Genomic DNA, 144,179 nt, shown 5'->3' with positions numbered 1-144,179 from the left:
ATGCCAGGTACAGGTGCTGAAAGACTGAAAACATCCTTAGAATGATATCAGAATTCAGGTAGAGCATTTATAGGAGGATGAGATTGGGTGGAGCTTGTACTAATTGGAGGATGAGAGTAGGGAGGAGCCTTGTATTAAATGGAGGAGGAGAATGGGGCGGAGCCTTGTATTAAATGGAGGAGGAGAATGGGGCGGAGCCTTGTATTAAATGGAGGAGGAGAATGGGGTGGAGCCTTGTATTAAATAGAGGAGGAGAATGGATAGCATTTCTGGGTGGTCCATTCACATGGATTAAGGCAAAGGGGTCAGGTTGTTCGAACACCCCTGCTTCTGAAAGAACTTGCCTTAAATCACTTGGTGGAAAGACAGAAACCAGGGATTTGACAGCTGCTCAGTTCTCCAATTCAAGCCCTGTTAGCTGGGCATGTGATTGTAAATGTTTGTACAGTGAATAGCAACAAAATTATTGATAAACTAGTGACATTTAACCAGCACTTGGACATTGTGCTTTAGAGTTCCTGTTCAACAAGATTGTTTGACCTTTTAATTTGCTTCATTTGACATATTAGGTTAATGGGAATAATATTACATATATTTGAATCTTATTGTGAAACTTCTGTGTCTGACATTGTGTTTGATAATGCTCGAGAAAAAGAAAGTACTTCCCAAGAAAGGCACCAAGAAAGTACTGAATAAAGTATTAGCTCTGGCTCAGTCAAGAGCACTCTTGCCTCTGAACCAGAAGGTTGTGCGTTCAAGTTCCAATCTAGCACTTGCCCACCGAAATCAAGGCAGACACTCCAGTGTTGAGGGAATGCTGTAGGGTCGGAGGTGCCATCTTCTGATGAGACAATAAACCAAGGTAATGTGTGTTTTCTCAGGTGGATGTAAAAGATCCTATGGTACTATTTGTGAAAGAACAGGGGTGTTATCCACAGTGATCTGGTCAATATTTATCCCTCAGGCAACTTTAAAACAGATTTTCCGATCATTATCATATTGTGGGAGTTTGATGTGTGCAAACTGGTTGCTGCATTTCTTACATTACAACAGTCGCTGCACTTCATTGGCTGTAAAGAACTTTGGGACATCCTGAGGTCATAAAAAATTTACATAGATGCAAGTCTTTCTGTTTCCTTTTTAACAAAGGCTGGCAAAAAATGATGAAGGTCGACAGAGAGTTATTCCTTCTACATCTACAAAGTGATGAAGCAGGTTCATCCAATACCAACATCTCATCCAAGGCCATCATGAGCATTATGAAATTCTACTGAATAATATTATCGAGCACATTGCTGGTTCCTGCCTGGCCCATTACATCAAGCGTCCGCCCATCAGCTCCCAGGGGAGCCAGAGCACTGTGGGACTACACTGTCACCCAGAGAGCTGGTCAAACGTGAGGTTTTGGAAGGGACAAAGGTTGTAACCAAGTACACCAGCTTCAAGTAAAACTCCACCATGTACTGAAATAAAATCACAAATAGATTTTTGTTTGTTTGGCAAACTCATAGCCGGACACCTGCCTTTTCAAAAAAAATGTTCCGCTCATGTTATTGAATGTAGAAAATGCAGAACATGTCAATGGGAATCCCAGTTCATGACTGCTGCCTCCTATCTCCTAACAATAACAAATTTAATTTAAGTAGTAACATGCCCTAAGGATCATTTGGATAATATTTGACACTGAGCCAAATAAGGAGATATTGGGAGAGGAAACCAAAAACTTCTTAAAAGGTCATTTTTGAGGAGCGACTTAAAGGAGGAGAGAGAGGTAGAAGTTCAGAACAATTTAGGGAGTCAATTCAAGCTGTTTTACACAGCAGTCTTACTGAGTTGGAAGGAGGTCATACCTTTGCAGTGTCTTCCTCAGGGCTTATTGCACACTGCCTCATCCAGGGTTACTATACTTGAACATTCCCCCCATTCAGTATCTCTGCAGTATGATTCTCAGTTTACAGGGTAACAGGCTGGCAGTGATATTAATAGTCTAAATTTCTCTGATGCAATGCCAAGGGTTTTTTTCTCCTTCAAATTTCAAAAGGGAATTTAAAATAAAGATGACAGGGCTGTCAGTACACACAGGATAAACTGGACACGTGTCGGTTCCTGATTAAAACTGGCTCAGAGAAATTACAGAGAGCTGGAGCTTGGGTCTGTTTCACCGGTCAGTTACCAAGGGGAAAGTGTTCATTAAATCAAGTCAATATCAGCTGTTTGTAAGCCATGAAAGGAGTAGAGATGGCCGGCAGGCCGTGAGGGAAAGAGACAGAGAGCTCACGCTACAGGAAGCCGATTATCAGAGGGCAGCTCATGACTCCCCTGCCTCGCACTCCAAGGTGAGCTGGTGAGATAACAGGCGAAAAGGATGCAGCTGTCAGCAAGATGATGAAGCAAGTTTGGGAGCGACTGACTGCTTTGATTCTCCTCTTATGCAGTTTTGTAAGAGGTCCCTTAGTTCTCCTTGCCTGGCTCACACTGCAGCTTGCCTGCTTTTTAAAGCAACTCTCATATTTTCACCAGTTACTTGATAGGATCCCCCACCTGCCTCGTTGCCTGGCCCGTGGTGGAGGTTGTGGCGCTGTGGCTCTGACAGAGAACTCAAGAAGAAAAAGAAAAATCCCCCACACACCCCACGCCTCACTTTATTTTCCTGGAGGTGTCTGCTGTGGCTCAATGGGTAACACTCTTGCCTCTGAAGCAGTAGCGGGTTCAAGTTCCACACCAGAGGCTTGAGTAACTAAGATAAAAGCAAAAAACTGCGGATGCTGGAAATCCAAAACAAAAACAAAAATACCTGGAAAATCTCGGCAGGTCTGACAGCATCAACGGAGAGGAACACAGTTAACGTTCTGAGTCCCTATGACTCTTCAACAGATCTCTGTTTCTGTTGAAGAGTCATACGGACTCGAAACGTTAACTGTCTTCCTCTCCGCAGATGCTGTCAGGCCTGCTGAGTTTTTCCAGGTATTTTTTGTTTTTGGCTTGAGTAACTAATCTAGGCTGACACTCCCTGTGCCGGCACTGAGGCTACACTGTCAGAGGCCCAGTCTTTCAGATGAGATATTAGACAGACACCCTGCCTTCTTTCTCAGGTGGATGTAAAAGAACCCTTGACACAGTTTAAAAAAGTGCAGGGGAGCTCTCCTCTGTATCCTAGGCCAAAATTTGTCCCTTAATCAACACCATTAAAATGGATTATTTGGAAATGATCTCATTGCTGTTTGTGGGACTATGCTGTGTGAAAATTATGTCTCCTACATTACAATATTGGCTGTGGAAATTCATTGAGAAGTCCAAGTGCTGCGAAAAGTACTATATAAGTGCAAGTTTTTTTTCTTTCTCTCCACTTTCACCTGTTGATCTGGGATGGGGGTCCATTGGGTGTTGATGGAACTGTGGTTTAATGTATCTCTTTTCTCTTCTGCTCACCAATATTAGAAAAACTAGGGGGCGTTCAATTCATCACCCATAGTGTATAATGCAAGAGACAGCTCCCTAGAGTAGCACGATTGAAAGCTGGAGACTGGATTGAGAGGAAATGCATGTGCCAAGCTGCATTGCAACACTTCAAGACACAGCTTGCTGGTGAACAATGGATTCTTAAGCAAGGCACTGTGTCCTGGGACGTGATGCCCCTCAGCAAAGCTTCAGTAATAGTGAGTCCTGGAAAGAGGAAACGACACTGAAAAAAAGGGGGGAGGGGGCGTTTTCATAAACACCAGACAGGAAGTTTCTTTGGAGGAACAGAAAATAGGTTGGGATCCACTTTTTTTTTGAACAACGCAATTCTGAGGTACTTTTTAAAGATAGAGTGTCTTCAGTAAAAAGCAGGCAGCACCTTACTGAATCAGACAAAGCAAACCTGTTAATTGTATATTAATTGCATTTATTTGTATGCAAATGGTGGTTATTAACTGGGGATTCACTTGTCCCACTATTCCACTGGGCGGAATATTCCTCCCCTGCCAGCAGAGGGAATTGAGATGAGCGGGGGCACTTAATTTGGCAGGGTGCAGGATAAATTGCTGGAATTTTGCTCTCCCGACTTTCAAGGCAGGTTAAAGGTTTTTTTTAATTCATTTTTGGGATGTGGGCGTCACTGGCTAGGCCAGCATTTATTACCCATCCCTAATTGCCCTTGAGAAGCTGTCTTCTTGAACCCTGCAGTCCATGTGGTGTGGTTACACCCACAGTGCTGTTAGAGAGGAAGTTCCAGGATTTTGACCCAATGACAAGGAAGGAACGTCCGATATATTTCCAAGTCAGGATGGTGAGTGGCTTGGCGTGAACTTCCAGGTGGTGATGTTCCCATCTATCTGCTGCCCTTGTCCTTCTAGATAGTAATGGTCGCGGGTTTGGAAGGTGCTGTCAACGGAACCTTGGTGAATTCCTGCAGTGCATGTTGTATATGGTACACACTGCTGCTACTGTGCGTCAGTGGCGGAGGGAGTGAATGTTTGTGGATGGGGTGCCAATCAAGTGGGCTGTTTTGTCCTGGATGGTCTCAAGCTTCTTGAGTGTTGTGGGAGCTGCACTCATCCAGGTAAGTGGGGAGTATTCCATCACACTCCTGACTTGTGCCTTGTAGATGGTGGACAGGCTTTGGGAGTCAGGAGGTGGGTTACTCGCTGCAGGATTCCTAGCCTCTGAATTGCTGTTGTAGCCACAGCATTTACATGGCTAGTCCAGTTCAGTTTTTGGTCAACAATGACATTGATGACAATGTTGGGAACCCTATTTGCATGTATTAGAATTTCATGCATGTTCATTAAAAGGCCACCTCACCAGAATTAAGCTTCCCCTCCAAATTAAGTTCCCAGCCAGTGAGAATTTAGAATGTTCAGTTTTACGACAGTATATAAGTGGTGCACACCTGGCGAGCTTCACTGCTTCCAAAACTTTGAGGTCTGTAGATGTTGATTTCTCCTTCTTGGGGGACCTTGCATAACTTCACTCATATGGAGTGTTATTAGTAAATGCTGTGCCAACGCTGGACAATAGAGGCAGGCAAAAGCTGGAAGGTGGGGGCGTAGGTTGGAAGGATGGAGCAAAGGCTGGACAGGGGAGGCAGGCTTATGGGGAAAGTGGGGGGGGAGAATGTCAGGGGATGGACGGTGTGTGTCTTGGAAGGTGTGGCCAGTGGTGTTGACAGTGCGATCCTTGGGGGCAACTCTGGCTACTGGTGATAGGGGGGAACAGTCACAGTCAGAGGGGGTCGTGGAATGTAGTAAGATGGCAGGACCAGGGTGACAGTCTGTGGTGAAGGGCTCATCGGGTCGGTCAGGGAAGGGGACAAGACAAGGACTCGGACAAGGGGAGGTGGCAGGGTTAGGATGGGGATGGGGATGGTAACAGGTGTCAGCTCCGAGGGGGGGAAAGGCATGTGGAGGTGGATTGTGATCGGGTCCAGAGTAAAGGGGAGTGAGGTTCAAGGGTGACAGAGGAGAGAGAAATGGTGATGTTGGGTGGATCTATCGTAATGGGGTTAAGTTGGTGGGTGACAGCGGGAGGGTAAAATGTGGTGGTTCGAGTCTGGAAGGTGACATGTACCATTTTTCCAAACTGACATTGACCACGCGGTTAGTCAGTTAGTGAGATCCCTTGAGGTGGGAGGAAGGTCTTTTCGGGTGAGTGGAATTCAAGGTCAGCATAAGTGGCCAACTAAAGGGACACCCTAATAATTATGAAGCAACTTGATGTCAAAGATGCTCACTTGTGTTCTCCTTTCTATGGTTATAAGCCCACATTGCAGCAGGTTTGTTCCCAACTCACGGGTCTCATAACATTAAGATCTCTGCAAGATGTGGAGCTGCCATTCATTCTATGCCATTTGCCATTGCTGCAGTGAGAAGGAGGGATGAAGGGAGGGACGGAGGCAGGTGGAATGCCTCCAAGGGGCACAGTGGTGGAAGGCAGCCAATCCGTGACTCTAAACCTCCATCCTCCTGGGTGAATGGCCATGGCTGACAACGGATCATGTGGTTAGTCTTTCTATGCAGCCAAGGTAATGGTCTGGCTGTAGGGTTTTGAGGGTAGTGGAGGCAAGTGGAAAAGTGTCAGCTTGAGGTTTCTTGCACATGGCAATCATCATCCTGATCAAAGAACAACACCTCCATTTGCGTTAATGTATGAACAGGAGGAGCACCCATCACTGGTCCTGCAGGATGTCCTTTACCTGGAAGGGGTGGGATGGGGGTGCCATGTCTAGATAGAGGCCAGGTGAATGGTTTAGTGCTGTCCTGCTGGCTTTGAGATGGAGGGAAACCTGTAAAGAACATCCTTACTAAATATATCACTTCAATTCGTTCACACATCCACTGAGACATCAATGGTGCAGGCTGCAGGCAACCCTGCCTTGGTAATGGTTCACATTCAGATGAGAAGCAGGACCCATTGCATATTGGCACAGGGCCAGGAGGAGCAAGGGCCTGAGCAGCAAGAGGGAGTGGGGCCTCTGTAAGGTCAAGAGGCTGGTGACCATGGAACACTGCAATGACGAGCCTTGCCTGACTATGGCGGTATTGTCGGCGGTGCCCTTATCTATAGATGAGTGAAAGGCAATGATGGAGGTGCCCTCATATGTTCCAGGATGTGGTTGCTCACATTTGCTAGCTTCTCCAGTATGGCCACAAGAACCCTGTAGAAGTAGTGCAGAGCTCCTGGCCTGCATTGAGTGAATGTCTGACGGGTGCCCTTTAAGTATGGTTCCAGGAATTTTGACCCCATGAGGTAACGGCAGGGCAAGTGACTTCCTGCCCACCCCGCCACAAAATTCGCCAAGCTCTTCGTGGACGCATAATTAATGAGCTGAAAAGCTGAAGACCACACATGTTCACCCACCCAGCTACCCAGTGGAATCATGCCTACTCTCCCGCCCACCACTGCACTTACTCTCCAGAATGGAAAATTCCACCCATTGGCTTCACCTGTGATTGTTGGGTTAGGAGGTTCTTGCTTGTAATTTGTAACTGTAAATGCTTATTTAAGTGTGTAAAGATCGGCTCAGTTATATTCTTCAGCAATTGGTTTTCTGCAAAATAACAAAACTGATCACTGCAAAGACTCCCTAATTGGCTTAAGCACAGATTGACCCAAAACTTGTGGCTTATATCACGTCTGAACCCCTTAATCAATAAAAAACGATGTCAAGGCACAAACACAGGTAATAGCATTAACAGAAGTCCTTTCGGTTCACATTATCTATTGCTACATTTTTACAACATCTAAACCCTCTCCCTCCCCCTCAAACTGAAGGAAGAGCACATTGTGTTGATGGTGATGGTGAATGCAGAATGTTGCCACTAATCCTGAGTTGTTAGCCTGCCTATGTCACTGACTATATCAATCATCCATAGCTGCCCCTATTCATCCCACCCCCAATATCATTGCATTCCTATTCTGCAACCAGAAAAGAAAGGTGTATGTAAAATATCCTATGGCGTTACATTTCAAAAAATGGCAATGGAGTTATTCTTGGTGTTCTAGACCAATAAAAACAGATCATCAGGTCATTATCACATTGTCATTGTGGGAGCTTGTTTTGTGCAAATTGGCTACGGCATTTACTATATTACAACAGTGAAATTTAAAAGAACTTCATTGGCTATAAAGCACTTAGGGGCATCCTGAAATTGTGAAAGGTGCTATAGAAATGCCAGACTCTTTTTAATACAAAGACAGTAGTGCCCTGCAATGCAAAAGGACACTACACCCCGAGCATAGCACTGCATAAAACCTTGAAGTTGGACGTGTTTAATTTAACATGACACCAATTCTCCTCATGTGAAACTCCAGGCAGCTGCTGCTGAGTTGTAGGAAGTGAGACAGGCTGCTCTTTATAACTTGCAGTCACTGACTAGTGACTCTGCCCTCTTCCCAGAGGAGAAGCGGGACCCTGGTGATGTACTGACTGACCACAGCTGCTGCAGTGGGAAACAGCTGTTCAGGACATGGTCACACTACAGGCAACACTTAGCTCACTCAAGATACTTGAGCAATAGTGGTAGTTCATATGCAGTAATACGTTTCTCTGTCTTCTAGTACCTGTAAATATAGTGCCTCTAGGAAGAGTCATACAGACTCGAAACGTCTCTCTCCACAGATGCTGCCAGACCTGCAGAGTTTTTCCGGCATTTTCTGTTTTTATTGCCTCCAAATACACTCCACGATTCCCTTAATTAGAAGGTCGGCGGAGAGCATTTCACATGTGCTGCCACCTTCCATTGTGTCTTTTTATTTGGACACCATACATTTCATGTGTATAACTTTCGTAAACATATTTCACCAGCCTGTTTCTCCCCTTAATGTGGTGACCCCCTGACTGGGGTACAGTTCCACAAGCACCAGGCGCGTTCTGATTCTCGGAGGGGAATCTGGGCAATAGGTTTCGGTGGCTGTTCATTCATATAGGTCACTTCCAAAGTAGATCCTGATTTTACCTGAGATCTGCACACATACCTACATATACTTTCAAGTGAGATCATTGGAAAGTGATAAGGAGCTGCACCCTAGTAGGTTTGATCTCCCTGGTCCAGCTACATCATTTAAAGCATCAGCTGCAGCCAAACTGGAGGGGAACCGAGCACTGTTGTGCTTGGTTATACCCAGGAGATGGTACCATTACCCACTGAGCCCATCATGAGAGCTCCAGACATGCCATAGTTATTCTTTGTTCCTATTTTGAGTAAGAATCAAAATAAAATTTAGATCGAAAACAGGTGGCAGTTAATTTCCAGCATAGTTGTGGCAGCCATGAGTGCTGTGGTAGAACTGTAAAGTAAATGAGATGCAACAAACTCACTCAAAATCTTCATAAATATATGATCTGTCCTTAGTATGAAACAACAGAGACCAAGGGAGCTTCAGGTTCCATAAAGAGAAACTATTTCTTCCGGTGGGCGAGTCCAGAAAAAGGGGAGATAACCTTAAAGTTAGAGCGAGGCCATTCAGGGGTGATGCCAGGAAACACAACTTCACACAATGGGTAGTGGAAATCCTGCGATAATCTCCTCCCCCAAAAAAGCTGTTGAGGCTGGGGGCCACTAACAATTTGAAAACTGAGATTGGTAGGTTTTTGTTAGCCAAGGGTGTTGAGGGGGGCACAGAAACAAGGTGGAGAGATGGAGTTAAGATACAGAAAAGGCATGATTCAATTGAATGGTGGAAAAGGCTTGAGGCTGTAGGTCCTCCTCCTGTTCCTATATTCCTATGATGTCCAATATCTATGCTGAATTCGGGTTAGGGTTAGCTGTTGTTCTAATAGGGATGCTAAAATGGACCTTGTTGTCACACAACTAGAGAGGGACACATCAACCAGGGTTCTGATTCTGATTGCTGTCCATTGGCCTCTGCTAGAAAGTGCGTGTTTGTGTAGATATTAAGTAAGCACAAGGTCAGGCTTGGTTATGGAGTCTCTCTGCAAAACAGTCAACTATCCTTTACCGGGTTCACATGTGAAGATTGACACCTTGGGTGAGACAGGCAATGAGGGAACAAAGTATCAGCTGCCCAATACAGACAATAGCATCCCACTTGGCAGGACTCAGTCTCCAACTTCCCAAGCCCAAAACGATCAAAGAGGAAGGGATGGGAGTGTTTAATCTCCAAACTTGATTTGAGTGCCATAACTCTCCATCTGTAGATTCTTATTTGACCTTGAGTTGAGCTTCCAATGTCATAGCTTCCCCATCACAAAGACTCCCTGCTTCCACAGCCATAATATCACCCATTCCCTCCCCTGCCTCAGCAACTCTGTTGGAATTACTGCTCGTTGTTACCTCTGGCTTAGTCTATTCCAGTATCCTCATGTCTGGCCTCCCACTGTAAACCTGAGCTCATCCAAAATTCTGCTGATGCCTGTATCCTAACTCACAACAAGTCCCATTTGCTCATTCCCCTGTGTTCATTGAACTATTGGTCTCTGGTTCGGCAACGCCTTGATTTTTAAATTCTCTTCCTTATTTTCAAATCCCTCGATAACTATAAGCTCCTCCAGCCCTACAACTCTGTGCACCTCCAATTCTGGCCACTTGTGTATCCCCAGCTTTAAGCACTCCATAAATGGTGGCTTTGCCTTCAGCTGCTTTTTAGGCCCTAAACTCTAGATTTCCTCCCTGAACATCTCTGCACCTCTACCTCAATTTCCTCTACAAGGTGCTCCTTAAAATCTACCTCACCTGTCCTAATAACTCCTTTTGTGGCCAACAGTCAAATGTATTATCTCCTTATGCAGCGAGGTGTCAAATCTGATCTGATAACACACTTGTGGAGCTCTTTGGGATGTTACACTAGGTTAAAAGTGGAATATAAATGTAAGTTGTTTCTGTTGGTGAGGCAGCTGGAATCACTTTACTGAAAGTCTACTATAAACGGGAATGTGCAGGAGAAGTATCTATGTGATGCAAAGCCTCATGAGTCATGAAGAAACACAAAATAGGAAATGAGGACCACAGGGCCTTAACCAGTGTCTCAGTTGTGGTCCCTTGAAAACTCTCTTTTAAAGTTGTTTCTTTGGATATTATTTTCAAATGAGACATATGTTTCAGAAGTATCAATCAGCTACTTCTGTAAATGTTGGTACTGAAGCCGAGAGGAACTTAGTCCTCCATCGCTGGTTGGAGTGTAGCTAGCATTTGGTGCTTTTTCACCCTGACCATTAGTAAAATCCCACCTATAGGTCTCTATAAGAGCTGTCTCTCATTGACCTGTCTCAGTCCAGTCCCTTGGGAGTGTTAGCCATTGCGCAAAACTGCCCCCCCCACATTGGCAGTCTCTCTTAGTAGAGGTAAAATTAAGCTATGACAGGAGCATAAACCAAGAGGTAGTGGATTGTCTGCTTGGCCATTCCTCCTTTCCATTCACGACAATGCAGTTGGAGCTACCCTTCTCAGGTAGAGGCTGAAGCGTATTGAATCTTAATGGTGGTGCACCTCACTTGGAGGAGCCTGGTGCTGACCCTCAGTGTTTTGAAAGTTTCATCCTCCAACATTAAAATTCTTCACCTTGAAAGTTACACCAATTATTTTTAAGTAGAAATTAAGACTGCTCCTCACTGGCTTCATATTGTGCTCACTGGTATCAGTTTTCACATAGCCTGTAGCAACTTGTCTCAGTTGGGGAGGGTCAGGAAGTCAGAAGAATCATTGCGTTCAGAAGACTGAAGGGTGATCTGCTCGAAGTGTTTAAAATGAAAAAGGGATTTGATAGGTTAGATAGAAACTATTTCCTCTGGAGGAGGAGATCAGAACAAGGGGGAATAACCCTTAAAATTAGAGCTATGCCAATCGGGAATTAAATCAGGAAGCACTTTTTCACACAAAGAATAATGGAAACTCCCCCAAAAGGCTGCAGATTTATGGATCAATGGAATTTTCAAGACAGAGATTGATAGATTTCTGTTTAATGAGGGTATCAAGAAATAAGAAGTTAAGGCGAATAAATGGAGTGAGATGCAGACTGGCGGTGATCTACAACAGCAACTTGTACTCATTTGGCACCTTTAACTGGTCCCAAGGAGCTTCACAGCTCAAACAGACACCAAGGCACATAAGGAGCTATCAAGACAGATGGCTAAAAGCTTGGGGGTCAAGGAGGTAGACTTTTAAGTTGTGTCTTAAAGTAGGAGCGAGAGGTTTAGGGAAGGAATTCCCAGGGCTTAGCTGAAGCAAAGCAAATTGGGATGTGCAACAGGCCAGAGTTTGAGGAACGCAAGGATAGAATGGTGGAACAGGCTCGAGGTACTGAATGGCCTTCTCTTCTATCAAAGGTCCTGTGGAAAACCTCTCTGAACCAAAACTTTCTGGCCACCAGCAGAGTTAATTTTCAAGGTGCAACTGACTGTGCAATATTGCAAATGAGATGCTGAACCAGCTAAAACAGGTCCCAGTAGAATATTACAGCAGCTGCAGATGCTAGTTTTACGCTAGCCTTGGAGACACAGTCTGAATCCTATTAACTAACATTAAAGAACAGGGCTACATAGGGCTGATCAGAGGTTGGGGCATCATAGACTCCCCCAGGAGAAGTACACTGCAAGCAGGCAGACTTCCTTTCCTGTGCGACTTAATAGCTGAAAAATGGGTTGTTGTTTCTCACCAAGCTTCCTGCCAGTGCTGGGAAGATTGCTGCATCCATCATCAACATACGCTCCGCAGTGGGAAAGGATATTCCCCTGTCATCATCCAGGTGTTTGACCAGGAATTAATCCCGTACGGTATCTTAAACAGGCAGGATCCTTTTCCCTTCCTAACAGCATTGTTTACTCAATTTGCAACTCACTACTTTGCTGAAAGTGGGTTCCACTCTTGTCTCTGAGTCAGAAGATTGTGGATTTAAGTCCTGCTCTAGACACTTGAGCATATAATCCAGGCTGACACTCCCAATGCAGAGCTGTGAGGGTGCTGCACTGTTAGAGGTGCTATTTTTCTGATGAGATATTAAACTGGGGCCCTCTGTGCCCTCTTGGGTGAACAGGACAGATTCTATGGCACTATTTTGAAAAAGAGCAGGGGAGTTCTCCCCCGTGTCCTGGCCAATATCTATCCCTCCAACAATTCAACAATTATCTGGCCATTATCACAATTTAGTTTGTAGGAGCTTGCTGTGTGCCAAGTTTCCTACATTGCAAGAATGTCCACACTTCAAAAAGGAGAAAAAAGGAAGAGACTTGCATTTATACAACACCTTTCCAAAGTCCACCTTTCATGAATTCCTGAAGCACTAAAATTTTGAAGTGTAATTACTGTTATGACAACCCATTTACTGGTTACTAAGCACTTTTGGGATGCTTTGGTTGGTTGGGGAGTCTGGTTGGAGAGATTGGACTAGGGGCTATAGTCTAAAAATTAGATCCAGACATTTCAGGAGTGAAATTAGGAAACACTTTTAAGTACAAAAGGTAGTAGAAGCTTGGAGTTCTTTTGCATTCATTGCTAGGACAATTGTTAATTTTAAAATTGAGATTGATGGATTTTTGTTAAATGAAGGTATTAACAGATATGGGAGCAAAGGCAGGTATATAGAGTTTAGGTTGCAGGTCAGCCATGATCTCGTTGAATGGTGAAACATGCCTGAGGAGTTGAATGGACTACTCCTGTTCCTATGTTCTGAGATCATGAAAGATAGAAATATATGTTTTCTTTCTTTTGATCCTCACTGGGGTTTCATGGAAGCTGTTAGATCTCTGTTATCTCACTAAAGAGGTCACCCTTACCATAAGTGCTGGCAGACTGAATGAGCATGGGATTGAGGAATGGTGGGGCACCAGATCAGAGTCACTACTGCCACCCTATCTGATAATGGCCAAATCAACTGAGAGCTGAGGTTAAGCCTAGACAACAAATACCATGTCCATTTTTCTGTAACTGGTTTTCAGTTCCTTACACACCCCCACATTCCTGTCATTGGTGTGATACGAGCATGCGAATTATCAGCTCCTCGAGCCTGCTCCGCCATTCAATAAGATCACGGCTGATCTGAATGTAACCTCAACCCTACATTCCCGTCTACCCCCAATAACCTCTCACCCCCTTGTTAATCAAGAATCTATCCAGCTCTCCCTTAAAAATATTCAAAGACTCTGCTTCCACCGCCTCTTGAGGAGGAGAGTTCCAAAGACTCACAAACCTCTGAGAGAAAATATTTCTGCTCACCTCTGTCTTAAATGAGCAACCCCTTATTTTTAAACAATGGCCCCTAGTTCTAGATTCTCCCACAAGAAGGAACATCCACTCCACATCCACCCTGTCAAGACCCCTCAGGATCTTAAAGGTTTCAATCAAGTTGTCTTTTGCTCTTCTAAATTCCAGTAGGTACAAGCCTAACCTGTCCAGCCTTTCCTCATAAGACAACCTGCCCATTCCTGGTATTAATCTAGTAAACCATCTCTGAACTGCTTCTAACGCTTTCACATCTTTCCTTAAATAAGGAGACCAATACTGTACACCCCATATGTGGTCTCAACAGAGCCCTGTAGAACTGAAGCATAACCTCCCTACTTTTGTATTCACTTCCTCTCACAATAAATTATAACATTCTATTAGCTTTCCTAATTATTTGCTGTGCTTGCATACTAGCCTTTTGTGATTCATACACTAGAATGCCCTGGTCCCTCTGAATCTCAGAGCTCTTCAACCTTTCACCATTTAGATAATAAGCTTTTTTTAATCTTCCTGCCAAAATGTAAGTTTGCGGATGACACAAACATTTAAGTTATGAAGAGAGGTTGGATACATGTGGGTTGTTTTCATTGGAGCAGGGAAGACTGAGGGTGACCTGATTGAGGTGTACAAGATTATGAGGGGCATGGACAGGGTGGATAGGGAGCAGCTGTTCCCCTTAGTTGAAGAGTCAGTCACGAAGGGACATAAGTTCAAGGTGAGGGGCAGGAGGTTTAGGGGGGATGTGAGGAAAAACATTTTTACCCAGGGGGTGGTGACGGTCTGGAATGCACTGCCTGGGAGGGTGGGGGGAGGCAGGTTGCCTCACATCCTTTAAAAAGTACCTAGATGAGCACTTGGCACGTCATAACATTCAAGGCACTTGGATTAGGTAGGTAGGTCAGATGTTTCTCACGTGTTGGTGCAGACTCGATGGGCTGTAGGGTCTCTTCTGCACTGTGATTCTGTAACAACTTGCATTAATACAGCATCTTTAATGCAATAACATCTCTCAGGATCCTTCACAGGGCTGCAATCAACAAAATTTCACACTGAGCCATAAGGAGATAATAGGATAGGTGACCAAACGCTTGGTCCAAGTGGTAGGTTTTAAGAAGCAACTTAAAGGAGGAGGATGAGGTAGGGGGAAAGGTTTAAGGGAAAGCTCCAGATCTTACAGCTGAAGGCACCTGGGTGCATAGCCGCCATTGGTAGAGAGATGGAAATTGGGGAAATGCAAGAGGCCAAAATTGGAGCAGCATAGAGACTTTGGCGGATATAATGAAGCAAATACATCCCCTGCTCTGACACTTCAACTGCTTGATGGCTCAGCTAGTCATGATGACACTGCCTAGTGTGATACTGAGTTACACACACCCGAGGAAGGACCACATCCCTTTAACCTCCTCCAGCCATAAGAATTTGTATTCAATGGGATCCCACTGTTTTGTTAGGTAAGCATGTTATAGGATGGATTGACCCACAGTCATACCAAGAAGGAGCATAAATACTGGACTATCTTCCTCTCCCGTGTCTCAAAGAACTGAGACTAATTTTAGCTAGCCAACTGCTGTCTTGGATGGAATCATAAAGAAAAATGAAAAAGCTTGTATCTTCATAACATCTTTCACGACTTAAGTGCTTAGAGCAAATTAAGTACTTTTGAAGTGTAGTCACTGTTGAAATGCAGGAAATGTAGCAATCAATTTTTACACATCAAGCTCCCAAAGGGAGACCTTGACCAGATAATCTGTTTCAGTGATGTTAGTTGAGGGATAAATACTGGTTCAGGACACAGAGGAAAACACCCCTGTTGTTTCTTGCAATGGTGGCCATGGGATCTTTTCCATCCACCTGCAAGGACACACATGGCCTTGGTTTGCCATCTCATCTGAAAGATGGCATGACCGACAGAGCAGCACTCCTTCACTGCAGCATTGGGAGTGTCAGCTTGGGTGTTCATAGCCAGTCCCTTTGATCTTACCCACAATGGCCCAAGAGGAAGCCCCTCCCACATGTGACACTGACACCCGCCACCTTATTGTTGGGACAGAGAGGCATGCGACAAGCACGTGTGTGGAGCAGAGAAGAGAGCTATATGCCACATGCCCCAGTTATCCTACTTCAGCCTGACAACTTGCAAGCAACTGGGAATGTTAGTCCAGGAATTGCTGGAAGAAATCCAGCATCTGCAAAATATGCAAGCCTATGCACACTGGAATGTAATTTATGCAGTTCAAACTGTGTAAGAGGCTTGTTTTATTTCTTCCAGGAAAGTATTGTGCTTGAATTCTGAGACAGGATGATCACGTTGAAGTGTTTTGGGGTGGGTGTGAATCATCACTTCTTAAGGACAAATTTGAAGACTTTCTCTTTTGTGACTTGTAGGATTCTCGGCACTGCAGCTATTATGCACATTCCAAGATCGTTCCCACACGCTGTACTCAAAAGATCCTCTCGTGACGGTGGGGTATATATTTTTTTTGAGTCTGGGCGCCACTCTTTTCTTCATTGTGCAACTTTCATCTGGCGAGGGAGAAAAGGGACCCATTGTGCAACAGGGCATTTGAATGAAGGCGCTGTAGAAAGAAGAAGGGGAGAGCCGATTGCAAATTATAAACGGTGCTTGTTGATAGCTGATTGTCTTGAGTGCAGCTGCACAAAGCCTGAACAACAGGGGAAAGAAAAGAACTGCAGACTAACTGACGCCGGGCCTTCAACTCTCCCACCCAGGCTACAGCAACTCCAGCATTGTTTCCCTGCCCTTGTCCCCACCACCTGATCTGTAACTGTGTGGGAAGTAATGGAATCTGAAAGCTATTGAAAGTTATAGGAGCTGCACTGTCTACAGATTAAAATCACTGCAACTGCGAGTTGAAAGGGTTCATTTTCGTTTGCAACACAAGGCCCACAGTTAGAAGCTGCCTCTGTAGCTCAGTGAATAAGTGCGTTGCCCGATGTGGGAATAGGAAGATCCCAGCCCTGTACTTGATCCGTGACAGATTAGTTGTTCTCAACTAGATATCAACCGGGGTGGGCAGGGCGCCTGGGGGTGGGCAGGGAAGGGGATCCAGGTGTCCTTAAGCACCCTTAGTATAGGGAGGATGACAAAACCAGCCAGTGGTTCTGGCTCTTGATCGTTATCAACATTGTAAACCCTCCTACCCATATTCAAGGCCTCCCCTTGACCTAATCATCTCATGTAGCCTCCCTATTCTCATTGTATCAATCACAGACATGGCCATCTCTGATCATGTCCTTGTAATCCTCTCACTCACATTTCTCTTCCAACTCCACTTCTTCTGGATTTTCCCCTTGAAAAGAACTCTCTCCTAAGTCAGTACAATGACAAATTCCCAACCTTCTAACCTTTATCCAGCTGTTCCCCATGATACTTCTGCAATTATTGGTCTCCTTAATCATACCTTCAGCTATACCCTTGAAACCCTTTCCCTCAGAAAAACTCTTATTCTCTCCGAATGTAGTTGTTTACCCTGGTAAGACCCAATCATTTTTTAATTTATTCACTGGATATAGGTATTGCTGGCAAATTGCCACTTATTGGCCTCCTAGTTAATTTGTGAAGATAGTGGTGAGTCTTCACCTTAAGCCACTGCGATCTGTGTGATGTAGGTACACCTGCAGTGCTGTTAGGGAGGGAGTTCCAGGCTCTTGATCCAGTGGCAATGAAAGAAATGGTGATACGGTTCCCAAGTTATTGGTGTGTGATTTGGAGGGGAACTTTGAGGTGATGGTGGTCCCATGCACCTGGTACACTTGACTGTACAGATAGTTCAGGGTGCAGGTTTGGAAGGTGGTGTCAAAGATGATGTGGGAGTTACTGCAATGCATCTTGCATGTGGCACACAGCAGCCACTGTGCAACAGTGGTAGAAAGAGTGATTAGCTATCTATCAAGCAGACTGCTTTGTCCTAGGTGTTGTTGACCTTCTTAAGTGTTGTGGCAGGTGCACCCATCAAGGCAAGTTGAACTCCTGATTTGTGCTTTGCAAATGGTGGACAGGCTTTGGGGAATCGAGAGGTGAGTCACAAACCACATGGTATCCAGCCTTTGATGTGTTCTAGTAGCTACATCATTCACTAGCCGATTCAGTTGAGTTTCTGGTCAATGGCAATCCCACAGGATACTTATGGTGCAGGATTGGGTGGTGGGGATGCCACTGAATGTCAAAGGGAGGTGGTTCAGTTCGCACTTGTTGAAAATAGTCATTACATAGGACTGGTGTGACATGAAACTTACTCGCCAATTATTAGCCAAAGCCTGGATGTTGGTCAATTGAATCCAAGGACATAGACTTAAATATATGTGGAGAAATAACTGTTTATCACCAGATCTGGTTGGATCACATCAAGTGCTATTGGGTCCTTCTCTCTTCTTCTAAAAATGATCATTGCTCCAGGATCATCCTGAGGTGCAAAGATAACGCTCAGCTTCTCTTCTCTAATACCAACCATACCTGCCCCTACCAAACGAGAAGATCTTCTGCAATGGCATTTCTTCTCACCCTGCACCATTAACTCTAGAACCTCCCAAGGATCTATCCTTGGTCCCCTCCTATATGCTGCCCCTTAGGACCATTATCGGAAAAAAAAGTCAGACTCCGCATGTATGCTGACACATGCAGCTCTACCTCACCACTGCCTCTAATGACTCCTCCACTGTCTACGTTCTGACTGCTCGCCTGACATCCAGTCTTGGGTGAGCCAAAATGTTGTCCTTTTAAATACTGGGAAGTCTGAAACCATTGCATCCATTCTCAAGCCATCAATCTCCTCTCTCCTCAGCCACTGTCTCAGGCTGAGATAGGATGTTCACATTCTCAGCATTCGATTTGACACTGAATTGACCTCCCAACCTCACACCCTCTCCCATCACACAGACTTTCCTGCATCCATCACTATAACATCACTCATTTCCCCCTCTGCTTCAGTTTACCTACAGCTCAAACATCCATCTAAGTCTTTGTTACCTTCAGACTCAACTACGTCAATGCTCTCCTGGCCAGCTTCCCATCCTCCACTCTCCATAAAGCTGAGTTTATCCAAGACTCTCTGGTTGTATCCTAAATTGCACCAACTCCCATTCACCCATCACCAATGTTCCCTCTAAGTCATGCAGTCATGTAGCAGGCTGCACCCTAGAAGTTCCAGCATAGGCTGAGCACAAGACTGATCCTTTAGTTTACTGCATGTGTGCAGCCATGTATAAAAACAGAAAAGGTCCATTAAATGAATAGGCTGTGCACCACATAAAAAAGTGTGAGTGAATGTATTGCCCATCAAAAAAATCATAGAGTTGTTACAGCACAGGAGGAGGCCAATTGGCCCATCATATCTACATCGGCTCTCTGAATGAGCAACTCACCTGGTACCATTCCTCCACTTTCTCCCCATAACCCTGCACATTCATCCATTTCAGATAACAGGCTAATTCCCTTTTGAATGCTTCAATTGAACCTGCCTTTACCACACTCTCAGGCAGTGAATTCCAAACCCTCACCATTCGCTACGCGAGAAAAATTTTCCTCATCACCACTTCACTCGTAGATCTACACTGGCTTTTGGGTCTGACAACATCTTGATTTTAAAATTCTCATCCTTGTTTTCAAATCACTCCTTGGCCTTGCCTTTCTCTTCTCTATAGCCTCTACCAGCCCCTCATAAATCTTCGTTTGTTCCCTTGCAATCAATGTGGAGGTTCAACTCAAGCGACACCTGGTGATTCCTTTTCAAACTGGCTGCTGTGTTTCCTACATGACAACAGTAACTAAACTTCAAAAGTATTTAACTGGCTCTGAGGCACTTTAGGATGTTCTGAAGTCATGGAATACACTTTATGGCATGTTCTTTCTAACCTACGCTGTGCCAGCACTCAATGCTAACACTGAGTACTGAGGGTGGAAATATTCCCCATTCCTCAGCATCAATATCTCACACCTTGTCATTTCAAGAATAAAAGATTGAAAAGAAAACCCGGTCCTATAAAAATATGACAGCATGCTAATTAATTACAAATAATTCAGAAACACTGCACCCACACCATTTGGAGGCTTTCACTTTCGATTTCATGCTTCATTGTTGAACGGGTGTTGGATTGTTAGGTGAGTCATTCTTCATATGTTCCGCTGGCTGTATCTGGAAAAATGCAGGGAACTTTCCTAGTATCCTGGCCAACATTCCTCCTGAAGCCAAGAACAAAATCAGTTAACTAGTCATTAAAAATAACAACAACTTGGATTTATATAGTATCCTAACATAATAAAACGTCCCAAGGCGCTACACATGAGTATATTTAAGACCGAGATAGATAGGTTCTTGATTGGTAAGGGGATCAAAGGTTACGGGGAGAAGGCGGGAGAATGGGGTTGAGAAACTTATCAGCCATGATTGAATGGCGGAGCAGACTCGATGGGTCGAATGGCCTAACTTCTGCTCCTATGTCTTATGGTCTTATGAGGGTAATCTGGTCAAGTTAGTCACTGAACCACATAAGGAGACATTAGGGCAGGTGATCAAAAGCTTAGTCAAAGAGGTAGGTTTTAAGCAGCATTTTTAAACCTTGGTTCTAAAACTTTTTCAGTTGAAAAGCCCCTTATCAAATGGATTAGTAATCACGGAGAACACCCGCCCCCACTGAAATACCATGTAATGCTGATAATATGCAAATTTTGCATGTAAAGTGTTCTTTAATAATGCTTTTAGTGTCTTGATTTTAAAATTCCCGTCTATGTTTTAAAACCCCTAAATGGCCTTCCCCGTCTCTACCTCTGTCTTCTCTTCCAGTCCCACAATCATCTGTGATATCTGCAGTCCTCTAATTCTAGCCTCTTGGGCATCTCCAATTTTAATCGCTCCACCATTGGCGGCTGTGCCTTCAGTTGCCGAGGCCCCAAACTTTGGAGTACCTCCCTACACCTCTCCGCTCTCTACCTCGCTTTCCTTCTTTAAGACATTCCTTAGAAGACTTTTAGTCATCTGCCTAATATCTCCTTATATGGCTTGGTGTCATACTTTGTTTTATAATGCTCCTTGAAGCACTTTGGGACATTTTATTATGTTAACAGCGCTATATAAATATAAGTTTTTGTTGTTGTCAAGAAAATGGTCATTTACTTACAGATACCAGTGAATTGTGTGCCTGCTTCTCATTGCAGGGTCGGTCCATCCTTGGTTTGATGTTTGACAATGATACTCATGAACCATTTTCTATTTTAGCTTCCCAACTTTAGGGAACATGGTGCCCTGGGCGAGCTTGTATTTTGGTGCCTTATTTTTTAGCTTAAGTATCAAGTCCTTAAATATTTTTTAAAAACTCGGGTCTCTTGAATAAGTATGAACTCACCTGGTATCCACCACCAGCCTTAGTAACTGTGGGTCTACGTGGCAACCTTCGTGCCACTCTCAGTGGTCCTCCATGAGTACTCCTCTTCTGGTTGAGACAACTAGCCCACTTTGCACTGTACCTGCTGTGGCTGCCTTTGGCTCCCGCTGCCCAGCTCATACCAAGCATGCTTTCACTTGCTGCTGATTTGCTTTATCTTGACCACCAACTACCTTAAGGCCAGGTGAGTACACTTGTTGGGCAAGTGGTGGCATTGTGGTATTATCACTGGACTAGTATTCCAGAGACCCAGGGCAATGCTCTGGGGACCTGGGTTTGAATCCCACCATGAATCAATAAAAATCTGGAATTACTAGTCTGATGATGACCATGAAACAATTGCCAATTGTCATCAAAATCCATCTGGTTCACTAATGCCCTTTAGGGAAGGAAATCTGCCATCCTTACCTGGTGCAACCTGTCTGCGCCTGCTCGGTAAACATTTTCACATTATTTTGTGGACTTCCTGGAAAGACTCTGCAGACTCAAGGCCCAGTTTGAGAACCAATGTCTTCAATGAGGAGTAATTGGAGTGGCAAAGAGGTTTGGGGAGGAATTTTCAGAGCTTGGGGGGGGCGAGACAGCTGAAGTTACTGCTGCCATTGATGGGGCAAAGGAAGTGGGTGGTGCATAAGAGGTCAGAATTAGGAGTGCAGGGATCTCAGAGGGCTTTGGGCTGGATGAATTTATAGAGATAAGGAGGGATGAGAACATGGATGTATTTGAACATGGCAATGAAAATTTTAAGATCAAGGCATTGGCAGCCAAGGAGCAAATATGGGTCAGTAATGAATGAATGGGACTTGGTGCAACTAGAATATGAGCAGCCACTAGGATGGTCAGATGTCCAGTTTTGTACTGGGCAGTCTGGTCTTTGGCAAATCTGGCCATTGTCTGGTACTGGATGGCTTCAGATCCAGTATTTTGACCCTTAGTCCAGTTACCTTGGTAAAGCACCAGCAGTGGCCTGTGCTCATTCCTTTTCCTGACTACAGCAGCCTCATTACGACAGGGACACAAAAGTCTGGCTTATTTTGATACTTTTCTCACAACTTCCCTCCCTGCCTAACAACACAGGATCTCTGTGTACGTGATGACATCAACCTTGCACGTGCTGATGTCAGCCTGTGTGGGAAGAAGTCACCTTTTTTTTATTCATTCATAGGACATGGATGTTATTGCCCATCTCTAATTGCCCTTGTTCAGAGGGCATTTAATAGTCAACCACATTGCTGTGGGTCTGGAGTCACATGTAGGCCAGACCAGGTAAGGGCAGCAGATTTCCTTCCCTAAAGGGCATTAGTGAACCAGAAGAATTTTGATGACAATCGGCAATGGTTTTGTGGTCATCATCTTTTAATTCCAGATTTTTATTGATTCAAATTTCACCATCTGCCGTGTTGGGATTCAAACCTGGGTCCCCAGAGCATTATCCTGGGTCTCCGGAATACTAGTCCAGTGACAATACCACTATGCCACAGCCTGCCTGGTAGTTGTGCCCATCTGGTGTGCATCATGATGTTGTCAGTTTTTGGTGACCTCCAATGCTGGCTACCTAGCAGCAGAGTCTTAAATGAGCTCAAACTAATAGAGTGGAAGGTGGGAGGTTGGCCAGGAAAACATTGGACTAAGATAGTGCTGGAATTACACAGCAGATCCACCAGTAACTGAAAAGAAACACCACACAGCTATGGACTAGAATATGCTTTGATGAAAGGTCCAGTCCATAACAGCAGTGGTTCAGTGGGAAGTTCTCCTATCTCTGAATTAGAAGACTGTAGGTTCATAGTCCCACTTAAGATACTTGAGCACAAAATCTAGGTGGACACTTGCAGTGCAGTGCTGAGGGACTGCTGCACTGTTGGAAAAGTCATCTTTTAGATGAGATGTGAAACTGAGGTCCTGTCTGTCCTCTCAGGTGGACTTGGCATTATTTTGAACACCAGGCTGACCAACTCTTAGGGAAATAAATTAAAGGACACTTTTGCATGGGGGTATGTACAAGCAGGCAGGGGTAGCTAGTAAACCTGTGAGAATGGGATGGTGGGGTAGGGTGCTGGCGAACTTCTGGGTAAGGGGGCTGGTGAATCTGTCAGCTTGGGAACCATGCAGCCACACAGAGGCATACCGCGCATGCGTGTGATTCAAAGGGCTGATTTCCAGGAAAATCAACTTCCTGGCAACCAACAATCCGGGTGGGACAATCGTCTCAATTACAGGACGATCACTTGAAAATTCAAGATGGTTGGTCACCCTGTTGAAGACAGCAGGGAAGCAGGGAGGGTTCCCCAGGTGTCCTGGCCAATACTTTTCCAACAAACAACAATTCCTAAAAAGAAATCTGGTTATTACCACATTACTGTTTGTGGGAGTGTGCTGCAGTGTTTCCTACAGCCAGTGATGATGGTTCAAAAAGTTCTTCATTGGCTGTAAAGTTTTTTGGGGCGTTCTGAGGTAGTGACAGGCTGTTGAGTTGGAAACTCTTTCTTTACAAGTTGGCCACCATGCCAATCACGATTTACTTGGTATAATTGCTGGCAGTCCAGTCATACACTCCGTGACCTACACCCAGAATCCAAAATTGGCAAGCACCAGTCTAAAAGCTGGAACTCTGGATTTCCAGCCTCTGCAGTAGTTTGTTTTTCCTTTAAATCAGTGTTCATTCTAAAAGTTGTTTGATGAACATGGGCCTAAATAGTACATGAATTAATCAAATGATCATTAGATTTGCCTGTGATTACAACTTTGCAAAGCACCAAAGCAATCTTTGGTATGGGTTGACCCAGAATCATGACTTTTACATTTGCTTCATATCGCAAGATTTACCGCTTCTTTAAAAGAAAACAAATGCAAATATGCAGGTGGGCCTTGTAGTAAAATCATCTCCACTTGAGAATGGGGGGTGGGTGGGGGAACAAACACATTTCCTCACTGATTTGACACCTCTGACAAACAGCTTGAGAGTAATCCCAGAGCTCAGACTGATTGCTGCAAACCAACACCCAGCCCAGGGCTTGACTGACAGCTGCGTCACCAAGGTTACAGCCCCGTGGCTCGGCCCCCGGCCGCTGCTGATTGGGCAGCCTGTGAAAATAAAGGCGTTTGATTGACAGCTTTTGTCAGGACTCCTGGTTACGGTCGCCTTGGAAACCGCCGCAGCGGCGCCAGCGCTGGCTCTCATGAATGGGTGACGTCACGGGGCTGGCGCCAGGGAGTCTGGAGCTGAGTCTGCTGATTGCTTCTTGTTCCTGCCAATTCATCACCTGTCAAAACTAGCCCTGTTTGCCTTGAGAAAACGAATCTACCTAGATCAACACAGCTGGCAGGGACAGCCAGATGTGCAAAGATCAGTTTTTTAAAAAAAAGTTATGACAAAGTGTGCAAAAGTTGAAACTTTGGAATAGTTCAAAACTTTACACAAAGTTTCAAAAACTTTGCCAAGAACTTTTTAACAAAAGAATTGAAAAGCAACCTCTTATTTTTTTCCAACCTTTCAATAGCAAATACATTAGAGCAAGAAAAACTTTTAAATATCGGGCAAACTATTAGATATGCCAGTCAGAGAACTAGAAATGTATTCAGAAAGTTGCACTATACAAAGTCACGAGCTGGCAATATGCATGTTAAATAGCACAGTAACTGATGCAAATTGTATTCGAGTTTTAGGTGCCAACACTTTGCAGCTAAGGACCTTTTGGAATGATGCAAAAAAGGCATTTTAAAACTGCCGATTTGCACAGCTGTGTGAAACCACCACTTGCATTAGTCACAACGAAAACCTTTGCAGAAAGCAGCCTGTTAACGTTTTTGCATTTCTTAAGAAGGGAGCGCGGTAATGGCAAACTACAGGGGTAATCGGTAGGGAACTGGTGGAGAATGCCGGGGCTTCAAATTGAAAATAAAGATTAACTACTCTGCAGAAGCCTGAGGAGAACAAGAAAACGTTTACAGACCAAAAACCGCCCCAGAAAGTCAGGGCAACTAAATTCAGCTTAGTGCAGTTATGAATCAGAAGGGATTTTTTTTCACGTTTAACTGCTGACAACTGTCAGCTCTTAAATATATCTCTTTCGGTTCGTGAAAAACTAGTGGGAACTTTCCCAAACCCCCAAATTTTGTAAAACTGAAAGGTACAGGCTGACAACCGGCTGCTTCAATGCTTTACTTAATAGTTTACTTAACCATTTGCACTGAAAACACAATTGTAAAGGAATTCACACTGTTAAACCCGGCTTGTTCCAGTATTTTTTTCTCTCTTTTCCCAGCTGGCCAGCTCTTGTTCCTTATTCCTTCCGTGGCGCAGTTAATTCGTTAGACAGTATCCAATCAGATAGGGCGTTTCTAAATCACCCTCACGCTTCTTTCCAAAGATGGTTTTTCACTGGGCCACAGGAGGAGATGAAGTGGCGTTGGGTTTCTGCGTAAAATGTGGGGGCGTGGCTGGGAACTGGAGCGAGATAAATAGAGGAAAGTCCAAAACACAGCATTTCTGTGTTTGTTGCCGAAGCTGTTTAATGTACTGAATCTGTACAGAGAGAAACAGGCAGACAGTGCCATTTCCAAGATTCTCCTGACAAGTGTTTGTTAAACACGAGGTTTTTTTTTCCCCCAAAAGGAAATTTGAGACAGGAGACATGAAAGCCATCAGCCCCATCCGATCTGTCAGAAGCTGTTATGAAGCGGTCTGCTGTTTGTCTGATCAGAGTTTAGCTATCTCACGGAGCAAGAACCCCTTGGAAGAGTCCATCAGCTTGATGTACGACATGAACGATTGTTACTGTAAACTGAAGGAGCTGGTCCCCAGCATCCCCCAGAACAAGAAAGTTAGTAAAATGGAAATCCTCCAGCACGTTATCGATTATATTTTTGACTTACAGATCGCATTAGAAAGCCAGCAACAGGAGCCTGGCAACAACCCTGCATCAAGCAGCTCTATCCTGACACTGCAGGTAAACCAAACTCTCCTGATTCATTGACGGATTGTAACAGTGATTATTTTTCTTTCTGAAACTTACGTTTTTCCGCCTCAATTTTATAACTTTTTTTTCTCCACTTCTAGCGATCGGAACTGTCTAGTGAAGGAGATCGTTTGGGCTTCTGTCACTGAATGACACACGGTGAGTTACTGTACCTGGGATTGAACAGATTATTGTACATATTGCAAATCAATACAGCATTCAGTATCCAATGGGAAAGTTTTTTCAAAAATCATTAAAAGTAATGAGTACGATTCAACAGTTTGAAGTGGGCAGATAAATTAAGTATACATGGGGACAGTTACTTCCATTAAAAACTAGAACGATTATAATTTTTTTAAAAATGCCTAATCAGCTGCCGTAACAATTTAGCAAAAGAAACAAGATTTAAAGGCGAATATTCTAAAGGAGGAAGGAACATTTTAGTTGTTACAAAAATGATACTAAGATAAAGCAAGCCAGAATGAATTAAATGGGAGGGCAATTGAAACTTGGCAGAAAGATTTGTATATACAAATTCAATGGGTTTTTTTTTGTAATTAAATAATGGTTAGGATGTATTTAACAGCAGGAAGGGAGTAGTATAATTTGTATCCTTAACTGTACGTTGCACCAAAATCAGATGCCGGAGTTCTGCAGATCTTCAAATAGATATTCCCCTCCGCTCCCTCTCCACCACCCCCCCCCCCCCCACCCGCAGGAAGGGCGCCACTAAACATTTAATATTTTTGTTGTTCTTTGCCTTGCTGTAATCTTGCCCGGATAATTTTAGCTCCCATCTGTAAAGACTTAGGAACACAACAACTGTGCCAATTAACAAACTGTGTGTGTGGAGGGAATGGGTTGTGTGTTGTAAAGCGTGTTTCTCTCTCTCTCCCTCTGCTGATGTATTTATCAGTCGGGGGCAGGACAAGTTTCCTGCGTGGCGCCAGTCTGTCTGGCCCTGCTCTCACACTCACTGACTGACACGCCTCTCTCCCATTCAATCCTGCAGGTGTGCACTTAACAGCTCGCCGCTCCAGCATTGCTCCGATTGCCCTGCCAGCGATTCAAGCGTCAAAGAAGTCAACAATGAGATAATCTCTCCTCTCCCACTTTAAACACCGTCTTGAACAGTTTTACATTCATTTAAGGACAAATCGTGTGAATTCTGAAAGGAGCAAGTCAGTACATATCTGGGAAATCCATTCCAATTAGCATCCAGATGATTGAATTTAACCCTTAATAGTTTTTAAGCCACTAAAAGGACCAAAGACATTTAATGGAGTCGTCTGATTTCTCAGTTTTTAATGGTAATTCAGTGAGACATTTTGTGATTAACTTTGGAAAGTTGCTGGTTGATTTTAAACCTGGTGAAAAGCAACAAATGGCAGGACTCGGTCAGAGTGTTTCGTTTTATTCAAATTGTGAAGTAAATTTATCTTTCTTTGAGGGGGGACCTGGACAGTGGGGACTCAGCTGGTCTCCAGAGTTAAATACTAGAATGGCTTTTGTAATCCCAGTTCAAAAAGTGATCAAAGAGATTTTTAAGTTTTTTTGCAATATTCAAAGCTGCCCTTATCTTGGTTTCTTGATTCACCATCTCCTGCAGCACAGGTGACTGAGTATTGTGATGTGATTCTCATGCCTCTGTCTCCTATAGCATGGGTCACTGTCCCCCAGGGGTCAGTGCCTCCTGTAATGTGGCCACTGTCTCTTGGTGTCAGTGTCCTGTAGCTTGGGTCAGTGTCTTTCTCCTATAGTCTGGGTCAGCGTCTCCCAGGATCATGGTCTCTTGCGGTCAGTGTGTCTTGCTCTGTGTTCCCCCTCATTTTGTTGTGTGTTATCTGTTGTACTTCGGTGCTACATTCAAGGTTATGTGGAAATGTGCACCCGTGCATCTTGGAGGGAACCTTGGTGTGGACCACTGTCTGGGATAGTGTCTCCCATAGTGTGGGTCAAACCTAGCACAGGCTGTCAGTGTGCGAAGTCACTAGGCAATAATAGCAGCCGATTTGCATGAAAACCGTTGCTAGATCCACCAGCATACATTGGGAGAACAGCTCAGCTTGTTCAATCACCCTAGGAGCAGTATAACTGCAGCTCAGTGCTGGACCAGCAAATCTCAGGCAGGGCATGCTGTAACTTCAGAGTTGCTATAAAATCTTACATTAATCTCAAATTACTGAATGGGATCCTTAGACACTGACTGACCAACAGTACCTCATACAATCAGAAGGCTGTTGGAATATCAAGGGCACTTTGCACAGACATTAACAGATGGAGAACTGCAGGCTTGTGGCCCATTGATTTTCCTATAAACCTGTACCACCGAGGCCTTATGATATTCGCATCAGGAGATGGTAGAGTAAAGCAAATCTTTGGGTTAATCAAGACGTCCAGTGTCTATCACTTTATAAGTAGGAGATTTCTGGGCTACCCTGTTTAAAAAGATTGGTGGGTGCAGCTCTGTAACTGTGAACTAGATTTTCCCAGTGTTCCTTGTATGATTTTTAAATCAAGTCAGGAATATTATCCTAATGCAATTGAAACCTTAGGAGACCTTGGATGAGGCAAAAGAGATTTCCTGAGGATATCATTTCTAGTGAAAATGCACAAATCTTGGAGGAGAAGGACTTCCAAGTAGACATTGCTTCACCGATCTGTAGAGGAGGGAGTGAAGCTCCCCAATCTTTGCGAACTCTATACTAGAGTATCTTTTGTATATTTGCAGGGGGAAATGTCCCTGCAAACAGTTTTATTTCTTCTGACTGTTTTAAAAAAAACTTTTTATAAAAGTTTATGGAAATGTACATTTTATACATAATTAAAAAGTTACATTTACAAAAAGAAATTTGTCGTCTATTAAAGGCATGCAGTGTATGAGTAATTTGAGGCATGACATAATGAGTGTAGAGCGCTTGGGCTGAGACAGGTTCCCAACTCAACAGCACTGGGGGCTTTTCCTCACCTCATTACTAGATCTGTTCTAGATTGTTGTCACTAATAACTGATTAATCAACGGCCATTATCATATGCAACAACCAAGATTGTAGAAAGTGAATTAGGCCTTAGTCTTTAACATAGTTTACACAGGAATTACTAAATGTAAAATAGCTGCTTTCAAAAAGTTCTTTAATAGAGAATTCTAACTCTACAAGGGAGGGTAGAGTGTTTTTGCTCAGTTCTTGTTACTTACAGTTCTATCAGCCTCTTTCTTGTACCTTGCCCAAAACTTTAGAAGCATCAAAAGGGTCTCCCTGCGAATATTATCACGCACCCAGAGCTTTTTAAAAACATTAACATGCTCCACAGATACTTCTAGACGGATTCAACCAGTGCCCCTGCGGCAGGTTCCCCAACGGTGGAGCTGGCGAGTCATTGAAATCTCTGTCCACATCAGCGGGACCGGAAGATCCTGCAGCGAGAGGGGCTGGAAATTTCTGGCCTCTGTAAATATTAACAAACTCCAGAACTCTCAAATAATTAATACGCTCCCAGAGATTGTGTAAAATATTAACATACTGCCAGAGATTGTGCAATATATTAACACCCTGAGATTGTAAAATATAAACTTCCCACGCTTTTCTTGCTGGGAGGGGGTGGTGTGGAATCACGCCCTATTTCATATTTGGAAGCTCATTTCCTATGCATCAGTGAGTAGCTCTCCGAGTCACATGATGAGGCGGCTGCTGATTCATCCGCACTGCTGTATCCTAGTGGGGAAGCCATATTTAAATGCCACCCAAACGCACATTAGTCTCAGCAGTTCAGATGTGTGCAGGAAACTTGATGAGGTTCCACCAAAGAAAAAGCTGCTTCCAGGTTCAGCAATGACTCCCTTGAGACCCTCGTCCATGGAGTCTGCCAGCGCCGAGGGATGGCTCCAGGAGGTCCACCATCCTCACTGCGCCGGCCGGGTTGCAAGGGTGGTCAGCTTTTTGGGCACTTGCCCAAGAGATCCATTCAGTGCAGGAAGAGCGCTCCAGCAGGATAAGGCAACCTTCAGCTCTCTCCAGCCTCACACTCTCACGGTGGCATCATGCACTCAAATAGTAACACTGCTCAGGGATCTCACAATATTAGCACTGATTGTTTCACGGACACTTTAATATCATCAGCTATCATGCTGCACAAACTTGCATCTTCAGCCCTTTCTGGGGAAGGCTCAGCATACACAGCAGGCGTACATGCTTCCCAACCTCTCCTCCATCTCTTATCACATTCCATTCCATTTATCTTCCTGCCGGCCAAGTTCACCCACAACCGGGGGCTGGTATCCCAGACGGGAGGAGGGAGTGCGGATGTCCAGGAGCTGTCCCACTTTGAGGAGGATGTCGCCGAGCTGGTAGGCAAAGGCAAAGATCACTCCTGTGGGGAAGGTGAGATCGGCCTCTCCCAGCAAGCCAGTACTGATGAGGCCTCCGTGAGTTGATCACATCCTGACAATCACAGTGAGTGACAAGCAATGTTGTAGTCTGTCTGTTTATGAACTAAATCTACCTTCTCTCACTTACAGGCGCCAGCAGGTCCAGACAGAGCTCCAGACCAACCATATGTCCCAGGCCTCCAGGCCACCTCTGAGAAGGATGCTGAAGATGAAGAGCTGTCTCTGCATTTACCTGCACCCTCCACCAGCACAGACACACACTGATGGGTCATAGATCTAGATTAGGGTTGGGGTCACATTCTGGGGAACGCCTCACTGACATGTCTCCACAGCAATCAGAGGCAGTGACAGCCCAGGTCTTTGGCACTCGGAGGACTGCTGGAGATCAGGCACCCGCTGAGTCTGAATCAGATGATCCTCTGCAAGCGGCCGTCTCTAACATGTTGGAGATGCGGAAAATCAGGTAGAGTTGTGAGAGGCAATCACCAGACTACAGCAAAGGATGGAGGAGTCCGTCCACGTTCTGTCAGATGCCATGGCTCCGACATGCCGAGTGCCTTGAAGCCTCCATGGGAAAGGTGGCAGCTGCCTTGGAGACCTTGGTCCAGCAAATCCTGCCAGATTTGTGTTTGGACCTGTGCTCCATTGCTATAGGCATTGGTGGGATCCATCAGTGGCTAGACGAGGGGGCTACGGGGCACCATGACCTCCTTCCAGGTGCCCCTTCTCCTTGGGGAGTCAGGCAGGGACACATGGGCACTCGTGGAGGAGGACCAAATGCTGGAAACCCCTGGGCCATTCACCCAGGTGACTCCAAGACAGTCCAGCCCATCCCAATCCCCTCTGCTTGTGACCCCATCACCTCCAGCTTTACAGGCCAAGTAGGATGCACCTGCCCCACAGCAGGGGAGCCAAAGCAGCTGGGGCCCTCCAGCTCTCAGCCCTCTAGAGGATGCCTGCCAAAGTCATCAATGACAACAGAGTGCAGCAGTCAACATGCTGCCCCCACCTCAGCTGCGGCTATTGGGGATACACGAAGACGTAACAGTAGGGCTAGAAAAATTACAAAACTTTGACATCACTTCTGGGTCACTGGTGGGGATATATCATGCACCTTTGTAAATATATTTGCTGTTCATAGAAACTAGGAGCAGGAGTAGGCCATTCGGCCCTTCAAGCCTGCTCCACCATTCATTATGATCATGGCTGATCATCCAATTCAATAGCCTGCTCCTGCTTTCTCCCCATATCCTTTGATCCCTTTCGCCCCAAGAGCTATATCTAACTCCTTCTTGGAAACATACAATGTTTCGGTCTCAGCTACTTTCTGCGGTAGCAAATTCCACAGGCTCACCGCTGTCTGGGTGAAGAACTTTCTCCTCGTCTCAGTCCTAAATGGTCTACCCCGTATCCTCAGACTGTGACCCCTGGTTCTGGACTCCCCCACCATCGGGAACATCTTTCTTGCATCTACCATGTTTAGTCTTGTTAGAATTTTACAGGTTTCTATGAGATCCCCCCTCATTCTTCTGAACTCCAGCGCATATAATCCTAATCGACTCAATCTCTCCTCATATGTTGGTCCCACCATTCCAGGAATCAGTCGGGTAAACCTTCACTGCACTCCCTCTGTAGCAAGTACATCCTTCTTCAGATAAGGAGACCGAAGCTGCACACAATATTCCAGGTGTGGTCTCACCAAGGCCCTGTATAATTGCAGCAAGACATCCCTGTTCCTGTACTCGAATCCTCTGGCTATGAAGGCCAACATACCATTTGTCTTCTTTACCGCCTGCTGCACCTGCATGCTTATCTTCAGTGACTGGTGTACAAGGACACCCAGGTCTCATTGCACATTCCCCTCTCTCAATTTATAGCCATTCAGATAATAATTCATGAGAATGGTCTCGTCATTGGAAAGAGTCATGCACATGCATTCATGTGTCCTCTTATTGCGAGGTGAGCCATGGTCTCACTCAATGATTGCCTCCCTTTGTGAGCCTCACATTCACAGGACGTGTAGCTGAGTCATGATAGTTACTTGACCCTTGTGTTGTGTCAGGAAGATGTCAAACTCTTTACTGTGAAGAAGCTCTGAAGAAGAGTCATACTGACTCAAAACATCAATTCTGTTTTTCTCTCCACAGATACTGTTAGACCTGCTGAGTTTTTCTAGCATTTTCCGTTTTTGTTCTAAGATTTCCAGCATCCGCAGTATTTTGTTTTTATCTTTGCTGGAAGTAGTTGCAAAATGCATTAGTAACCCCTACTCCTTACAAGACAATGTGGGGTTCAGGGAGTGGAACCCTTTCCTCTTAATGAGCATCAGGGGCTGCTGACATGGAGCAGTCAAAGCCACATGTACGCAATCGATTGCACCCTGTACTCTGGGGAAGCCTGAGGTAGCTGCAAACACCAGAAATCTAGCAGCCTGGTTAGCTTCATCGAGTGTGAACTTCCATAATGATGAGCCTTACTGTAGAGGGCACTTGTCACCTCTTTGATACATTTATGTGTTGAGGTCTGTGAGAAGCTGCATAGGTCTCCTGTGGATCTCTGGAACAATCCACAGACAGAAAAATTGAGCGCAGTGATGACCTCCAGGGCCCACTGACGAGGGATGTCCTCTCAGTCCATGGGGCATTAGATCCTCCCACAGAATGTGAAGGATATGATCCACCACAATATGACAAGCGCAGATTTGCGTGGCATTGTCTTTCGCTCATCTCCAGATAGGAAAGTCTTCTTCGATAGACTTGGTCGTGCGAGTCACCCCCGTGGGATAGGTCTAAGCTTCTCATCCTCTGGGTGTTGCTGGGGATCTCCTGTACCATGGACCTCAGGCCGGGCCTCTTCTTGAGGGCCTCCTCTGTGCTAGGCGGCGCTGGGTCCTTCTCCTCAATCCGATCACTATCACATAGAAGGCAGCATTGATCATAGGCTCCATTATTTAACCCTCCTTCTCCCTGTGGACTGATAGATGTAGCATATTAATGAATACTGGGCAAATATAGTGGACCTTCCACTTGCAAACTGAAAGCCACTGTCATGCCCTAGAGCTGCATCTGCAGTACTAGCTTTTTTGCTGATACAGCCTTGTAGATGAGGCACACACTCACAGATTTAGGTGACCAAGATGCCAACCCTGATACCTAACATTTCAATCCCACAGAGGTTGGAAGAGGTTTGGACACATTCATGAAATGTGCCAACCTACCAAAGGCACTCCTGCAATTTCTAGTACACTGAAAGTACACTTGAAAGTTCAACTTGCACTTCAGCAATGAGTGGATGACCTTTGGCCCATTAACCACTCCCAATTGGCGGAAGCACATGAGAGGCTTTCATTGATGATCTGGCAAGAGGTGCAGCAGCTGTGCCTCCTCAACGGTTGCCTGCATTTCCCATTCTCACATAACTCTCTGTTAATGCTCAAATGGAACTACTGTATTGTGAAGACAATGACTCCTGCAGTCTCTCATTAAAATGCACCAAAAGGCAATGGCTCCAATGGCACCTTCTCGAGGAAGTCTCCTTTTCTCTCAGTCTTGACTCTATTTCAATGTTGTGACTCTAAGCAGTTGGAGGGTGCTCCCTGAAAGGCCCCCTTAGTCCAGCCGTGGGCTCCTCTCACACTGTGTCAGACCCCTCTCATGCACATTATTTTCCAGTTTCGATTTTAAACTGCACAATAACTGCAGGGTTTCAAGATGATGGTGCTACATTTCTACCTCAAGACCAGTTTCGACCCTCATCCTGTCAGTGTTCGGGTCTCTTCAATCTTCCTGGAACCTCATGATGGTAGACCCCCATCGGGTTATTCTCCAGCCTCCCCCCGTAACCCTGGATCTCATTGTCATTGTGACGGAGATTCCAGCCCTCCCCACTGAACCCGTCACTGTTGATGTCCCCATGCCCCATGTTTTTTTTATTCAGTCATGGGATGTGGGCATTGTTGGCTAGGCCAGCATTTATTGCCCATCTCTAATTGCCCTTGAGAAGTTAGTGGTGAGCTGCCTTCTTGAACTGCTGCAGTCCATGTGGTGTAGGTACACCCACAGTGCTGTTTGGGAGAGAGTTTCAGGATTTTGACCCAGCGACAGTGAAGAAACGGCAGCATATTTCTAAGTCACTACAGAGCCACTCTTGGTGATGGACATTAAAGTCTGCCATTTGAAGTAAATTCTGCATCCCTGCCACCCTCAGTGCTTCATCCAAGCGATGTTCAATATGGAGGAACAAGATTCATCAGCTGAGGGGGGATGATATGTAGTAATTAACAAGAGGTTTTCTTGCCCATGTTTGACCTGCTGCCATGAGACTTCATGTGGACCTCTCCCCTTCCCATCTCGGTGCTTAGTGCATGGTGACATACAAAGAGACCTCACCCCACCCACAGGAGACCACTGAGCAGCCCCCCACCCCCCATCCTTATTACCTTTTCCTCATTTATAAAGTGCAAATGCCTCCCCTAATCATGACTGTTGCGTGTGCCTGCATGCCATTGTAATGTGAAGGTGTTCGGAAGAGCAAGGATTCACATGGGACTGGAGAATAGCACTGCTCACAGTATAATGCATAGAGTCCCATGGCAATAGACTGAGAGAATAGCCTATAGAGGGAACAGTCTACATGCAGCCAGGATAGAGACAGCAGCACCATCCATGACATTAACTGGGACCTGTAAGCAGTTAGAAATTAACAATAAATGGTTCATGTTTAAACATACAAGTCTCAAGATTTCAACACTGAGACACCACAGTGATGGCACCATAACTCAACATGGTGATCAGTGGTGATAATACAATAGGGTGAGTAGCGGCGGTGATATGAAAGGTGGCATTTTAAACGATGAACCCAGAACAGAATCCGAGGATATGAAAGACTAAATACAGCTGAAGAAGAAGAAAACTTGAAGAAACAGTTGAAGAAGTTTCGCTACACACTCAGAAGTTAAGTAATCCACCAGAGTAAGTGGAAGTCCATTGCAAGACCCCCGAGTGACACAAAATGAAGGCACATGGTCAGATCACAAAGGCTCGTGAGCACAACTACAAAACTTGCAAGACACCTGAGTGATGCTGAGCAAAAGAAAACTGCTCAGATCACAAGTAGGGTGAGCAACACTGCAGCAACGTCTACAGTCAAAGGACCTGGAGCAGTGAGCAAAAATGCAAAATAGAAGCTGCACTTATTTTATAGAAGAGGTGGCAGTCCCAAGGGCTCAGCATCCAGAGGGCAGCTGGAGGAAAGCTGCAACGCCAGCTGGCACCATCTAACACCATGTGGCTAAGTAAAAGAAAAAGAGAATTGCTACTGTTCTAAATTTTAAAGAAATATATCCTTCACAGCCAGCACAGCAGACAGAAGGAAGTGCTGTCGTTTTACTGTTTCACAGTGTCTTTACAGTGCAGAAGAAGGCCATTCGGCCCTTCGAGTCTGCACAGGCTCTCTGAAAGAGCATTCCACCTAGTCCCATTCCCCTGCCTTATCTCTGTAACCTTGCACATACTTTCCTTTCAGGTAGCAATCCAAATCCCGTTTGAATATCTCGATCAAACCTGCCTCCACCTCTTTCAGGAAATTTGGTCCAGACACCAACCCTCTTGGTGAAAAAAATTTCCTCCCATCACGTTTACTCTTTTGCCAATTATTTTGAATCTGTGCCCTCTAGTTCTTGATTTTCTCCTGAGTGGGAACAGTTTCTCACCATTTACCCTGTCCATACCCTTCAGGATCTTGAATACTTCTATCAAGTCTCTTCTCAGCCTTCTTTTCTCCAAGGAAAAGAGTCCCAACCTCTCCAATCTATCCTCATAGCTACAGTTCTTTATCCCTGGACTCATTCTTGTGAATCTCCTCTGTACTCTCTCCAATGCCTTTACATCCTTCCACAAGTATGGTTCCCAGAACTGGACGCAGTACTCCAGAGGAAGCCTAACTAGTGTCTTATACAAGTTCAATATGACCTCCTTACTCTTGTACTCAATGCCCTATTGATAAAACCTAAGATACTATATGCTTTATTAAATGCTCTCTCGACATGCCCTGCCATCTTCAATGACCTATGTACATATTCAACGAGGTCCCTCCATCACTGCACCTCCTTTAGCGGCTCCCCCTTTATTTTATACTGTCTCACTATATTTTCCCTGCCAAAATGAATCATCTCACACTTCTGTGTATTGAACTTCACCTGCCACCTGCCTGCCCAATCCACCAACATATCCTTTTGAAGTTCAAGACTATTCCCATCATTGTTGACATTTCCAATCTTTGTATCATCGGAAAATTTTGAAATCATGCCCTGCACACCACAGTCTAGGTCATTAATCTATACCAGGAAGAAGCAAGGGTCCCAGCTACAACTCCTGTTTGTATGTTTTTCTCCTCTGCACTCTGATTTTCCCCTCAGGTTCCCATCCCCCTGCCAATCTCATTTAAACCCTCCCCAACAGCACTAGCAAACCTACCCGCAAGGACATTAATCCCGGTCCTGTTAGGGTGTAACCTGTCCTTCTAGTACAGGTCCCACCTGCCCCAGAACTGATCCCAATGCCTCAGAAATTTTAAGCCCTCCCTCCTATTCCATTTCTCCAGCCATGGTTTTAACTGCCCAATCTTCCTGTTCTTATACTCATTGGCACGTGGCACTGGGAGTAATCCTGAGATGACTGCTCTTGAGGTCCTGCTTTTTTAGTTCCCTTCCTAACTCCCTAAAATCTGCTTTCAAGACCTCATGCCTATTCATACCTAAGTCATTGGTCTCAACGTGGACCACAACTTCTGGCTGTTCACCCTCCCCCCAAAAGAACAGTCAATCACCGAAAGGCTGAGAAGTCTCTCAGAATGCGGGGCACTCAAACAAAAAGAGAAAAGTTCCTGCCGGGTAAAAGAAACAAATGAAAGAATTGCCAAGGAAATAAATTCTCCCACCTTGAACGGTTAAAGAAAAAGACCCACAATCACTAGGATCCTCTCCAGCTTGAAAAAATACGGAAAATTACTGAGAGAAAACATCATCTAGAAAAGAAACCACTGCAGGGCAGTGGCTTTCTTTAAAAAAAGAGGAAAAGTTTTAAACATTTAGAAGCTGAAAAAATCACATCACCGGAGAGCCTGCCAAAGTTGTAAAAGCATAGGAAATGCTCAGTGATGAAAACCAACAGCCTGAGTGAAAAGTACAGTTACTGCACAGATTGTCTTAAAGCGGCAATGACAGTTAAAGCATTAACTTCAAGAAAAAAAACAACTATGGACAGCAAATTAGAAGAGCCAGGTGTATTCTTGCTGTGGAGAGGGTTAAACCAGATCTAAGAGTGGGAGTCTTGGAGAAGAGAATTTTTAGTTTACAGGCAAAGTACAAGATTAAGTAAGGAATCAGAAGAAGTACAAGTTGAGAAGCTTTTATTCATCGTTGGTTCATTTGCTGGTGAAGTACTCCACAGCTAAGTTATAGATCAATACTCAACATCATTTGGTGAGATATTAAAAGGCTTTGATAGATATTTTAAACTCCAAGTTGTAGGGAGCGCAGACCCTGGAAGAAAGTCCTCCACACCCCCAATAAAACACCAAGGGCAACAAGAGGCCCCAGAGAGAGGGCAACTCCCAGTAAAGCACCCAGGGCAGCAAGGGACTTCAGACCTCAGACCGAGGGCAACAAAAGACGTAAGAGCAAGGGTAACGGAAGGCCCCAGAGAGAGGGCAACAAAATGCTACAGAGAGAGGGTAACAAGAGACCCCAGACTGAGGGAGACAGGAAACCCTAGTGCGAGGGAGACAATATTCAAGTAAACCACAAGATGTTTGTTGACCATGTCGGTGCAATAAAATATACGAGCCAAAGAGTTCAGGGCAGAAGAAAGAAATGGCTGAGAATTAGCCAAAAGGCTCTGCCAAGCGACCGACACCCTCAGCCAGCCAGTCCCTCAGCTCCATCCAGGTCCTCAGTGCAGTCAAGAGGACACCTCCTCCATTGAAGAGCTGGAAATAAGCAGTCTGGAAGACCCGTCACAGCACTTACGCATACCCTCCACCAGCGCAGAGACACACACCTCGGTGAGACCTAGAAATAGAGCAGGCTTGTGTTCACAATCTGGTGATCACCACACAGACATGTGTCCGCAGCTAGAGGAGGCAGGTGTGGCCGAGCTCCCCAGCATTTGGACCGCTGGTGGGAAGGGGCATCTGTGAGGCTCGAGTCAGATGACGAACTTCTGGATTTGACCTTCCAACTCATCCTGGAGAGTTAGCAGAAGGCAGGGGAATATCATGCAGAGCTGTTGGAAGCCCTCAATAGAGTGGCTGGCAAGTCAGAGGAGTATGTCCGCCTGCTGTCTGATGAGGTGGTGCCCACATGTGCGCATATGGATGTCTCGATGGGAGGGATGGCGGATGCCATGGAGACCCTGGTCCAGCAGAACATGGTGATGTGTGCAGACATGCACTCCATTGCGGGAGCCATTGGTGAGTTCCTGCAGTGGCAAAGCGAGAGGGGAACAAGGCACCTCGACATCCATCCAGGTGCTTCTTCCCCTCAAGGACAAAGACTCGGGCCCCAAGACACCTGAAGGGAGGGGAAGTGGCAGCTGGACACCCCTGGGTCATTCAGTCTGGAATCTCAGAGGCTGTCCTCTCCCTCCGAGTCCCCTTTGCCTGTAAGCCCCTCAACCTCATCCTCTGTCACAGCAGAGGGAGCAGCCAACCAACGAGTGATTCTGGAGGGAGAAGTGTGTGTGTGTAGCAGGGCCTTTTGGAGTCTCGTGCAAGCTCTCTCCCACACACGCAGGTCCTTCCCCTATCACTTTCACCTCAATATATTGAGCATTTTCAATGCTGCCTGCTGAGATTCACTTTCAGTTGTCCATCTGAGCTGACCTGCACCTCCACCCACCCACTGATCACACTCCCATGCAGTACTTGGCCTCACCCACCATGACTCTTGTTTCACTTTCAATTTAGAGAGCATGGTGGTGATATAGTATTTCATTCGCCCCCACCCCCAAACCCCCGACCTTTCCCCCCACCCAGTCACCCATTTCCTTTCTCCCATCACAGTTGACCCCCCCCACCCAGCATTAGCTTCCATCTCCCCTTTGTGACCTACCAGCCCCAACCCATTTCTTTCTGGGAACATGCACATTCCCTTCCTTCCCGAAAATCCCACCCCCATCCACATTAACCTCCCCGACCTCCTTGTTCCCGCCCCCAGGGTCCGTGTCTGCCTCCAAGTCCCCATCCTCACCATCCCTTCTACCGATATTACCAACCCCTCACCCTCCCACCCTACCGCCTCACTCTGCCCTCGGTAATTCTCACCAATCCCTCATACCCACCCTCAATTCGGTCCCCAGGAGGGAGTCATGGACTCAGCAGAGCCCTCCCCTGCACTATCGCTTGGACATGCCCCCACCGTCCCCTTGAAACAACTCCCCCCCCCCCCACAACCGGAAGCCCTTCCCTCCTGAAACATTTTCCCACAGGAACTCCTTCCACTCCTGGACACACCCCCATACCCCCCTCCCCCCCGCCCCCCCCACCTTCCCAGCCTTCCCCCCCGCAACTTAGATCTTCCTCATTCCTGCCTCCTTCAGACAACCTTATTTCTTCCATCAACCTTAGTCCTTCCCCATTCCCAACTCCTTCCTCCAGCCTCACTCCTTCCCCCTTCCTGACTCCTTCGGACACCCATACTTCTTTCTCCAGCCTTACTTCTTCCTCCACTCTCACCCCCTCCCCTCTCCGGACTCCTTCCTTCCCCTGGACTTCCTCCGCTCTCCTCACTCCTTCCTCCAACTGGACTCCCTCCCCTCTCCACAGAACTTCCCCCCTCTGAACTCCTTCCATTAAACCTTCCACTCCCCTTACACCGATCTCCCCAGTTGCCATTTTCTCCCCCGTTACTCACTCCTTCCCCCATTATCCCTCCTCATCCCAACCCTCCCCCCACCCCCCACAACCTTTGATTACACTCCCCCAACTACACCCTCTCCCCCACCCCAGACACCTCTTCCTCTCCCAGTCGATCCTAGACCTTCCCCTCCCACTCCCCGGTACATCTTCCTCTCCAAAAATCTACTGGACCTTCCTCTCCACCTCCTCGACCATCATCTGTTGTGAGAAGACCCTCAAAGGTGAATTTCCAGCTTCTGTGAGCTGCTTCACAGCAGAGCCATGTACATGAGAATCCACCCAGCATGCCATTGGTGTTTCTCCATTCGGGCTCCAATATCTTCTGCCCCTCGAATGTCCAGGATGTGAGCAAGGCCCTGGATGTAAGTCCCGATTTCTGCTTGTTACACTTTTCAAAACATGTTCTCCACTGGTGTGTTTTCCCCCTAATGTGGGAGGATGATCCAGCGTGGGGGGTGTTTCTGGCAGCCTGGACTTATAATGATGTGCAGTTGTATTACAGCGAGGTTCCCAATGTCCGATGGTTGGAAACGCAGCCTGCCATCAAGGGGCTGAGCGGAGGATCGCAAACTGGTTTCACGACGTTGCAAAACCAATTCCTGGCCTTCTCGCCATATTGTCCGCTCACGCCACTGAACATGCCCGACGCCTGCGGGCATGGAAAACTCTGCCCTTGGGGTGGAGAAGCAGGGATAGCAAGTAAAGATTGTGTTATAAATAGCTATACTCTGTTAGAAGGGAGGGACATTTTCTTTTGAAGAGAAAGGGGGATGTTGTGTGTGCCTGCATGCCATTGTAATGTAAAGGTGCTTCCAGAGCAAGGGCTAATGTGGGACTGGAGAATAGGCCCACCTATGGTATGATGCATAGAGTCACATGGTAATAGACTGAGAGAACAGCCCAGAGAGAACACTCTAGAAGCAGACAGTAGCACCATGACATTAACATCGATCTGTAAATAGTTAAAGATCAACAATAAATGGTTCACGTTTAAACATACAAGTCTTAAGATCTCATCACTGAGACACCACAGCGATGGCACCACAACACAACATGGTGATCAGCGGTGATAATACAACATGACATCCCACCTGCAGCCCAGTACAGAGGCCAGACAACCCCATCACCACTGATAGTAAAACAATGAGCATAGCCTCCACATCAATCTGTGCTTTATCCCAGTTGAGCACACAGTCCTTGCCACACCGCCACCCCCCACCCCCGCCCCCAGAGCAGGACTACAGTGTAGAACTGCCTTTAATCTCTCACTCTGACATCTTGGCCTCAGACCAGGGACTATGATTATCTTTCAATCAGCTCTCCCGTTCCTTGGTGACTGATCACAACACAGGATCCCTTCCACTACCCCTCTTCCATGAGTCTCTGTGCAACCCATCCCTCTTGTGCCACACTAGCATAAAACCCCTCCTCCTATCCCAGGGGCTGCGTGTTTCCCATCGTATTCATACAGTTTGATTCCTATCCCTCCCCTTCTTTATCTGCCTTCCAGTCTTCCATGTTGGGCTCGTTTCCCCACCTTTGGTCTCCCTTCTGCCTGCCATTGCCCAGCCCCCTCCCAACCCCACCTCACCCATTGTCCCTCGTGTCTCTGTCATCCTTCCCTCCACCCCTGTGAGAGTCCAGTGTCACACAGACTGTGAGAGTCCAGTGTCACACAGACTGTGAGAGTCCTGTATCAAACAGACTGTGAGAGTCCAGTGGCACACAGACTGTGAGAGTTCAGTGTTGCATAGACTGTGAGAGTCCAGTGTCACACAGACTGTGAGAGTCCAGTATCGCACAGACTGTGAGAGTTCAGTGTCACACAGACCATGAGAGTCCAGTGTCTCACAGACTGTGAGAGTTCAGTGTCACACAGACTGTCGGAGTCCAGTATCACACAGACTGTGAGAGTACAGTATCACATAGACTGGGAGAGTTCAGTATCACACAGACGGTGAGAGTCCAATATCACACAGACTCTGAGAGTCCAGTATCACACAGACTGTGAGAATTAAGTATCACACAGACTGTGAGAGTTCAGTATTGCACAGACTGTCGGAGTCCAGTATTATACAGACTGTCGGAATCCAGTATTGCACAGACTGTCGGAGTCGAGTATTATACAGACTGTCGGAATCCAGTATCACACAGACTGTGAGTCCAGTATCACACAGATTATGAGAGTTCAGTGTCTCACAGAATGTGAGAGGTCAGTGTCACACAGATTATGAGAGTTCAGTGTCACATAGACTAAGAGTTCAGTATCACACATATATGAGAGTTCAGTGTCACACAGACTGTGAGAGTCCAGTATCACACAGATTATGAGTTCAATATCACACAGACTGTGAGAGTCCAGTGTCCCACAGACTGTCAGAGTCCAGTATCATACAGTCTGTGAGAGTCCAGTATCGCATAGACTGTCAGAGTCCAGTGTCATACAGACTGTCAGAGTCCAGTATCATACAGACTGTGAGAGTCCAGTATCACAGAATTACACAGTGCAGAAGAGGCCCTTCAGCCCATCAACTCTGCACCGACATGTGAGAAACATCTGACCTGCCTACCTAATCCCATTTACCAGCACTTGGCCCATAGCCTTGAATGTTATGATGTGCCAAGTGCTCATCCAGGTACTTTTTAAAGGATGTGAGGCAACCCACCTCCACCACCCTCCCAGGCAGTGCATTCTTGACCGTCACCACCCTTTGGGTAAAAAAGTTTTTCCTCACATCCTCCCTAAACCTCCTGCCCCTCACCTTGAACTTATGCCCCCTCGTGACTGACCCTTCAACTAAGGGGAACAGCTGCTCCCTATCCACCCTGTCCATGCCCCTCATAATCTTGTACACCTCGATCAGGTCGCCCCTCAGCCTTCTCTGTTCCAACGAAAACAACCCAAGTCTATCCAACCTCTCTTTATAACTTAAATGTTTCATCCCAGGCAACATCCTGGTGAATCTCCTCTGCACCCCCTCCAGTGGAATCACATCCTTCCTATAATGTGGCAACCAGAACTGCACACAGTACTCCAGCTGTGGCCTCACCAAGGTTCTATACAACTCCAACATGATCTCCCTACTTTTGTAGTCTATGCCTCGACTGATAAAGGCAAGTGTCCCAAATGCCTTTTTCACCACCCACTAACATGCCCCTCCGCCTTCGGAGATCTATGGACACAGATGCCAAGGTTCCTTTGTTCCTCAGAACTTTCTAGTGTCATGCCGTTCATTGAATACTTCCTTGTCAAATTACTCCTTCCAAAGTGTATCACTTCACACTTTTCAGGGTTAAATTCCATCTGTCACTTATCTGCCCTTTGACCATCCTGTCTATAACTTCCTGTAGTCCAAGACACTCAACCTCACTGTTAACCACCCGGCCAATCTTTGTGTCATCCGCAAACTTACTAATCCTACCACCCCACATAGTCACCTATGTCATTTATATAAATGACAAATAATAGGGGACCCAGCACAGATCCCTGTGGTACGCCACTGGACATTGGCTTCCAGTCACTAAAGCATCCTTCTGTCAGCACCCTCTGTCTCCTACAACTAAGCCAATTTTGAATCCACCTTATCAAATTACCCTGTATCCCATTTGCATTTGCTTTCTTTATAAGTCTCCCATGTGGGACCTTATCAAAGGCTTTGCTGAAATCCATATAAACTACATCAACTGCACTATCCTCATCTACACAGCTGGTCACCTCCTCAAAAAATTCAATCAAATTTGTTAGGCATGGCCTCCCTCTGACAAAATTTTCCCATCCTGCTCGTGTTGGGTGGGAGCGGAGAATCCAGCAGCCGGCAAAAAGTCACAAATCCACTGTCGTAAAAACAAGTCATGATTCCCCCAAAGGTTGGTTCCTGGCAGGCAGGTTATCCCGCTGACTGGCACTGTGGACGCCATGTGCATTCATTAACATGTCTTGAATGGTCATCAAAGCAGCTGCTTCCCAGGATCTTGCCACACCTTCCAATCTTCTGTCACACCAGTGGGAAACTATATCAGCCTCAAATCAGTCTGTAAAGGGTCGGCGTGCATAACTCAGACTCAGTTCGCTGCTAACTTCGAGGTGAGTGGAACATACCTGCCATAGCGCTGTGCTGGTCTTGTTGCAATGAACGCTGCACTGCTGGGAGTGTAGGTTTGGACTGCTCCAGCTCTTTGCTTTCATTGTCCTGAGGAACACCACTGTGCTGTGGTACTCATGCAGGCCTCCACTTGCAGAGACTAGCACTTCAACCGGGGATGGGCTGTGAGGAGAGGGTCGGGTTGACGAACAAGATGGGGGCAACAGAGAGGGAAGGGTGTGAAACGGCAAATACTATGGCGGCCTTTCTGATGTTGCCCTCTAACCTCTTGTCGCTGCAGGAGTAAGCAGGAATCTGCTTAGAAAGAAAGGAGGAGGACCTCCATGTGATGAAAGCCACTGAAAGCCAATGGCTTCATTAGCGGGGTTAAAGGGCTACTCAGAACTCAGTGGCATCACATCACAGTCGCTGCATCTCAAGAGTAACACATGGGATTGTAGAATTTGGGAATGCAGCCAATGGTGAAGGAGATGCAGCTGTATCATATATGGCATTCCATCAATGAAGGCCTGTCACGTGTTCACCAGATGTGACATGCCCAATGGGCCAAAGGGCATCCACTCATTGACCATGAACAACTGATTGGTCATTAATATGCCACATCAGAGATTGGTGAACAGAGCTAGGTTCAGTGAATCATCTCACTGAAACTTTAGCATCCCACACAGGGCTCAAAATGTTACATCTGCGATGCATCCTTGGTCACCTTGATGTGTGTGCTCAGGGAGAAGGTGGCATCAGCCACAATGCCAGTAGGTCAAGAGGAGCTATGGACCCTTACAGTCTCCTAACATGTCACCTTTTGAGCTTCATTTTCTTGCTCCTTGAATCATTAATGTCTTCAATGTTTTCTTTCAGAGGGAAGGCAAAAGCAGATAAGGATCCAGGGCTCAGTGCTGCCTTTGTCAGGGTCCTAACGCAATAGAGGAGGCGAAGGAGGGAGAAGCAACTCAGCGCACAGCTCCAGCAGGAGGGTCATGGTCAAACGGAGCCAGAGCATGAACAGGAGGGTCAGGAGGAGAGACCCAGACAATGGGGGTGACTCACTAAACCTAGGGTTTATCGTAGAAGGGCCTCTTATTTATAAATGAGTGAGAGGCAATGACATACACATCAGCGCTTGTCCCGAGCTCTGGTACATCACATATGCCACGTTCTTCGTGAAGACCTGACTCCACGTGGAGTTGGAGGGTGTCCCCTGCCAGCGGCTCTGAAGGTGACCGCAGTGCTCAATTTCTTTGCCCCTGGTTCTTTCCAGGGAACCTGAGCAGCATCTCTCAGCCTGCAACACATGGATGCATAAAGGTGTTAACAGATGCATAGAAACATAGAAACTAGGAGCAGGAGTAGGCCATTCAGCCCTTCGAGCCTGCTCCGCCATTCATTATGATCGTGGCTGATCATCCAACTCAATAGCCTGCTCCTGCTTTCTCCCCATATCCTTTGATCCCTTTCGCCCCAAGAGCTATATCTAACTCCTTCTTGAAAACATACAAAGTTTTGGCCTCAATTACTTTCTGTAGTAGCAAATTCCACAGGCTCACCACTCTCTGGGTGAAGAAATTTCTCCTCGCCTCAGTCCTAAATGGTCTACCCCGTATCCTCAGACTGTGACCCCTGGTTCTGGACTCCCCCACCATCGGGAACATCTTTCCTGCATCTAACCTGTCTAGTCCTGTTAGAATTTTATAGGTTTCTATGAGAACCCCCCTCATTCTTCTGAACTCCAGCGAATATAATCCTAATCGACTCAATCTCTCCTCATATGTCAGTCCCGCCATCCCAGGAATCAGTCGGGTAAACCTTCACTGCACTCCCTCTATAGCAAGTACATCCTTCCTCAGATAAGGAGGCCAAAACTGCACACAATATTCCAGGTGTGGTCTCACCAAGGCCCTGTATAATTGCAGCAAGACATCCCTGTTCCTGTACTCGAATCCTCTGGCTATGAAGGCCAACATACCATTTGTCTTCTTTACCGCCTGCTGCACCTGCATGCTTATCTTCAGCGACTGGTATACAAGGACACCCAGGTCTCATTGTACATTCCCCTTTCTCAATTTATAGCCATTCAGATAATAAACTGCCTTCCTGTTTTTGCTACCAAAGTAGATAACCTCACATTTATGCCCTTTACAGGGAGGCCCATCACTATGTCAGGTTTGCTGTGGATGAAGATAGCCAGGCTGTGAGATTCACCAGCTTCGCCACCATCTCAGGCTTCCCAAGAGTGCAGGGTGGAATAGACTGCACCCATGTGGCTATCTGAGCAGCAGCACCTAATGTTTATAAACTGCAAGGGCTATCATTCCATCAATGGACAACTAGTGTGTGATCACCAGAAGCACATACTGCACATTTGTGCAAGGTAACCTAGGAATTACCATGACTCCTAAATCCTGAGTCACTCCCAGGTGCCTGAGATTTTCGAGGCACCATTACATCTGCAGGGATGGCTGCTTGGGGATGAGGGGTACCCACTGAAACGTTGGCTGATGACACCAGTGTGTCATTCTCAGAGTCATTCCGAGGAGAGGTACAACACTGCTCACAGCTCCACGTGTTCCCTAGATCAGACCATAGGGCTTCTGAAGATGTGCTTCAGATGCTTGGACCACTCAGGTGGCTCACTCCAATACACTCCCGACAGGGTTTCCCGCATCATCACAGTGGGTTGCTCCCTTGATAATCTGGCAATGCAAGGAGGTGACCCCCTGTCAGAGAATGAACTGGAAGAGTGTGAGAGCTCATTGATGGATGAAGATCCAGAGGCCCAGGAACCTCACAAAGCTGCTGAGGGTCAGTACGAGTGCGATGATGCCATGGAGGAAGGAAGATGTGGGAGACATGCCCGTGATACGTTAAATGCTGACAGGTCCAAGGAAGAGTAAAGTCAAGTGGGGGAACATGGCCACAACTCTCTTCGCCCTCAATGCCATTTTCTTTCAACTCAGAGGGTGTCCAACCACTTGAAGCGAGAACGAGTCCCGCATTCACACTTGCCTCATTAATCGCCAGGCCATGATCTTTGCTTTGGTCTGTGGAGCCCTGTAAGTGAGCTCACTCTGGGAACTGAGAAAATAATTTTCACCCAGAGGGTGGTGGGCATCTGGAATTCACTGCCAAAGTCGGTGGCTGAGGCTGGAACACTCAACTCATTGAAAATGTACCTGGTTCTGCATCTGAAGCTCTGTAACCTGCAAGGAAAGTGGGATTAAAATGAGCAGCTAGTTTCTTTTTTCTCCTTTTGGCCAGCGCAGGCATGATGGGCTGAATGGCCTCTTTCTGCACCGTAACTTTTCTATGGTTCTATGGCTCTAACTGAGAGCCCTCTGAGGAACAAGAGCCATGTGGACATGCCTAGAGATCCCCTCCTCCCGTGCATGTCTTTTCTTCTGCCACTACCACTGAGGAGAGAGAAATGCCACTAGAATATCAATGCTGATGAGCTGCCCTCGCTCAATGGTGTTCTTTGAGGAATCAACGTTAGAAACGCTTACACCACACACTTCAAATTTAAACACATCTCCCTGACATCACACAAGGGGCACGGAGACTAGTTCAACTGAGGTTGACATCACAGGAATGTGAATCTCACAGTGGGACGCTATCACTGAGTGGAAGCAAGACTAAACCTCAGAACAAGTGGATTCCAAAAAACAAAATTACAACGCCTTCAGTTGACAGGAACATTCACATAACCATCAAATGTATCAATTTATTTACATGCCTAGCACACCCGTGACCCAAAAGTGACATCAGTTTTTCTTATCTTTCCTAACTCTAGCACAATACCTGGCTGCAGCCCCAACACCCACAGCAGAGGTGGAGGCAGCCCGCTGACTGCTACATCCTGATGTCTGTGATGACCTTGGCGGATGTTCTGTGGTGGCCCGAGGCCTGGAGGGTCCCCAGCCCTCGGTTGCCTGAGAAGCTGGAGTGGATGATTTCAAAAGGCAGAGGGGGCTGTGAGCGGCTGCACTCCCTTGGAGCCACCCAGCCTGTCCAGCTGACCCACATCCTCCCTGTGGGTGCCCAAGGGCCCTGCCCTGACTGCTTCAGGGGATGGTGCACCTCATTGCCATGTCGCCTGCATCCTGATGGTGCCCACCGGGGTGTGTGGCCATGGAGTGCATGGCCAAGTGCAAATCTGGCAAGACCTGCTGGACCAGAGTCTCCAGCCTCCCCATGGTGACCTCGAGATGCTTGCATGTGGGAGCCACGACATCAGACAGAACGCAGACGGTCTCCTCCATCGTTCGCTCTAGTCCGCTGAGTGACAGTCAAATCTCTGCCTGATGTTCTGCTGCCTGTTGTTGCATCTCCAGCATTCAGTTGGCAGCTGCTTCCAGAGGCTCATCATCTGACTCGGACTGAGCGTGTGGCTGGTCCTCTGAGTGCCGGAGACCTGGGCTGTCCCTGCCTCCGACTGCTGCGGGGACGTGTCAGTGAGGTGCTCCCCAGAAAGTGAGGCCGAATCTAATTTACATCTGTGTCCCATGGACGCGCGTCACTCTGAGCTGGTGGAGGGTGCGTGTGAGCACCGTAATGGTTCTTCTGGAACTTCCTCTTCAGATGAAGTCTGGAGGCTCGCACTGGTGCTGGACTGGCTTGTGGGCCTCGATCTGCTGGTGCCTAGAAAACAGAGTTCAGTTAATGAGCACGAGCTGGATAAGACTGTACGTGAGTCACTGTGAATGTCAGGATTTGATGAAGTGATTGAGCTGTGATTCGTATAGGTTGGTGGGAGAGGCCGATCTCCTCTTCTCCCACAGGAGCAATCCCTATCCTCCCCAGCCAGCTCGGCTGCAGCTTCCTCAAACTCACTGAGGGCGGGGCTACCCCGGTCTGTGATTTCTTACGCCTGTTGTGCACCAACTTGGCCTGTATGAAGAAGAAAGAAAGGCAGGTAATGGGAAGGGATGGAGCAGAGTTTGGGTGAGATGCATGTCCCCTGTGTTTGGTGAGTCCTCTCCAGAAGGACCAGTGGATGGAGTGTGAGCAACATGATAGATGTGATGGCGGTGATGTGAAAGTCTCGGTGAGAGAATGTGTTGATGTGCGTCCCCCGCTAATGGTTGTGTGAGTTCCCTGAAGAGAGGAGCTGTTTGAGTGCATGATGCCACGATGAGAGTTTGATCTTGGAGGGAGTTGAAGGGTGACTTACCCTGGTGGAGAGGATGAGATCATTCACCATCTTCCTGCACTGGCTGGCATTTTGGGTGCGGTTGCCAGTTGTGCTGATCTGCTCCGCGACAGTCTCCCAGGCTGCAGAGCTTCTGCAAGACATCCCTGGGATAGAGTACTTGCCTATGTTCGTCTCCCCCCTCTGATCAAGGCCTGGAGGGCCAGGTGCATAAGCAGGGTGCTGCCTTCCTGTTCAGGCTCTCGGCCTTCCTGATCTGACTGCCGGATGTCCCTGGTCGGCAGCAGAGAGTGAGATTGTGTGTTGGGCTGGCCTTTAAATATGGCGCTCGTCCTTCGAACCCACCAGCTGGTGGTGGACAGACGAATCAGCTCCCAACCCACGGGTCATTCAGACTGATACTCGCTGCTGCATAATTAATCAGGCTCCAAGCGCAGAATCAGGAGTGAGTTGCCGCCATTACGGACAGTGGGCTGGACGCTGCTGAAAATGCCCATCACTGCACTGAGTTTAATTGTGGGAAAATTCCACCCACACAGACTGTCAGAGTCCAGTATCACACAGACTGAGAGAGTACAGTATCACACAGACTGTCAGAGTACAGTATCACACAGACTGAGAGAGTACAGTATCACACAGACTGGGAGAGTACAGTATCACACAGACTGTCAGAGTCCAGTATCACACAGACTGAGAGAGTACAGTATCACACAGACTGTCAGAGTACAGTATCACACAGACTGAGAGAGTACAGTATCACACAGACTGGGAGAGTACAGTATCACACAGACTGTCAGAGTCCAGTATCACACAGACTGAGAGAGTCCAGTATCACACAGACTGAGAGAGTACAGTATCACACAGACTGGGAGAGTACAGTATCACACAGACTGTCAGAGTCCAGTATCACACAGACTGTCAGAGTCCAGTATCACACAGACTGAGAGAGTACAGTATCACACAGACTGTCAGAGTCCAGTATCACACAGACTGTCAGAGTCCAGTATCACACAGACTGAGAGAGTACAGTATCACACAGACTGAGAGAGTCCAGTATCACACAGACTGAGAGAGTTCAGTATCACACAGACTGAGAGAGTCCAGTATCACACAGACTGTGAGAGTCCAGCATCACACAAACTGTCAGAGTACAGTATCACACAGACTGTGAGAGTTCAGTATCACACAGACTGTCAGAGTCCAGTATCACACAAACTGTCAGAGTACAGTATCACACAGACTGTGAGAGTCCAGTATCACACAGACTGTCAGAGTACAGTATCACACAGACTGTGAGAGTCCAGTATCACACACTGTCAGAGTACAATATCACACAGACTGTGAGAGTCCAGTATCACACAGACTGTCAGAGTACAGTATCACACAGAATGTCAGAGTCCAGTATCACACAGACTGTGACAGTCCTGTATCACACAGATTGAAAGTTCAGTATCACATAGACTGTCTGAGTCCAGTATTATCAAACCGTTGCTTCACTGAGTTTAAACAGAAATATTTGTTCAGTGTTGATTCATCCTTTCATGAAGATTGGTGTCGGAGAAATAGCCTTCACCTGAACCATGCAGGGACCAGCGTTCTGGCGCATCGGATAAATAGGGCAGTAGAGAGGCTTTAAACTAAACAGTGGGGGGAAGGGATCATGTCAGAGGAGATGTGGTAAATCAAAGAGAAACAATGAGGTATTAGAGCAGGATAACGATTTGAGTAAATATTCACAGAGTTTGACAGGAGGAACAGAAAGTACAAACTTAGTGCAACAGCGGGTAAGGCCAGAGATTGCAATAATAGTAAAAAGGCAGAATTTAAGGCCCTGTATCTGAGTGCGTACAGCATTCGTTAGCATAGAGAGAAATAAATATGTATGACCTGATAGCTATCATGGAAACATGGTTGCAGGGTGACCAAGGCTAGGACCTGAATATTGAAGGGTATTTGACATTTGGGAAAAACAGAAAACTAGGAAAAGGTGGTGGGGTAGCTCTGTTAATTAAGGATGCCATTAGTACAGTAATGAGGGAAGGCCTTAACTGATAAGAGCAAGATGTGGAATCAATTTGGGTGGAGCTAAGAAATAGGAAAGATAAGAGGTCACTTGTGGGAGTAGTTTATAGGCTCCCTAACTGTAGATACACTGTAGGACAGAGCATACAGGAAGAAACAGATGGTATGTGTAAGAAAGGTACTGCAATATTCATGGGTGACTTCAATCTACATGTAGATTGGATGAATCAGGTTGGCAGAGATCGCCTGGAAAATGACTTCATAGAGTGTATGCAGAACAATTTCTTAGAGCACAATGGTCTACAGCCAACCAGGCTATTCTAGATTTGGTAATCTGAACATTCTGCAATCATCAGTGAACATCCCCACCTCTGAACTTATGATGGAAGGAAGGTCATTGATGAAGCAACTGAAGATAGTTGGGCCTAGGACACTACCCTGAGATAGCCCTGCAGTGATGTCCTGGAACTGAGATGACTGACCTCCAACAACCACAACCATCTTCCTTTGTGCTAGGTATGATTCCGACCAGTGGAGAGTTTCCCCCCTGGTTCCCATTGACTCCAGTTTTGCTCCAGTGGGTTCCTTGATGCCACTCTCGGTCAAATGCGGCCTTAATGTCAAGGGCAGTCACTCTCACCTCACCTCGGGAGTTCAGTTCTTTTGTCCATGTTTGAACCAAGGCTGTAATGAGGTCAGGCGCTGAGTGGCCCTGGCGGAACCCAAACTGGGCATCAGTGAGCAGGTTATTATTAAGCAAATGCCGCTTGATAGAACTGTTGATGACCCCTTCCATTACTTTTTGATGATGGAGAATAGACTGATGGGGCAGTAATTGGCCGATTTGGATTTGTCCTGCTTTTTGTGTACAGGACATATCTGGGTAATTTTCCACATAGCCAGGTAGATGCTTGTGTTTTAGCTGTACTGGAACAGCTTGGCTAGGGGCACAGCAAGTTCTGGAGCCTAAATCTTCAGTACTATTGCTGGATTATTGTCAAGGCCCAGTGCCTTTGCAGTATCCAGTGCCTTCAGCCATTTCTTGATATACTGTGGAATGAATCGAATTGGCTGAAGACTGGTTGGGGACCTCAGGAGGAGGCCAAGATGGATCAACACTTCTGTTGAAGATTGTTGTAAATGCTTCAGCCTTATCTTTTGCACTGCTGTGCTGGGCTCCTCCATCACTGTGGACGGGGATATTTGCGGTGCCTCCTTCTCCAGTGAGTTGTCTAAATGTCCACCACCATTCATGACTGGATGTGCAGGACTGCAGAGCTTAGATCTGATCAATTAGTTGTGGAATGGCTTGGTCCTGTCTATCACTTGCTGCTCATGCAGTTTGTTAAACAATTAGTCCTGTGTTATAGCTTCACCAGGATGACACCTCATTTTTAGGTGTGCCTGGTGCTGCTCCTGGCATGCCCTTCTGCACTCTTCATTGAACCAGGGTTGATCCCCTGGCTTGATGGTAATGGTAAAGTGGGGGAAATGCCGGGCCATGAGGTTACAGATGCGTTCGAGTACAATTCTGCTGCTGCTGATGGCCCGCAGCACCTCATGGATCGAGTCTTGAGTTGCTAGATCTGTTTGAAATCTATCCCATTTAGCACCGTGATAATGCCACACAAAACGATGGAGGGTTTCCTCAGTGTGAATATAGACTTTGCCTCCACAATGACTGTGTGGTGGTCACTCCCACAAATACTGTCATGGACAGATGCATCTGCGGCAGGCAGGTTGGTGAGGATGAGGTCAAGTATATTTTTCCCTCTTGTTGGTTCCCTCACCACCTGCCGCAGACCCAGTCTAGCAGCTATGTCCTTTAGGACTCAGCCAGCCCTGTCTGCAATGGTGCTATTGGTGGGATAGCACATACTCAGGGATGGTGATGGTGGTGTCTGGGACGTGATCTGTGTGGCATGATTCTGTGAGTATGACTGTGTCAGGCTGTTGCTTGACTAGTCTGGGAGACAGCTCTCCCAATTTTGGCACTTGCCCCGGATGTTAGTAAGTTGGACTTTGCAGGGTTGACAGGGCTGAGTTTGCCATTGTCATTTCTGGTGCCTAGGCCGATGCCGGGTGGTCCATCTGGTTTAATTCCATTTTCTTGACTTTTTAGTGGTTTCATACAACTGAGTGGCTCGCTAGGCTATTTCAGAGGGTATTTAAGAGTCAACCACATTGCTGTGGGGCTGGAGTCACAGGTCGATCAGATTAGGTAAGGGTGGCAGATTTCCTTTCCTAAAGGACATTAATAAACCAAGTGGTTTTTACAACAATGAGACAGGATTAATTAATAACCTCACGGTAAAAGGGCCTTTAGGTGACAGCGATCGTAACGTGATAGAATTTCATGTTCAGTTTGAAGGGGTGAAACGTGGGTCTAAGACTAGAGTTTAAACCTGAGTATTGGTAATCATAAGGGTATGAAAGCAGAGCTGGCTAAAGGGAACTGGGACACCAGGTTAAAAGGTGGGATAGTAGAGATGCTGTGACAGGTGTTTAAGGAGATAGTTAAAAACTCTCAGCAAAGTTTATCTCAGTAAGAAAGACCCTTTGAGAAGGACGCATGGCCTGTGGCTGAATAAAGAAGTTAAGGCTTGTATTATACTGAAAGAAACACTGTACGAATCTGCAAAGATTAGTCATAGGTCACAAGATTGGCCAGATTTTAAGAATCAGCAAAGAATGACTAAAATAAAGGGAGAAAGTTAAGTATGAGAGAAAGCTAGCTAGCAATCTAAAAACAGATGGTAAGAGTTCATACAAATGTTTATCTAGGAGAAGTGTGACTAAAGCTAGTTTTGGCCCTCCAGAGAGTGAGTCAGTGGAACTGATAATGGGAAACAAGGAAAACAAAGATACTTGAACATCAAATGGTGAATGGGAGGAAAGAACTTCAAACCATTACCATCACTAGGGGAATGTTGCTGGGGAAACTATTAGACCTATAGGCTGACAAGGCCCCAGATGGCCTGCATCCTTGGGTCTTAACAGAATTGGCTGCAGAGATAGGAGATACATTGGTTATAATCTTCAGAAATTCCTTAGATTCTGGAAGGGTCACAGTGGATTGGAAAATAGCTAATGTGACATCTTTATTCAAGAAAGGAGGGGGAGACAGAAAACAGGAAACTACAGGCCAGTTAGCCTAACCTCTGTCATAAGGAAATTACTAGAATCCAATATTAAGGAGGTTATATCAGGATACTTAGGAAATCACAACATGATCAGGCAGAGTCAACATGGCTTTGTGCAAGGGACATAGTGTTCGGCTAATTTGTTTGAGTTTTTTGAGGAAGTAATAAGATGGATAAAGGGGAACCTGTACACGTTGTGTGCTTGGATTTCCAAAAGGCATCTGATAAGGTGTCAAACCAAAGGGTACAAAGAGAACATGGTGTAGGGGGTAACATATTAGCATGCATGAAGGATTGGTTAGCTAACAGGAAGCAGAGATTAGGGTTAAATGGGTCTTTTTTTGGGTGGCAAGCTGTAATGAGTGCCATAGGGATCAGTGCTGGGGCCTCAGTTATTTACAATCTACATCAATGATTTGGATGAAGGGACTAAATATATAATACTTAAATTTGCTAATGACAATAAGGTAGGAAAGTAAGTTTGTCAAGAGGAGGTAGAGTCTGCAATGGGATATAGACAGGTTAAATGAGTGGGCAAAAATTTTGCAGACTGAGTGTAATGTGGGAAAATATAAACTAGTCCACTTTGCGGTGAAGAACAGAAAAGCAGTATACTATTTAAATGGAGAGAGATTGCAGAACTCGATGGTACAGAGGGAACTGGGTGTCCTGGTACATGAACTATAAAAAGTTAGTAAGCATGTACAGCAAATGATTAGGAAGGCAAATGGGATGTTGGTGTTTATTGCAAGGGGAATGGAATATTAAGGTAGGGATGTTTTACTGCAGCTGTACAGGGCTTTGGTGAGACCATGTCTGGAATTCTGTGAACAGTTTTGGTCTCCTTATTTAAAAATAGATATAATTGCATTAGGAGCAGTTCAGAGAAGGGTCACTCGACTCATTCTGGGATGAAGGGCTTATCTTATGAAGAAAAGTTGAACAGTTTGGGCTTATACCCATTGGAGTTTAGAGGATTGAGAGGTGATCTTATTGAAACATACAAGATTCTGAGGGGATTTGATAGGGTGGGTAGCAGGGGGGGGGGATGCTTCCACTTGTGGGGAGGCCAGAACTAGGGGACACAGTTTAAGAATAAGAGGCCTCCCTTTAAAGACTGAGATGAGTCTAATTTTTTCCTCTCAGGAGGTTATTAGTGTGTGGGATTCTTTACCCCAGAAAGCAGTGGAGGCTGTGTTATTGAATTTATTCAAAGCAGAGTAAGACAGACAAGGGAGCCAAGGGTTATGATGGGCAGACGTGAAAGTGGAATTGTGACCACAATCAGATCACCCATGACCTAATTGAATGGCATAGCAGGCTCGAAGGGCTGAATGGCCTCCTCCTGCTCGCTGCCCCTATCCCGCCTCAGCCTGTGCCCGCCCAGTCAGGCTGGCTCAGCACCAGGGACTCAGCACCAGGGACTTCTGCTTCGGACAACTATCCATTGACCCAGATGGAATGTTTCTAAGAGGGTGTGAAGTGGGGTCTGGCAGGGGTTTGAATGTGGTGCCACCCTTGGCCCATTGGTATTGAATTGAATACAGAACAAGCGACTGCTGTTACGCTGAGCTGGGTGCCGTACTCGTGTCACAGCCGTCAGTGAACCCTGTGTTTGCTGATCTCCACTGGCCCCGATTCGGAACCTGCTCGAGTTTAAAATTCTCATCTCCTGTTCAAATCGGTCCATGACCTCCTCCAAGACCTCGGCACCAATTCAATACTGGCCTCTTGCACATTCCCAATTCTATTTGCTCCACCATGGGTGCTGTGCCTTTTAACTGCCTGGGCCTCTCAACTCTGGGATTCCTCCCTAAATCACTCTCTCCTTAAAACCTTACCTCTTTCGATCATGTGTCCCAATATTTCCTTATGTCACTTGCTGCCAATTATATCTGTGTAAATTATATGTGTCATCTTGCACAACTGGGCTTATTCTCTGGGACCAGTTAGTGGGAATACCCGACGGCCTGGATAGCCCTGGATATTTGGCCCCGGGATCTTTCCACATTTCCACTTAACAAAGAATTCTAGTTTTAATGTGGAGATCTGCTGCCACCCTGTGGAGGATGTAGGATAAATTTGAGACCATTTATTTGTGGAAACACTGGCTTTTTAACATTATTTCTTTCTTGAAAGAATGAGTTAACTAGTATTTCTCTAGTACCTTTCACAACCTTAGGATGTTCCAAATTATTTGACAGCCAATTAATTACTTTTGAAGTGTAGTCACTGTTACAATGTTTGTTTAATTTATTCATTCTGGGCTGTGGGTGTCACTGGCGATGCCAAAAATGTATCGTCCTTTCTTAGTTGTCCTTAGGGATTGTGCTCCACCTTCAGACAGCTTGGTGTAGGTACACCCACAGTGCTGTTAGGAACGGACTGCCAACATTTTGACACATGCAGCAACAGTGAAGGAACGTGAAATGGTTCCAAGTGTGGATTTGGAGGGAAACTTGGAAATGGTGGTGTTCCCACGCTTCTGCTACCCTTATTCTTCTCAGCAATGGAGGTCACGGGTTTGGAAGGTACTGTTGAAGGTTCCTTGGTGATTTGCTGCGGTGCATCTTATAGATGGTGCACACTGCTGCTACTGTGTGTCGGTGGTGGAGGGAGTGAATGTTTAAGGTGGTGGATGAGGTGCCAATCAAGCAGGGTGCCATGTACTAAATGGTGTCAAACTTCTTGAGTGTTGTTGGAGCTGCACACATCCAGGCAAGTAGGTCGTGGAGTGGCTTTCGGAGTTATGAGGTGAGTCACTTGCCACAGAATATCCAGTCTCTGACATGCTTTTGTAGCCACTGTATTTATGTGGCTGGTCCAGTGAAGTCGTTGGTCAATGGTGACCCAAGGTACCTGATGGTGGAGCATTAGACAATGGTGATGATTTTGAATGGCAAGTTGGGGTGGAGTTGGTTAAACTTTCTCTAATTGGATATGATCATTGCTGAGAACATAATGTGGTTGGTACAAAGAATATTTGCTTATGAGCACAAGCTGGAATGTATGAAATGTGGGAGCCAATTTGCACCTTGTGAAATTTCATTAAAGGTTTTCTATAAATGCAGGTTGTTGTAAATACAGTTGAGGTGCAGGTCAGGCATGGTCTAATTGAACAGCGATAGAGGCATATCAGCTTGAATGGTCAACTCACTCCTGTCTGAATACAAGAACTGAGAAATATGGCCACTGGGATGGTCAATACAATGGTCAATGGGATCACTTTCTACTGTAAACTCCTTCATCTGCCCCATGGGCTGAGGGAAATAGGGAGTGGAAGTGATTGCAAGTCCTGAGAGTCCTCAGTAACATTCCTTCCAACATTGAGCATAGAGCAGCACTGGGAGTTGGGCCCATGTGCTAGCTGATCCCAAGTCCCAGCTACAGAAACATTTCACCAGTTCTGATGAAGGTTGTGAATCTGAAACATTAACTTGCTTTCTTTCTCAACAGATGCTGCCTGGCCTGCTGAGTACTTCCAGCATTTTCTGTTCTTTATTTCAGATTACCAGCATCCTCAGTGTTCTGCTTTAACATTTAATCATTCCTGGACATCCTGCCATTCCCAGTTCAGTGGGAGCACTCTTGCAGCCCAGCCAGAAAATCAGGGATTCAAATCCCTGAGACTTGAGCACAAAATCCAGGCTGACAGTGTTTGAGTGTCACCTGGTCTTGAGGATGAGACATTAAATAGAGACCCCTCCACAATAGTGTCTTCATTTCAAAATCTTAATCAGCAGGAACTACTTTGGTGCATTCTGCAGTCACGATAAATGCGATAGAAAAGCGAATCTCTCTTTGCTTGTGCTATGAAAACCGTGTTTCACTCTTTTCTACATGCTCCTGTCCAGAAGGTTTGGTGTTCCAGTTTCTGCACAGAGCTCATTCCATGTATCCTGCCCTTTGTGAGAGTGTAAACAGGAGGGGATTGGGCAGCAGAGAAAGTCACCACCATTGCTAAACCCACGCACACACACCCCTACACCCCTACAAACACATACCCCTACACACGCACACACACACCTGTACACACACAAACCCCTCCAAACACACCCCCACACACACACCCCTACATCCCTACACAGACACACACACCTACAAACACACACACCCCTAAACACATACCCCTACACAAACACACACACACTCGTACACACACACCCCTACAAACACACCCTTACATCCCTACACAGACACACACACACACACCCCTAAACACATACCCCTACACACACAAACCCCTACACACACACACACCCATACACACACAAACCCCTACAAACACACCCCCCACACACACACACCCGCACACACACACACACCCATACACACACAAACCCCTACAAACACACCCCCCACACACACACACCCGCACACACACAAACCCCTACAAACACACCCCCATATCCCTACACAGACACACAGCTACAAACACACACACACCCCTAAACACATACCCCTACACACACAAACCCCTACACACACACACACCCGTACACACACAAACCCTTACAAACACACGCCCACACACACCCTTACATCCCTACACAGACACACACACCTACACACACACACCCCTAAACACGTACCCCTACACACACACACACACATGCACACACGCCCCTACACCCACACACACACACCCATACACACACACACAAACCCCTACAAATACACCCACCCCCACACACACACACCCTTACATCCCTACCGACACACACACCTACACACACACCCCTAAACACGTACCCCTACGCACACAATCTCCTACACACACACCCCTACACACACACGCCCCTACACCTATACCCGTACACACACACCCCTACAAACACATGCCCACACACACCTTTACATCCCTACACAGACACACACACCCCTACACACATATCCTTACACACACAAACCCCTACACACACACACACACACACACACACACACACCCATACACACACACACACACAAACCCCTACAAATACACCCACCCCCACACACAGACACCCTTACATCCCTACACAGACATACACACCTACACACACACAACCCTAAACACGTACCCCTACACACACAAACCCCTACACACACACACACATGCACACACGCCCCTACACCCACACACACACACCCATACACACACACACAAACCCCTACAAATACATCCACCCTTACATCCCTACACAGACACACACACCTACACACACACCCCTAAACACATATCCTTACACACACAAACCCCTACACACACACACACACACATACACACACAAACCCCTACAAATACACACACCCCCATACATACACACCCTTACATCCCTACACAGACACACACCTACACACACACAACCCTAAACACGTACCGCTACACATACAAACCCCTCCACACACACACTTACATCCCTACACAGACACACACACACACCCCTAAACACGTACCCCTGCACACACACATCCCCTACACACACACCCCTACACACACACGCCCCTACACCTATACCCGTACACACACCCCCTACAAACACACACACAATCACACACCTATACCCCTACAAACACATACCCCTACACCCACACACACACACCTGTACACACACAAACCCCTACAAACACACCCCTACACACACATACCTCTACACCCCTACACACACACACACCCCTAAACCCCTACACGCACACACCCCTTCACACACACCCCAACACACACACCCCTACACACACACCCCTACACACACACCCCTACACACACACCCCTACACACACACCCCTACACACACACCCCTACACACACACCCCTACACACACACCCCTACACACACACCCCTACACACACACCCCTACACACACAGACCTCTACACCCCTCCAGACACACACATCCCTACACACATCTCTACACACACCGACACACACCTACAGACACACACCCCTACACAGACACACACCCCTACACCCATGTCCCTACACACACACACACAGCTCTAAACCCCTACACACACACACACACCCCTACACCCCAACACACACACACACCCCTACACCCCAACACACACACACACCCTTACACACACACACACACCCCTACACCCCTACACACACACACACACCCCTACACCCCTACACACACACACACACACCCCTACACCCCTACACACACACACACACCCCTACACCCCTACACACACACACACACCCCTACACCCCTACACACACACACACACCCCTACACCCCTACACACACACACACACCCCTACACCCCTACACACACACACACACACCCCTACACCCCTACACACACACACCCCTACACACACACACACACACCCCTACACCCCTACACACACACACACACCCCTACACCCCTACACACACACACACACACACCCCTACACACACACACACACACCCCTACACCCCTACACACACACACACACACCCCTACACCCCTACACACACACACACACCCCTACACCCCTACACACACACACACACCCCTACACCCCTACACACACACACACACCCCTACACCCCAACACACACACACACCCCTACACACACACACACCCCTACACACACACACACCCCTACACACACACACACACCCCTACACACACACACACCCCTACACACACACACACCCCTACACACACACACACCCCTACACACACACACACCCACACACACATCCCTACACCCACACCCCTACACACACAGACCTCTACACCCCTCCAGACACACACATCCCTACACACATCTCTACACACACCGACACACACCTACAGACACACACCCCTACACCCATGTCCCTACACACACACACACACAGCCCTAAACCCCAACACACACACACACCCCTACACCCCAACACACACACACACCCCTACACCCCAACACACACACACACCACTACACCCCAACACACACACACACCCCTACACCCCAACACACACACACACCCCTACACCCCAACACACACACACACCCCTACACCCCAACACACACACACCCCTACACCCCAACACACACACACACCCCTACACCCCAACACACACACACACACCCCTACACCCCAACACACACACACACCCCTACACACACACACACACCCCTACACCCCAACACACACACACACCCCTACACCCCAACACACACACACACCCCTACACCCCAACACACACACACACCCCTACACCCCAACACACACACACACCCCTACACCCCAACACACACACACACCCCTACACCCCAACACACACACACACCCCTACACCCCAACACACACACACACCCCTACACCCCAACACACACACACACCCCTACACCCCAACACACACACACACCCCTACACCCCAACACACACACACACCCCTACACCCCAACACACACACACACCCCTACACCCCAACACACACACACACACCTACACACTCACACCTCTACATCCTACACACACACACCCCTATACACACACACCTACATCTCTTTACACAAACACGCCTACACCCCCCCATACACATACATACCCCAATACACACACACAGGCACTTATATTCCTACACACACACACACACACACGCATACCCCCTTACACACTCATACGCACCCCTACACGCGCACACACACATATCCACCTCACACACACCCATACCCCTATATCCACAGCTCTACATCCACACACCCTTAAACACACACTTTCCTAAACCCCCTAAACACACACACACCCCTACACCCCTACACAAACATACCTCTACACACACATACCCCTACACCCACACACACACCCCTACATCCACAGCCCTACGTCCACACACCCCTACACTCACACACGCACATACACACACCCCTATACACAGGCACCCCTACACCCATACACCACACCATCCACCCTCCTACAAAAACACACACACCCCTAAACACATACCCCTACACCCTATGCACATGCCACCCCTAAACCAGCTACACACACATACACCCCTACATACATATTCATTCCTATACACACATCCCTAAACCCCACACACACACACACACCCCTACACCCCCTTAAACACATACACACACGCAGCCCTATACCCTCTACACACACACACCCCTACATACACATACATGCCCGACACACACACGCGCCCTACACATAATCATCCCTGCACACAGATAGCCCTTACAACCCCCTACACAAGCACACACCTACACCCCCTACACATACACATCTCTACACACAGACACACACACACACATGCACACACACACACACACACACACTCACACAGACTCCTACATACACACAGACCCCTACACACACACATACCCCCTTACACACACACAGGTATACCTCCCTCCCCTCCACACACACCCCTACACACACACACCCCTACACACGCGCACACCAGCTACACATACACACATATACCCCTTTACACACACACACATACCCCCCTACACACACGCTCATACACATACCCCCTAGACACAAATATACCCACTGCACACACACACACCCCCTCACACCCCTACACCCCCTATACATACACATCCCTACACACTGACATCCCCAATCACCCTACACACACACATCCCTATACCCACACATACCCCCCTACACACACATACACCCCCTACACAAATGACCTCCTGCACACACACAGATGCCTACGCTCATATAGACCCCTACACATACACACATACCACCTGCACACACACATCCCTACACGCAGACTTGCCCCCCACAAACAAACACACACACACACATATACCCGCTAAGCGCACCCACACACACACACCCATACACACATATACCCCCACACCCACACACAAACACATACTCCCCTACACACAGACACACCACTACACACACACACACACACACATACCGCCCTACACATGTGCTCTCTAAATGCACACATAACCCCCTACATGGACACACAGATACTTCCCCATGCACCCCTATGCGCACACACACAGTCCCCTACACACACATACCCCTAAACCCCTACATACACACACACATAACGCCCCCCCCACACACACACACTCCCCTGCACACGCACACACACACTCACACACCCCCTGCACACATACACCACACACATACTCCCCTATACACACACACGCCCCCTACACACACACCCCCTACACCCCCTTACACACACATCCCAACAACTGATACATACACACACCCCTACACTCCCCTACACAAACACACCCCTACACCCCCTACACAAACACACCTCTACACACACACAGACTCCTACACACGCACACATCACCTACACACACACATATACCCCTTTACACACACACACACACCCTCACACCCCCTACATATACACATCCCCAATCACCCTACACTCACATCCCTATACCCACACATACCCACCTACACACACACATAAGTACACCCCTACACACACACACATCCCCAATCACCCTACACACACATCCCTATACCCACACATACCCACCTACACACACACAAGTACACCCCTACACACACACACATACACCGCCCTACACACATGCCCCCTCCACACACACAGACCCCTACACATACACACATATCCCCTGCACATACACACCCCTACACATACACACACACACCCCTACACACACACAAACCTCCCTGAAAACAAACACAAACACACATATACCCCCTATATACACACACCCTTACACACACATATACACACACACAGACTGCTACAAATACACAGACCCCTACACACACACATACTCCCTGCACACACACACACACACACACCCCTACATGCACACATACCCCCCCTACACACACACATATACCCCCATACATACACACACACATACCCCCCTACAAATACAGACACACATACCCCCATACATACACACACACCCATACATAAATATACATGCATAAACACACACACACCCAAACCTATACAGACACACACGGCCCCTCTACAGACAACACACACACATATCCTCCTTACACACACCCCCCCAGCATCACACACACTCCCCTACACCCACACGCAAACACACTGGTTGGAGTCATACCTCGCACAAAGGATGATGGCTGTGGTTGTTGGAGGTCAATCATCTCAGCTCCAGGATATCGCTGCAGGAGTTCCTCAGGGTAGTGCTCATGGCCCAGCCATCTTCAGCTATTTCATCAATGACCTCCTTCCATCATAAGGTCAGGAGTGGGGATGTTTGCTGATGATTGCATAATGTCCAGCACCGTTCGCGACTCCTCAGATACTGAAGCAGTCCATGTCCAAATGCAGCAAGACCTGGACAATACCCAGGCTTGGGCTGACAAGTGGCAAGTAACATTCACGTCACACAATTGTCAGGCATTGAGCGTCACCAACAAGAGAGAAATTAACCATCGTCGCTTGATATTCAATGGCATTATCATCACTGAATCCCCCACTATCAACATCCTGGGGTTTACCATTGACATGAAACTGAACTGAACTATGTATATAAATACTGTTGCTTCAAGAGCAGGTCAGAGGCTAGGAATCCCATGGTGAGTAACTCACCTCCTGACTCCCCAAAGCCTGTCCACCATCTACAAGGCACAGAAGTGTGATGAAATACTCTCCATTTGCATAAATGAGTGCAGCTCTCACAACACTCAAGAAGCTGGACAACATCCAGGACAAAGCAGTCTGCTTACTTGGCACCACACCCACAAACATTCACTCCCTCCACCACCGACGCACAGTAGCAGCAGTCTGTACCATCTACAAGACACATTGCAGGAACTCACCAGGGCTCCTTAGACAGCAGCTTCCAAACCCACAACCACTACCATCTGGAAGGACAAGGGCAGCAGATAGATGGAAACACCACCACATGGAAGTTCCCCTCCAAGTATCTCACCAGCCTGACTTGGAAATATATCGCCATCACTGTCACTGGGTCAAGATCCTGGAACTCCCTCTCTAACCACACTGTGGGTGTACCTACACCGCATGGGCTGCAGCGGTTCAAGAAAGCAGCTCACCACCACCTTCTCAAGGGCAATTAGGGATGGGCAATAAATGCTGGCCCAGCCAGCGAAGCCCACATCCCGTGAATGAATAAAAAAAACACCCACCTCAAAACACACACGTGTCTCTAAACGCATGCACATGCACATGCACTCCCAAACAGGCACGCAGGGCCCAAAACTTGCGCACGTGCCTCTAAACCTGCACATCCCTAAACACACACACATACATTCCCTCTTCCTCTGCTCCCCGCCAGGTCACTGGATCGATCTGGGGGAAGGAGCCTGGGTTGACCTAAGCAATCGGTATCACCAAATTTTATTAGGTGGGGGGATAAATAAAGACAGGAATCACACCAGGTTAAAAAAATGAATGATTTTATATCAAACACTAAATTTACCAAATTTTTACATAGAATTGTTGATCGTCTGCTTATAAAATTAATCGCTGCATATAAAACTCTTATAGCGAAAGCTAGCACTATGTCCCCATTAAATAAAACAATTGGGTGGAGGCATTGCTTATGCCCCAACGACACTAAACATATTTAAATTGGAATTTCTTGGATAAACTCTAAACAATATCAAACCAGATATCCTGAGCCAATAGCCTGAAAGAGCAGCGGCACCTGTCATAGTGATCTTTCCATTTTCCCCACACACTGACTCTCACTGGGGTACAGTTCCACACACACTGACTCTCACTGGGGTACAATTCCCCACACACTGACTCTCACTGGGGTACAGTTCCACACACACTGACTTTCACTGGAGTACAGTTCCACACACACTGACTTTCACTGGGTACAGTTCCATGGACACTGACTGTCACTGGGGTACAGTTCCACACACACACACTGACTCTCACTAGGGTACAGTTCCACACACACGACTCTCACTGGTGTACAGTTCCACACACACTGACTCTCACTGGGCTGCAGTTTCACAGACACTGACTGTCACTGGGTTGCAGTTCCACAAACACTGACTCTCACTGGGCTACAGTTCCACACACACTGACTTTTACTGGGTACAGTTCCACGGACACTGACTGTCACTGGGGCACAGTTCTACACACACACCCTGACTCTCACTGGGGTACAGTTCCACACACACTGACTCTCACTGGGTTGCAGTTCCACACACACTGACTCTCACTGGGTTGCAGTTCCACACACACTGACTCTCACTAGGGTACAGTTCCACACACACTGACTCTCACTGGTGTACAGTTCCACACACACTGACACTCACTGGGGTACAGTTCCACACACACTGACACTCACTGGGGTACAGTTCCACACACACTGACACTCACTGGGGTACAGTTCCACACACACTGACACTCACTGGGGTACAGTTCCACACACATTGACACTCACTGGGGTACAGTTCCACACACACTGACACTCACTGGGGTACAGTTCCACACACACTGACACTCACTGGGGTACAGTTCCACACACACTGACACTCACTGGGGTACAGTTCCACACACACTGACACTCACTGGGGTACAGTTCCACACACACTGACTCTCACTGGGGTACAGTTCCACACACACTGACTCTCCCTGAGGTACAGTTCCACACACACACTGACTTTCACTGGGGTATAGTTCCACACACACTGACGCTCACTGGGGTACAGTTCCACACACACTGACTCTCAGTGGGGTACAGTTCCTGAGTGGAGAGTTGGACTCCGACAATGAACTCTGCAGTTTAGAGAAAATTCACTTGGCTGATTTCTGGGATGAAGGGCTTACCTTATGAGGAAAGGTTGAGCAGGTTGGGCCTATACCCATTGGAGTTTAGAAGAATGAGAGGTGATCTTACTGAAACAGAAGATTCAGAGGGGGTTTGGCAGGGTCGGTGCTGACAGTATGTTTCCCATCTTTCAGGGAATCTAGAACTGTGGGGGGGCGGGGGGGGGGGGCGGTGGGGGGCACAGTTTCAAAGTGCGGTGTCTCTCATTTAAGACAGAGATGAGGAGGAAGAAGATGAGGAGGAATTTTTTCTCTCAAAGTGTTGCTAATGTTAGGAATTCATTTTTCCAGCGAGCAGTGGAGGCTGAGTCATTGAATATATTCAATGCCGAGCTAGACAGATCTTTGATTGACAAGGAAGTCAATGGTTAGGGGGGGAAAGGCAGGAAAGAGTAATTAAGGCCACAATCGGATCAGCCATGACTTTATTGAATGGCAGAGCAGACATGATGGGCCAAATGGCCTACTCTTGCTCCTATTTCTTATGATCTCATGAACCCGGGGTTGGGAACGCTAAATGGGACTGGGAATCGAGTTCAACAAGACTCCCAAACACAGGAGTAAACCTGTGCCTCTCAGAGTGATGGTACAGCTAGCTCCCTGGATGTGTAAGTATTGGCTACACTAAAAGGACAGGTCAGACACATGGAGCAGCCAAACGGGAAAACAGAAGGTACCTGCTGCTACTTCACTGTTAAGATACAAAATTTGAGTAAAGAAAATCCAATACAATTCATCACGAACCCATCTCTGAATTTCCCATCCTGGACATCTGTATTGAAACTATTAATGTATATAATATTATTAGAAAATACTTTTCTTTTAAAATAGAGGTTTAGTCTGTGGGTGTGTCTTAATTGGATTAAAGCCTGCTACTCTGGGTGCTTTGATGTGTACTAGTTTTGAGATGTAAGAGAGGTAGAGTGCATTTGCATTTTTTAAATAGAGCATTCAAGAGGGTGGTGGGTGAAATCTGGCACCCAGCTAACAGAGATCAAGCAATATGTTTATATTACTAATACAATTGGTACTATGAAAGGGGTTTTATTGTTAAAGGAGGCTGGTGATACAATGAGAATTTACATTCAATGAGCTGTGTTAGGTATAACCTCAGCAGTTTGTGTGTGTGCAGAGCACAGCCAATGTAAGATAAAACTAGCTGTCAACCTCCAACTGCCTCCACAGGAACCAAAGTGAAAGAAACCTCATTTTGATTTTATCAGGTGAAAATGCTTTGCCTGGTGTCTGCTTAAAAATCTATGGGTTGCTGTTGCCTTAATGGAGATTAGTTTAGGAATTTGTTAGAAGTTATGATAGTAGTAATTTGTAGCCATGTGCATGTGTTTAATGTGTTGTAACTTAAAAAATGTTTTATTTAGTTTAATATAAAACTTCTTGAGAGTTGGTGGTCTGATTCCTGAATTTAGAGCTGCATCTCAAAGATGCCACTTAAAATATAGGTTATAACAGTTGTTTAAAGTTTTCCTCTGGGATTTTTAAATAACTCAGCTTTACAAAAAGGCTGTCTCATAACACATCACCTCCCCCTCCCTATTTTGTACAGTGCCTTTGATATACTCTACACTGACCCAATAGGATTACAGTATGGCTATTCCATATCACATCATCAGGCGCTGTTCCATGTTGCTGTCTTCACACTCTGTGGTCATGATTTTGGACTATTAATCAATAGGTTAAGAGTTCAAATCTGACAAAGTTTGTCTGTAAAATTGAATTCAATAAAGTTGATAATTTGTGACTGGCAACAGTCTGTGAAGACAGCAACACGATTGTTGCAAAAAGCCAACTGCTTCATTAAGATGTTTCAGGGAACCAAACCTCTTCATACAGACTGACCTACGTGTGACTTCAGTCCCACTCTGTGTGGCAGACTGTGAATGGTCTCAGGCAATAAATGCCAGCCTCACCCGCATCACCCACAACCCAAGAACCTACTGGTGTTTGTGACAGTGATTTTTGACAGTGTGTAATATTTCTCAGCCTGCCATTGTACCCAAAACAACAATCCATTTAAAATAAAATCTGTTCACTCCTCCCTCTAGTAGCAGAGTGAGAATGTTACACATGGGTGGAGGTAATTTTGACAAATTATTTATGACTAGTGCACTTAAACTGCAATAACGCTTAAAAAAATATATACACAGTTCCCTCTGACTCCTGGATCACTCAGTCCCACTCCCTCTCCCAGGATTCAAGCTGGAGTTTCTGGTGAGGATTTCCAAACTCACAATGGATTAAAATGTTAGTTTAGGAAACTACCCGGGGCCCTCCTCTCGGTGGTTTTTGCCCCCTGCTGTCCACCTTTCCTTCGCCCAACCTCTTTCCTCCCTTCCCCATTCCACCATCAACACTCTGAGGGAAGTCTCCACATATATAGGAGACAATAAAGATGGAGGCAGCTGTAATGTGGGAACACACACACACACACACACGCACACCCGGGGCAGACAGAACCTGAATCTCAGAGGGTGCCTGTTGGTAAATGGAGAACACCCTCCTCCCAGAGTGAGGCGCTGCAAGGGTCAAAGGGAGCAGTGGAGAGGGTGATTGGAGGGGAGGATGGCTTCTTGTGTGAGGTTCCAGCAATTTGCTCTTCATCCGTTAATATTGCTACAGCATCTGAATCTCCCACTGTTGGGTTGGATTCTCATCGTCACTTTTACAAATCATCGCACTGTCCCGGTCGTAAGACTTGCCGCCTGAAGTGAAGAAAACAAGAATCATGTCAACAGGTTCACAAAACGTCGAGCATGCCCCTCAAGCACACAAGAGATCTTTCTCCCCAGTTTTCTCCTAAAGGCAATACCCCCTTCACTTAAGTACATTGGCATAAATACTGACAGTTCACCTCTCAACTGCTATTCCAGGAGAGGATCAGTTGGCTTGGCACAGACTTGGGGATCGCACCCAACTGAGATGAAATATCAGAAGAAATATTTCCCCATCCCCAGAATCGGAAGGTGGGAGAAATGAGCAGCAAGAGCAATGGGAGTGGAGGGGCTGGATGAATACGGTGATTGGGAACAGGATTGTTGTGTCTGTATATATGGGCACTGGAGTTCAATGGTTGTGAGACAACTGGGCTTCAAAGCTAAGAGGCGCCTCTCATCTTTCATACCTGATGGGTCCTAGCTAATCCCTCATGAGTGGAAAAGGAAGCTGATCTCTGATCAGGCATCCTCTCTAGATCTACAGCCTCTCAGTTCAGGTCCGATCCACCCCTTCTCCCTGTTAACCCCTATCTCAAAGTGGAGGTTCAGATGTTGGAAGGGTGAAACAAAGTCCATTGTGGCATGAAAGGTGACACCGACAAGTATTTGGTACTTTCGGCGGACAGGGCACAATGGTAATGCAGTGTGGGCTGCGGCAAAGGGCGAAAACAGATCATCCTGTACTGACCACCCAATGCAGCTGCCAAGCTACCCAGGCATCTTGGGCCCTCGTCCCCACTGGGATCATGCAGACCAGCTGAGAGAGTGGGGGCAGCAGTACACACCCTTCCTCCACTAGACTCAAACTCCTTAGTGTAGATTTAGCTGTAAATTGTGACCTATAAACATTTAGTTCTGTGCACGCCCCTGCCGATCTCACATCGGACTCTTCAGCCATGAGACCACCCACCAAAGTCATTTACACCTTGGGCATAATTGAATAATGAGAAGTCTACCATCATGGGTTGTGGGAGAGATTAAATGGGTGGGTAGTGTCCGTGATGGGATAGTGTGTACATGGGCTGTGTGGAAAGAACAGGGGTGATGGGCCGAATAGCTTTGATTCACTCTGTGCTTTAAACTCCTACCAACTTGTGTCAATCTGTCAAAAACAGGAAGTGGCTGTGCTCGTTGGCAGAAGTGTAGCCTCTTCATTCCGTTTAATTTGACGCGCAAAGTAATTGAGAAATCTAGGTGAGGAACCCCAAGACTCAGAGTGCAAGCAACTGAACAAGTTAGAGAAGTGAAGCAGCTATCAGAACACATGCTGAGTTGTGCGAGAGTGGAGATAAAAGAGCTGGAATCAGTGTGGAAATCTGGAATGGACTGGGGTTTTTCTCTAGAGTTACGGGTTGTAAGGGCTTGGTGTGAAAGAAGCAGATCAACCTCTCAGAAGGCAAAGCTTAGTGATGGAAAAAGTGCTGATGAAGATACAAAAGGGAGGATAACAAAAACTTACATTTACATAGCAGACTTAAACACAGTTAAACACTCGAAGACGCTTCATAGGAATATAATCAGACAAATTATTGATGGAGATATTAGGACATTTTAAGATGAGAATTATAAAATTATAACTGGGCTGGGAGCCAATGTGGGTCAGCGAGACAGGGGTGGTGGATGAACAGCACTTGGTGCAAGTTAGGATACAAGAGCAGAGTTTTGGATGAGTTCAAGTTTATTTTGGGTGAAAGATGGGAGGCCAGTCAAGAGAGCGCTGAAATAATCTGGACTAGAGATAACAAAGGCAAGGTGAGGATTTTAGCCATGGATGAGCTGAGGCAGGGTGAGTTGGGTGATGTTACCAAGGTGAAAGTAGGCAGCTTTGGTGATAGAGCAGAAGTGGTTGGAAACTCATCTTGGGTTCAAATACAACATTCTGGTTGTAAAGAGTCTGGTTCAGTCTTGGAGGGCTACCAGGAAAAGGAATGGAGTCTGTGGCTAGGGACTGGAGTTCGTTGCAAGGACCAAAGGCAATGGCTTCACTTAGCCCAATATTCAGGAGCATTGAGACAAGAGACAGTTGCTGGCAGGACTCGAAGACACGACATTCAAAAAGCATCACTTTAGAGAACACTCACCTTTGATGTCGAGCACAAGCCCCTCATACAAGAGGCTCTGGATTGTGCCACTCATTTCAAATGTCCAGCAATGACTCGGTATCCGTTTCTCTGACCAGAGCACAACCTTACTGCCGGCATCAGTTACTGTGCCAATGGTTTGAAGGCTCACGTCCGGAGCAAACTGCAACACAGGGGAGGAAAGACACATTAAATAGGGAATGTAACAAGGCACAATGAAGGTTTGTCTGTTTATCTGGTGTGAAACAGACTCTGGCATTTCTTTTACCAACACTTCTCAATATGTTGACTCTTGCTGGGGTACTGATTCCAATGTTACCAAGCTGCCTTCTGGTACTAAACAACTCTTCTCGATGATGCAACTGTAGCATTGAGCATCATTGAATTGTTTGCATGTGGAGGCCATCACCATTGAGCCCAATCACATTCTCAACCAGCTATCAGCTGTGGCTCAGTGAGATGCACTCTTGCTTCTGAACCAGAAGGTTGTGGGTTCAAGTCACTCAGCTGTGGTACTGAATGGGTGCTGCAATGTTGGAGGCGTTGTCTTTCAGATGAGAAATCAGCTTCAAGCTTTGATATTGTGCCCTAAATCTAAGTCATGAATGTACATCAAAACAGTAGTTATCCTAGTCCTGAACCCTGGGGAACACCACCGAATACGTCCCTCCATTCTAAAAAACAGCCATTTGCCACAAAGCTCTGTTTACTATCCTGTAGCCCATTTGGTACCTGTGCTGCTACTGCCCCTTTTATCCCATGGGCTACAATTTTGCTAAGGAGCCTAACATGTGGCACTTTATCAAGTACCTTTCAAGCCCATGTACACATCAACTACACTACCCTCATCAAACCTCTCTGTTATCTCACCAAAAATACTCTATCAAGTTCATCAAACACAATTTGCCATTAACAAATCCATGTCAACTCTCCTTTATTAGCCTGCGTTTGTCAAAGTGACTGTGGATTTTCTCCCAGATTATTGTTTCTAAAAGCTTCCCCATTACCGATGTTAAACTGCCTGGCCTGTAGGTAAAAGATTTATGCAGCTTTTTTTTAATATTCGTTCATGGGATGTGGCCTTCGCTGGATAGGCCAGCATTTATTGCCCTTCCCTAATTGCCCTTGAGAAGGTGGTGGTGAGTTGCCTCCTTGAACCGCTGCAGTCCATGTGATGCTGGTACACCCGCAGTGCTGTTAGGGAGGGAGTTCCAGGATTTTGACCCAGCAACAGTGAGGGAATGGTGATATATTTCCATGTCAGGATGGTGAGTGGCTTGGAGGGGAACTTCCTGGTGGTGGTGTTCCCATATGTCTGCGGCCCTTGTCCTTCTAGATGGTAGCGCTCATGGGTTTGGAAGGTGTTGTCTAAGGAGCCTTGGTGAGTTTCGGCAATGCATCTTGTAGATGGTACACACTGCTGCACTGTGCATCGGTAGTGGAAGGAGCGAATATTTGTGGATGTGGTGCCAATCAAGCAGGCTGCTTTGTCCTGGACGGTGTCAAGCTTCTTGAGTGTGTGGGAGCTGCACTCATCCAGGAAAGTGGGGAGTATTCCATCAGATTCCTGACTTGTGCCTTGTAGATGGTGAACAGGCTTTGGGGAGTCAGGAGGTGAGTTACTCATCGCAGGATTCCTAGCTTCTGACCTGCTCTTGTAGACAGAGTATTTATGTGGTTAGTCCAGTTCAGCTTCTGGTCAGTGGAAACACCCAGGATGTTGATCATGGGGGCATTCAGTGATGGTAATGCCATTTATGAACAACATTTGCAGTCCTATGGCACCATCCCTCTTCCAAGTTAAACACTGATGCAACATGCTCATTTAGTACCTAAGCCAGGCCATCGGCCTCCACCAATAGATCTCTTTTTGGTTTCTAAGTTTTTTTTTCATTTACAGAATGTGGGCATCGCTGGCTGGGCCAGCATTTATTGCCCATCCCTAATTGCCCTCAAGAAGGTGGTGGTGAGCTGCCTTCTTGAACTGCTGCACTCCTTGAGATGTAGGTACACCCATAGTGATGTTAGGGAGGGAATTCCAGGATTTCGACCCAGCGACAGTGAAAGAACAACAATATTTTTCCAAGTCAGGATGGTGTGTGGCTCGGAGGGGAACTTCCAGGTGGTGGTGTTCCCATTTGTCTGCTTCCCTTGTCCTTCTAGATGGTAGTGGTCATGAGTTTGGAAGGTGCTGTCTAAGGACCCACATTGCTGTGGGTCTGGATTCACATGTAGGCCAGGCCAGGTAAGGATAGCAGATTCAGACATTAGTGAACCAGTTGGGTTTTTACAACAATCGACAATGGTTTCATGCTCATCATTAGACTTTTAATTCCAGATTTTTTTTTATTGAATTCAGATTTCACCACCTGCTGTGGTTGGATTTGAACCTGGGTCCCCAGAGCATTAGCCTGGGTCTCTGGTTACTAGTCCAGTGACAATAGCACGACACCTATGCAACCACCTCCCCCACCATCCCTCTAACAATAATTTATTCATGGGATGTGGCATTGCTGCCAATGCCAACATTTATTACCGTTCCCTATACAACTAGTTACAATGTCCTAGCAAGCCAGAGTTAAGAGTGAACAAAACAAAAACAAAAATACCTGGAAAAACTCAGCAGGTCTGGCAGCATCTACACAGAGGAGCACAGTTAACGTTTCGAGTCCGAATGACCCTTCACCTGCCAAGGTGGGATTTGAACTCATGTCTCTAGGTCATTAACGTAGGCCTCTGAATAGAATGCGTTTTGACTACTTTATGTTAGCTGCCAATCTATTTTTGTACTGTCACTTTGCCCCTTCCTTTCTTTCCTATTTCTGTACCCTCTTTCAAGGGGCCACTTATTGCTCCATTAACTTCTAGTTGTCCGTCTTTGACCCCTGGCCAGATTCCTCCACCATTTGCTGAAATTAGTTCTCCTCTAGTTTTCCTGGGTGATTTGGAGGGTGTACAGGCCATAGTGAGCTCAGGGCCAAAATGACAGAACAGGGTCTAGGGGCTGAATGGCCTACTCCTGTCCCTATGTCAACAAAGTGAAGCAATTGGCCTTGATCTGTTTGAATCCAGGTAGGGGAAAAGTGGGAACGTAGTCCGAATACACGGCCATTTTAACCCTCCCCCAGCCCCCCCACACACACCACCTACCCCTGCGCCACCCCCTACCTGAACATCAGTGTATTACTCAAACATCCCAGAGTATGTTACATCCAAAGGATGTTGATAGTGATCCCCTCTTTAAGGCGGGTGTCACATATCAACTTGTTGAGCTGCACAGAATCCCCCCTCCCTTGTAGATCAGTGTAAACGAACAGCAACTCTCTTACTTTGGGTTTTAGCAACCCGTTCTCATAGAACCAGATCTGCTCCAGCTCCTTATTCTCAGAAGCGACGATGACCCGTCCGGACTTTACATCCTCCTGACACACAGTAACCGACAGGAAATCCTTCGTCTCTTTGTTCTTGATTTGGAAAAATGCAGGTTTCTGTAAAGACAAAGACGTTTGGCATTAACCTTGAAGGTGTTGGGGCAGTGAGAGCAATGGTCTCATGTTGCTTCCCTTGTACTTGTGCTGAATGTCATGCAACAGGAGTAAGGGAAACAACAAGATGACTTTCAGGCCAGCCAATTTAGTACATTTGAAGGAGAGAAGCTGAAGTACCGAGGCCCCTGGTCTGGGGTAAAATGAGTAGGAGAGGAGAAGAGATGAGTCAGCAAGTTTTAAAAGGGAGATAACAAGATTGGGTTTTAAAGGGCAGTGGTAAGATTGGAGTTTGCGAGTTGGAGGTTTAGGTTTGGCTGGTCATTGACAGTCTTGCACTAACCTGTGAGACTGGTGATAAGGATCCAATCCTGGAGAAGCCACTGTACTTGGGCCAGTTTGAAATCTCAATGGGCTCCAGGAGCACTTGGCGACCTCGGAAGTTGCTGTACTCGTAGAGCACCCAGCTGCGGACAGCAAAGGGAAACAGGTGGGTCACGGCGCGGTGATATAAACAAGCTCTATTTATACCCCTTAACTTCTGGGGTTCCATGCAGCCTGTCACAGACTGGTTCAGGGTGGGGAGTGCCTGGGAACCTTGCATCACAATGGAGTCGTCAGGCTGGAGGTGTTAATGCTTGGCAGTTTGGTAGTTCTGCCCACCACGTTAATGTTAGGGCACTACTCCCTGTCATGCTGCCCAGAAGCTGCCATGTGGAATAATCTCATGCTGTTTAGCCAGCCACAGTTTGAAACTGTTTCAACTGCAGAGCGTGAGGCTAAGATTCCCAATCTTTCAGCATTGTCCTGAGTGTCTGAAAATTGCAGAGGACAGGGCTGCAAACAACACAGGAAAAAATTCATAACACTGTTTTAAAACAAAAATGCTTTCCTCCCTTTTTATAAAAACTATTTTCCTTAACAGTTGCAAAAACATTGGGGCTGAGGAAGAAGCCTGTCTGACAGAATCGAGAATCATCCAAATGGATAATGAGGAGCCTGTGTGCTTTCTAATTGGCCATGGGAAGGTGGCCTCCTGTAACAGGCCTTGTTGCAGAGGGACACTCAGGGGTGACAAACCCATTGGATGTCTCTGATTGGAGAAGCCATATCCTTCATTCAACATCAGCCTACTCAATGTGGCTCAGATAGGAAACGGACAGAAAACTCTGTGAACCTCTCATCGCTCATCTCTGTTACGCTGTCTGATCTGATAAAAATGTACAAATTCCGGGATGCAAACATCACACATCCAAGAGGTTGTCAAAGAAAAAAAAGGTTGCCTATCATGACACCACTAACCCTGGCTATAATGGAGATGAATGGGTAATTCCTGTCACTTGTGTCTGGAGACTTGATTTTACACATATATAACTCGTATTGTGTAACTATCCTCCGCTAACTGCAAGTTTCTGGAGAAATAATCCTGCTTTTATTGAGCTTTTTTGAGGTAGTTTTGATCCTGCGTTTGGAAACTCTGATGGCACCTCCAATGAGTTAAAGTTCCACACCCACCTCCAACTCATTGGCTGGCGATATTTACTCTGGAAAATTAAACTCAAGTTCACTTTCCAAAAAGAGTCATCGAAAGAGGTGTTACTCACTAAAACTGGCTCCATACTTACACACCGCCATTGACACGGAGAGACAGAACCAGGTTGTTGTAGCCATCAGACAGCAGGTTTTTCACTTCCGAGTTCAGTTCAATCTCTTTCCCTTCAAAGTTCTCCAAGCTACATAAAGTGACTGAAGGCTCAGAGAAGACCTGTGTGAAACAGACAGTTACCCAATGGACCACACACTAATCCCACCATTACTCCCTTTGGTCCATCATGTACAAATCCTGGATTTCAGGTACGTTTTTTCAAACTCAATTCTTGTCAGGGATGAAGATTTTTTTCAAATTTAACTGGGAAACTATGGGACAGCCAAGGGCAAACTTTGTCCCAAAAAAGAACTTGTTTTTATATAGTGGCCTCAGGGTGCCCCAAAGCCCTCACAGGCAATGAAGAACTGAAGTGTGGTCACTGTTGTCAAGTTGACGAGGGCCAACTAGGTGGGATGATGCCCCATTGGAGGTCTTTGGTGGGAAGTACCATTATTATCATTCAACACCTGCTTACCCGATATGGCTTTGGCAGGAATTGGTCAGAAAACTTGGTGAACCTCTCCCCCAACCACCTTCGAGAAACTGACTGAATCTGTTGTCTTTTAGGGGAACACAGCAGCTCATTTGCACTCAGTGGGATGTAAATTCACCTTGAACTGTAATGCAACATGGCAAGCCTGACATTTTGCCCAAATTCCTTTTGAGTTCTCAATTCGTTATTGCCCAGGTGAATTCATAACCCAGCAAGATCCTGTAAACGCCGATAATGGCCGGGTAAACTGTTGCAGTCATGTCAGTTTAAGGCTAAATATTGACCAGAACACCACTGGGAACTCTCCTCCTCTTCTTCAAAGGAGCATCATGGAATCTTATACATCCATCTGGGAGGGCAGACAGACCCTCAGCTTAAAGACTCACCCAAAGGATGGCACATCCACCAGTGCTGCATCCCCTCAGTACTGCACTAGAGTGTCAGCCTAGATACTGTGTACAAGTGGCTCGGGTGGGGCTTGGACTTCTGATCCAGTAGCAAGTGTTCAACCAACTGTGTCACATCTGAAGGTAAGCTGTGAATCTGTCATCCTATGCACTCTTCCTCCCCTTGTATTTTCACAATGTTGAAATGAAGGGGTGGGAGGGGGGGTGGTTGTTAACTCCTGGGCAGGGAGCTTATAGGATGTCCAGGCCATCCCCCCAGGGCTGTGGTGGGAGATCTGTTCACTTCAATAGCCAAGCCTCGAGGCATAGAATTTACAGCACAGAAACAGGCCATTCGGCCCAACTGATCTGTGCTGATCTTTATTCTCCACTTTTGCCTCCTCCCACCTACCAGTATATCCTTCCATTCCTTTTTCCCTCATGTGTTTATCTAGCTTCCCCTTGAATGCATCTATTCTATTCACCTCAACTGCTCCATGTGGTAGCAAGTTCCACATTCTCACCACTGTCTGGGTAAAGAGGTTTCTTCTGAATTCCATGTTGCATTTATTAGTGACTACCTTATAATTTATGACCCCTAGTTTTTGTCTCCCCCACATCTACCCTTTCAAATGCTTTCATTATTTGCAAAAAATTAAAGGAACCCTAACCTGTTCAACCTTGACAGTGAGTAATAACCCAACCAACCAGCTGGCGTTGGGCCTGTGAAGATTGGGCCATTATTGGCTGCCAAGTCGGCAGTCAGGCCTGTCACAAGGGTTTGAAAGGTTCAGGGAAGTCCTGTGGGTCAGAATGTGGCAGGGAGGTGGGTCGGGGTGTGGGGGGTGGGTTCCTGGAGAAGCAAGAGCCCAAACTTTCTTTGTGGGAACTTCAGCTTCCTGTCGACCCTCAAAAATATAAACTTACAACTTTACTCAACTGGGCTTCTGCTAGGTGTGTCTGAGCTGACTTATTGTTCAATAGGCTGTTAAAATTATATTAAGTTCTGAATGATTTCATAGGGCCTAAGTTACATTTACTGAGGGAGCTCCTGCTGCAGCCAATTGAGCTTCTTAAATGCCCAGGAAAACACAGCGTCATTAAAACGGCCACGGGGGCGGGGAAAGAACAGGAAGCTCACTGCTCGGATTTTAACTCCCATTCCACCTGATTTCCACTATCAAGACACATCGCTGTCTACAACTGTAAACATAATCTAATGCAACCAACTCAGCCACTTAGTCAGGATGATAAGCATTTTCTCTAATTGTTGTGACCCACTTACAACAGCAACTTGCATTTATATAGCACATCCCAAGGTGCTTCCCAGGAACATAGTCAGATTTTGACACCAAGCCACATGAGAAGATATTAAGCCAGGTGAGCAGGTATGTTTTTAAATCGAGGACTGCCAATGGTGGAGCAATTGTAGATACTTACATGTGGGATGGCCTTGACACTTCGTATGTGGGTGGTCATCCTGCAGCCCATCGATTGCAGGTCTGGGTACTCTCCTTCACCAACCACAAAGACTCTCCCATCATAGGCCTGGCCCTCATATAATGCCCAGCTGAAAGACAAAGCATGCTTGGATTAGTGAACACTCCACCAACTTGGAATATAAAACTGTAGCTTTCAGCAAGATCGTAAGAATAGAATTATACAGAGCACAGAAACCCATCTGGTCCATGTCAGGATTTATGACTCACATGAGCCTCCTCTTGTATGATACCTAGGTCGAAAGGGTTTAATTATGAGGACAGATTGCATAGACTAGGCTTCTCAGTCCTCAAGTATAAAAGAAAGAAGTGATCCGGTTGGGGTGTTTAAAATGATAAATTGATTCATCTTTACGTCTTGTAATTACAAGGGTAACTGCATGGTAAACACTGATGATGCTCTGACACTAAGTATGGATTTTCATCCCTCATGTGTATCATTTTAGGAAATTTTAAAAATGTAAAATTTTTAATTTTTCAAATGTATTTTCTTGTTTTGCTGTGTCTCTTCTCCTCAATCCCTTTCCATCCAACTTTTCTTCTCCTCTCTATTTCTCTTTCTATACCTGATTTGACACATTAAATTTAAAGAGTTTAATTCAACCTCCTTCTCAGTCCTTCACTTTCCAAACAATTCAAGCTCATTGATTAAGAGAACCAGTTGGTTGCCATGTTCACTCTGGTCTCCAATCCCGTTACCTTCACTACCACTGCTATCAGCTCACACTTTCAATAACTTGGTGGGTAAATCATTTTTGAGCTGGAGAGGGCAGGGGCACATTTGACAGCAAACACTGTTATATGGTTGTGTATGAACCTGGTGCCTGATGACAAAGAGAAAATTGGAGGAGGAGGGAAGACAATGGATGTAAAAAGAAAAGACTTGCATTTATATAGCATCTTTCACAATCTCAAGATATCCCAAAGCACATTACAGCCAGGCAAGCACTTATTTTAAAGTGTAGTCATTGCTGTAATGTAGGAAACATGGCAGCCAATTTGCTCACAGAAAGCTCCCACGACCATCAGTGTAATCATGAACATAGAAATCTGTTGTAATGATGTTGATTGGGGGATAACTATTGGCCTGGACATCAGCAGGGCAACTCCCCAGCTCACACAACATGTCATAATCAAGTATGTTACAACACACTGGCAATCGAGTGCATTTACCTGCCATTTAGAACTCTGCATGATTGCATCTTAAATTCTCTTGGGATTCCTATCTTTTTCTTCTCAAGTATCAGGCAGCGTCCACTGAATTCGGACTCCGAGTAGACCTTTATCTTTGTGGTGAAAGAAAAGAATTTGAACTTCATTTTAATCGCACATAGGTCAAGACAGCAACAGGACCAAGGGAAAGATTAGTATCAGCAACTAGCAAAATGAATAATATAGGAGGGAAGGAAAAGTCATGTAACCGATTATAAATCTAATCTGGCATGTGGTTGTTTTGTTTGTTTTGTACTTTCTTGTGCGTGTCATTCCTTGTTGTCTTAAATGTGACTGTGGGCTTTAAGAAAAGAAAAAAACATGACTTGCATTCATACAGCATCTCTATGTCCCAAGAAATCCCAAAACACTTCGCAGCCCATGACATACTTTAAGCGCAGCCATTGTTGTAAGGTAGCAAGTGGGCAACCAGTTTGCACCCAGCAATCTCCTGAAAACAGCTCTGTGATCTTGGCTAGATAATCTGTTTTTAGAGATGTTGGTTGAGGATCAATATTAACAGCCTATCCAAAATTTAATCTTGAATGTTAACATAGTTTCTGCCTCAACCATTAACTCTAGAAGTGAATTCCACGGCCTCACAACTCTTCGTGTGAAGAACTTTCTCTTGTTCTGTGTTCTAACTCTCTTAGTATAATCTTGTATCTATGGCTCCCTGAACTACTGGAAACAGTCTTTTTCTATTTGCCCTCTCTCATTCTTTCATAATTTTAAACACTTCTGCTATATTGCCCTATAACCTGTTGGTTGTATGGTGGTTGTTTTGGGGATAAGTGGGGGATGCTGCCACAATGGGGTTGGATTGGTGGTGGCCACATTAGGGTTGAGGAGGGGGGCTGTCTACTTTGAGGGTTGCCCATGTTCTGACACATCCTATGGTGCATGAGCTGCTTATGATGAGTGTTGGAAGCTCAGAGCCAAGTCAACACTGCATAGCTGTCATGGTTGATAATTGTTGATAATTAAGCAGCCATCTCACCAATGGAACTGAGACTTTGACCAATTCAACACCCCATTCCCCACCAAATACTCGTCGTTCTCCTCCTTTTCTGAGGAACCCGACTCTAGCTATGAAGTAGCTCCAAAGGAGACATTTACATTAGGATAATACACCCAAGAAGTCACTTGGAATTGTGTGAGCCTTGCAAGTGAAAGCTGGTTATCTAGGTCGGTCATCACAGCCAAAGCTCATCCTGTCCTATGTTGGATGTCCACATGTGCACATTCTGGCAGAACGCATTCAGGAACCCCGACTGATTTAATACAGAACACAGGAACAATGAAGCTAATTGTAGCAACCCTACCCCTATCTTAATGAAAGTCTCTAACTCAGTAAAGACCCAAGATAAACCAGGAAATTCCCTGGTATCTCCCAATAGGATCACAGGATGAAGCAGCACCAAAAGAGGCCTTTTGGCCAATCATGCATATGTTTGCTTTTTGATTGGACTGCCTGACTAGTCCCAGTTCCATTCCTTACAACCCAGCAAATCTTTTCTCTTAGGAATTTAAATTGTTATTTAATTTGCATCCATCGCCCTTTCAGGCGGTGTATTCAAGATCAGAATGACTTCTCGTGAAAATTTCTTTCCTCTTTGGTGCATTTGCCAATCATCTTAAACTCACTGGTTATTGACCTTCCTGCCACTTTAAATTGTTTCACTTTATTTACTCTATCAAAACTCCTCAAGATTTTGAACACCTTTGTCAAATCTCTCCTTAACCTTCTCAGCTCCACAAAGAAGAACCCGAGTCTCACCATGTAACTGCAGTTTCGTATCCCTGGTACCTTGCTAGTAAACCTCCTCCGCACCTTCTCTAAGACCTTGACATCCTTCCTAAACAGTGTTGCCCAGAAATGGGCAGAATACTCCATCTGGGGTCCAGCCAATGTTTTATGGGGGTTCAGTATAACTTCCTTGCTTTTGTACTCCCTGTTTCTATTGATAAAGCTAGCAGCCTCATTTACAAAATAAATACAGTGGGAGGGTGTGGAGAATGATACTCACCTTTAGTCTCAGCTGCTGATCAATTGGCTCCACCTGAATACACAAAACAGATGACGAATCACTTTATCAGTCAGTCTGTACCTATGCCACAGTACACTGACTCCCCCCACCCTGCCTCCACTCCCCAGCTCTCAGGAAGATATACTATGAAATATGCTAGAGCAGTGATTCTCTCAACCTTTTTGCTTCAAAGATCCCCCTCTCAGTTATCAAAATTCCACAGACCTCCCCATAGCACAACATAATGTTTTATCTGTGTAAAATTTAGTTATACGATTAAAGGTTATATATGTGTTATTATTTTAGTTTTTCTTAATGTGAAATTAAATGGGCCAGGCAGTTTCAATGGTTGAAAATACACAGCCACTGTCCACAAGCAGACCTGCTGGAGAGAGCGCAATGGAGAACTCATCCCCTCACACGTCTGACTGACTGCAGAGCCCCCGTTTTTTCTATAGCATTGCCTGCACTGCCTGAGGAGTTGTTGCCTTGTCCTCATGACAGAACATAGAGGGTTTGTGGACGCCTGAGTGTGGCCAATGTTTAACCTGTCCCAGGGATCTGACAGGTGCTCGCTAGCTCCCAGCATGCCTTAGCATCCCAAAATGTTACAGCGCTTCAAAGGAAATTTTGAATCTTTTAGTTCCCCCACCAACCTCCGCTTTTCCATTTAGGCTTTTTTTCCCCACACCAGGCCCGCTTATATTTAAGAACACTTTAATGTCATTTTAATTTCAAAATAAATTTAATTTCACTTTAATCCTGTCCTTGGCATATTATTTTTAATCCTCTTCTCTGCCAGTCACAGCAGAAGGGACACTGTCCAGCAGTGCTGCTTCCTTGCCAAACTTGACAACGGCCAACAGCGAGTGACTGAGGGAGTGAGGGGCAGAGTGTAAGCCAGCCTCCACCATGCGGATTTGCACGTGGCATTTGGAAGCCCAGTCTAAAGTGAGGCCACAGTCGCAGGGGAAGAGCCAGTTCTTGATCCAGCTTTTGGAGCCCTCGCAAATGGCACAGGATGGTGACAATGACAGTTCCTTCTCTTCCTCCTCCACCCTCACCCCCAATGGGAACGTCTTGAAATCTTCTCATGGACCCCCACTTCAGAGCCCTTGTGCAGCAAGCAGTGAGTTAGAAAACCTGTTTATCGCTGGATTTATTTTTAGACAGGAGTATTGAGGCATCTGCAACAAAATAAGGATCAGGCACCAATCAACAATGATTGAACTCAATGGCCAAACAGGCTTGGGGGGGGGTTAATGTCCTCCCTTCCTGATTATATAAAATGAAAGACTATTTTAAAACCCTAGGAAGAAGGTTTTTAATGTTCTCTGGATTACAGAACATTCTCCTTGTTAAAAATTGCAACACATTTTTTTTATTCGTTCATGGAATCTGAGTGTTGCTGGCTGGGCCAGCATTTATTGCCCAGGCCTAATTGCCCTTGAGAAGGTGGTGGTGAGCTGCCTTCTTGAACTACTGCAGTCCATGTAGTGTAGGTACACCCACAGTGCTGTTAGGGAGGGAGTTCCAGGATTTTGACCCAGCGACAGTGAAGGAGTGGCGATATATTTCCAAGTCAGGATGGTGTGTGGCTTGGAGGGGAACTTCCAGATGGTGGTGTTCCCAGGTATCTGCTGCCCTTGTCCTTCTAGATGGTAGTGGTTGTGGGTTTGGAAGATGCCGTCTAAGGAGGCTTGGTGAGTTTCTGCAGTGCATCTTGTAGGTGGTACACACTGTTGCTACTGTGTGTCGATGATGGAGGGAGTGAACGTTTGTGGATGTGGTGCCAATCAAGCAGACTGCTTTGTCCTGGATGGTGTCAAGCTTCTTGAGTGTTGGAGCTCATTCATCCAGGTAAGTGGAGAGTATTCCATCACATTCCTGACCTGTGTCTTGTAGGTGGCTTTGGGGAGTCACAAGGTGCATTGCTTGCCGAAGGATTCCTAGCTTCTGACCTGGTTTTGTAGGCACAGTATTTATATGACTCGTCCAGTTCAGCTTCTGGTCAATGGTAACCAACAGGATATTGAGAGTGGGGAATTTGCTGATGGTAATGCCATTGAATGTCAATGGTTGGATTCTGTCTTGTTGGAGATGATCATTGCCTGGCACTTTTGTGGCGCGAATGTCACTTGCTACTTTTCAGCCCAAGCCTGGATATTGTCCAGGCCTTGCTGCATTTGGACATGGACTTTCCCCTTGAGCAACAATTTGAATATCCCACTGATGCCCCAAGTCATTGTAGGATTGAGTAATGCAGAGCTGAGAGGATCATGTACACACACACAGCCCTTTAAAACAGGTTCCAATTGCCAATAAATATCCTGTTAGACCTCTGCTTGTGTAAATTTTTAAAGAAGAATAGACTCCTCAAACATACAATGTTTTCCTCAAGACTTTATTCTCCCATTTTCTCCCCTCTCCTATCCTCACTCCCAAAGGGACCGACTCTTTGTTGGACCAGCGGTTCCTCTGATAACAAATGCCCTGTTACCTTCCCCAGCTCAATCCACTTTAGCCTAGGCTACAGTATTGGCTGCATATTCAGTGTTTGAAGGGACATCAAGATCAGTTTGAAATCCCTTCTCACTTGACATCCATACAACTCTTTTCTAGAGGGTCACTGGATAGCAATCAGGGATAGGAACCCTGATTAATTCCTTTCCCAGGCCAGAGTAGAGTTGCCAACTCTGGGTGAATGTATTCCTGGAGGTTTCATCACATAACTACCTGTCCCCATCCCCATACTCCCACCACTGGTCACCCAACATGCCCATCTTTGTGGTGTCCCTCCTTCCACAGCCAATTGGAAGGTGAACAGACTCTGTTTCCCAATTTGATGATTCTTGACTCTCAGTCAAACAGCCTAGTTCCCAGCTGCAATATTTTCTGAAGGAATAAACAGGAGACTTCCAAGAAAATGCAAAAAATAGCTGCAATTTATTTTAATGCCTCACGATTCTTCTTCAGGTTTGCTTGCATCAGTATTTTGTGCATTCATTTTCAATTCTTGGAGACTCCAGGGCAATCTTCAAGGGTTGTCAACCCCAGTCCAGTGGTGCTGAGGTGCTCCACTACTCGCGGAGGTCAGCCAGATGCCCCCAGACTGGTGATCGAATTTGGAGGCTCCACATCTGAAGAGCTTGGGTATAAACTGGAGAGGACATTTGCCCATCGAGCCACTGTGGTAGCTCAGGAAATAATGGTTTATTCACCAAGGGGCCGATGGTGGTGGGGGTGGGGGGTTCATATTATTAAGATCATAGGATGCACAGTATCAAAGTAAATGATCGGCTTACCTGTAAGATAGGGTGCAGGGAGCTAATCTTACAGTTCTGGGCACCCCAGTCCTGAGGGTTCCTGTAAATTCCTTTCTCGACAATGTACTGAGATCCAGAATAATTGACACCCTCGTAGGCCACCCATCTGAAAGAAGAAATGGTGAATATTTAGCAGCAAGGAAGCAGCTCAACGCCAAGCATTGAAAACAAGCTCTGTGCCTCAACTCTGGGCATTGATCCATAACCTCTACCGTTCTCCAGATACAAGTTCTTGAAATTATTCACTTTCATGGTAAGCTTGTTTGTTTTTTTTTCCTGTAGGATTTTCTCCCTGGGTTGTTGGCCCTCCCCGTACCTCATTCAAGATACCTTCCTTCAAATGCAAGCATAGGTAACCAGTGTCGAGAGATTGTCCAACTATGGAGCACTTGGCAGTCTATACCTGAACCCATCTGATGCCACACCCATGGGATAATCTGCAGCGAGCCAAGGGGAAACTCCCCATGTCCGTGACACTGCAGACAGATTGCAGTGCTCAGCTGAAATTAGATCTCAAGCAACAGGTCAGAGGTCAATCCTGAGACCATCCTAGTCAACATGGCTACCGCATGGTAACCTTGCGTCTAACACAAGTGAGCAGTAGATTGTGCACACAGCTATTATAGGAAACAGTAGCCTTTGTAAACCAAAGGCAATAGTAGCCAGTGTACAATATAATATCAGCTCCATTATATATTGCACAGTCCCAGCCCATGCTAACTCTCTGTCACATGCAATTATAGTTCAGACCGCTGCAATGTGGTTACTGTCACTTACACTCCACTCAAAACATGAATGGATTGTATTATATCATCGACATCAGCTGGCTCCAGGTCTGGGACTGATTCGACCATCATGAATGAATCTTTCCCCTTGTCATCTTTATTCTCATTCAGAACAATCGCAGGGTTTGAAAAATCCTTCAAAAAAACAAAGAGAAGATATCAAACAAGATCACCCGCAACACGCTTTCTGCTCAGTTAATGCCAATCGCTTTTAGATAAAGGAATTATCAACTTTTTACAAAATTATTCCACCCCGCAACTCCGCCCCCACCCTTGTTCCCCCGGCGATGATGACTTTGCTGGGGAGACAGGTCTGGTCATCATCCTAGTATCAGTTCTACTTGCCTGAGCCTGGACCATTAGTAGGTTGTTCTGGCATGTGAATACCATAGTGAGGCATCAACGCACATTATGTGCAAACCTTACACCCCCCACTGCCCCACTCATACCACCACACATGTGAACTAGTCCCCAAATGCTCCCCTCCTCCCCCTGCTCAAACACTTCACTAAACAGCACAGGCATCAGCAGCAGGAATCATAGCTGATTTCCCCTAAGCCCTAACTCTGGCTCAAATCACATCCCACATAATCAAATCATAGAATAATACAGCATCAAAGGTCATTCAATCCATCATGCCTGTACTGGCTCTTTGAAAGCTATCCAGTTAGTCCCACTCCCCTTGAACTTTCCCCATAGCCCAGCAAATTCTTTAATTTCAAATAGATACCTGATTCCCTACTGAATGTTACTACTGGGTGCACTTCCAACACCCCTTCTAGTGCATTATTCCATGAGGCAATGTAGTGCCACCATTGGCCAAGATCACAGACTGGACATTGACCATGGAGCACGTCTTGTCTCCATGCCGGGACTGCTCACCTCCCTCACCAGCTAAGCCCCCGGCACTGGGGGAAATGCTGGACTTTTGCCATTATCGTCCCATTGTAAGAAACGTCTCTCTCAGATCCCAACACTCACTGCCCGAATGACGCGAAGTGACTTTAAATCCTCATCGCAGCCACCCCATGACCTCCAGTCCAGGAACTCGCCTTCTTCCAAGAGGTACTGATGACCCCTGAAACCTTCCTTTGAGTAGCCAACCCAACTGCAAGAAAGGGTTAAAGGGCAAAAAAACAGCATGTCAGCGGAAAGCATTTAAAGAGCACAAATAAACATCCCAAACAACATTTTTAGACAGCATAGATTAAAAAGAAAGGGTGGAATCGTCCCAGATTTGCACAAAGTGCGATAATGGGCGTGAAAAACAACATTTTACCCGCCAGCCGCAAAGGCGGATTTTCACGCCGTACTGTCCCCTTCCCGACCTGTCCCACCTCATTAATAAGGCATTCAGGGGAAAAACGCCCAATCGCTGGCAGGTGGGCTCCGATTTGTCCGTTACACCATGACCTCAGTGCTTCCTCGCTCTGGGCGCCATATTTAAAGCGCATCAGAGCACAGCCTATTTCATGTCTACTGACCAGGACTGTTCCAGGCAACAGATAGCCCTGAAAACAAAGGGGATGGTGACCCTCAAATTTAGTGATGCCTCTCTGGGGCGCCTGCTGGATACACTGGAAGGCCACCACAAACTCCGCTACCCCCCCCCCCCCCCACCCCGCTCTGGCTGCAGGAGGTCCAACAGAGCCACCAATCCGACCTGGGGGGTAGTGGCAGTAGCGGTCAACACCAACAGAGCACAGAGGAGGCCAGCCATCCAGTTTAGGAAGAGGATGAATGATCTCATCCGTTCCGCCAGGGTAAGTCAACCACCTCATCACTCTCAATTCACACACTCCCAAACCCATCTCACATCCACAGGGATCTCACACCTCAAGGGACAACACTAACTCCTACACACACCCTCACACCTCCAGCAGGCTCATATCCTCTGGAGCTCGCGTCCTCATTCTGTCCGTGGCTCTGCTCACCACACAAACATTCCACATAGTGCCATGTGTCCTGCTCACACTCTCTCCATCTGTTTTCATGAAGGAGAAGCTGGCTCACAACAGGAGAGGTCTCAGTGGCCCACATTAAGCCCCTCACTCACTTTGCGGTGTGTGCCATCACGCTGACTGGCGAGGAGGTGGATCATGCCTATGGCAGTGGTGAGGTCGGTGGTGAACACCCACGTGAGGATCCTGCACCACATCATTCCTCCTTCAATGCAACTGTGAGTGCTCTCTCTCTCCTGCTTTTGACGGTTGTCATGCACTAATTATCTCTGCTTTGGTTCACAGGGAGCTCTGCCAAGCAACCGACACTCTCAGCCAGCCAGTCCCTCAGCTCCAACCAGGACCTCACCTCCAGTAAAGAGGACACCTCCTCCACTGAAAAATAGGAAATAAGCAGCCTGGAAGACCCACACCCTGCACCAGGGCAGAGACACACACCTCAGCGGGACCTAGATCTAGAGCAGGCTTGTGCTCACAATCTGGTGGTCACCGCATGGACATGTGTCCGCTGCAGGAGGAAGCAGGTTCAGCCGAGCTCCCCGGCACTGGAAGGAATGCTGGGGAAGAGGCAGCTGTGAGGTCCGAGTCAGATGATGAGCCTCCGGATTCAGCCTTGCAACTCATTGTAGAAAGTCAGCAGAAGGCGGGGAACATCACGCAGAGCTGTTGGAAGCCCTCAACAGAGTGGCCCACGAGTCGGAGGAATGCTTCAGCTCTGAAGAAGAGCCATAAGGACTCGAGGTGTTGGCTTGGTTTCTCTCTTCACAGATGTTGTCAGACCTGCTGAGTTTTTCTGGCATTTTCTGTTTTCATTCCAGTGTTTATGCTTCACTTGAGCTTCCTCCCATCTTTCTTCAACTAAATCTATCATTGTAACCATCAATTCCCTTCTTCTTCATATGCTTATCTAGTTTCCACTCAAATGCATCTATACTATTTACTTCAGCCACTCCTTGTGATAGCAAATTACTTGTATACTGCCAGCCCTGTATTGCAAATAGACCCTGACCCAAGGTAATGGATCAGGTCAGTGGGAGGGGAGGGGAAGGGAAAGTATGGTTGGAAACCTTACCCCCCACCCCTCGCTGCTCCTCCCCAAAAAGGAGTATCCCGACTGTAGGGCCAGTGATTAGAAAGCTGTATCACCAGGCCACACCAACCCTTTCTGTGCTATGCTATGTTCTTGTGCTGAGGTACTCACATTCCTCCATACACCTTTATGGAGCCAGCGTTTGAGAGAGCAGCACCAGTGTTGGGATATCTGGACAGGAAGTCTGAGGAGTCACTGTACACTTCTCTGCTTCTCCCTGTAAAGTGCGGTTTCTCAAAAATGCTGATCTGGAAGGAAAATACAATTTTTTAAAATCAGGGGACCCAGGTGAAGGGCCAGGATCCATTGTACTGGATAGCAGCAAGGCTGGAACATGTGGCTGAGAGTGCATGTCACAGCTGTATGCAAGTGCTCCTGAAGAGTCATTGCAGTAGGCCAGTGCGGCGCATAATCTGGGCAAGGTCATGTAGTGCTTATGGCATTGCAGTAATAATCAAGAGGTCTGGGCTCATAATCAGGAGAATGCAAGTTCAAAACAAAGTTTGAGAGACTGAATAAGAATCTAGAAATGAAAACCTGGGATTGGTAAAAATGACTGCGAGGCTGTCAGATTGTAATTAAAAACCCAAATGATTTCGCGAATGTCTCTTCTGTCCTTGCTCAGCCTTGGCCTAAGTGTGACCCCAATCCTATGTCAACATGGCTGACTCTTCATTGCCCTCTGAAGTGACCTCGCAAGACCCTCAGTTATACCAAACTGCAACATTGCAGAGATTCAAGACAATGATTCACTACTACCGCCTTGGGTAGTAAGTGATGGGAAATAAATGGTGGGCTTGTGAGAAGGATGAGGAAGGGGAAAGAGCAAGAGAGAGAAGCAAAGGAAGAGAAAAGGCTGAACGGAGGGAACGAGAGAGGGCAGGAGAAAGAAAGAAAAAAGGGAAAACATTTCTTGCACCAGTTCTCAAAACTTTACAGGAATTTTATGTGGCACAATCCAGAAAATGTAATTTTTTTCCCCCAAAAGCTCCCTCCCCCAGGATACATTAACCTAACAAATCTGCAGTGAAACAACTGATCAATTCCATTTTGTGTTTTCCTACCTTGGGTTCGTAAGGCTTCTCCACCCTGGGCGGACCCTGAAAATAAATCACACAAGACAATCAATCTTTGGCAGTTCAGCCTGAAACATTTGACCTGTTAGAAGGCATCTTATATTTAAGGCGCCTTGTTACCCACAAGTGGATTCAATTTCTCCACATCCACTGCACAGCAACCCCCCCACAACTCCAATCGTCCCCTTTAAACCCCTTCATAATTCTGAATAAGTCTATCGGGTCTTCTCTCAGTCTTCTCTTTTCCCAGAGACAAGAACCCCAAGCTGCTCAAATATTCCTGACAGATTGTAATTCTGGGATTGCTGATTCCTCCCAGTTGGTGAAAGCTGAGATGACCTCCTAACACCTACTTGTCCTCGCATTAGAATGCTGGGGAAATTGGTCAGTTTTGACACCCCTCTTGACACCTCTGCAATGATATTTTTATGTTGCGTCGCATTGTGTGTATACCATTTGTACTGGCATCAGAGATCCCACTTGTGCTTTCTCTGCTCTCCATTCCTCCAGTGTTCGATAGCCACCCACTTCCAGCGTACTCTGCTGGCCTTCGAAGAAAGGTTCCGAGTAAACAAGCCATCTGAGGAGATAGAGAGACATCACTGTGGATCCTATTAAATCCATTTCAAAATTCTCATCCTTGGGATCAAAATTCCCTCCATAGTCTTCACACTCTCCCCATCTATGGAACCTCCTTCAGCCTTACAACCCTTTGGGATCTTTGTGCTCCTCCAATTCTGACCTCCCCTGCATTCCTGATTTCCATTGCTCCATCACTAGTGCTCTTGTCTTCAGCTGCCTAGGCCATAATCTCAGAAATTCCCTCTCCAGCGTCTTGCCTCCTAAAAGATGCTCCTTAAACTCTATGGACAGGATTTTTTAAATGGTGGGTTTTCCTACCCTGACACCCATAGAGCCAGCGGGGAATGCACCCCTCCCAATCACGGCAGCCCCGTAACCATTTAAAGCTTCAAGGAGCGTTAATTGGCATGAGATGGGACTTCTACGCCTCACTTGGGCAGAGACACGCCTCAGAGAGCTGCCAGCCAATCTGATTGGTCATCAGCTCTGTAGACCCAGCAGTGCCAGTGGCAGCAGCGGTCAGGACTGGAACTACAAGCAGTCACCAGATTTTAAGTCCTGAAGACCAGAAAGTGCGGGAGGTCTCATGGCGGGAAGGGGAGGCAAGGTGGGGCAGAGGGTTGGACGTTTTGATGGGGAGTCCACGAGGGAAGACCTGGAGGGGTGTTCGATGTGGAAAGGGGGCCCTTGAGGGACGCACCAGCAGGGTGACCTGCTGTGCTTCTCCTCGCCACTGAACTCCTCCTACCAGCCTCAAAATTGAGGCCAGGACAGGAAGTGGCCCTAAGTGGCCAATAATTAAAGTTATCCTGAACGCCCTGGTTAGTGTTTTATCCCTCAATCAACATCACAAAAATAGATTACTTGGTCAATGTTATATTGCTAATTGTGGGAGCTTGCTGTGAGCAAATTGGCTGCCACATTTCCTACATTACAGCAGTGACTAAGCTTAAAAAAAAGCTTCATTGGCTGTAAAGCATTTTGGGACGTCCTGAGGTTGTGAAAGGCGCTATACAAATTTAAGTTCTTTCCTTTGCTCCCAATGCCCCCACACATCTTACAGTGGCTTGGGAATGGCATCCTGCTCATCACCTTGATACAGGACAGTGCAAGACATAAGGGGCACTTACAGGGATGGCAGAAGCTACAAACAAGTAGCAACAAGTATTCAGTGTCACACTTGGCGCACAGTTAAACCAACCGAGCCATCAGTACTCATCCAGTGAGACCCTTTAACAACAAAAGAACTGAGAGACTCACAGTCCAGAATTCACAACGATGGAAGTTGTTCTTGGGGGAAACCCAAATATCCGAATATCCTCGGATTCACCATAAAATGACAGCTTCTTCCCCTCGCCATTGGCATCTGGGAACAAAGATATTTGTGGTATGGTGTAGTCCTGAAAAACAGCAAAGAAATGATGAATCATGGAATGGTTCTGATTAATGAAGTTTGATCAGTGTGGAAGGACTGTCAATGATCATCTCCTTGTAGACTTTCCCCTGGTTTCAATGCTGTGCGCAGTTGTGTATATCTCCTATACCACTTTGCAGAAGCACAGAAACAGGAGTAGGCCATTCAACCTCATTTCACACTGGACTCTAATGACCAACAGAAAGAGGTAACCTTCCTCTGGGTACCGACTGTCTTCCACATTCTCCAACATATGGGCAGGAAGAGGCCATTCAGCCCTTAAAGCCAATTGTCATTCAGATCTGTACCTTCACTCCATCCTTCTGCCTTGGTTTTGTAACCCTTAATAATTACCTAATAAAAATCTACCAATTTCAGTTTTAAAATTTTCAACTGGCCTCCTGCCTCTTAAAATTTTTTCTTGTTGGGGGTGGGGGTGAGGCGGTGGGGAGTGTTCCAGGTTTTCACCACCCTTAGTGTGAGGAAGTTCTTCCGGAGATCACCCCTGAATGAACATTCCTTAAAAACCTGCCTATTTGGAGAAACGATTGGTCACCAGTCCAAGTTATCTCTTTATGCGTTTTGGTGCGAAATTGTGCCTGGTAACCACTCCAGTGAGTCCCCCTGGGACACTTTACATTGTTAATATATACAATGCAAATTCCAGCTGTTATTGTTGTTATCTCACACCAGTAGTTTGGGGATTTTACGTTGCAAATTTCTAAATTCAAGTCCCATTGCTTTGGTGCAACCAGTTTCTAATCGCTTTTAAACAGCCCTTCAAATAGGGGCCCTGAACTAGCATTGTGAATACTGGGAGAGAGAAACCAAGAGAAATTATTGACGAACTCTTGTGTCAGATTAGAAACTTAAATCGTAGTTTGGGGATTGAAGTGAAGGGAGGGTTGTGTTAGTTCTGAATCAGTCATTGTGTTGGATGGTGCTTTAGCTCAGTCAACTGCTTATAGCCCAGTCCCACTCTCTAGCATACCGGCCTCCCTCAGCACCACAGTGTCCTGCTCCCCCATGTGCAGTATCTGTAGTGTGGGGAATAGTCAGGATGCATCAAAAATCAAATGTCATAGGAATAGCAGTCAACCTTTCGGTTCCTTGAGGCTTTTCAACCCTTCAATTAGATCATGGATGATCTGTATCCTAATTCCAATTTCTTGTCTTATTTTGTATCTCACAATATCCTCACCCAACAGAAATCTATCAGTCACAGAGTTGAAACTTTCAATTGACCCCCAGCATCTACAGCCTCTTGGGGAGAGAGTGTTAGTTTACCACAAGCCAGCATGTGAAAAAGTGCTTCCTGATTTCATAGAGTCACAGAGCAGGATTTCCCGGTCAGCAGGTGTGTGTGGGGGGGGGGGGGGGGGGGGGTGTGCGGGGGTGGAGGGGGTGGTGCCGCTTGCGTCATTTCAGTTTTCAGGTTGGTGGGGGCGCAGCCGAATCAGCTGTGCACCCGCCGACTTGTCAACAGCCTATTGAGGCCATTTAAAAGGGTAATTGCAGTAGTTGAAGACCTGCCCGTCCAACCTTAAGGTTGGCGGGCAGGCTGGGAGCCCAGGCGAGCTTCAGTGAAAGCATCAAACCTCATCCACGGGCGGGATGAGGTTTCATGAGGGCTTTTAAAAATTTAATAAAAGTTTAACTAAAAGTGATGGACATTCCCAACTCATGTGACAGTGTCACATGAGGGGACATGTCAGGGGAATTTTATTTCTCTATTTTTAACATTTTTGGTGTCAAACTCCCCGAGGCAGCCCTTAGCCTCAGGGAGATGAGTGCGCTCTTACGCGCGCATGTGCAAAAAAACACCCTCTCGGCTCAGGGAATCGCACCCCCCCCCACCCCCCCGCCCGCACAGGGAGCGCATAGCACTTCCTGGTGGATGGCATGCTGGGCAGGCCTTAATTGGCCCGCCCACCTAAAATGGCGGCGCACCCCCACACCCGCTCTTCAACTCCACCCCCCCAATGAGGGGAAAATTCTGCCCATAGAGTCATAAAGGTCTACAGCACAGAAAAAACCCTTTGGCTCATTGAGTCTGCGCCAGTCGAACAAGTACCTAACTATTCTAATTTCATTTTCCAGCACTAGGCCCAAAGCCTTGTATGCCATGGCATCGCAAGTGCACATCCAAATACTTCTTAAATGTTATGAGGGTTTCTGCCTCTACCACCCTTTCAGGCAGTGAGTTCCAGATTCCCACCACCCTCTGAGTGAAAAAATTCTTCCCCACATCCCCTCTAAATCTCCTGCCCCTTACTTTAAATCTATGCCCCCTGGTTATTGATCCCTCCACCAAGGGGAAAAGTTTCTTCCTGTCTACCCTATCTATGCCCCTCTTAATTTTATGCACCTCAATCATGTCCCTCCTCAATCTCCTCTGCTCCAAGGAAAATAACCCCAGTCTATCCAATCTCTCAAAACTAAAACTCTCCAGTCCAGAGAACATCCTGATAAATCTCCTCTGCACTCTCTCTAGTGCAATCACATCCTTCCTATAATGCGAATTCCAGAACTGCATGCGATACTCTAGCTGTGGCCTAACCCAGCGTTTTATACAGTTCCAGCATTAGCTCCCTGATCTTATTTTCTATGCCTTGGCTAATAAAGGCAAGTGTCCCATATGCCTTCTTAACCTCCTTATCTACCTGTCCCACTACCTTAAGGGAGCGGTGGATCTGCACAGTTAATGTTGGGGAAGTTTAAATCCCACACTATTACTACCCTATTTTTACACTTGTCTGAAATTTGCCTAAATATCTGCTATTCTATTTCTCTCTGACTGTTTGGGGGCCTATAGTACACTCCCAGCAATGTGATTGTTCCTTTTTTGTTTTTCAGTTCTACGCATATGGCTTCATTTGAGGAGCCTTCTAAGATGTCATCCCTCCTTACTGCTGTAATTGATTCCTCCATCAATATTGTGATACCCTCTCCTCTTTTACCTCTTTCTCTGTCTTGCCTGAAGACCCTATATCATGGAATATTGAGCTGCCAATCCTGCCCCTCTCTCAACCAGGTCTCTGTGACAGCAATGACATCATACTTCCATGTGTTAATTTGTGCCCTCAACTCATCTGCCTTATTCGTCAGACTCCTTGCATTAAAATAAATACCATCCAACCTTGCCAAACTCCCTTGTGCTTTAACTAGCTTATAATTTCTATGCCTTCCAGACTCACTTGCACTGTCTTCTAATTTTGGCTGTGCATCTCCCCCTGCTGAACCTCCTGTCAGGATCTCATCCCCCTGCCAAGTTAGTTTAAACTCTCCCCAACAGCACTAGCAAACCTTCCCGCAAGGATCTTGGTCCCATTCCGGTTCAGGTGCAACCCGTCCACCTTGCACAGGTCCCACTGCCCCCAGCAACGGTCCCAATGTCCCAGAAATCTAAAGCCCTTCCTCCTTCACCATCTCTCCAGCCCCATTCATCTGGACTAACCCCCTATTTCTATACTCACAAGCGCGTGGCACCAGAAGTAATCCAGAGATTACTACCTTTGAGGTCCTGTTTTTTTAATCTGCTCCCTAGCTCCCTAAATTCTGCTTGCAGGACCTCATCCCTCTTTCTACCTATGTCGTTGATACCAATATGCACCATGATCTCTGTCTGTTTGTCCTCCCCCTTTAGAATGTCCTGTAGCCGTTCAGTGACATCCTTGACTCTGGCTCCAGGGAGGCAACATACCATCCATAGCCACATCTATAGCTGCAGGAATGCCTGTTTGTTCCCCTTATTATTGAGTCTCCTACCACTGTTGCCCTTCCCCTCTTTTTCCTCCCTCCCATGCAGCTGAACCACTCACAGTGCCATGAGCGTGGCTGCACTCCCCAGAGGAACCATCATTCTCACCATTTTCCAACACAGAAAAATGGTTCTCGACCGAGATGCACCTTGGGGATTTCCTGACTACCTGCCTGACACCTTTCTTCTGACTAACGGTCACCCATTCCCTCTCTGTTTGCACTTCCGTAAGCTGTGGGGTGGCCACGTCTAAAAATGTGCTATCCACGAAACTCTCAGCCTTGTGGATGCACCTCAGTGCCTCCAGCTGCTGCTCAAACTCCGAAACTTGGAGCTCAAGTATCTGCAGCTGGTGGCACTTCCTGCACATGGTCAGTCAGAGCGCAAGGAACATCTAGGACTTCCCACATGTTGCAGGCGGTACATAACACGGGACTGAGCTGCCCTGTCATGCCTCTAGTTTAAAAGAAAACCCTTACTTTAACTTACATACAGTAAAAAAAAGTTAAGTTATTTATGTACCTTAAATAAAAACTAGAACTCTTATCTTTCCTTAGCTTAATCTATTTTAAACTGGAGAAAAACACTTATCCATTACTCACCAATCAGCTCTCACCTTTGTGCTGATGTCATTTTTTGATGCTTCCCCGCACTCACGCTAGTTCTGATCTCTCCGCCATTCCCTTGCGCTGTCTTGTGATGTCACTCTTCACTCCCAATGTGCCTCGCTTTTATTATGCCCCTTCCTATCTCCAGTACAAAACCCTTGGAGATCTCTGTGTTCATTCAATTCTGGTGTCTTGAGCATCCCCGATTTTAATCACTCCACCATTGGCTGCCGTGCCGTCAGCTGTCTAGGTCCTAAGTTCTGAAATTCCCTCCCTAAATCTCTCTACTTCGCTCTTCTCTTTTAAGTCAGTCCTTAAAACCTATCTCTTTAACCAAGCTTTTGGTCACCCATGCTGCTGTCTCCTTACATGATTCAGTGTCAAATTTTGTTTGATATGAAGCACTTTGGGGTTTCTTTTACCACATTAAAGAGGGTATATAAATGAATGTTGTTGCTGCTGTTGCCATAGATTGTTTAGATTTGCTTTGGGCTAGAAAGTGGAGAGTTTATTATGCACAAGTCACTTTAGATGAGAGTCCTTTACAGTATGAAGCTAAAATGTATTGGACAGTCAGTAATTACGCTCAAAACTCTGGCCATATGCAAAGTTTGGTCGAGAGAATCATTTCAAAGTTTCAGTCATTTCTAACTGATAACTTGGGGATTAATTAGCTCAGTTTTTATTTTGCAATCCAGAGAATACAAGTTCAAGTCCCACCAAGGCAGTTTGTGAATCTGATTTTGGTTTAAAATGTCTGGAATATCAGCATGAATTTTCATCACCGAGGTGGGTAGGAGGTGTCAGGAAAATTCCTGGCTCGGCCCGCCTGCCTCGGGAGAGAGGAGCCGCAAAGGAGGGATCTTCGTTGCTGTGGGGAGTGTGTGGGATGGAATCAGGCCAGCCAGCTCGAGAAGGAGGTCAGAGGTAGCCACAGGGATGCCAGGTGCCAAAGCCAGCTGTTTAGATGGGCAGCCAGTCTTTGTCCCAGTTAAAATAAAGACACAAAGGGCCTCCAGCCCTCACCCATCACACCTCCTCACCCCCGACACACTCCTTATGCCCTATCCATGCCCCCCCCATGCCCCCTACCAAACCCCTATGGCTCCTCAAACATCCTAAGTCAAGCTATGACCAGCCTCTTACACATCTCCTATGGTCTCGGGATTGGGACCAGTCCGCCATTTTTAAAGGGCTCCTGAGTCATTCCAACTCGGTGAAAATTCAGCCCATAAAGCTGGTATCCATAAAAATTACCTCGAAACTACCAGATTGATGTGAAAACCTTGTGGTTGAATGGTAAATGCCTTCTGAAGTGGCCTCGCAAGCTGTTCAGTTGTATCAAACTGATGCAAAGAATAACCAGGCCAGTGATTCAAAACACTGCCTCCCCATCACTAAGGAGGGCCAATAACTATGGCCCTGCCAGCGACACCCATTTCCTGAGAATTAACAAAAAACACAAAGGAAATCATTTTTCATGTTTCTCTTACCCTGACTGCTCTCCTGATGGAGCCGATGATGATGGGTTTGGTAGGAGGTGGTTTGGAGTCAGGATCTTCAGTCTCATCTTCAAATTCCTCTGACCAGGGATCCATCAACTCGATATCCTCCTCTCCAAATATGAACTTCTTCCCATTAAAATCTGACTTCTCATAGGCCACCCAGCTAAAGATGATCAGAACAAGGCCACAGGTTTTTTTTCAGATGTTTCTTTTGTAAAATGTTTCTTTTTACAATCACATGAACTCTCAGTGACGGGATCCACTGTAAATACAATTGCTTATTCCATCTCTCTGTCTATCTTGCATTGCTTTGGGGAAAAGGAGAGAGAGGACCAGGTCATGTAAAAATGGCATTGCCAACTTTGATTGGAGATATTTTTATCACATGATAAAATGCAAGAGCATGAACAGTGAATTTAACCTATTGATTGGAGGCTAGGGGATCCCAGCCCTCTCCTTCCCTGGCATTTAATGTGTGCATTTTCCAGAATGGTCCCAGGATAACGTTCTGAAGTGGGAAGCCTGGCCAATTCTTTCCCATTGTCAGCAATGTAAGCCATCCACCCCTCCCAACCAACCAGTCTACTGGTACTGAAGCCAACTGTAGCCCTGAGTGTAGTAGTAGGGTGTGGTACTTACAGGGTTAACGTGGAACTGAGTAAAGTACCGCCCACACAGTGATGTAAGAAGGCACATGACCCAGAGCCAGTGTCATTCTGGAGAGGGACAGAGATGTGAAAAGACCTAGGATGGATTCAGCTCCATACCTGTCCCTCTACTATATATGTTATATAGTTATGAGTTGTTAATAAAGACTTGCTTATAATATTCTCAAGATTACGAAGCCTACTTCATGTTTTCCGAAGCAGGATTCTTCATGGCAGCAGCATTCGGATCAAAAACCCTTACCTCACATGAACTAAAAACTAAGGAAAAGGACACCTTCAACGGATTCTGACCTGAAACAAGCTCCCAGCTGAAACTACAGACATGGAGAAAATTCACCAGAAAGAAAAAGCCCCAGCGAGAGAAGAGCTTGGGAGCAAAAACTTTTACTCCAGCATAAGACACCACTAAATCTCCCTTGGAAGTCCAGCTGCTCTGGCTGAGATCAGCTAACTTGCTGCCCATCCAGGCTCGAATCTATCTGTATGGTTCAGTACTAGAGTGACTGAGTCATGAACAAAGCTCATCAAGATACAGGGGGGGTTAAATTCACTGTTGTCTGCCCCCTCCTTCCAAGTAGCTTTACTCCCCCATGAACAAATAATGCAGGTCCAAGGAGCCAATGGAGGTCCATTGTGCTTCAGACCCCACCACAGTGAAGCCAGGGCTGCAGGAGGAGGCAGCTGCAGTTAAGTCTTCAAACCAATATTGCAACAAGAGACCTGAAGCAAGCACCGAGTCACGTACTTTCATATGCAGATGGCCTAATCACTGTTTCAGCAGTGGGTGAATCAAGGATACCTAATTTATCCTTTTGCAATATGGTAAGCAGTACACTTTCAGGTCACACAAGCCAAAACTTCAAACCCTTTATTCTGGAATCTTCGAAGGCAGTGTGGTACCTGAAAAAGGAGTCATACACACCCCAATTTAACCCCCTTAAATGCTAACAACCAATTTTAAACGCTATTTTTTTTACAACAAGAAAGAGAAGCAAGGGGAGAAAAAGAAATCACTGGAGCCAGAGGATTAGCAGTTAAACACCCTCCAAAAGGTAGTATGGCATTGACCAGTTGTGAAGTGTTTGCATTGGACTTACCATCCTCGAATAACTCTCACTGAAATCACAGCAGGAAAAGGCCATGACGAGCAATCAGGCACATCACAACTAATTTCTCTCTGAAAGCCGGTGAAGTTTGGCTTGTCGTAAATGATGATCTAAATGATGAGAGATAGGAGATCAAAAAGAGTCAGAAGTAGAGCGGAGTTGATCTGCTCCACAGACAGAACCAATGACAGGTGTCATCACTCACTTCTAGTTAAGCTTGTGAATCTTTGCTCATCACAAATGACATAGAATTACATAAAATTTATGATACATAAACAAGCCATTCAACCCAACCAGTCTACATCAGTGTTTATACTCCACACCAGCTTACTCCCACCATTCCTTTTTTAACTCCATCAGCATATCCCTCTATTTCTTCCTCATGTACTCATCTAGCTTCCCCTTAAATGCGTTAATGTTGTTTGCCTTAACTACTGCATGTGGCATGTGACACGAGGGTTATAACGTTGCGAAGAGTCCTAGTAAACCTGAGGCTTGGAGAATTTTAGAAGCTAGCAAAGGACAAACAAAAAATGCATGAAAGGGAAGAAAATGAATTCGAGTAAACAAACAAGAAATATAAAAACAGTTGGTAAAAGCTTCGGTAAAAGTATGCAAAAAGGAAGAGAAGGGTCATGAGGACTCGAAATGTCAACTCTTTTCTTCTCCGCCGATGCTGCCAGACCTGCTGAGTTTTTCCAGGTAATTCTGTTTTTGTTTTAGCAAAAATAAACGTTGGTCCCTTAGAGGCTGAGACAGGAGAAATTATAGTGGGGAATAAGGAAATGGCAGAGGCATTAGACAATCTTTGTATTTGTCTTCACAGTAGAAGACACACAAAGCATACCAAAAGTAGTGGGGAACTAAGGGGCTAATGAAATTGAAGAACTTAAAAGTAATTAATATTAATCAATTTTAATTTAAGGGGAGATGGTGGTGTAGTGGTAATATCACCGGACTAGTAGTCCAGAAGCCCAAACTAGTGCTCTGGAGACATGGGTCCAAACCCTACCATGGCAGCTGGCGGAATTTGAATACAATTCAATAAGTCTGGAATTAAAAGCTTGTCTGAGTAAGGAAACTATCATTGATTGTCATAAAAGCCCATCTGGTTCACTCATGTCCTTTAGGGAAGGAAATTTGCCATCCTTACCAGGTCTGGCCTACATGTAACTCCAAACCCACAGCAATGTGGTTGACTCTTAACTGCCCTCTGAAATGGTTGAGCAAGTCACTCAGTTCAAGGACAATCAGGGAAAAGCAACAAATGCTGGCCCAGCCAGTGATGCCCACATCTCGTAAAAGAATGAAGAAAAGTATCAGTAGAGAAAAAGTACTAGAGGAAGTTAAGGGATTAAAAGCTGACAAATTTCATGGACCTGGTGGCCCACATCCTAGTGTTCTAAAAGAGATGGTTGCAGAGATGGTGGATGCATGGTTGTGATCTTTCAAAAATCCCTAGATCCTAGAATGGTCCTAGTGGTATTCAAGAAAGCAGAGAGAAGACAGGGAACTATAGGCCAGTTAGCCTGACATCAGTCATGCGGAAAATGTTGGGAAACCAAGTAGGTTAATATGACATTTAGAAAATCAAAATATGAGTTGGCAGAGTCGACATGGTTTTATGAAAGGGAAATTGTACTGGACATATTTGACAAATTTATTTGAGTTTTTTTGAGGATTTAACTAACAGGGTATTTAATGGGGAGTCAGTAGATGTAGTACATTTGGATTTCCAAAAAGACATTCGACACAGAGCCATATAAAGATTATTACACAAGAGAAAGGTTCATGGAGTTGGGGAATTATATTAGCATACACAGAAGATTGATTGATGGACAGAAAGCAGACAAGAGGAATAAGCAGGGCATTTTAAAGTTGGCAGGCTATAACTAGTGGGGTGAGGCCACTGCTATTTACCATCTATATCAACGACTTTGATTAAGGGACCAAGAGCAATGGATCCAAGTTTTTTGATGATACAAAGTTGGGTGGTACAGTAAGCTGTAAGGAGGATAAAGTCTTGCTACAGTTAGACAGGGTTTTGGTGAGACTACTCCTGGAGTACAGTATACAGTTCTGGTCTCCATACCATAGGAAGGATATATTTGCCTCGGAGATGGTGCAGTGAATGTTCACTAGATTCATCCTAGATGAGAGATTGTCCTGTAATTTGTCAATAAATGCTGGCCCAGCCAGCGAAGCCCACATTCCGTGAATGAATAATAAAAAAAATGAGAAATGATTTCACTGAAACATGTAAGATTTTGAGGGGGCTTGATAGGTTAGATTATGAGAAGTTGTTTCCCCCTGTTGGAGAGTCTAGAACGAGGGGTGGCATAATTTCAGGATAAGGGTTTGAGCATGCAAGGTGGGATGAGGGGGAATGTCTTCATTCAGAGAGTGATGAATCATTGGAATTCTCTACCTCAGCGGGCTGTGGATGCTCAGTTGTTGAATCTATTCAAGCCCGATGAAGGTAGACTTTTGCACTCTAAGGCCAGAATATAACACTCGTTGAGTGGGTGTGTGCCCAACCCGAATGAGCATAAATTGAGACACGATGACATCAGGCGAGCATCCCAATGTCATTGCGCAGTCACGTGATATTTCAGTCTGTAGGCGCATGTGGAAGTCGGCAGCGCGCCCGCCAACAATTAAGAGACCTGTTAAGGCCATTAAAGTTATAACTGAATTCAATTTTACGTGAAAAGGCCAAACGGCCTTTGAATTTTTTAGGAAACCTCATCCACAGGCGGGATGAGGTTTCCAACAGCAAATAAAAGTAAAATAAAAATTTTTACATTTCATTAATAACATGTCCCTGCTCATGCGACAGAGTCACATGGGGGGACATGTTTCATAACATTTTAAAAATCTTTATTTTTAATTTTTCAGATCTACATCTCCCTGAGGCAGCTCTGTACCTCAGGAAGCTTTTCCAGCACACACTCACGTCCATGCGCGAACTTGCACCCTCGCCCTCCTCCCCCTCCCCCCACAGGCAGTACTCAGCGCTGAAGCTTGCGTTTCACACTGGACGGGCCTTAATTGGCCTGCCAGCATGAAATCATGGTCCGGCCCCGAACACTCCCGCCAAGCCCACCCGACGAGGGGAAAATTCCAACCTAAAGGAAGCAAGAGAGTGGGGTTCAGGCAGGAAGGTAAAGTTGAGGTCAAAGATCAGGCATGATCTTAATGAATGTTACAGTAGGGTCATGAGGCGTCTACTGCTCTTATTTCTTGTGTTTTTATGCTGTTGGTTTCCACATTCCCACTGCTCTGTGGGTAATGAGATTTCACTTGAATCCCCTGTTAGATTTATTAGTAACTACTTTTATATATGGCCCCAAACTTTAGATTCTCCTGCAAGTGGAAACATTTTCTCTACAATTGTACTACTGTAACTCCTTCATAACTTTAAAGACCTCTAAGAGGTCACCCTCTCAGTCTTCTCTTTACTAGAGAAATGACCCCCAGCCTATTCAATATTTTCTAATAGTTATAACCTCAATTTTCTTCTATTAACCACAGTAATCTTTCTTGCACCTTCCCTAATATCTCTGTATCCTCATTTATAATAGAGACTGAAACTGTTCCCAATATTTTGCTAAGTCACTAGACTAGCCCTAACCCAATTCTGATCGGTGAGCTGAGGGGTCATATTCCATAATAAAAGCCAAAAATGCTGGGTAACACTCAGCAAGTAAGGCAGCTTCTGTGGAGAAAGAAACATATTCCATGTTTCAGATCGATGGCAGATCTGATGAAAGGCTATCAACCTGAAACGTAGCACTGAATTGTGTACCCCCCTCCCCCTGCAGGTGGGCTTATTTCCTGTGGTGAGGGGTCACATAAAATGGAGTGGGAGCCCATCCCACCAGCTTCCCACCCACCCCCAAGCTCATCTCCATAGTACTGGGTGGGGGGGAGTGGGGGGGGCATTGCCCACTATATTAAACTGAGCAATTAAGGGTCAATTAGACTTGTTATCAAGCCTATTGACCCTAATAATATGCTGTCCAGGCCATACGTTTGGCGTGGGCAGCAGGATGGGAGCAGAAGCCCGGTTTTTACCTGAAAAGGTTAAAGGGCGCAAGGGGGGGTGCGGGTGGGTGGGGTTGCTCTTCAAGGGCTGCCCTTTGCCATTTATGGGGAAGCCCCCTTAGACTGCGTCCCCCTTCGTCCCTACCTGCTCCCTCTCTTAAACTCACCCCCTCCCCACCACAGCCCTTCTCCCTAACAATCCCAAACCCTCCCAGCCCAAGACCCTGGATTTACCTGCTCTGGGGATCCTAGGCCCTGGACTCCACTCCAAGCTTGCAGTCCTGGCACAGTGGGGTTGGCCGGTAGCTCCCGGGGGCGGATTTTCTGCCCTGCTGTGGGGCAGAAGTCCCACTCGGCCGTACAATGCTTTATCTCTATGGGGCTGGTCGGCCTGGAGCATGTTGGCTTCATGATTTCCGGCAGGATTGGGTGGGTGGGGGGAGGCATGCTGTCCGCCTCCCTGTAAAATTCAATCCATTAACTCAATTTCTCTTTCCACAGATGCTGTTTGCTTGATTTAATTGGCAGCTCCAATTCTTTTCACTTGAAGGACCAGTTTTGTCCCATTGTGAAGATCTGTCCACCTGATGACGGTGTGCAATTTATTCATATGTTCCTGGAAACTCATCTCTGCATTTGCGTGAGCGTGTTGCACGGCTGCTGTTTTGCTTTAATTCTTACATGACATTAGTTGGAAAGGATGAAGCTGAATTGTTTATCTAAGATTGGTTGGGCTTTGTATGAGCAAGTCCTTTAATCCATGCAGCAATTAAAACATCACCTGAGTCATAGCCAGGAAACCTGTTTTACTCTAATTAGAACTGTCGCTTCTAATATTTCTCAGTGTGTCAGGAGAGATACGTAAATAATCTGATTTTGTCCATTGAATTACAACATAGGAACAGGCCATTCTGCCCAACTAGTCTATGCTGGAGCTTATGCCCCTTACAAGCTATCTCCTGCCTTACATTATCTTACCTTATCAGCATATCCCTCTATTTCTTTCTCCCTCATGTGCTTACTTAGCTTCCCCTTGAGTATATCTATGCTTGAGTATTGCTGATAAAAAAGAGACATGCAATCAAAGCTTTTCGTCTTGCACTTACCACGACAGCTCACAAGAATTTTCCAACAGTTTTGGGCAGGGCCATCCCTGAGGGGGTGTAGAGCTTGGGGCAAATCACACTGTATGGACCCCCATAACATTTTTAGACAAGTTTCCCCTGGACGGATGGGCTCCTGAGCGTGTGTGTGAAAAGGAGAACCAGCAGCTTCCCAGCTACTGAGCACTTGGTTACAAGCACAGACTGCACTATTGACTGTGACAACTGTGACACATGTAAAACTACACCTTGCTTCCAAGGCTGAACACAATTGTTGGCTCTCCTTTCATTAAGGAGAAATCCATGATCTCTGTGGGATTCCATTAGAACATTTTTACTGACTCAGCCCACATCCCAACTAAAGAACAATTTTGGTCCCCTTATCTAAGGGAAGATATACTGGCATTGGGGCAGTCCAGAGAAGGTTCACTAGGTTGATCCCGGGTATGGATGGATTTTCTTATGAGGAGAGGTTGAGTAGGTTGGACCTGTACTCATTGGAGTTTAGGAGAATGAAAGGTGATCTTATTAAAACATAACATTCTTAAGGGGCTTTATAGGGTAGATGCTGAGAGGTTGTTTCCTCTGGTGGGGGTCTAGGACCAGAGGGCATAATCTCAGAGAAAGGGGGCACCCATTTAAAACAGAGATGAGGAGGGATTTCTTCTCTCAGAGGGTAGTGAATCTATGGAATTCTTTACCGCAGAGGGCTGTAGAGGCTGGGTCATTAAGTATATTCAAGGCTGGGATAGACAAATTTTTAATCAGTAAGGGAATCAAGGGTTATGGGGAAAAGGCAGGAAAGTGGAGTTGAGGATTATCAGAACAGCCATAGTATCAATGAATGGCAGAGCAGACTCGATGGGCCGAATGACCTAGTTCTGCCCCTATGCTCCTACGGCTTATGGTCCTATGGTCTAAGGTCGGAATTTTCCAGTCCCTCACGCCGGTGGGATCTTCCAGTCACGCCGACGTGTTTGGGTGAATGGAGATTTCAATGGCTCGCCGAACCTGCAATGGGGGGGAGTTGGTGGGGGGGGGGTTGGCAGAGAGGGCTGGAAAGGTTCGGCCTAAACGTCAGAGTGAGGGCATTCACTGTGCTCAACTTTTTAAAAAAAAAAATACAAATACAACGCAATAAATAATTCGACTTTTAAAAAAGTGACAGTCCATCTTCCAATGTTAAGCAAACGTTCATTGCAAATGCAACTGGAAGAAAAATAAGAAGCAGAGGGTTTCAATTGCCCGGGATCAAAAATAAACACAAGTGAGTGACTTACCCCGCAGGTTGGACACTATGCACTGAATGCTGGCTTTAAAGACACTAACTAGTTTGGAATAGTTCATCTTACCCCCCTGCATTAAATGAGAGTTGGAATAAAAGCCGCTCTGCCACTGCCACCGAGGTCAGCGCTGCTGTCTCTAGGGGTGACAGACGGTGCTGAGCCCGCGTCGTGCTTCTGGCCGCTGGACCTGCTGCCTTGACAGGGATTTATCCCAGTTCAGGTGGTTTTAACCTGCTTTCTCTTCTTTTGGAGAGGGGATACCAGCTTCGTTTATTCGCTTATATCCACCAGCTTAGAGTGTGAGAGACAGCGAATCAGCTGGTATGCACCTACAGACTGTATTACATCTGATGTCAAAGCACGGGGGTCCCCTCAAAGCGAGGGGCTTGTGACGGTCGCCCCGATTCACTGTACCATAGAGATGGCTCTGGTAATGGGGGAACAACAATTTATATTGCATGAGAAGAGAGTGTTGATTGGTTGGCAAGTGGACTCTGATTGGTGGAGGTGGGTCCACCAATCAGAGTCCACTTGCCAACCAATCAAACGCTCTTCTCATGCAATATAAATTGTTGTTCCCCCATTACTGTTGGAAAATTCTTGTGAACTGTCCTGATGAATATAAGACTAAAAACGGAGACAGCATGTCTCTACTTTTCAGCAAAACTCAAGTTATGTACTATCAAATGACTATTGGTATATCTATGCTATTCGCTTCAGTTATTCCATGTGGTGCCATGTTCCACATTCTAACCACTCTCTGCCTAAGGAAACTTCTCCTAAATTTCTTATTAATTTATTAGTGTCTAGCTTATATTTATGGCCTCTAGTTCTGGTCTCTTCCACAAGTGGGAACATCCAATCTATGTCTACCTACCAAACCTATTCATAGAATTAAAGACCTTCATCAGGTCATCTCTCAACCTTTCTTTTTCTAGAGAGAAGAGTGTGGAGAATCACTGCATGAGTTTGAGTATCGCTGGGATGAGGTTTGTTTTCAGTACATTGGCCGTTTGGGTGGAAGAATCTTTCAGCATCTCTCTACCTTGTGGCATCTGTCTGAAACTTTTAAAGCCTCCTCCCTTTTGATGTCTGAATCTCAGCCCTCTCTTCCGTAAAGCCTCTGGGAAATTTCATTACATGAATAGTCTTACTGGAGCAACCACACTTTGCTGAGAGAGGAAAAACTTGTCTATTCTTGTGCACAGGCTATAATTTTCTTAAAAAGCTGGGAACTTTCAGAGTATTTTGCAGAGGTTATTCAAAGCCATGAGCTTTCCTTGTAACACACTGAATTTTGCACTGACTGATTGTATTCTACCTATGACCTGCTCAGACTCCTAAAGGCAGTTTTCAGAAGTGTTTAGACATTTCTGTCCATAATCATTCTTTTAACCTTCTGCTTTGTTTTTATCTAAGTACTCATCCAGCTCTTCTTTATAAAAGGAAGTTAACTTACACAGCAGTAAGTACACCATTTGGCTCAATGATGAGAACATTCACCTGATGTCAGAAAGTATTGGGCTTAAACCAAAGTCCAAGCTGGTAATTTGGTTCCAGGGAATATTGCACTGTCAGAGGTGCCATCTTTCAGACACAATGTTAAACCGAGGTCCTGACAGTTAATTGTATAAATTAAGGTTAAGCTTAAACAGGTGGAGGGGCACTCATTGTATAATACTTGTGCAAATATTCTATATTTGCCATTGGTTTACAGAACGTTTAATGCATTGCTTCTTTGTATTAATAACACCTTTTGCATCTATAGTAGTGGCCAGGTGGTTAAGGCAATGGGTTAGAATTGCATTTGGGGTCTCCTCACACTTCATTCAAATACTGCTGATTCTATTCCTGATTGACTTGAGTAGCTCACTTGGTTTGACATCTTCCTCTGGTTGGGAAGGGCATGTGATCAAAATCTGTTCCAGGAGTTGGGAAGTATGGAAATAACATTTATCTGGCTTGATTTTTTTTTTAGGTACAATACCCTTTTAAAGAAGTTGTTCATCTAGTTAATTTGTTCTCTTGTTCATCAGTACTCAGAAGAGTATAAGAGACACTTCTCTTTCAAATGGGTTGATCATTTGTTTATTTTTATTTGTTTTCAAAAAGAGTATAAACATTTATTGATGCTGGTGGTGGGCTGCAGAGTTTAACGATTTACATTTGTAATGTCCTTGTGAAAAAATCCAAAACTGTAAGAAGTTTGGAGAAGTTTAAGACTATCTGCCTGCTCAGGCAGAGGTCAAAGATCCAAGATACTATTAAATGAAGAACAAAAGCGACCTCCTGTTGATGTGACAAACCATCCTCCTTCAAAACATTATCTGCTGATTCGCTTCACCTCTATCCATGGGACTTTGCTGTGTACAAACTGGTTATCACGATTACCCACCAAATAACTGATGGCAGGCACTGTGATGACACTTCAAAAAGTTATTGATTAGGAAGTCCTGAGCAGGTGAAAGGAACTATGATTCATTTTGATAAACTTCAGTTGCCCATGGGCTTGTGTAAAATAGAATCTCTTTATCAAATATAAACATTTTGCATTTTCTGGTTCACAGTTCATTGCTCTTAACTTTTCGTTCTAGTGGTAAATGTTTCTGCCATTTTTTTTCACTCATAGAATTTTACAGCAAAGGAAGAGGCCATTTGGCCCATTGTGCCTGATCCAGCTCTTTAAAAGCTATCCAATTTGTCTCATTCCCCTGCTCCTTTTCCAATAGCCCTGCAATTCTCTCCCAAGTATTTATCCTATTCTTCCTTGAATGTTATTACTAATACTGCTTCTATCATTCTTTCAGGAACATTTCAGATCATCATAACCTACTGCATAAAAAAAAAATCCTCCTCATTAACCCTCTGGCTCTTTTGGCAATTACAATGAATCTGTTTCATCTGGTTACTGAACCTTCTGACACTGGAAACTCCTTATTTACTTTTTCAAAACCCTTCACATCTCTCTTAAAAGTTCCCTTATCTTTATCTGCTCCAAGGAGAACAATCCTAGTTTCTCCAATTTCTACATGTAACTGAAGTCCCTCATTCCATTGTATCATTTTGGTCAATCTCCTCTGCACCCTTTCAAAGATTCTGACAACCTTCCTAAAATATGGTGTCCAGAACTATTTCATCGATTGAATTGCTCCAGGGGCGGTGGTGGGCTAGCAGTAATATCACTGGACTAGTAATCCAGAGGCTCAGTCTAATGCTCTGGGGACATAGTTGAAATCCCATCATTGCAAATGGTTGAATTTAAATTCAATCAATTAATCTGGAATTGAAAGCTACTCTTAGTAATGGTGACCATGGGATTGTCATAAAAACCCATCTGATTCACGGTCATTTAGGGGAGGAAATCTGCCATCCTTATCTGGTCTGGCCTACATTTAACTGTAGATCCACAGCAATGTGGTTGACTCTTAGCTGCTCTCTGAAACGGCCCAGTAAACCTCTCAGTTCAAGGGCAATTAGGGATGGGCAACAAATGCTGGCTCCGTCAGTGACACAAGTATTCCACGAAAGAATAAAGAATCTCTCTGAATGGCATCAATTTACTTAATGGCTTCAGATTATCAAGACTCTTGTTGGCTAAGGGTAGATGTTAACATGCACCTAGGCTATTTTTCTTTAAAATTGAGAAACCTCTGTCAAAGCCATCTGTCATGCCAGAGACCACTTGCTTGAAGAATTATCATGGAGGCAAGGTAGATCAAAAAGTGGTAGTTTTGTTGGTAGTTGGTCTTGTTTCTTTAAAAAAAAAACAGGTCCTGAACGAAGGGGAAACTGATAGGATGGGTGGGATGTTGCAGGGGGAAAGGCATGTTACTGGGAAAGAATGAGCCAGAATAGAAAATAGAGTGATGAGTCGGGGTTTCCACACAACAAAGAGGGAGCAGGAGGGTGTCACTGGGGCCCATAGAGGGTTATCAGATGAAATCTCCAAGGGCCACTGACCCTTGTAGGATCAATAAAAGAAACAAAGAAAGAGGATCAAGGCTACTTGAGGTGCACCCAGGCGAAACGTACATTTAGTTTGAATTGAACAGGGCTAAGAAACTTCCCATGAAATTTTTAATTCTTACCTTGCCAGGTCGTGGGTTAATTTTTCCCTGGTCCTTTGGTATGCGTTTCTGTAAAGCAAAATATATATGAAACTTTTGATTAATTAGAGCTGTTTCACAGTGAATGACACCAGCTCCTGTCAAGTGGGCACTGAGGGTTGAAATAGAGGGTGTGACTATAGTATTCATAATCAAAGAATTAGCTTGGATGTCAAGAATAATTCTTCTCCCAGAAAATTGAGTAGACACACACACACAAAATTAAAAAAAAAAATCATTACTTTGCTTTAATCAGCTGCATCAACATTCCCTGGAGCCCCACTGATGGTTAAACCATTTAAGTCAAAAGAGCCTGGAGTGATAATTGGGATTAGTTAATTAATGCAAAATGGAAAACACAATGGAAAGTAGGTGTGGCTGATATCCTGCTCAGAGTTAATAATCTCACTCAGGGCAGTGACCAAAATGGCAAAATTAGCCGTGATAAAAAGAAGATAAAAGGATTCCTGTTCCTCATTACAATCAAGTGACTCCTTTCAGAATGTGCACAGGTGAGGATGTTGTAGCAAGGGCAGGATTGGGCTCAGTGCTGATAGATTTCATAGACAAATGACTTGTCAACACTTACTTCTAGGTGGATACTTGAAGAATGGTCACTTAGGTGAGGTACAGGAGGGTAAACATCTCTTATGTGGCCATAATCTAGCAAGAGTTAATATCAGAGGGTGCATAAAACGGACAATGAACCTATACACCCTCCCATGATTTTTTTCCTTTGGAAAGCTTATAAATCTATCATAATAAATATTACTTGAATAGCCACTTAGAAGCAATTACCCTCTTAAAAGCTCACACATCTGTTGAAATAAACAAGCACACATTCCCCTTGACAGCTGTGTCAGCAAACCCTCCTGAGCAGAATCAATTAGAGTCTTTGAACACACCCAGAAGCTCAGCCAACTGGCAAAGCTTTGAAACAGCCAAACAGACGGCAGAGGTGAACTTAAAAGGGAAAATCAAAACAATGGGGACATTTCACACTCTCAGAAATGGATTTCAATATTGTACAATACATAATAGCACTTTATCCAGTAGATAATGTACAATATAGGGTATAATGTATCTTAATACATCTGAAGACTTTTCTACTTTTGCATTTTTAAAGCCCACCTGACGCACTTCAGCCCTGTGTCAGGACAGAAAAATCTAGCCCTTGGAGTTAGTTCCCAGGGACACAGGGGGCCAGAGCAGTGGCAGCCAATGGAGTGGCATGGGAATGGTAGAATGGATATGGGCTGGTTTATGTCAAAACATCTTGAGCAAAAATTGGACCTCAGGCAGAAAATGGAACAATCTAACCGAGGAACAGTTTCAAAATAATTCCCCTCCTTTCCTCCATTTCCCATTCCTATTTTCTTCCCTCCTTCCCTGAAAGCACTAAATGAAACTTTCGATTCTGACGGGGAGTAGAACAGGCAATAGATCATTGGCTGCCCGTTATATACCCTCGCCTGATTCTGATTGTGGATGGCATTCTGGGATGTTTCTGTATATGTGGAGTGCTGCAGAGATGCAAGGTCTCACTAGTTTTATTTCCTGTGTTTATTGAATAATGCCAAATCCAAAGAAGCCATATTATGTGGCAAAACTAACTCCATGTTCTGTCAGCATGTCTGCACTTTCCTTGAGTTGACTTTGGTTCTACTCCTGGAGAGCAGTCGCTACAGGCTGAGTTTACATATGTAGATATCCAGCTCCACAGAAAGAGTGGTTTGGTGACATATTTTTCAACATTGATCTCATGCAGGGTGAAAATTCTCTAAATTCCACTGAACTACATCAGAGCACAGGTATTAACTTGGGTACCCAAAGGGCATTTATCATTATGCAAACATGCATATATATATATATATATATATATATATATATATATATACACACATATATATATATGATATATATATATATATATATATATATATATATATATATATATATATATATATATATATATGATATATATATATATATATATACACATATACATATATATGATATATATATATATATATAATATATACCATTTTCATTAAATGTTTAGAAAAAATTGCATTGCCTAGAGAGAGAAAGAATCATGTATCTTAATCATGATGAAATTTGTTACAAGTGAAAGATTTTATGCACTTTCTGGTGATATGTTTTAACTCCTTCATCAGTGTGTCAAAAAATGGACAACGATGATTCAAGTCTTCAACGAGTCCCAAATATACGTAAGTTACTAATGCTTGCTTAGATACCAGCTGCTGCTGGGATACAGGCATTACAGGGGGTAAGTCAACCTCACTACCTCACCTATGTAGCCACTCTTTCTTTGGAAGCCTAGGGAATGAGTATCAAAAGGCTATTTGGTAGTGGGTAGCATCACAACTAAGCTGATCCTCTTCTCACCTGATGCCCAAACCCAAGTGATTTCCGACAGGTGTGACAAGATAGCCCTGGAAACTCTAGTCAACATCTTCCTGCCCATCCAGGGACTCTGGAGTAACTCTATGGACTCTATTACCAACATACCACCCATAGACTGAGCTAGGAATTTTGTCTTTATGGGTCACTACACTAAATGATGCATTTCCTGGTCTGCAATCTAAGTTAGTTCTCCAGAATTGTCCTGGAGTCTCCAGGAATTGAAAACTGATCTCCAGGTTTCTGGTCCTGAAGAAATATCATCATGCCATTAACAAAATTGTGGTGTTTTTTTTTCTCCTCATTCTTTGAACATTTTCACTTACTAGATACTGAAATATTGGAGGTGGGAATAAAAAACTGTTTGGTTGAAGTTGAGAATCATCCAATTGGGTAAAGAAAGAGTTCATTCATTTCCCAATCAGTGTGGCTGCAAGGGTGGCTGTGTTAGTGCAAGAGTGTGGGGGTGGGGTAATTGACGACGGGCGGTCGTGTGATGAAACCTTTATGAATACATTCAATGAAAGTTAGGAACCCTATGTGATATGCTTTGTTTCTTGTTTGGAGGAAGGGATGCTCCCCAGACACCTCCTGATGCAGCTCTTTGACTGGTTAGAGATTGGGAGCAACACAAATGCAAAATGTGAGCAGACCAGTCATCCAGTTAGCATTGGTCTTGCCAATAGATACAATTTATTGATACCATGGCATGGATCCAATTAACAGTATTGAGGCATTCAGACAAGGGGTATTGGGTCAAGTATGAATAAATTGCTGTTTCAGAGTTGGTGAGATAAGCTAAAGGTGTGCCCTAGAGTATGTGTTAGGACCTAGCTCATCACATACATAAGTAATTTTGGAATGGGCATGGAGGACCAATATCAAAAGTTGCTGAAGATATCAAATTAAAGGGCACAGCAAGTGTGAGGGTGGTGGAGGAAGACGAAGGAAGGTTAGGGGTGGGAATAGGCAAATTATTAGGAAAATGCATGGAATCCCTGTATAGTGATCAGGAATGGGAATTGTCGGGAAAAAAACAGAGGGGATAAACTTTCTACTCACCCATACATCTGGAAAAGCTGTGATTGTTCTTGGTTTTCCATTAGCAATTGCATGCTGGCCTAAATCAGAAGGTAAAGAAATTCTGCTGGACTGAAGTTTCCTGCTAGTATCTGACAGACTGGAGTACCCAGTCATCAGCCTTTCAGAGATGCTAGAGGGCAGACTGGGCCTTCTAGTATCCATCAAACCCCCTTCAAACATACTAGCGATGAAAGTTGTTGGTTGCTGGTCAGTGGCCATTGTTGTTGTGCTGCCACCTTCATATGACAAACTTCTGTGTATAAGATTTGGCAATGTAGTCGATGGACTTATTGAACTCGCAGTTATTGATTTCAGGCTATGATCCGATGAGCTAGAGAAAGATTCTAGGGGTTTCTTATAGTTGGAGTACAACATGCTGTTACTAAGTCGAGACCATTTGTTTTCTGCACCAAGGGGCTCTTTGTTTTCTGAATTTGCATTGAATGCCAGGTTGGTCCTTCCCAGAAGACTCGATTGAAAAACTATGCTGTTCTCCGCAGATGCACGTTGGATGCCAATTCTGGGCTTCTCCTCGAGTTGCATCTTCATCATCTCCAGAGGGGTGAGAATTTCTTTTTTTGGAGTCTTTGAGAAATCTATTCGAGGGACTGGTGAAACAGGTTGGGAAGGGAGGCTTGACAAAGGCTTTCCATCAGTAACCAGAATGCCTGACAGCTGCTGTGGTTTCTCAGCGTTTGGAGAAGATAGAGGATTCTTTGGGTTGGTTTGATCCTCTTCTATTGGAGGCAATGTGGCAAAAGGAGGAGAGATGCAAAGTGTTCTCTGGTTTCTAGGTCCTTTGTTACGACTCAAGAGCATTGGAGAATCCAAGTTACGAATGGCATCTGCAAACCCATCTATTTCTGATAGACCATCAGGGTCGTCTGAGACATTTGCGGGCCATTTGTCTCTTTGATTTTGAATGAAGGTGTTAGTGGAAGACAGTTCATTCTCTAGAATGAGGCTTCCAGTTGGTTGGAGTTGTTGATCACCACTTTCCTCTTGACCTGTCTTCTCGGATGTATACCTGAATGTCTGTGCTTGAGACCCTGGATTAACTACGATGAAGCTTCTGGCCTGGAAGTCTTTTGAATCCTCTGCAGGATTTTGAACAACAGCAGTTTTTGAATCGAGAAGAGGCTTTTCAATGGTGTCGGCTTTGAAGGAGTCCAAAGAGTATTTTAGAGTTTTTTGAAGTGACCCATTTTCAGAATTTAGGAGAGGGGATTTAATTGGCTGTGGTCCAGGGACTTGATCCAATTTCAACCTGGCAGGTACACTTTCCTCACTAATTGGAGAGTGACGCATTTCAGAAATAAGACCATTCTGATCAGGGTTCAGTTGATGGAGAGTATTTATCAGTTGAGCACGTCCAGAGGAATTCACATTCTGCAACACATCACCTCTATCAAGTTGAGACTCTTTGCTGGGTTGCTGAGCTGAATCACTTCCAATTTCCCTGACGTACAGAACCGAATTCATGGTGCTGTGGCTGCCAATGTGTTCTGCACTGCTGCTCTGTGTTGGATTGCCTGACAGAGGGAGATCACTTCCATTCACAACACTGCCTTCAGAAACTTTGTTTCTCGAATCTGCAATGCTCAATCGCAAGAAGCTATCTGGCGATCCTGACATTCCACTCCTGTCGTCACTGGGCCCTCCATTACTCTGTTGCTGCACTCTGCTGTTTGAGGTAAGTGAGGAGTCAGGACTCCCCGCAATTTGAGAAGACACATCTGTGGAAAGGTGCTCAGCAGTTTCAGCTCCTAGTTGGCTGCTAGTGCTCATTGTCCCAAAGTTATCAATTCCCACTTTTCTTGTATTCTCTCGGTTGCTTTCTACGCCTCCTGCTTGCTGAACTGGCCGTGGCAAGCTCACTAACTTTAGAAGACTTGTTTGGCTGAAAGAAACATTAAATAGTTTGCTTTTAGAAAGTGTTTCGTCACAGACATTCAAAACACAAGTACGCTAGATTCAATGCTTCAAAGAGAGAGAACACTTTCATTTATTGAAAAAAACTGTGTCCATAACCTGGGGATTTTTTTTCAGTGGAGAAGAGAATGCTGACAAGAGACCTGATAGTGCTCTTTAAAGATTATGAAGGGAATCTCTCGGGTACATGTGAAGAAAATATTTCCACTTGTGAGGAATCCAAAACAAGAGACCATGAATTTATTAGTGACTCTGTCTGTAAAGACGCACAGTGCAATGAAACTAGGCAAGCTCAATCCAAAGCACAGAATGCCTTCACATTCGACAATAACTCCTCAAACTCTCGCACCAACCCTCAGTCCCTCCTCAAATACTCACACCGACCCTCAGTCCCTCCCCAAACTCTCACATCGACCCTCAGTCCCTCCTCAACCTCTCACATCGACCCTCAGTCCCTCCTCAACCTCTCACATCGACCCTCAGTCCCTCCTCAACCTCTCACATCGACCCTCAGTCCCTCCTCAACCTCTCACATCGACCCTCAGTCCCTCCTCAAACACTCACATCGACCCCCAGTCCCTCCCCAAACTCTCGCAACGACCCCCAGTCCCTCCCCAAACTCTCGCTATGACCCTCAGTCCCTCCTCAAACTCTCGCTACGACCCTCAGTCCCTCCTCAAACTCTCGCACCGACCCTCAGTCCCTCCTCAAACTCTCGCACCGACCCTCAGTCCCTCCCCAAGCTCTCGCACCGACCCTCAGTCCCTCCCCAAACTCTCACACCGACCCTCAGTCCCTCCCCAAACTCTCACACCGACCCTCAGTCCCTCCCCAAACTCTCACACCAACCCTCAGTCCCTCCCCAAACTCTCACACCGACCCTCAGTCCCTCCCCAAACTCTCACACCGACCCACAGTCCCTCCCCAAACTCTCACACCGACCCTCAGTCCCTCCCCAAACTCTCACACCGACCCTCAGTCCCTCCCCAAACTCTCACACCGACCCTCAGTCCCTCCCCAAACTCTCACACCGACCCTCAGTCCCTCCCCAAACTCTCACACCGACCCTCAGTCCCTCCTGAAACTCTCAAACCGACCCTCAGTCCCTCCCCAAACTCTCACACCGACCCTCAGTCCCTCCCCAAACTCTCACACCGACCCTCAGTCCCTCCTGAAACTCTCACATCGACCCTCAGTCCCTCCTCAAATACTCACATGACCCTCAGTCCCTCCTCAAACTCTCACATCGACCCTCAGTCCCTCCCCAAACTCTCACACCGACCCTCAGTCCCTCCCCAAACTCTCACACCGACCCTCAGTCCCTCCCCAAACTCTCACACCGACCCTCAGTCCCTCCCCAAACTCTCACACCGACCCTCAGTCCCTCCCCAAACTCTCACACCGACCCTCAGTCCCTCCCCAAACTCTCACACCGACCCTCAGTCCCTCCTGAAACTCTCAAACCGACCCTCAGTCCCTCCCCAAACTCTCACACCGACCCTCAGTCCCTCCCCAAACTCTCACACCGACCCTCAGTCCCTCCTGAAACTCTCACATCGACCCTCAGTCCCTCCTCAAATACTCACATGACCCTCAGTCCCTCCTCAAACTCTCACATCGACCCTCAGTCCCTCCTCAAATACTCACATCGACCCTCAGTCCCTCCTCAAATACTCACACCGACCCTCAGTCCCTCCCCAAACTCTCACACCGACCCTCAGTCCCTCCCCAAACTCTCACACCGACCCTCAGTCCCTCCCCAAACTCTCACACCGACCCTCAGTCCCTCCCCAAACTCTCACACCGACCCTCAGTCCCTCCCCAAACTCTCACACCGACCCTCAGTCCCTCCCCAAACTCTCACACCGACCCTCAGTCCCTCCCCAAACTCTCACACCGACCCTCAGTCCCTCCCCAAACTCTCACACCGACCCTCAGTCCCTCCCCAAACTCTCACACCGACCCTCAGTCCCTCCCCAAACTCTCACACCGACCCTCAGTCCCTCCCCAAACTCTCACACCGACCCTCAGTCCCTCCCCAAACTCTCACACCGACCCTCAGTCCCTCCCCAAACTCTCACACCGACCCTCAGTCCCTCCCCAAACTCTCACACCGACCCTCAGTCCCTCCCCAAACTCTCACACCGACCCTCAGTCCCTCCCCAAACTCTCACACCGACCCTCAGTCCCTCCCCAAACTCTCACACCGACCCTCAGTCCCTCCCCAAACTCTCACACCGACCCTCAGTCCCTCCCCAAACTCTCACACCGACCCTCAGTCCCTCCCCAAGCTCTCACACCGACCCTCAGTCCCTCCCCAAGCTCTCACACCGACCCTCAGTCCCTCCACAAGCTCTCACACCGACCCTCAGTCCCTCCCCAAACTCTCACACCGACCCTCAGTCCCTCCCCAAACTCTCACACCGACCCTCAGTCCCTCCCCAAACTCTCACACCGACCCTCAGTCCCTCCCCAAACTCTCACACCGACCCTCAGTCCCTCCCCAAACTCTCACACCGACCCTCAGTCCCTCCCCAAACTCTCACACCGACCCTCAGTCCCTCCCCAAACTCTCACACCGACCCTCAGTCCCTCCCCAAACTCTCACACCGACCCTCAGTCCCTCCCCAAACTCTCACACCGACCCTCAGTCCCTCCCCAAACTCTCACACCGACCCTCAGTCCCTCCCCAAACTCTCACACCGACCCTCAGTCCCTCCCCAAACTCTCACACCGACCCTCAGTCCCTCCCCAAACTCTCACACCGACCCTCAGTCCCTCCCCAAACTCTCACACCGACCCTCAGTCCCTCCTGAAACTCTCACATCGACCCTCAGTCCCTCCCCAAACTCTCACATGACCCTCAGTCCCTCCCCAAACTCTCACATGACCCTCAGTCCCTCCCCAAACTCTCACATCGACCCTCAGTCCCTCCCCAAATACTCACACCGACCCTCAGTCCCTCCCCAAACTCTCACACCGACCCTCAGTCCCTCCCCAAACTCTCACACCGACCCTCAGTCCCTCCCCAAACTCTCACACCGACCCTCAGTCCCTCCCCAAACTCTCACACCGACCCTCAGTCCCTCCCCAAACTCTCACACCGACCCTCAGTCCCTCCCCAAACTCTCACACCGACCCTCAGTCCCTCCCCAAACTCTCACACCGACCCTTAGTCCCTCCCCAAACTCTCACACCGACCCTCAGTCCCTCCCCAAACTCTCACACCGACCCTCAGTCCCTCCCCAAACTCTCACACCGACCCTCAGTCCCTCCCCAAATTCTCACACCGACCCTCAGTCCCTCCCCAAACTCTCACACCGACCCTCAGTCCCTCCCCAAACTCTCACACCGACCCTCAGTCCCTCCCCAAACTCTCACACCGACCCTCAGTCCCTCCCCAAACTCTCACACCGACCCTCAGTCCCTCCCCAAACTCTCACACCGACCCTCAGTCCCTCCCCAAACTCTCACACCGACCCTCAGTCCCTCCCCAAACTCTCACACCGACCCTCAGTCCCTCCCCAAACTCTCACACCGACCCTCAGTCCCTCCCCAAACTCTCACACCGACCCTCAGTCCCTCCCCAAACTCTCACACCGACCCTCAGTCCCTCCCCAAACTCTCACACCGACCCTCAGTCCCTCCCCAAACTCTCACACCGACGCTCAGTCCCTCCCCAAACTCTCACACCGACCCTCAGTCCCTCCCCAAACTCTCACACCGACCCTCAGTCCCTCCCCAAACTCTCACACCGACCCTCAGTCCCTCCCCAAACTCTCACACCGACCCTCAGTCCCTCCCCAAACTCTCACACCGACCCTCAGTCCCTCCCCAAACTCTCACACCGACCCTCAGTCCCTCCCCAAACTCTCACACCGACCCTCAGTCCCTCCCCAAACTCTCACACCGACCCTCAGTCCCTCCCCAAACTCTCACACCGACCCTCAGTCCCTCCCCAAACTCTCACACCGACCCTCAGTCCCTCCCCAAACTCTCACACCGACCCTCAGTCCCTCCCCAAACTCTCACACCGACCCTCAGTCCCTCCCCAAACTCTCACACCGACCCTCAGTCCCTCCCCAAACTCTCACACCGACCCTCAGTCCCTCCCCAAACTCTCACACCGACCCTTAGTCCCTCCCCAAACTCTCACACCGACCCTCAGTCCCTCCCCAAACTCTCACACCGACCCTCAGTCCCTCCCCAAACCTTCACACCGACCCTCAGTCCCTCCTCAAACCCTCACACCGACCCTCAGCCCCTCCTCAAACTCTCACACCGACCCTCAGCCCCTCCTCAAACTCTCACACCGACCCTCAGCCCCTCAAACTCTCACACCGACCCTCAGTCCCTCCCCAAACTCTCACACCGACCCTCAGTCCCTCCCCAAACTCTCACACCGACCCTCAGTCCCTCCCCAAACTCTCACACCGACCCTCAGTCCCTCCCCAAACTCTCACACCGACCCTCAGTCCCTCCCCAAACTCTCACACCGACCCTCAGTCCCTCCTCAAACTCTCACACCGACCCTCAGTCCCTCCCCAAACTCTCACACCGACCCTCAGTCCCTCCCCAAACTCTCACACCGACCCTCAGTCCCTCCCCAAACTCTCACACCGACCCTCAGTCCCTCCCCAAACTCTCACACCGACCCTCAGTCCCTCCCCAAACTCTCACACCGACCCTCAGTCCCTCCCCAAACTCTCACACCGACCCTCAGTCCCTCCTCAAACTCTCACACCGACCCTCAGTCCCTCCCCAAACTCTCACACCGACCCTCAGCCCCTCCCCAAAGTCTCACACCGACCCTCAGTCCCTCCCCAAACTCTCACACCGACCCTCAGTCCCTCCCCAAACTCTCACACCGACCCTCAGTCCCCCCCTAAACCCTCACACACTCGCTCCTCAAGCTCCCTCACAAACTGAGGAGTAAATCTTCAAACTCCCACACAATAACTTAACACTCTTAGGTACTTTCAGGAACTCATCAGACGATATCCTCTAGAACAGCGGTTCCCTTATCCCTTAAAGCCACTGACCTGGAAGTTCCCCTCCAAGCCACTCACTATGCTGACTTGTAAATATATCGCCATTCCTTCATTGTCGCTGGGTCAAAATCCTAGAACTCCCTTCCTAACAGCACTGTGGGTGTACCTACACCACAGGGACTGCAGCGGTTCAAGAAAGCAGCTCACCACCACCTTCTCAAGGGAAACTAGGGATGGGTAATAAATGCTGGCCCAGCCAGCGAAGCCCACACCCCATGAATGAATTTTTAAAAAAATTCGCAGAACATCAACTTCCTCTGACAGTGCAGGAGATGCATTTTTCTGTAAGTTTATTTAGACTATAGCTTGCGGCGCACCCTCCCAGCCTGGGCATCAGTGGGGTGGCAGCTACTGCCTCAAGTCTCCACAGCCGCTGTAAACCTCACAATAAAGCAGGGTACCAGTAATCACAGTGATAAAACAACAGCAACGGTCACATCAATAACACCCCTTCAAACCACCAGGTTTCTAACAAAATCTCACAGGAGCAGATTAAAACATTTACGAGAGAGAGTAGACCCAAATAAAATACTTTGGCTTTTTTTTTTAAACAAAAAATAAAAAAAAAGATGTGTTGTAGGTTTGTTTGTCCCGGCCGTGTGTGTGTGTGTGTGTGGAGCACCCACCTTTCAGTGTGGGGGTCGGGGGTTTTGTCCAGGATGCGGCTGTAGCCTGGGTCCCGCGGGGGGAGAGCTGTGATGTGTCCCTGGTGATGTTTCCCGATCTCTCCTCTCGTCCCGCATCCCAGCTCGGGGTAGTGGCTGGGTAGACGGAGAGGCGTGCCCGGTACACCCGCCGCATTCCTGTGGCATTCCTCAGCCTGTGCAGTCGGAACTGGCCCCGCAGGTTTCTCCTGTTCCGGGGAGCTCGTCTCTGCCATGTGCACCTGGTCGGATTCCGCTGTGCCAGGGCCAGCCTCCTCCCTCCCCAGCCTTGGTCAGGGTGATGGTGATGTCCTCTTTAGTCCTGGCTTTATCCAGGGGCTGCCTCCCTGTGGGGGGGCGGGGGGGGGCACCGAGAGACTCAAGAGCTCCCACCCCCCCAGCGCTGACCGGACTGCGGCTGGGTCAGGGAGGGAGGGTCACTGTGGGTTCCTGGAGCTGGGGTTTCACAGGCAGGGCGGCCTCCTCTTTATCTGAGTGAGTATATGAAGTGCCCCCCACCCACCCAGCCCAGCCAAGCCAAGCCAAGCCAAGCCAAGCCAAGCCAGGCCAGGGAGTTCCTGCTCTGTAAGAGAGACGGTGGGGGACCTGGTATGGCGTTGGGTGTCAGGAATGTGGTGACACTGGATGCTTTCAGGGTGCGATCCGAGTCTCCCTGCCGCCGAAACTCGGCTCTGACACTACCGAGCATCTGGCTCATTGGCCACCCCTCCCCTCCCCTCCCCGGCCAGGCTGTGTGGACAGTGAGGCCGCCCCACCCCACCCTACCCCACCCTACCCTCCTGGCCAATCCCGGGTCTCTGATGGTCCCTTCGCCGATTGCCTGCCTGGCCCCGCTGCTACCTCGCTGGGCAAAGGCACTGACACAGCCCCGGGGGTGGGGGTCTGGCACCTCTCTCTTTCAACCCTTCCTGCCGGCCCACACCTCCAAACACGCTCAAAATGCTCCCCACCCCACCCCACCCCCTTCTCAGGTCCGTCTCGGAGAAGCTGAAATAACGTTTCTATAAAAAAAAAACAAAGAAAACATAAAGGACATTCAAAGTGGGCTTAACATGAACACAGCTGGCCTGAAGAAATTGTCTCCCTCAGTGTGGTGAATTTCCATAGAACTGTCAGAGTCAACGAGTTAATTGTTAATAACGTTGTAGATGTGTCGCGCGTGTATTTGTCTCTCCCCGAGTTATATTGAAAATTCTTGGAGAGCCATGTTCACCAACAAAACCTCCCTCCCCACTGTTCAGATCCCTCCATGGCCTCTCTCCTCCCTATCCCCGCAACCTCCTCCAGCTCTACAACCCGCCGAGATCTCTGCACACCTCCAATTCTGACCTCTTGTACGTTTCCAGTTTTCATCCCCTCACCTTTGGCAGCCATGCCTTCGATTGCCTGGACCCAAGGAATTCCCTCCCTAAACCTCTGAATCTCTCTCACTCTCTCTCTCTCTCACTCCCTGTCCTTTATCCAATATACTTCAAATCTACCTCTTGACCAAGTTTTTGGTCACTTGCTGTTATATGTCATGTGGTCCAGTGTCAAATTTTGTTTGATTATGTTCCTGTGAAGGGGCTTGGGGATGTTTCACTTACGTGTTAAATGTGCTTTATATATGCAAGTTATTGTTGGGCTGGGAATGAGACTAATTGTATATGGTGGGGCTAATCTGATGCCCTGGCACTTGGAATGAACGCATAAATAGTAGAAGTTATGTGGACATACTGGGGTCAAAATTGATGTCTTTCTCCTTTTGATAGGGAGTAAAGCAGGCAAGTTCCAGCAGCTAACCACCACCAGTGGTATTGACCCCATATTGATACTCAGGATTTTTAGGTGACGTATTCCATACCCATGTGTTAGTGGGTACTTATCTGTAGATAGGGCAAAAGTGGAGAAAGTGCTTACACTTGTAGGTGATTTCAAAACAATAACATCCTTGGGGTTACCATTTACCAGAAATTGAACTGGGCCAGCCATATAAGTACTGTGGCTACAAGAGCAGGTCAGAGACTGGGAATCCTGCAGTGAGTACATAGGAACATAGGAGCACGAGGAGACCATTCAGCCCATCGAGCCTGCTCTGCCATTCAATATGACCATGGCTGATCATTCACTTCAATGCCTTTCTCACACATTATCCCCATATCTCTTTAAGTCATTGGCATTTAGAAATCTGCCAATTTCTACTGTAAATAAACTCAATGACTGAGCTTCCACAGCCCTCTGTGGTAGACAATTCCAAAGATTGTTGATGACCCCTCAATGGGTGAGAGGCCTGTCAGAGGCTAGGAATCGTGCAACGAGTAACTACCTCCTGACTCCCCAAAGCCTGTCCACCATCTAAATGTGATGGAATACTCTCCCTTTACCTGGATGAGTGCAGCTTCCACAACACTCAAGAAGCTTGACACTGTCCAGGACAAAGCAGCTCACTTGATTGGCACCACATCCACAAACATTCACTCCCTCCACTGCCAATGCACAGTAGCAGCAGTGTGTACCATCTACAAGATGCACTGCAGGAATTCACCAAGACTCCTTCGATAACATTTTTCAAACCCACGACCACTACCATCTAGAAGGACAAGGGCAGCAGACACATGGGAACACCACCACCTGGAAGTTTCCCTCCAAGTCACTCACTATCCTGACTTGGAAATATATTGCTGTTCCTTCACTGTCGCTGGGTCAAAATCCTGGAACTCTCTAACAGCGCTTTGGGTGTACCTACACCACAGGGACTGCAGTGGTTCAAGAAGGTAGCTTATCACCACCTTCTTAAGGGCAACTAGGGATGGGCAATAAATGCTGGCCCACCCAGTGAAGCCCCCTCTGAGTAAAAAAAGAAAATTCTCCTTATCTCAGTCCTAAGTGGCTTCCTGCTTATTTTGAAATTGTGTCCCCTGGGTCTAGACTCCCTTACCTGCATCTACCCTGCCTATCCCTTTAAGTATTTTGTAGGTTACAATAAGAACACTTCTCATTCTTCAAAACTCTAGAGAATACAGGCCCAGTTTCCCCATTCTCTCATCAAGTAATCACCTCCTGACTCCCCAAAGCCTGTCCACCATCTGCAAGGCTCAGCTGGAGTGAGATGGCCATAGTCTTCAACTGCCTAGATGAGCGCAGCTCCAAAATCACTCAAGAAGCTTTTACCAACCAGGACAAAGCACATCAGCCATGACTTTCAACATTCACTCCCTTCACCACTAGCACACAGTGTTGGAAATGTATACTATCAACGTGTACTACTGGGGGCGAGAGTTCAGAGGGGATTTGGGGCAGGTGTTCAGGGTAGACTCGGGGCAGGAGTTCAGAGATGACCCGAGCAGGAGTTCAAAGGAGACTCGGGGTGGAAGTTCGGAGGAGACTCGGGCAGAAGTTCGGAGGAGACTCAGGCAGGAGTTCAGAGATGACTCGAGCAGGAGTTTGGAGGAGACTGAGGACGGGAGTTCAGAGGAGACTCAGAGTGGAAGTTCAGAGGAGACTCGGGCAGAAGTTCAGAGGAGACTCAAGCAGGAGTTCGGAGACGACTCGAGCAGGAGTTTAGAGGAGACTTGGGGTGGAAGTTCGGAGGAGACACCGAGCGGGGGTTCGCAGGAAACTTCGGGAGACACCGGGTGAGGGTCGGGGGAGACTTCGGATAGGGGTTCAGGGGAGACTCCGGGCAGTGGTTCGGGAGAGATGCAGAGGAGACTCGGGGTGGGGGTTTGGGGGAGACTCAGGGTGGGTGGTCGGGAGAGACTTGGAATGGTGGTTTGGGGAAGACTCGGGGTGGGGGTTCGGAGGAGACTCAGGGCGGGGGTTTGGGAAAGAATTCAGGTTGGTTTGGGGGAGATTCTGGGCAGGGGTTCGGGGGAGATTCCGGGCGGGGGTTCTGGGGAGATTCCGGGCAGAGGTTCGGGGGAGACTCTGGGCGGGGGAGATTCCAGGTGGGGTTTCGGGGGAGATTCCAGGTTATCCAGCGCTGCTCTTGGTGTTTGGAAACAGAAATCGTGGTATGACATCACAGAAAGATCATAAACTGATTGGCTGGTGAGTATTGTTGCTTAGGGATGGAGTCTTATGGGGGCGCGCTGCCATTTTAGGTGGATGGGCCAATTAAGGCCCGCCCAGCGTGACGTCCACACAGAAGCGCTATGTGAGAGTGCGCTCTTTCGGCAATGTGCACGAAAGAGTGCACTCATCTCCCTGAGGCTAAGTGCTGCCTCAGGGAGATCGTCTCTATTGTACAAATGATTAAAAATAGAGAAAAAAAAAATCCCCAACATGTCCTCTCATGTGACACATGAGTTGGGACATGTCCATAACTTTTTTAAAAACTTAAATTAAATTTTTAAAAACTGACATGAAACCTCATCCCGCCCATGGATGAGGTTTCATGCTTTTTCTAATGTTCGCCAGGGCTCCCGGCCTACCCGACAACGTTAAGGTTGGACGGGCAGGTCCATTAGTTACTTTAATGACTCTGTCAATGGCCTCAATTGGCCATTGACAGGTTGGCGGGCTGATTCTGCTGAAAATTTAAATGAGGCGCGGTGATGTCGGGAGTTCTGCCCGATGTCATGGTGTATCATTTTATGCCCTGCTCCCCGCTCACTGACAGGAAAATCCTGCCCATAGAGTACTTATAATGGGGGACTTTAAATACCCAGGTATAGACAGGGATAGTATTAGTGTAAAGGGCTGAGAGGGTCAAAAGTTCTTAGAGTGTGTTCAGGAAAAATTTCTTCAGTAGTATGTTTCCATTCCAATGAGAAAGGAGACACTGCTAGACCAGGTTCTTGGGAAAGGTGAGCCAAGTGGATTAAGTGTTGGTACGTGTACCTTTAGGGGACAGTGATCATTGTACCATAAGGTTTAGGCTGACTGTGGAAAAGGACAAGGAACAATCCAAAGTAAGAAAAAAATAACTGGAGGAAAGCCAACCTCAATGGGATAAGAACAGATCTGGACTGAATAAATTGGAGTCAAAGGTTGGCAGGAGAAACGGTAGCTGATCAATGGGTTACCTTCAAAGAAGAGAGAATTTGGGCATAGTCAATGTATATTTCTTCAAAAGGGAAAGGTAGAGCAAACAAATCCTGAGCTCCCTGGATGAAAAAGGAGATAGAAATTGAGATAAAGAAGAAAAAGTGTGCTTACGACAGGTGTCAGGTAGAAACTGCAACTGAGAACCAGGCTGAATATACAGGGTTCAGGGGGAAGGTGAAGAAGGAACTAAGAGGAACAAAGGGGGAGTATGAAAAGAGACTGGCAGGTAACATAAAAGGGAGTCCCAAAGTCTTCTGTAGGCATATAAATGGCAAAAGGAGTAGGGATGATGAGGCACCAGAAAGGGAATTTACACATGGAGGCAGAGGGCATAGCTGAAGTACTAAATGAATACTTTGCATCTGTCTTTACCAAGGAAGAAGATGCTACTCAGGCCATGGTAAAAGATTAAGTAGTCCTGACATTAGGAGGTTCAGAATTCAAAAGGAGGTATTGGATCGATCACCTGTACTTAAAGTTGATAAGAGACCAGATGACATGCATCCAAGGATACTGCGAGAAATAAGAGTGGAAAATGCGGAGGCACTGGCCATAATTTCACTTTTCCTTAGATTCAGGGATGGTGCTGTAGGACTGGAGATTTGCAAACATTACACCCTTGTTCAAAGAAGGGTGTAAGGATAAAGCCAGCAACTACAGGCCAATCAGTTTAACTTCAATGGTGGGGAAACTTCTAGAAACAATAATTCGGGACAAGGTTAATAGTCACATGGACAAATGCAGGTTAATTAAGGGAAGCCAGCATGGATTTCCTAAGAAAAAAATCATGTTTAACCCAACTTGCTTGAGTTTTTCAAAGAGGTAACAGAGAGGGTCGATGAGGGTAATGCTGTTGATGCGGTGTACATGGACTTCCAAAAGGCATTTGATACAGTGCCACACAACAGACTTGTGAACAAAGTTATAGCTCATAGAATAAAAGGGACAGTAGCAACATGGATATAAAATTGGCTGAGTGACAGAAAACAGAGAGTAGTGGTTAATGGATGTTTTTCGGACTGGAGGAAGGTTTGTTGTTGAGTTCCACAGGGGCCAGTGTTGGGAGCCTTGTTTTTCCTGATATACATTAATGACCTAGACCTTAGTGTACAGGACACAATTTCAAAATTTGCGGATGATATAAAATTCAGAAGCATGGTGAACTGTGAGGAGGATAGTGTAGAACTTCAAAAGGACGTAGACAAGTTGGAGAATGGACGGACAGGTGGCAGATGAAGTTCAATGCAGAGAAATGTGAAGTGATCCATTTTGGTAGAAAGAACATGGCAAGATATTATAAAATAGGGGGTACAATTCGAAAGGGGGTGCAGGAGCAGAAGAACCAGGGTGTATATGTGCATAAGTCTTTGAAAGTGGCAGGACAGGCTGAGAGCGTGGTTAGTAAAGCATAAAGTATCCTGGGCTTTATTAATAGGGGCATAGAGTACAACAGTGGTAACAATGGCACACGCTCTCCTAGCTGTGCTCTGTCTATATAAAAAGTTTTCCTTCTTGCGGCTGCCTCTTTAAATATGCTTACCCGTAATATTCGGGAGATTATTTTTCATCAATACGGCAGCTTATGCATCGTCCGAAAAATTCTAGTAAAGTGTGTGTGTATGTGTGTGTGCGAACACATGCGTGTGCACATGCCTGTGTGTAACACTGTGTCTTGTGGCACTGTGACAAAGCTGTAACTGGCAGATTTACTCCGAGTAGTTGGGCCCCATTGAGAGCATTGCGCAAACTTTGATGTTTCAGGTTCCACTTAGTAAGCAATTTTAAAATTGGACTGAAATGAAAATTCAGCTGAGAGATAACTTGGGGAGGTAAGATTAGAGTACGCCCACACATCGGTGCTTCCAGGGTAGCTTGATTTTTCAACAGAGTGATTAGCTGAAGATCCTACCTCCTGCCTGTGGCAAAAAATGGATCATTCTGTCCTCCTTCATCAGCATTTATTTCAACCTGTCAGCAGGTTGTCTATAGGAAATGCTTTGCAGTTTGGGCAACCTGACTGAGAAACCCTGAATGTTGATGTACATGGGGTGAATTACAGCACAGTAGGAAGCCATTTGGCCCTCTGCCCATGCTTAAACTCTGCAAGAACCTCCTCCTGCACCTCACCCTTTCTCCCTCATATGCTTATCTAGGGTATCTATTCCCCTCAAATACACCTATGCTGTTCCCCTTAACCATCTGAAGGTACAGTTGTTTAAATGAAAAAGGGGCTTATTAGATCCTTCGTTTTAAAAAGTGGTATAGAAAGTTAAGCTAAAGCTGCCCAGATCGTTAAGTTAGACAGCAGGTAGAGTATTGCATTTAGTTTTGGATGCCTGAGGGATGAGAGAAACATGGGGAAAGAATTCACTGGGATAATGCAAGGGCAGAAAGGTTTTATTAGTGAGACTAGAGGAATTGGGAATAAATTGTTGTTGCTAAACAAGAGAAGGGCATGAAGAGATCAGATAATGTTCATAATTGAGGATTTTGATAGAGTATAGTAGAAATTGTTTTCACTGCTCCCTGAGTTGGTAACTGGTTGGAATAAATTTAAGGCCATTGACAAAAAGGGGAAAGTTCGGAGGATAATTTAATATAGAGGATTTCCTGGACATTGAATACCCTATAAGAAACAGCAATGGCAGCAGAATGTATCTCAGTTTTTTAAAAGGGAGCAGATAAATAATAGCAAAGTAAACACCTACAGGAAAGGACAGTGAAGCGGGGCTAATTGGATCAGCCTTCAAAGAGCCTGCAAAGGCACATTGGGCCAAGTGGCCTCCATTCTCTATTGTTTTATTCCACGAGAGTTAGCAACCAAAAAGACACAGGTTAGAGTCAAGCCCAAGGTCATCTGAGAAAAGGAGAAAATGCATGGAACAAAAGTCAAATTTGCTTTACTCAGAGATGAGTGGCTTTGCTCCTGACACTTAGTGATCCAGTAATGAGCCATCAATGCCACCAGGTGGAGCCAAAGAGCACAGAAAGGCAGCAGACAGAATCGCAGGAGGCCATTTGGCCCCTTGTGCCTGTGCTGGTTCTTAGGGAGAGCTATCCAAATTAACCCCACTTTCCCTGCTCTTTCCCCATGGCCCTGAATTTTTTCTAACTTGCAAGTACTTACCCAATTCTGTGTCCCCCGGTTACCGACCCTTCTGCCAGTGCATTGCTTCTCCCTGTTTATCCTTCACAATTTTGAACTCCTGTATTAAAGTTTAATTGACATTGTGTATGTGGGCAGGTGTGAGTCTGGGGGGGTAGTGAGTCTGTCCTGGGATGCATTACTCAGCGCAAAGCACTGTTTTCTCTACAGCAAATACAAAGCAAGCTAAGTCTGTGATTCAGCTGCCTCATGCTTAACACCATATCAGCTGTGGCTCAGTGGGTCGCATTCTATCCTGAGGCAGAAGGTTATTGGTTTAAAATCCACGCCAGAAACTTGGGCGTATCACCCAAATTGACACTCCCAGTGTTGTTTTGAGGGAGTGCTGCACTGCCTTTCGGATAAGGTGTTAAACCTGACCAAATATTTAAGATGTTAAATGTCTGCTCTTTCGGATGGATGTTAAAGATCCTGTGGAATTATTTGAAGGGCATGAGAGACCTGGACTGATACTTTGCTCTCAACATCTTAAAAATAGGTTATCGTGTCATCCATCTTACTGCTGCTGGGTGCTTGCCGCATGCAGATTGGCTATCCTGTTTCCCTAAATTACAACAGTGTTAATGTTTCAAAAGTGCTTCATCGACTCTTTGGGGACTTCCTGTGGTTGTGAAAGGTGCTACACAAATGCAAGTCTATTCTTTCTTTATCATTCCCAAAACGTGCTCATGTGAATTTGTCATTGTTCTGACTCAATCACCCTGCTGAGTGTCACCAGTGAACAATTCCTGGGTGAGACAATTCCAGTCTCGAGTCAAAGGGATGAGAGAGCAGCTAATGTCAAAGCATAAACACAACAGCAAAACAAATAATCAAATGGACTTCAGGAGTCTGTCGAGTGGAATTAATAGAATCTTCAACTGTCCTTTCCTTTCTTCCATTTTAACTTCATAACCTAGCTGCTGAATTTGGAATGTTTTCTCTCTCTGAAGAATGGAAAAAGCTAGAGACAGCAATGGAGATGAGGCTATCCCAGAATCCATAGCAGTAGTGAGCATGCTCTATTAAAACTGAAGGGCCGAACTCCACAATCGTTCAGCTGTTTAAAATATTGGACCGTACCAACAGGATGGGCCTGAGTTCAGTCAGCGCACATACTTGCTATCCAGTGATTCCTGCTGCTAAATACTCAGGTTGAGTAAAGACAGGATATTCTCTTAATTGGCCCCCCACATTCCACCCTCCGAAAGTTGAACTCATCCAAAACACTGCTGCCTGTATTCTAAATCACACCAAGTACTGCTCACCTATTATTGCCAACCGGTCCAGTAATGTGTTGTATGTATGTGCTCAAATCCCTCCTCCAGTTCCACAACACTCCGAGATCCTACACTTCTCCAATTCAGACCTCTTGCATATCCCTGATTTCCTTTGCTCTGCCATTGCTGAACTATAGCTTCTGCTCCCTGGCCCTAAAATTTGGAATTCCCTCTCTCCAAAGCTCCCCCAACTAACCCCGCACCACCACCACCCCCTGCCCACTTTAAGACACTCCTTAAAACCTTCCACTTTGGCTAAGTTTTTGGACACCTGCCCTAATATCCCACTGTGTGTCTGTTTTTGTTTAATAAATGCTTCTTTGAAGTGCCTTGCAACAGTTTAGCACACTGATGATGCTATGTAAATGCAAATAGTTATTGTTATTGTTGCAGGATTGGGCAGAGCTGCGATGCCCTTTGTGTACAAATATCATGTTGACACCCACAGTCTGGGCTCACACACACCAAGAGCGGCCCCTTGGCTGGGGGACCAGGAAGGGCTGAGAGTCCCATTTCCCAACAGGAGCCTTGCTCTTCACCCCCAAGTGGCTAGGTACGAAGGTCATGGAGTGAAATAAACTAAACTTGGTCACAGAAATCAATTACATCAGGAAGTAGAAAGGGTGATTCCCCCAGTGCAAAGAGTACACTTCAATCACACGCAAACTATACACACCTCATCCATCCCCCACAAAAGTGTGGACATTCACTGGCACGCACACACATACGTGCACAGATACACACACACACACACACACACACACACGTGCACAGATACACACACACACACACACACACACACACACATTCCTGCTCAGGTAAATAAACCATACCTTTTCATTATCTCAAATGCACAGGATTTTCATTTTCACAGGGGACTGAGTCTAAAGACCTGGATTTTTCAGTCGAATCACCCAGCAGCACAGAGATGGTGTGTTAGACAGGCAATCAAACCAAAGAAGGACTGCTGATTATTATTACTTTGGAGGAGGAAGTGAGCACAGTTCATTCTTAAGCTTTTGTTGGTAGTTACGGAGTAGAAACACACCATTCATTGCTCCACATTGGCCTTACCGTTTTACTCTGGAGAATTTGCTTGGGGATTGAGCTTTGATGTGTAGACAATTAACCGGAGTCCAACAAACTGACCTTGTGATCACTCCCCACTTTCCTGAGTCCATTTGGGGTGGCTTCGGGCAATCTCAAATCTACTTGATTATTGAGCGCACACAGTCAGCTTTCCCTGCTCTGCTTGGCTGGAAGAAGAGGGCAAATATCTTACAGAGACAATTGGGTCCGTTTCAGTAAATCATCCATTTGCCAGTTAACTCTGCGCTCCTCCCATTTTGGCCTCTTAGACATCGCAGGCTTGCGCTACCACCATTGACAGCCATGCCTTCAGCTGCCTAGACCCTAAGCTCTGGGATTCCCTCCCTAAACCTCTCCACCTCTCTTTCTTTCCCTTAAGTGGCTCCTTAAAACTCTGCTCTTCGACTGAGCTTTTGATCATCTGTCCTAATACATCCTTACGTTGCTTGGTATCAAATTTTGCTTCATAATCGCTCCTGTGAAGGCCCTTGGGATGTTTTAATTATGTAAAGATGCTACTTAAATGTAATTTGTTGTTTGTTGTTGGCGGAACCACAAGAAGCTACTGTTTTCTCACAACACATCTCTAACACGAACCGATTTCCCTCCTCTTTTCTCAGCTATCCTTCCACCCATCCTGTCCCATTGGCAGGAGTACGGTTCCAGGTGTACTGACAGCAGCCCCTCCCCCACACCCCAGTACGTCTCCCCAAATGGCCAGACAGTCTGCACAGTAAAATTGGGGACCTACCCGACTCCAGGGTTGGAGGATCAGAGAGACCTCGGAGGGTTTAGAGGAGGTTACAGATAGAGGGAGGGTTGAGGGATTTTGAAAGCAAGAATGAGAATTTTAAAATCCAAACCTCACCAGTTGGGAGCCAGTGTTGGCAAACAAACACAGGAGTGTTGGATGAACAGGACTTGGTGCAAGTCAGGGCACAGGCAGCAGCTTTGAATGATCAAGTTTACGAGGAGTAGTATGTGGGAGTCTGGCCAGGAGTGTGTTGGAATAGTCAATTCTAAAGGTAAAGGACCAATGAGCGTTTCAACAGCAGTTGGGCTGAGACCTTCAGAGTAAGGTGATGTAACAGAGACAGGCAAGTGCCAGGCAATGACCAACTCCAACAAGAGAGAATTTAACCATCTCCCCTTGATGTTTGACAACACTTATCATTGCTGAATTCCCCACCATCAACATCCTGGGTCAGGCACATAAAATACTGGCATTGGAGGCAGTCCAGAGAAGGTTCTCTAGGTATTTCCTGGGGATGGAGGGATTTTATGAGTAGAGGTTGAGTAGGTTGGGCGTGTACTCATTGGAGTTTAGAAGAATGAGTACGCTTTATTGAAACATATAAGGTTCTTAGGGGGCTTGACAGGGTAGATGTTGAGAGGTTGTTTCCCCTTGTGGGAGAGTCTAGGACCAGAGGGCATAAACTCAGAGTGAGGGGTTGCCCATTTAAGACAGAGATGAGGAGGAATTTCTTCTCTCAGAGGGGAGTGAATCTGGAGAATTCTTTACAACAGAAGGCTGTAGAGACTGGGTCATTAAGTATATTCATTGCTGAGGTAGACAGATTTTTAATCAGTAAGGGAATCAAGGGTTATGGCAGGAAAAGGAAAAGGCAGGAAAGTGGAGTTGAGGATTATCAGATCAGCCATGATCTCATTGAATGGCGGAGCAGACTCGATTGGCCAAATGGCCTAATTCTGCTCCTACATCTTATGGTCTTACAAGAGCAGTTCAGAGACTGGGAATTTTGCAGAGAGTAACTCACCTCCTGACTCCCAAAAACCTACAAGGCATTCTCTACTTGACTGGATGATGCAGCTCCAACAACAGTCAAGGAGCTTTACACCATACAAGACAAAGCAACCTGCTTGATTGGCACCCCATCCACCACCTTCAACATCCACTCCCTCCATCACTGATGCACAGTAGCAGCAGTGTGCACCATCTATAAGATGCACTGCAGCAACTAATCAAGGCTCCTTTGACAGCACCTTCCAAACCTGTGACCTCTATCACCAAGGACAAGGGCAGCATATGGGAACAACATGATGGCACGTTCCCCTCCAAGCCACACACCATCTTAACTTGGCACTGTTTCTCTGTCACTGAGTCAAAATCCTGGAACTCCTTCCCTAACAGCACTGTGGGTGTACCTATACCACATGGACTGTAGCGGTTCAGGAAGGTGGCTCAACAGCACCTTCTCAAGGGCAATAAACGCTGACCTTGCCAACAACATCCACATCCCATGAATAAATAAAAGAAAAATGTGTAAAAAGGTGATCTTAGCGGTGACATGAGTATGCGGTCTCAACTCAGGGCCAAATATGACACTAAGTTTTGGTTCAGCTTCACACAGTTGGTGGGAGAGGGATCAAATAAGTGACTAGGAGATGGAATTTGTAGCAGGGAGCGAAGACAATGGCTTTGGTTTTCATAATATTTACTTGGAGGAATTTTCAGCTGAACCAGCACCAGAGGCCAGAGAAACCCTGATAAATTAGAGTCAGTGGGAGAGTCAGGCGAAGTGGTGGTGAAGCAGAGGTGCCAAGGAGGTGTGGTCGTCCTGTATTAAAATCAGAATAGTTTGGCCCATCATGCTTGTGTTGGATCTGTGAAAGACCTGCAAAATTAACCCCGTGCCCCGTGCTCTTTTTGGATAACCTGACGTTTTTCTTTTGCCTTTCGAAATATTAATCTAACTTTCTTCTGTAAGCTATTACTGAATTTGCTTCCACCACCCTTTCAGGTGGTGCATCCCAGATCGTAATTTGCAGTGTAACATAATTCTTCTCTCTCCATTTGGCTCTTTTGCGAATTTCCATTACATTGGGTCCTCGGTTACCGACTCTCCTGCCACTGGAAACAGTTTCTCCTTATTTACTCTGTCGAAACCCTTCATGATTTTAACATTATTACAGACTCAAAGCTGATAAATTGGCGGTTGGAACCCACAACCTTCTTACTGAGAGGTGAGAGTACTGCCCACTCAGCCATGGTTAACAGCTATTTTGTTGAACAGCTAAACCTCCTCAAAGTCAAGTTTCACTTCTTCCCTTAGGACCTGAGAGATCCTTAGTGAGTCACTTGGCTGACATTTAGAATGAATTGCTGTATAATTTCAGTAATAATTGGATTATTAATGAAATCCAATGTATCAGCAACTTACCAGCTTAACGGGGTGTTGCCCGTTGAGTAAAGACTTTTCAATTAAATTCACATTGATAGTTTTAAAAATTCTTTCACAGGATATGGGCGTCGTTGGCTGGGCCAGCATTTTTTTTATTGCCCATCTCTAGTTGCCCTTGAGAAAGTGGTGATGAGCTGCCTTCTTGAACTGCTGCAGTCCATGTGGTGTAGGTACACCCACAGTGCTGTTAGGAAGGGAGTTCCAGGATTTTGAACCAGCGGCAGTGAAAGAATGGCGAGATATTTCCAAGTCAGGATGGTGAGTGACTTGGAGGGGAACTTCCTGGTGGTGGTGTTCCCATTTTGTCCTTCTAGGTGGTAGTGGTCGTGGGTTTGGAAGGTGCTGTCTAAGGAACCTTGGTGAATTCTTGCAATGCATCTTGTAGTTGGTACACACTACTGCTACAGTGCGTCAGTGGTGGAGGGAGTGAATGTTTGTGGATGTGGTGACAATCAAGTGGGCTGCTTTGTCCTGGGCAGTGTCCAGCTTCTTCAGTATTGTGGGAGCTGCCCTCATCCAGGCAAGTGGGGAGTATTCCATCATATTCCTGACTTGTGCCTCGTAGATGGTGGACAAGCTTTGAGGAGTCAGGAGGTGAGTTACTCATCGCATGATTCCTAGCCTCTGACTTGCTCTTGCAGCCATAGTATTTATATGGCTAGTTCAGATCAGTTTCTGATCAATGGTAACCCCCAGGATGTTGATAGTGGGGGATTCAGTGATGGTAATGCCATTGAACATCAAGGGGCGATGGTTGGATTCTCTCTAGTTGGAGATGGACATTGCCTTACACTTGTATGGTGCGAATGTTACTTGCCACTTGTCAGCCCAAGCCTGGATATTTTCCAGGTCTTGCTGCATTTGGATACGGACTGCTTCAGTATCTGAGGAGTCGCGAATGGTGCTGAACATTGCGCAATCATCAGCGAACATTCCCACTTCTGACCTTATGATGGAAGGAAGGTTATTGATGAAGCAGCTGAAGATGGTTGGGCCGAGGACACTACCCTGAGGAACTCCTCCAGTGTTGTCCTGGAGCTGAGATGACTGACCTCCAACAACCACAACCATCTTCCTTTATGCGAGGTATGACTCCAACCAGTGCAGAGTTTTCCCCCTGATTCCCACTGACTCCAGTTTTGCTAGGGCTCCTTGATGCCACATTCAGTCAAATGCAGCCTTGATGTCAAGGGCAGTCACTCTCACCTCACCTCGGGAGGTCAGCTCTTTTGTCTATGTTTGAACCACGGTTATAATGAGGTCAGGAGCTGAATGGCCCTGGCAGAACCCAAACTGGGCATCAGTGAGCAGGTTATTGCCAAGCAAGTGCCGCTTGATAGCACCGTTGATGACCCTTTCCATTACTTTACTGAAGATGGAGAGTAGACTGATGGGTTGCTAATTGCTGGGTTGCATTTGTCCTGCTTGTTGGTACAGGGCATACCTGGGCAATTTTCCACATAGCTGGGTAGATGCCAGTGTTGTAGCTGTACAGGAACAGTTTGGCTAGGGGCGCGGCAAGTTCTGGAGCACAAGTACTAATGCTGGAATATTGTCAGTGCCCATAGCCTTTGCAGTATCTAGTGCCTTTAGTTGTTTCTTGATATCATGTGGAATGAATCGAATTGGCTGAAGACTGGCATCTGTGATGCTGGGGACCTCCAAAGGAGGCCGAGATGGATTATCCACTCGGCACTCCTGGCTGAAGATTGTTGTGAATGCTTCAGCCTTACCTTTTGCACTGATGTGCTGGGCTCCTCCATCATTCAGGATGGGGATATTTATGGAGCCTCCTCCTCCAGTGAGTTGGTTAATTGTCCAGCGCCATTCACGACTGGATGTGACAGGACTGCAGAGCTTAGATCTGATCCGTTGGTTGTGGGATCACTTAGCTCTGTCTATCATTTGCTGCTTATGCTGTTTGGCACTTGAATAGTCCTATGTTATAGCTTCACCAAGCTGACATCTAACTTTTAGGTTCTGCTGCTGCTGATGGCCCACAGCACCTCATAGATGCCCAATCTTGATTTGCTAGATTTGTTTGAAATCTATCCCATCTAGCACAGTAGTAGTGCCAGACAACACGATGGAGGGTTTCCTCAATGTGAAGGCGGGACTTCATCTCTACAATGAGTGCGGTGATCACTCCTACTGATACTGTCATGGACAGGTGCATCTGCGGCTGGCAGGTTGGTGAGGACGAGGTCAAGTATGTTTTTCCCTCACCACCCAGTCTAGCAGCTATGCCACTTAGCACTAAGTAGTGGTGCTACCGAGCCACTCTTGGTGATGGACATTGAAGTCCTCCACCCAGAGTACATTCTGCACCCTTGCCACCCTCAGTGCTTGCTCCAAGTGATTTTCAACAGGAGGATCACTGATTCATCAGCTGAGTGAGGGCAGTAAGCGGTATTCAGCAGGAGGTTTCCTTGCTTATGTTTGACCTGATGCCATGAGACTCCATGGGGTCCGGAGTCGATGTTGAGGACTCCCAGGGCAACTCTTTCCCGACTGGATACCACTGTGCCGCCACCTCTGCTGGGTCTGTCCTGCCGGTGGGCCAGGACATACCCAGGGATGGTCATGGTGGTGTCTGGGACATTATCTGTCAGATATGTTTCCGTGAGGATAACTGTGTCAGGCTGTTGCTTGACTAGTCTGTGAGACAGCTTTCCCAATTTTGGCACTAGCCCCCAGATGTTAGTAAGGAGGACTTTGCAGGGTCGACTGGGCTGCAATTGCCATTGTCATTTGCAGTGCCTAGGTCGATGCCAGGTGGTCCATCTGGTTTCATTCTTTTTTTATGTCTTAGCGGTTTGTTACAACTGAGTGGTTTGCTAGGCCATTTCAGACTCAACCATTGCTGTGGGTCTGGAGTCACATGTAGGCCAGACCAGGTAAGGGCAACAGATTAAAGCAAAAAACTGTGGATGCTGGAAATCCAAAACAAAAACAGAAACAGAAATACCTGGTAAAATTCAACAGTTCTGGCAGCATCGGCAGAGGAGAGTACAGTTGACGTTTCGAGTCCTCATGACCCTTCAACAGAACTAAGTAAAAATAGGAAAGGGGTGAAATATAAGCTGGTTTAAGGGGGTGGGGGTTTGCAGTGTTGTTGGGACAAGCAGCCAGTAATAGGTGGAGATAACCAAAAGATGTCACAGATAAAAGGACAAAGAGGTGTTGAAGGTGGTGATATTATCTAAAGGAATGTGCTAATTAAGAGTAGAAAACAGGACAGACAAGGTACAGATAGGTCTAGTGGGGGTGGGGGAATACTAAAAGGGCTAAAAGGTAGAGATAAACAATGGGTGGAAATACATTTAAAAATAATGGAAGTAGGTGGGACCTATTTCCATTATTTTTAAATGTATTTCCACCCATTGTTTATCTCTACCTTTTAGCCCTTTTAGTATTCCCCCACCCCCACTAGAGCTATCTATACCTTGTCTGTCCTGCTTTCTAATCTTAATTAGCACATTCCTTTAGATAATATCACCACCTTCAACACCTCTTTGTCCTTTTATCTGTGACATCTTTTGGTTATCTCCACCTATTACTGGCTGCTTGTCCCAACAACCCCGTACTCCCCCTTAAATCAGTTTATATTTCACCCCTTTCCTATTTTTACTTAGTTCTATTGAAGGTTCATAAGGACTCGAAACGTCAACTCCGCCGATGCTGCCAAACCTGCTGAGTTTTTCCAGGTATTTCTGTTTCTGTTTTTGTTAAGGACAACAGATTTCCTTCCCTAAAGGGCATTATTGAACCAGGTGGGGTTTTTATAACAATCGAGAATGGTTTCATGGTTATTATTACACTTTTAATTCCAGATTTTTTATTGAAATCAAATTCCACCCGGGTCCCCAGAGCATTACCCTGGGTCTCTGGAATACTATTCTAGTGACAATCCCACTACGCCATCACCTCCCCCATACACCCACAGTGCTGTTAGGGAGGGAGTTCCTAGATTTTGATCCAGTGACAGAGAAGGAATGGTGATATATTTGTAAATCAGGATGGTGTATTTCTTGGAGGGGAACTTACAGGAGATGGCGTTCCCATGCATCTGCTGCCCCTGTTCTTCTAGATGGCGGAGACAGCAATTATCCCATTGGAAAGCTGTCCATTTTGGGTTGTGGGAATGGTTTGATCTTTTTCTTTTCCTGTATATGATTTGTGCACACTTACAAGAACAAGTTGGGTGTTATGAATTATTGTGCACACCAACGCATTTCTCAGCTGTTCATCTGCCATGACACTACAGACAATGCTCCCTCAAACTTCTGTTTGCTGGCTGGCTTGTTGCACTCTGCACTCCCTATAAGACTAGGTGTGGCCATGCATACACACAGCTTAAGAAGTATGTTGCATTTTTGCGGCCTGTTTGTTCTCTGCGCAACACAGGCCCGATTGTTGCACAGTCACACACCCGTGCAACCTAGACAGAACACTGACTATGGGCTATCTTAACTGAATTAGGAACACTTTCACTTCCAGACTCAGTAAAGTGATAGCTTCAACTTGAGCATGTAAACACAGTGCAGTACTAAGGGAAGGGCTGCACTCTCACTTCCAGACTCAGTAAAGTGATAGCTTCAACTTGAGCACATAAACACAGTGCAGTACTAAGGGAAGGGCTGCACTCTCAAAGGTGCTATCTTTCAGAAGAGACATTAAACCATGGCCCCTTCTGCCTGCACATGTAAAATTAAAAGTTGTTTTGAGACTGGGGTCAGTGGGGGGGTGGGGGTCAATTGAAAACGTCATCACTGAGATCATTAGGTTTTTGTTACATAAAATTATTAAGGGTAATGGGACCTAGGTAGATGGATGGAGTTAATATGCTGATCATCCATGATCTAACCGAATGGCGAAACAAACTCAAGGAGCTGAATGGCTTCCTCCTCTTTCTATACCCCCATCTTACGGATGGAAGAGAAACACAGAACATTTCTAGCTTCCTGACCAAAATTCCTCCCTGAAACATCACCAAGCCACTGGTCCTTTGTCTCATATCATTGTAGTGGGATCTTCCTGTGCAAAATGGCTTCCACATTTGTTTGCATAACTGAGATTGTATTTCTGATCATTTAGTGTATGTGACGCACCTCAAGGTGTGATAACTATATAAATAGTCTTTCTTTGTTTTTGACGTGTCATACAACAAGGTTAAACAGTGAACATAGGGGTAGGAATGCCAAAGGGATTCTTACGTGGCCAAGGTCCTGCTTGCCTGCCCAATGACCACTAATGATCCCTTGGCACCACTGGAAGAAGGACAGGAAGCTTTCCCTCTGTCCTGGCCGACATTCTTCCTTTAACCAAGACAATGGCTCCATTGTTTACTGAGGCAGGATATCCAACACAAGGTTGGGACGAGAAGACTTCTGTTTGGGATGCTGTGGGGTTTTAATTCCGATTAACAGGCTCGACTTCCTGTCAAGTGGGGAACTCTGCAGCGGAGGCCACAGCCCAAGAGCTGCTGGGTTTTCCCAGCATTTTCAGTGTTTATTTCAGAATTCCAGCATCCTCAGTATTTTGCTTTTATCCAAGAGCAGGAAATTTCGGTTGCAGGGGTAGAGGTCGTGAAGGGTCGGAGGTGGGGAGACAGAGGTGGGGGAAGGGGGGTTTGGTATCAAATGGCTCGTAGGGTTGCAGGGAAGTTGGGGTATCCGTGATCACAATGGTGAGGGCCCAATCACTGGGAAAGGTGGGGTTCGAACATATAGGGTGGGGGAGGGTTGCGGGTGCGGTGGGGAAGAAAGCAGGTTAGCTGGGGACACTAGATGGGAGCTTCCCTGCTTTACTGGGCCCATAAGCAGAGCTGTAAAGAAATTCTCTATTCCAGGCAGCAGCGCTAACCTCCCTTTAGCCGCCTTTTTGGGGTGAGCGGGAATAGGAACAATGGTGTCCATCTGTCATGGTTTCCACCCTATAATATCAAGTTTTAATTGTGGGTTCCTTCTCAGTCAGGAGATTGTGAGCTCAAGTCCCGCCTCAGAGAATTGAGTACATAACCCAGGCTGACACGTTCAGTGCAGTCCCAAGGGAGTGCTGCACTGTCAGAGGCACTGCCTTTCGAGGCCCCGACTGTCCTCTCAGGTCATGGAAAAGCAGAGCAAGTTTAGACAAAATTTGGTAGTTCATGAATTGGGACATTTCTGTTGTAGAGTAAATAAGGAGAAACTGTCAACAGTGGAGCTATGAAAATCGGGAATGTGCAAGAGGCCAGAATTAGAGAAGCTGAGAGAGTTCAAGGAGTGTGGTGTTGGAGGAGTTGACTATGTGGGTCAGCAGGCACAGGGAACAATGGGTGAACAGGACTTATGATGATCTAGAACATGGGCAATGTGCTGACTGAGCTGAAGTAGGAGGGCATTCGTTAAACCTAACGTCTATTTCAGGCCAGAGTCCTGGTTGCTTCTGCAGCAGCCTTACAAATATGGCAGGCAGCACACACTCATTTGGCATACACGCAATGAAGTTCATAGCCAAGAAATTCAAAGTAATTGCTAAGTATTTCTCACAGAAACAGGCCATTCAGCTCAACAGCTCTGTGCTGATCTCGATGCTCCAATGTACCTTCTCCCACACTTCATCTAACCCCATCAACATATCCTTCAACATAACTTAACTTATTTTGCAGTGTGTGGGTGATTCGGTTAAGTTACGGAGGCCCTTTAAAATTTTTTGTGCATGGCTGGCAATTTAAAGGGACTGACTTTTGCGCAGCCTGATCTGGAACTTTCAGGTTGCTGTGCAGCTTAGAGGGGACATTGCTATCCTGCTATCCCTTTCTTCCTTGTGGTGATCTAATTATCCTCTCAACGCTCCTTGTGGTCAAGAATTCCACCATTCTTGCCACTCCTCTGGGTAAAGAAATTTCTCCTGAATTCCTTATCAGATTTATCTTTATTGTGGTCCCCTAGTTCTGGTGTCAGCTGAAAGTGGAACATTTTCCCTACCTAACTATCTCTATCAGACCTCGTTTTCTTTCTTTCTGTGTGAAAAGGACTCAGCCTGTTCAATCTTTCCTGATAGAATTACTAGAATTGAGAGGATATACCTTTGTTTCCAAAGACATGAAAACATATCTGCACAAACATCTTACTTGGGTGCTTTGCATCGCCCATTCACCCTCCTGCTGTATGGCTCTCTCCACCAATTCTCACTCAATGATTTTAGTGAGCTACAGTTCAGTCTGATGTATGGAATTAATTGGATCACATCTAAATCTCCAATAAAAGCAACCTGAAGATTCTTGCTCTTAATTTGCTAGGGAGTGGCCATGGAGGGATTTGAAAACAAAGATGAGGATTTTAAAATTGAGGTGTTGCCCAACCAGGAGCCTATGTGGGTCAGCAGGCACAGGGAACAATGGGTGAACAGGACTTATGATGATCTAGAACATGGGCAATGTGCTGACTGAGCTGAAGTTTATGGAGGGTGTAGAACAGGAGAGCAGTGGAATAGCCAAGTTTAGAGGCTATTTGGTTGATCAGGTTGCCTGTAGGAGTCATTAAACATTCGTTAAACCTAACGTCTATTTCAGGCCAGAGTCCTGGTTGCTTCTGCAGCAGCCTTACAAATATGGCAGGCAGCACACACTCATTTGGCATACACGCAATGAAGTTCATAGCCAAGAAATTCAAAGTAATTGCTAAGTATTTCTCACAGAAACAGGCCATTCAGCTCAACAGCTCTGTGCTGATCTCGATGCTCCAATGTACCTTCTCCCACACTTCATCTAACCCCATCAACATATCCTTCAACATAACTTAACTTATTTTGCAGTGTGTGGGTGATTCGGTTAAGTTA

General features: G+C 46.3%; 2 protein-coding genes across 2 annotated transcripts; one reads left to right on the top strand and one right to left on the bottom strand.

The window, feature by feature from the left end:
• The first annotated feature begins 25,522 nt into the window (after nt 1-25,522).
• LOC121291911 (DNA-binding protein inhibitor ID-3-A-like) lies at nt 25,523-28,861 on the top strand. Its single transcript, XM_041213569.1, has 3 exons — nt 25,523-26,005; nt 26,116-26,173; nt 27,027-28,861. The coding sequence occupies exons 1-2, from the start codon at nt 25,691-25,693 to the stop codon at nt 26,161-26,163; spliced, it is 363 nt and encodes a 120-aa protein (XP_041069503.1). The 5' UTR covers nt 25,523-25,690; the 3' UTR covers nt 26,164-26,173; nt 27,027-28,861.
• Nucleotides 28,862-68,899: 40,038 nt separating this feature from the next.
• Nucleotides 68,900-122,828, bottom strand: LOC121291171 (beta/gamma crystallin domain-containing protein 2-like). Its single transcript, XM_041212262.1, has 20 exons — nt 122,575-122,828; nt 114,945-116,865; nt 111,441-111,488; nt 100,908-101,026; nt 99,131-99,305; nt 93,116-93,255; nt 91,727-91,853; nt 91,262-91,297; nt 90,309-90,445; nt 88,128-88,254; nt 87,139-87,281; nt 86,341-86,467; nt 83,036-83,068; nt 80,967-81,079; nt 79,735-79,864; nt 77,393-77,532; nt 76,111-76,234; nt 75,612-75,770; nt 72,283-72,445; nt 68,900-70,189 (listed from the first exon to the last, which is right to left on the bottom strand). Exons 1-20 carry the CDS (start codon nt 122,826-122,828, stop codon nt 70,101-70,103), a joined length of 4,305 nt encoding a protein of 1,434 aa, XP_041068196.1. The 3' UTR covers nt 68,900-70,100.
• Nucleotides 122,829-144,179: the final 21,351 nt, after the last annotated feature.

Source organism: Carcharodon carcharias, chromosome 19 (genome assembly GCF_017639515.1).
Source record: "Carcharodon carcharias isolate sCarCar2 chromosome 19, sCarCar2.pri, whole genome shotgun sequence".
Lineage (NCBI taxonomy): Eukaryota > Metazoa > Chordata > Chondrichthyes > Lamniformes > Lamnidae > Carcharodon > Carcharodon carcharias.
The sequence above is the reverse complement of the archived record's forward strand: the minus strand, read 5'-3'. Positions and strand labels throughout refer to the sequence as shown.

Coding starts and splice junctions, on each gene's coding strand:
- LOC121291911 (XM_041213569.1), top strand. CDS start 25,691: ATGAAAGCCATCAGCCCCATCCGATCTGTCAGAAGCTGTTATGAAGCG. Junction 26,006..26,115: donor GCTCTATCCTGACACTGCAG/GTAAACCAAACT, acceptor CTCCACTTCTAG/CGATCGGAACTGTCTAGTGA.
- LOC121291171 (XM_041212262.1), bottom strand. CDS start 122,828: ATGGCAGAGACGAGCTCCCCGGAACAGGAGAAACCTGCGGGGCCAGTT. Junction 91,854..93,115: donor ATCGTTGTGAATTCTGGACT/GTGAGTCTCTCA, acceptor CTATCTCCTCAG/ATGGCTTGTTTACTCGGAAC. Junction 77,533..79,734: donor GTGTCAAGGCCATCCCACAT/GTAAGTATCTAC, acceptor TGTTTCACACAG/GTCTTCTCTGAGCCTTCAGT.